At 49.2% G+C, this 142,032-nt stretch overlaps 2 protein-coding genes, 1 long non-coding RNA gene and 2 other non-coding genes across 8 annotated transcripts; 3 read left to right on the forward strand and 2 right to left on the reverse strand.

The window, feature by feature from the left end:
- Positions 1 to 919: 919 nt before the first annotated feature.
- CYGB (cytoglobin) lies at positions 920 to 54,026 on the reverse strand. 2 transcript variants are annotated; one of them, XM_054047559.1, is made up of 4 exons: positions 53,524 to 54,024; positions 30,609 to 30,840; positions 28,314 to 28,442; positions 920 to 1,091 (listed from the first exon to the last, which is right to left on the reverse strand). In XM_054047559.1, exons 1-4 carry the CDS (start codon positions 53,664 to 53,666, stop codon positions 1,035 to 1,037), a joined length of 561 nt encoding a protein of 186 aa, XP_053903534.1. In that variant the 5' UTR covers positions 53,667 to 54,024; the 3' UTR covers positions 920 to 1,034. The 2 variants fall into 2 exon arrangements, with proteins under 2 accessions (XP_053903534.1, XP_053903533.1); XM_054047558.1 differs by lacking the exon at positions 920 to 1,091 and adding an exon at positions 6,574 to 6,868 and having other exon boundaries at positions 28,282 to 28,442; positions 53,524 to 54,026.
- A 50,024-nt stretch (positions 54,027 to 104,050) lies between these two features.
- LOC128847544 (uncharacterized) lies at positions 104,051 to 113,588 on the forward strand. 3 transcript variants are annotated; one of them, XR_008446913.1, is made up of 6 exons: positions 104,051 to 104,095; positions 104,479 to 104,536; positions 106,802 to 106,941; positions 108,567 to 108,652; positions 112,430 to 112,543; positions 113,522 to 113,588. It is a non-coding gene; the product is annotated as an uncharacterized LOC128847544 (long non-coding RNA). The 3 variants fall into 3 exon arrangements; XR_008446914.1 differs by lacking the exon at positions 104,051 to 104,095 and adding an exon at positions 104,107 to 104,137; XR_008446915.1 differs by lacking the exon at positions 104,051 to 104,095 and adding an exon at positions 104,232 to 104,253.
- Positions 106,629 to 106,706, forward strand: LOC128848489 (small nucleolar RNA R38). The gene has a single exon (XR_008447049.1). It is a non-coding gene; the product is annotated as a small nucleolar RNA R38 (small nucleolar RNA).
- Positions 108,389 to 108,468, forward strand: LOC128848488 (small nucleolar RNA R38). The gene has a single exon (XR_008447048.1). It is a non-coding gene; the product is annotated as a small nucleolar RNA R38 (small nucleolar RNA).
- Positions 113,589 to 114,514: 926 nt separating the features above from the next.
- ST6GALNAC2 (ST6 N-acetylgalactosaminide alpha-2,6-sialyltransferase 2) lies at positions 114,515 to 139,171 on the reverse strand. The gene is made up of 10 exons (XM_054047030.1): positions 138,812 to 139,171; positions 125,854 to 125,946; positions 123,564 to 123,621; positions 121,696 to 121,870; positions 119,501 to 119,666; positions 118,424 to 118,562; positions 117,890 to 117,993; positions 116,950 to 117,033; positions 116,431 to 116,530; positions 114,515 to 116,026 (listed from the first exon to the last, which is right to left on the reverse strand). The coding sequence occupies exons 1-10, from the start codon at positions 138,919 to 138,921 to the stop codon at positions 115,859 to 115,861; spliced, it is 1,197 nt and encodes a 398-aa protein (XP_053903005.1). The 5' UTR covers positions 138,922 to 139,171; the 3' UTR covers positions 114,515 to 115,858.
- Positions 139,172 to 142,032: the final 2,861 nt, after the last annotated feature.

The raw sequence follows: 142,032 nt of genomic DNA on the forward strand, positions 1-142,032 counted from the left end.
AGGGAAACTTTACTTTTGTTTCTTCTTTTGTTTCCTTTAATCTAAAATAAAAGCAATTTAGCCTGAAAGTTTATGGCTGTTATTTGTGTAGAGTCAATCTTTCCTTCTACCAATAAATAAATAAATAGAAGAAGAAGAGAGAGAATATGTATAGTTAGTAACTAAAATTTACAAAAAAAGGAAAGTTAATTATTTTTAAATAAATTTATTTCCATTAGTGGGAAATAAAGAAAAAAACGTTTTAGTCAATCATTTGAAAAAGCTTTAGAAATAAACATCAGTATTTCTTTTTGAGTTTCGCCAGAGATAAAAGTCAAATCCTTCCAATCCTAATAATAAGGAAAAGAATTAAAACATGAAAATGATGTAAAATCTGGGTCTGACTCTGCTTCATGCTAATTCAGTGTAAATAAAAGAAATTGACTTGGAAGTTGATTAAGGTCAGAATTAGGTCCACCATTAAGAGTTGAGATCTAGGCCAGATTGGCTGTGATCAGCTATATCATGTGGATGTTGCGAGAATGGATCATGCATATACAGTCTTGATCCCGAAAACTCTGATGGTCATAAATAACTTTTTGTATGTGAATATGTATGGGTGCAAAGTTACTTATCTGTGTAAATATTTGTAGGATAGGAACTCTGTAATCTGAAGGTCTTTTCCATTCTTCAAGGCTGGAATTTCTTTTTAAAAGAACTCAGTGTTTATTCAACGTAATGCACGCTGCAGGGCATTCTCAGGAACTATAGAAGGTCTCATGACTCCCAGATGATCTCATTCTGCTAATGGTCATAGCAGGAAATGGAAGCTATTTTTTCCCAGTCACAGCACAAGTGATTTGAAATTGACTGTCTGTAGTCAGGGAAATGCTGATGCATGTGTACAACATTGTTGGTCTGGTTACAGGAATCCCCTGAAGTTCTCCCACATTCTAATATACGTATACTGAATAATCACTTTAAATGAGACAGATGCAGTTCTCTTGGGCACTGTTGTGGTTCAATGCAAGATGCTCTTCATGGACAGCAGTGTTTCAGGTTGGCAGTGGAGGCTCTGTCACTTTGCAGCTGCCGCTGCCACCAGGGGGCTCCTGAAAAACCAGAGGATGCCTCTTGCTAGTTCATTTTCCCCCTTAAATATTGTTAGTAATTCCCCTCCCTCCCAGTGTAAGGGCTAAATCTTCTGTCCTGAAGATCTGTCTCCATGTGGGAGCAGAAAATCACTAACCAGCTCAACTTCTCTTCTGCTTGCAAGGACGATCCTGCTACTGGGGGACTGCTAGAGTGCACTGCTCCAATATATGGTCAGTGTCCATCCCGTAGCTAACCCTGTGCTTGGCAAGAGTTGGTTCAAGGTGGCTTATCCCAGCTCCCACTCTCTGGGTGGGCTCTTAGGGTATGTCTACACTACGAAATTAGTTCGAATTTATAGAAGCCGGTTTTATTGAAATCGGTTGTATACAGCCGATTGTGTGTGTCCCCACATAAAATGCTCTAGGTGCTCTAGTCGGCGGACCGCGTCCACAGTACGAGGCTAGCGTCGACTTCCGGAGCATTGCACTATGGGTAGCTATCCCACAGCTATCCCACAGTTCCCGCAGTCTCCGCCGCCCCTTGGAATTCTGGGTTGAGATCCCAATGCCCGGATGATGCAAAACAGTGTCGCGGGCGGTTCTGGGTACATGTCATCAGGCCCCTCCCCCCCCGTCACAGCAACGGCAGACAATAGATTCGCACCTTTTTACCTGGGTTACCTGTGCAGACAACATACCACGGCAAGCATGGAGCCCGCTCAGCTCAGCTGAGCTCACCGTCACCATATGTCCTCTGGGTGCCAGCAGACGTGGGACTGCATTGCTACACAGCAGCAGCTGCTAACTGCCTTTTGGTGGTAGACGGTGCAGTAGACTGGTAGCCTTCATTGGCGATCTGGGTGCTGGCAGCCGTGGGGCTTGCCTTTTGGCAGTAGATGGTGTATTACGACTGTTAACCGTCCTATTACAAGTTGGGTCATCGCACATTAGCAGAGTCTTCCCCGAGCAGCCAATTGTGCAATAGGCCTGAAGACCATCGTCATACACTAACTGCCAAGCGCCCAGTATTTGCTGCCAAGCACCCAGAAAGATGCCGAGGGCTATCAGTCACGCTGCACCGTCGTCTTAAGATGTAAAAAATAGATTTGCTCTGTATTCATTTGCTTCCCCCTCCCTCCGTCAAATCAACGGCCTGCTAAACCCAGGGTTTTCAGTTTAATCTTTGGGGGGACCATTCTGTGTGACAGTTGTTTGTGTTTCTCCCTGATGCACAGCCACCGTTCTTGATTTGAATTCCCTGTACCTGTACGCCATGTCGTCACTCGGCCCGCCCTCCCTCCTTCCCCTAGTCCGTCAGATACTACTTTCGCGCCTTTTCTTTGAATTCTGGGTTGAGATCCCAATGCCCGGATGATGCAAAACAGTGTCGCGGGCGGTTCTGGGTACATGTCGTCAGGCCCCTCCCCCCTCGTCACAGCAACGGCAGACAATAGATTCGCGCCTTTTTACCTGGGTTACCTGTGCAGACAACATACCACGGCAAGCATGGAGCCCGCTCAGCTGAGCTGAGCTCACCGTCACCATATGCCCTCTGGGTGCCGGCAGACGTGGGACTGCATTGCTACACAGCAGCAGCTGCTAACTGCCTTTTGGCGGTAGACGGTGTAGCATGAGTGATAGCCGTGGGGCTGGCAGCCGTAGGGCTGCATTGCACCAGCCCCTTGCCCTTTGGTAGGCGATGGTATATTATGACTGGTACCCATCGTCGTCGTACTGGAGTGGCTGTCAATCATGGCCACCTGGGCAGACATGCTACTGTTTCGATGATGATGGCTACCAGTCGTAGTATACTATTTTCTGCCAATTGCCCAGTATTGTCTGCTAAGCACCCAGAAGAGGCCGAGGGCGATGCTGGGTGCTGGCGGACGTGGGGCTGGCAGACGTGGGGCTGCATTGCTACACAGCAGCAGCCCCTTGCCAGTCGATGGTATATTATGATCGGTATCCGTCATCCTCATACTGGAGAGGCTATCACTCATGCTGCACCGTCGGCTGCCAGCTTAAGATGTAAAAAATAGATTTGTTCTGTATTCATTTGCTTCCCCTTCCTCCGTGAAATCAACGGCCTGCTAAGCCCAGGGTTTTCAGTTTAATCTTTGGGGGGACCATTCTGTGTGACAGTTGTTTGTGTTTCTCCCTGATGCACAGCCACCTTTCTTGATTTTAATTCCCTGTTCCTGTACCTGTACGCCATGTCGTCACTCGGCCCTCCCTCCCTCCTGCCCTCCCTCCTTCTCCTGGTCCATCAGATACTAGTTTCGCGCCTTTTTTCTGATCAGGCGCCATAGCTAGCACTGGGATCATGGAGCCCGCTCAGATCACCACGGCAATTATGAGCACTATGAACACCACGCGCATTGTCCTGGAGTATATGCAGAGCCAGGACATGCCAAGGCGAAACCCGGACCAGCCGAGGAGGCGATTGCAGCGCGGCGAAGAGAGTGATGAGGAAATTGACATGGACATAGACCTCTCACAAGGCACAGGCCCCAGCAATGTGGAAATCATGGTGTCACTGGGGCAGGTTCATGCCGTGGAACGCCGATTCTGGGCCCGGGAAACAAGCACAGACTGGTGGGACCGCATCGTGCTGCAGGTATGGGACGATTCCCAGTGGCTGCGAAACTTTCGCATGCGTAAGGGCACTTTCATGGAACTTTGTGACTTGCTTTCCCCTGCCCTGAAACGCCAGGATACCAAGATGAGAGCAGCCCTCACAGTTGAGAAGCGAGTGGCGATAGCCCTGTGGAAGCTTGCAACGCCAGACAGCTACTGGTCAGTCGGGAATCAATTTGGAGTGGGCAAATCTACAGTGGGGGCTGCTGTGATCCAATTTGCCAGGGCAATGAAAGACCTGGTGATATCAAGGGTAGTGACTCTGGGCAACGTGCAGTCAATAGTGGATGGTTTTGCTGAAATGGGATTCCCAAACTGTGGTGGGGCCATAGACGGAACCCATATCCCTATCTTGTCACCGGAGCACCAAGCCACCGACTACGTAAACCGCAAGGGGTACTTTTCAATGCTGCTGCAAGCCCTGGTGGATCACAAGGGACGTTTCACCAACATCAACGTGGGATGGCAGGGAAAGGTACATGATGCTCGCGTCTTCAGGAACTCTGCTCTGTTTCGAAAGCTGGAGGAAGGGTCTTTCTTCCCGGACCAGAAAGTGACCATTGGGGATGTTGAAATGCCTATCGTGATACTTGGGGACCCAGCCTACCCCTTAATGCCATGGCTCATGAAGCCGTACACAGGCAGCCTGGACAGGAGTCAGGACCTGTTCAACTACAGGCTGAGCAAGTGCCGAATGGTGGTGGAATGTGCATTTGGACGTTTAAAAGCGCGCTGGCGCAGCTTACTGACTCGCTCAGACCTCAGCGAAAAGAATATCCCCATTGTTATTGCTGCTTGCTGTGCGCTCCACAATATCTGTGAGAGTAAGGGGGAGACCTTTATGGCGGGGTGGGAGGTTGAGGCAACTCGCCTGGCCGCTGATTACACGCAGCCAGACACCAGGGCGGTTAGAGGAGCACAGCAGGGCGCGGTGCGCATCAGAGAAGCTTTGAAAACGAGTTTTGTGACTGGCCAGGCTACTGTGTGAAACTTCTGTTTTGTTTCTCCTTGATGAACCCTCCAAACCCCCCCCCCCGACCCGGTTCACTCTACTTCCCTGTAAACCAACCACCCCACCCCACCCTCCCCTCCCCAATTCGAGCACCGCTTGCAGAGGCAATAAAGTCATTGTTTTTTCACATTCATGCATTCTTTATTAGTTCCTCACAGAAGTAGGGGGATAATTGCCAAGGTAGCCTGGGATGGGTGGGGGAGGAGGGATGGAAAAGGACACACTGCATTTTAAAACTTTAACTCTTATTGAAGGCCAGCCTTCTGATGCTTGGGCGATCATCTGGGGTGGAGTGACTGGGTGGACGGAGGCCCCCCCACCGTGTTCTTGGGCGTCTTGGTGAGGAGGCTATGGAACTTGGGGAGGAGGGCTGTTGGTTACACAGGGGCTGTAGCGGCGATCTCTGCTCCTGCTGCCTTTCCTGCAGCTCAACCATACGCTCGAGCATATCAGTTTGATGCTCCAGCAGACGGAGCATTGACTCTTGCCGTCTGTCTGCAAGCTGACGCCACCTATCGTCTTCAGCCCGCCACTTGCTCTTTTCATCCCGCCATTCAGCCCGCCACCTCTCCTCTCGTTCATATTGTGCTTTTCTCATGTCCGACATTGACTGCCTCCACGCATTCTGCTGTGCTCTATCAGCGTGGGAGGACATCTGCAGCTCCGTGAACATATCGTCCCTCGTCCTACGTTTTCTCTTTCTAATGTTCACTAGCCTCTGCGAAGGAGAAACATTTGCAGCTGGTGGAGGAGAAGGGAGAGGTGGTTAAAAAAGACACATTTTAGAGAACGATGGGTACACTCTTTCATTACAAGGTCGCATATTTCGGCTTGCAGGCAGCCATGGTAGGCCACAGTGTTTTGGCTTTTTTAACCTTCTTAACATGCGGGAAAGGTTGCAAACAGCAGCGCATTTCCCATATCAAGGATGAATTGGGTTGTCCATTTAAAATGGGTTTTCAATGTAAAAGGAGGGGCTGCGGTTTCCCCGTTAACATGCGGCACAAACACAAGTAAACCACCCCCCCACACACACGATTCTCTGGGATGATCACTTCACCCCTCCCCTCCACCGCGTGGTTAACAGCGGGGAACATTTCTGTTCAGAAGAGCAGGAACGGGCGCCTCTGAATGTCCCCTTAATAAAATCACCCCATTTCAACCAGGTGACCGTGAATGATATCACTCTCCTGAGGATAACAAAGAGATAAGGAATGGATATTGTCTGCATGCCAGCAAACACCGGGACCATATGCTGCCATGCTTTGTTATGCAATGATTCCAGACTACGTGCTACTGGCCTGGCGTGGTAAAGTGTCCTACCGTGGCGGACGGGATAAGGCAGCCCTCCCCAGAAACCTTTTGCAAACGCTTTGGGAGTACATCAAGGAGAGCTTTCTGGAGATGTCCCTGGAGGATTTCCGCTCCATCCCCATACACGTTAACAGACTTTTCCAGTAGATGTACTGGCCGCGATTGCCAGGGCAAATTAATCATTAAACACGCTTGCTTTTAAACCATGTGTAATGTTTACAAATATTTACAAAGTTACACTCACCAGAGGTCTCCTGTGTGCCCTGAGGGTCTTGGGTGAGTTCGGGGGTTACTGGTTCCAGGTCCAGGGTCACAAACATATCCTGGCTGTTGGAGAAACCGGTTTCTCCGCTTCCTTGCTGCTGTGAGCTACCTACAGTACCTCCATCCTCATCTTCCTCGTTCCCCGAACAGTCTTCCCTGTGTGTTTCTCCAGTGAGAGAGTCATAGCACATAGTTGGGGTAGTGGTGGCTGCACCCCCTAGGATTGCATGCAGCTCCGTGTAGTAGCGGCAAGTTTGCGGCTCTGCCCCGGACCTTCCGTTTGCTTCTCTGGCTTTGTGGTAAGCTTGCCGTAGCTCCTTAATTTTCACGCGGCACTGCTGTGTGTCCCTGTTATGGCCTCGGTCCTTCATGGCCTTGGAGATCTTTTCTAATACTTTGCCATTTCTTTTACTGCTACGGAGTTCAGCTATCACTGCTTCATCTCCCCATATGGCGAGCAGATCCCGTACCTCCCGTTCAGTCCATGCTGGAGCTCTTTTGCGATCCTGGGACTCCATCACGGTTACCTGTGCTGATGAGCTCTGCGTGGTCACCTGTGCTCTCCACGCTGAGCAAACAGGAAATGAAATTCAAACATTCGCGGGTCTTTTCCTGTCTACCTGGTCAGTGCATCTGAGTTGAGAGTGCTGTCCAGAGCGGTCACAATGAAGCACTGTGGGATAACTCCCGGAGGCCAATAACGTCGAATTCCGTCCACACTACCCCAATTCCGACCCGCAAAGGCCGGTTTTATCGCTAATCCCCTCGTCGGAGGTGGTGTAAAGAAACCGGTTTAAAGGACCCTTTAAGTCGAAAGAAAGGGCTTCGTCGTGTGGACGTGTCCAGGCTTAATTCGATTTAACACTGCTAAAGTTGACCTAAACCTGTAGTGCAGACCAGGCCTGAGGTAGAGATGGTCCTGTGCTGCACAGTTTAGATCTAGATTTTCCTCAGTTTTGGTTTGGCCCATTATAATAGCTGCAAAATTTGGACCTGGTTCTGGACTTCCCAAAGCCTGGGCATGTTCAGATCCGGGGCCTTTGGTAGCCTCCTGCTAGACAGAGCACAATACAGCCCCCTGGGATCAACATTTTCTGAAGTCCAACTTCGGCAGCCATACATGGAAGCACCCAAAGGCAGTGGCTGCTCTGGAAAATGTGGCCACAAAGGACTTGCCCTGCAGTTAGTCAGTCCAGCCTGGATGAGCCAGTGTGCACTTTGTGTGCTTGCACAGGGCCCCCAATCTCAGGGGCCACCAACCAGGATTGGGCCTAGGATTGCCAACTGGGTGGTTTTAAACCAACTTGGCTGGTTTTTCTCCTGTTGCCGGTTGCAGCGTGCTGGGGTTTTCTTCACTTCGCACTAGTGAAAATACCCTGGCAAGCTGCAACTAGCAACAACTGCTGCGTGCATGTACAGGGGTGCCAGTGGCTGCTTCCACTACAGCGCACAGGTCCCCAGGCACCTGGGAGAGCTGCTGGCATGGCACCCGGGTGCTGCTCCATGTGCTGGGCCCTCAGCATGCCAGTATGGGGGCTGAGGCTCCTGCTCCTCATGGCACTGGAAAGTAAGATGGACCCGAAGCTCACCAGAGGGGAGGGGTATGGAGTGGGGACTGGGGATGGTGTAGGGGTTCAGCAGCCTGACTCCCCCGCTCATGGTGGGGGGTGCCTGGGAGTGGAAGAGGAGGGTCAGGCTGGTTGAGGGGGGGTGCTTGGGAGGGGAAGAGGAGGGTCAGGCTGGTTGGGGGGGGTGCCTGGGAGGGGAAGAGGAGGGTCAGGCTGTTTGGGGGGGGTGCCTGGGAGGGGAAGAGGAGGGTCAGGCTGTTTGGGGGGGGGTGCCTGGGAGGGGAAGAGGAGGGTCAGGCTGGTTGAGGGGGGGTGCTTGGGAGGGGAAGAGGAGGGTCAGGCTGGTTGGGGGGGGGTGCCTGGGAGGGGAAGAGGAGGGTCAGGCTGGTTGGGGGGGGTGCCTGGGAGGGGATAAGGAGGGTCAGGCTGGTGGTAGTGGGGTGGGGGAGACAGTGGCTGGTTTTTTTTAGTCTCTCAGAGGTGGCAACTCTATCTGGATTCCCAATTGCTCAGAGTTGGAGGGTGCTCAGATATGGCGTTTGCGTTTTGGCCCAATTTGTACCCTAAATAAAGCCAGTAATCTCCCCTCTCTGTATCCCTCAAACCGGCCTCTGCGAAGGCCCAATGGAACCGTTCCCGGTTATGGAGAGGGGGCTTGATTCTGCTTGGGGTTTTATCAATACAGATCTGAAGTAACTCTACTGACGGCAGCAGAGCTAGTCCAGATTTACACCAGTGCCAGTGATTGAAACACTGAACTCCCAGGCTGCACAGAGCATTGTCTATTCAAAATGACAAGGCCAGGGGAGCCGGCCAATCGAGCCATTAGATGGACCATATGTTCCTTCGTGCTTTATACATTCCTTTACTGGGGGCAAGTGGGCCTGATGGATTTATTACTAATCAGACGGTGCAATCTGAATATTTCTTTAAATTGGGGGTGGGGACTCCAATCCTTCAAACCAAGCTGAGAGCTCCAAGCTGGTGAATGTATTATACTGAGAGACTCCATGGCCCCTGTGGGACCATTGACAGGATTTGTGCATAGGAGAGAAGTGGAATTTTCCACACTTCATCTCGCCTGTGAAACCAGCAGTCTGGTGCTGTCTAAGTTCTGGTCATTACCCTGCTTTCCCATTTCACTGGAGGGTACAATCAAAAGAGTCTTTCCTCCCCTCTCCTGTGTTAGCATTTGAAAGTGTGGGAGGAGAAGAGGAATCTGGTTGTAAATTAGCCCTGAAGAATTTTTCAATTTCAGATGTGTATTTTTTTTCCCCCTTGTTGTTTAATCTCTTTGCTGCCAAACTCCAGAGAATTAATCTTCGTCTGGGCTGACAGAGTTTACATTAAGTGCTGCTCAGATAAACCATATCACCCAGCGCAGATGAAGAGGAGACAGGGAATGGGGAAGGAAGAGATGGACTCCTGGTTAGTATCATTGCTAGGAGGGTTTCTCTTTCTTTCCTTTTCTTTTTAGCAAAGCTCTGAGGGGGAAAACAGGACCAGATCCTCAGCTGGGGTGAGTCAGTGCAGCTCCAATGAAATCGATTGACTTGTCTCAGTTTACGCCAGCTCGGCATCTGAAATCAATGGGAGTTAGGCACCTAAATACCTCTGAGGATCAGGGCCCTGCTGTAAAGTGTAGTAGAACTTAATCGGCATCCAAACCACGGCACGATGCCGCTAAAGATGGGAGCTAGAGATCAGGCAAGTACACTCTTTGGGGCTGGGGCTGTCTTTTTGTTCTGTGTTTGTACAGCGCCTAGCACGATGGGGGGCCTGGCCCAATACAAATAAAGAAGGAGATGGAAAAAAAGGGGATAGAGTTCCTTTGAGGTTGCAGGATTTATCTATCCATGTTGCATTAATAATGAAATATTGATTCTCTCCACATTTGTATTGGCTGGCATGTTAGTTGTTCCAAATGATCTTCTATTCACCTGGAGGGAGTGGAGGGAGAAGAAACTTGCACCGTGATTCTTGCTCTTTGCTGGGATCCCAAATAAAGGACACTGCAGAGAGGGCTAGATTTGCCTGGACCAGCTCTGATTCGCAATGATGCACCAGGGTGCAGGACTGGATGTCGGGTGACCAGACAGCAAGTGTGAAAAATCAGGACAGGGGATGGTGGTGGTGGTGGTGTGTGTGGGGGGGGGGTAATAGGAGCCTATATAAGAAAAAGACCCCAAAATCAGGACTGTCCCTATAAAATCGGGACATCTGGTCACGCTAAGATGGGCAGTGGCATGTTGCTTGCTAGATAACTATTCTGGCGCAATGGCAGACTGGTGTGAGGAATTTGCACTGGGACAGCTTTTCCATTCATGTTCTCCTTTGGGGCAGGAGGGAGTCAAAAGTTCTCCTTGGAGTTCTGGAAGTGGAAGCTGATCCGGGTGGGAGATGAAATGCTGAGTGTTTGAGCATGGCGTGATATATTTATCCTGTCTCCAGAGCCTGCCTTGGGTCATATTACAGCCTCCTTTCAGGGCAGTGTGGCTGAGAGCCCTAAGAGCTAAAGAAAAAATAAAGTCACCTTAATGATAACTTTAATAGGACAGGGAGGCCAGGCAAATCTGTGAGAGCTGGGTGAACGGTTTAGGCAGAAGTTTGGATCCACCTCATTCTAGCCACCCAACTGTACCTGTTTGTGAGCTCGGGGTTATCAAATACCAGGCTTCGGGCTGGGGGAACCCTGCTGGTGTGAAACCCTGTGGAGCATCCTAGATTTAAAGAATTGACTCTGGCTTTATTGAGCTTGTGGGAATGAAGGAGAAAAAAATCTCGTGAAGGGGAATGTGATGGGGTGTACAAATCCCACCCTGCTCAGCCAGGGGTTAGCAGAAGCCAGAGCCTAATTAAGCCAGATGGCACCTGGTCCGGTGTTAGGCATAATTGGTGATCAAACCCAGCTGGGAAGGGGGTAGGCCTTCATAAAATAAGGAGCAGGAGGTGAGAGAAGGACTTGATCCCTCAGTTGGAAGTTAAGGGCAGAGGAACAGGAAGGTGATATAAGAGATAGCATAGGGAAGGCTGTGGTAGAGCTAGCCAGGGCTGGCATATCCTGCAGGGCAGATGGCTTGTGTGGGGCTGTGAGATAAAGGGTGAGAAGCGGCTCACCCAGGCAGCCAAGAGCAGGAGTGTGAGAAGAGAGAGAGAGAGAGATGGAAAAATACAGAAATAAAAGGTCAGAGGAGAAGGAAACAGAAGCCAGGTAGAAGTCCCTGAAATTTATGGATTCTAAGGCCGGAAGGGACCATTATGATCATCAAGTCTGATCTCCTGTATAACACAGGCCATAGAACTTCCCCCAAATAATTCCTAGAACAGGTGTTTTAGGGAAAAAACCATCCAATCTTGCTTTTTAAATGGTCTGGGATGGAGAATCCACCATGACCCTTAGTAAATTGTTCTAATGGTTAATTACGCACTGTTTAAAAAAATGCCTTATTTCCATTCACTTATGGCAGCAGAATCCTTCCTCTTGGCATTGTCCTTCCCCATGAGAGCAGAGAAGACACTGGGTTCTAATTGAAGGGTCTCCAGGTAAGTCTAGACTGCAAAGAAAACCCCCTGGCACTGCATTTCAGCACCTGGGTCAGTTGGCTGAGGCTGCGGGGCTAAAAATAGCAGTGTAGATGTTCCTGCTTGGGCTGGAGCCCAGGTTCTGATGCCCGACAAGAGAGGAGAGTCTCCGTGCCCGCAATCCAGCCCACATGAGAATGCCCACACTGTTCTCCTTAGCCCTCCAGCCCAAGCCAGCTGACCCTGGCTCTGAGCCTCAGTACTGTGCATTTTTCTTTGCAGTATAGACATAGCCTGAGTGGGCTAACCACAAAGTATGGTGGGAATGAGAAAGGTGCAAGCTGTCCACAATATTGGTCATTGCTCACTACAAACCCATGCCCATTCTTCCAGCTACATGAACTCTCTGAGCAATGATGCAGGGGGCCCATTTTCCAGTGACAACAGATCCAGAATAGTTCTCTATCCGAGCCACAGAGAGACTCCATGACTTGCCCAAGGAAGCGTGTAGTGGAGCAGGGAACTGACCCCGGGTCTAAAATACCAGGCTAGCACTCTGCCCAGTAGGCCATCCTTCCCCCCACTCTTTGGAATAGGCCATTAAATCAGGAGCCACCTTCACACACAGAACCCCAAGAAATCTCCTCTATATGATGTTATTTTGCAAGAAATAGGTGGTTGATTGTAACCATTAACTGTGGAAGTCAGGGGTAGGCCTGGAGAATGGCCCACCTGTTCATGAAAATTCACCCAAACTAAACAGGCGTTGCTGCACAGGACTAGGGGATGTGCAAACCTCCTGCTGATGAGCTGTGGTGAGGCAGTGCTGCCAGCCACTGGGCCCTAGTCTGAAGACTCAGCAGTGAGCACTTCTCTGCTGGAAGTGGAGAGCTCCACTCCAAGCTCTCACAGGTACTTTCAAGAAGATTGTTGCTTGCCTCTTCCAGTAATAATAATGCCTCGGTCGTGCTTTTCATCCCAAGTGCTTTCCAAATGAGGGGCTACACAGACTCTCTTTAGGGCCATTTCTTCCTGCACGTTTGCACAGGGCCTGGCACACTAGGGCCTCCAGGTGCTACTGTAATAAAACAATAATAAATGATATCATTCTCCCCATTTTAGTCGGGGAAAGGTCTCTCTGGTCCAAATCTTTTTCTGTCTTATTTCTCAGTCTTTTTTTTTTTTTTTAAATCTCATTCCATTTGCAAATGTTTCCCTCTTGTATTCCCATTGTTATTCTCCTCTCTGTATAGTTTCCTCCCATTCCCTTTTTCACAATAGTCTTTCTTGAATCCGTGAGGAAGGAGGCACTAGGACCCAGGCAGGGAGCTGAAGTTCACTGAGAGTCTGCAAGGTAGCCTGCCTCCATTTCTGCACTAAACTCTGAAGTGTTCAGAATTCATTGGAATTGGATTTTGGGGCTCACTGAGCTGTTTGCGCTATTAAGCATGAGCACTCCACATCTGCAGGGTTGAGCTGGGAGAGGACAGTGTGGCTGCAGGTTGATCCTATCCTAGCCACTGGGGAGATCTCATTAAGGAGAGCTCAATGCGGCTCGCAAAGGAAGGGGAACCGATCTAGTTTCAGGGTATGATTGTAGAGTGCCTGGCTTGGGCCCTCTATCTCTGGCTGGAGATTTGGGGCCTGTGTGTAACTTGTGGGAGGGAGGCTGAGTGGTGGCAGGTGTTATTTGCAGGAGGGTGTTGGGGAAAGCCCTGTATGTTACCTCTAGAAATGAACAAAATGATGGCTGTAGCATGATGCTATAAGGGGTCCTTAAGGAAAAAATAACTTCCCACTCAGCAGTCCCTGCTGTCTCTAACACCCAAATGTCCCTCCTCACCCCACATTTCCTGTTATCCCTCTTCTTGTGGTGTAGTAGGTTAGTGACTTTGGGAACTGGGCTAGGGTTACCATTCGTCTGGATTTACCCTGACATGTCCTCCTTTTCGCGCTAAAAATAGCGTCCGGGGGGAATTTGTAAAGCACTCACAATGTCCGGGATTTCCCCCTCCCCCGGCAGAGCGAGCGGCTGGGAGGGCTGCAGAAAAATCCCGGGCTGGACTCCTGAGCAGCTGTAGAGGAGCCGGAGCCGCCCTGCATTCTGAGTTGGCCTCTCCTGCAACCCGGTCCGGCAGCACTGTGCAGGGCCAGGGACCGGGTTTTGTTGTGCAGGGCCAGGGACCGGGTTTTGTTGTGCTGGGGAGCGCAGCCACGTGTCCGGCTCGGCTGGCACAGAGCCCAACACCCTGTTCTGAGCAGCAGGGTAAGGGGGACCGGGGGCAGGAAGGTTCTGGAGGGGGCAGTCAAGAAACGGGGGGGGGGCTTTTGGGGGGGGTGGAGAAAGTTTTGGGCAGTCAGGGTACAGGTAGGGTGTAGGGTCCTGGGGGGCAGTTGGGGGGGGGTCTTAGGAGGGGGCAGTTAGGGGACAAGGAACAGGGAGGCTTAGGGGTGGGGTTCTGGAGGGCAGTTAGGAGCAGGGGTCCCAGGAAGGGGCAGTCAGGGGACAAGGAGCAGGGGGGTGGGGAGCTGGGAGTTCTGGGGGGGGGCTGTCAGGGGGCAGGAGTGGGGAGAGGGATCGGAGCAGTCAGGGGACAGGGAGCAGAGAGGTTTAGATGGGTTGGGAGTTCTGGGGGGGCTGTCAGGGGGCAGGAGTGGGGAGAGGGATCGGAGCAGTCAGGGGACAGGGAGCAGAGAGGTTTAGATGGGTTGGGAGTTCTGGGGGGGGCTGTCAGGGGGCAGGAGTGCGGAGAGGGATCGGAGCAGTCAGGGGACAGGGAGCAGAGAGGTTTAGATGGGTTGGGAGTTCTGGGGGGGCTGTCAGGGGGCAGGAGTGGGGAGAGGGATCGGAGCAGTCAGGGGACAGGGAGCAGAGAGGTTTAGATGGGTTGGGAGTTCTGGGGGGGGCTGTCAGGGGGCAGGAGTGCGGAGAGGGATCGGAGCAGTCAGGGGACAGGGAGCAGAGGGGTTTAGATGGGTTGGGAGTTCGGGGGGGGCTGTCAGGGGGTGGGGAGTGGTTGGATGGGGCGTGGGAGTCCCAGGGGTCTGTCTGGGGGTGGGGGTGTGGATAAGGGTTGGGGCAGTCAGGGGACAAGAGGCAGGGAGGCTTAGATAGGGAGTGGAGTCCTGGGGGGCAGTTAGGGGCAGGGGTCCCAGGAGGGGGCAGTCAGGGGACAAGGAACGGGGGGAGGGTTGGGGGTTCTGGGGGGGCGGGAAGTGGGAGGGGCAGGGGCGGGGCTAGGGCGGGGCTCCTCCCGTCCTCTTTTTTGCTTGCTGAAATATGGTAACCCTAAACTGGGCCTGGTTCTCCACTCTTACAACAGCAAATGGGTGTAACTCCATTAAGTTACCTTAGTGTAAACCTGGTGTAGGGCAGTGGAGGGTTCTTTGCATGTCCTGCTTTGAGCAGGGGGTTGGACTAGATGACCTCTTGAGGTCCCTTCCAACCCTAGTATTCTATGATTCTATGTTAACTCTTCAGCTTTCCAGGTGAGGAGTTTCTATTTCTATTGATCCTGGTGCCTTTCATTTTGTTTCAAATTTCCCAACAGTTTCTTTTAGTGAATGTCCTGCTGGCGCCAATCCATCAGCCCCCCAGACTGAATCGATCTTTGTCTATGGAGCAGATGCAACCACAGTGCAAGCTTCCACCATGCTGCCACCCCACCATGGTGCCTCTAACCCTGTCTGGGAGGAAGCCCCTATAGGAATGAATAGGCCAAGGCTCATTTTTGGTCACTCTGCTAGACTATTGTTCGGGACGGGGCTTGTGTGCTTCAGACACTGGAAAGGCAGTGTGACCTAGCAGACTAAGGCCAGGCCTAAACTCAGAAGTTAAGCTGATCCAGCTGCATTGCTCAGGGGAGTGGAAAAGTCCAACCCTGCTTGAGTGATGTAGTTAAACTGACCTAAACTCTGGTGTAGACAGGACTAGGTCGACAGAAGAATTCTTGCATCAACCTAGCTACCACCTCTTGGGGAGGTGGATTAAAGACAGCGGTGGGCGAACCCCTCCCATCGCTGTAGTGTTTCAAGCATAGACAAGCCTTAAGATACTGGAGCTCTTGGGTTCTCATTCTTTCTCTGCCACTGATTTGCTGTGTGTGGCCTGGGCCTAGTCTTTCTCCTGGTAGCAATGAGGGTACACAGAGGTCTTCCAGGGGCTACCTCAACTCATCTAGCTATTTGCCTAGTTTTACAACAGGCTACATAAAAAGCACTAGCGAAGTCAGTACAAACTAAAATTTCATACAGACACTGACTTGTTTATACTGCTCTATAGACTATACACTGAAATGTAAGTACAATATTTATATTCCCATTGATTTATTTTATAATGGTAAAAATGAGAATCAGTAATGTGGACACTCTTCTGTATTTTTTATATCTGATTTTTGTAAGTAAGTAGTTTTTAAGGGAGGAGACGCTTGATGTATGCAAGTGAAATCGGACTCCTGAAAAGGGGTACAGTAGTCCAAAAGGTTGAGAGCCACTGCTGTAAGGGACCAGTTCAGTTCCCATTGAAGTGAACTAAAGACTTCCGTTTATTTCAATGGGAGTTGGACAAGGTGCCAAGGGATGAAGATACCTGAAGGAGTGGCAGAGCCTTGCAGTATTATATTCTGAACTAGCAGGGTTGAGGATTGGAGAGGAGCACAATAGGGCAGCTGTGCTAGGTAAATTTAAACCAAGACTCCTTAAATCTAGCAACCACCTTCTATTTATCACTGGTATGAAAGAAACCAGGAAGAGACTGAGGATAATGGGTTTGACTGGTTTATCGATGGAAGGTACAAGTTCAGTTTAATTACACAATTTTGGCCTATTACAAACATACTAAAAACCTACAAAAAGAAAAATTACATCCATAATACACTAAACGGCATGTAGAAAAAAAGCACATGAGCTTCGATAACACGTACATACATTATAGTATTCTTAACACTGAAGACACAGAATTACGTCTGACCAAATTGGTTCACAAGTGCGGGTCACTGTGGGACCAGATAAGGACATACTAACAGACAACTTTAGCTATGGAAAACAGTATTGTTACAGTTCGTTAAATATTTCAGACCCACGCTTATTTATCCCACGCTTTCTTTTTAAAGTTGGTTCAAGGTTTTTTTTTTTTATTTGCACTCTCTCTTCTGAGCATCCAACCTTTTTCTGACATCGCCTGTGTTGACCATGGCAATCCCTGCACTGATACCAACACAACAGCACAACTTCACTACAGCAATGAGTAGGGAGGACATGCTCTGGAGGTCCCATTTGAGTCAATGGGAATTCCGCCATAGATTTAAATGAAACTAAGATCTCCTTTATCAAAAATAACAAAACCAAACTACAGCAGGATTCTACTGTAACAGTTTGAGTGCGGCCATATTGCTATTGTAAGCTGCAGGCTTTGGACCTTGAGTGTAGGGCTGAGATTTTTGTAAGTTCTCTAAGGGATTTGGTGTTCTGGTCTTAGCTGGCTCTGAAATATGTGTTTTCAAAAGCAAATCTCATAGGGTGGGGAGACAGGGTAGATGGGACCTTCGCCTTGTCCACTTCCTATGCTGCATTTTTTTTGTTCCCCCAGGACCTAATTTCATTAATCTTGGGATAGGCCATAGGCTGCAAAACCTTTCATGTCCAGGTCCCCGGTTTGTACTGACGTGAGCTAGACTCACTCTGAAGGTTCTTTGGCAGCCTGTGCAAAAGGAATGGGTGGTATTGGTTCCATTCAGTGTGGACAGGACTTCCTGTGCGAGATACCATCTTTACAGCGGGCACTGGTTGCTCCCTTGTTTGCACCCAAATTGTTTCGGCAGGTTTAAAAATGTCAGCCACAATGTTTGTGTTTATATTTCTGCTACACAGGTACTACATATTCCTATATCTCTGTTCTCTCCCACAAGCATGCGTAAATGCTGAAGTTAGCATGCAGGTATTCTATTTAGCTTTCATACAGAAACTCCTCTGTAGCTATAAAAATATATATATGTATCTAGGCTACAACCAAATACATATGGCATCCATAGACGGGCTATCTGTGTTTGATCATTGCTCTCACGCTGCAGAACCCATCCCTGTTAAGGATTCTCTGCTCCTCTAGCTTCTTTCCTCAATAGCCACATAATAAGGGATGAGGCTGGTAGCTAGTTTTCTGGTAACAACACTGATTCATGAAGGAGAAGAACTGAAGGCCATTGCCAGGGCTTGTACAGTGCAGCAGGAGGGGCGGAGGCAGTTTTGAGATGATAAAAGGAGCATGAACTGCCTATATTGAGTGAGGATCTACAGGGGCATCACAGACACAGCCCTGCCTTGGAACAGGTGGGTGGTATGTGTACCTTGAGCAGTGCACGTGGTGGGGAGTTCTCTTCAAGGCAGGGTAGCTGTTTCAAACCTGGGGGTTAGACTGCTCAGCCACCCTCTCTACTCACGTGTTGGGTTTTGTTAGTCCGAGCATGCTCCCTCTATGGAGTCAAGGTTACATGCACAGCAGAGTCCTAAGGAAAAACTTTCAATGTGCCAAAGTCAGTTCAGAGGCGCCTGAACCTCATCCAGGGGGGAGGGACAGCTCAGTGGTTTGAGCATTGGCCTGCTAAACCCAGGGGTGGGAGTTCAATCCTTGAAGGGGCCACTTAGGGAACTGGGGTAAAAATCTGTCTGGGGATTGGTCCTGCTTTGAGCAAGGGGTTGGACTAGATGACCTCCTGAGGTCCCTTCCAACCCTGATATTCTATGATTCACCCTAGAACAGTGTCCAAACCACCAGCCCCAAATCTCAAAACACTCCACAGGAGCTACTGGGAAGAACGGGTTAAAAAGAGTAACAACCTACACTGCTGCACCCCCTCTACAGATATGACAAATGGACACACGGGGGTATAACCCAAAACATAGTGTGAACGATGTGCTGGGCATGTGCTTGATACCCTGCGTTTTTCTTGCTTTTACCCTTGGCCACTGTGAGAAAGTGAAGTATCAGGGGGAAAGTGAGAAAATGAGGCAGCCACCTGGAAAGGGTTAAAAGTTCCCTACCTCCCCCAGCCAAGGGAAAAGCACACACCCCCTTCCCCTCAGTTGCTTCTTCTCTATATGCCCAGACAAGGCAGGGATCCTTTAATCCTTTCCAGGCCGCTGCTCCCCTTGTCACAGCAATACTGGTACAGCTTGTCGTGCCAATCAGTGGTTTTAAAGTTGAACTAAAGAGCATTTCGTGAAGCGATATTAGTTGAGCAGAGAGGGTAGCGGTGAGGCTTTGATGGAAGGGGAAGGACTCCAGAGACCTGGTATACCAGAAGAACAGGTAGTGTCCTGGGTCTGGTAGATATGGCCCTGCTGTGAAGGGACAGGAAGACTCATGGGACAACAGAGGAATGCAAAGTAGACCTGACTCCAAGTTCAATGGGATCTTTTCTGTTGACTTCTGTGGGGTTTGGAGCAGGCCGTAAGATCCCGAATTGGCTACCCTTACAATGAAAAGTACAATGAATTGGCTAGCCTTACAATGGCAAGTAGCCTCCTGGATTTCTATGGACTAATCTGAGTGAGATACTCTTTGTCATAAATAGGGGTAGCAGAATCCAGGCCTAGGTGGGCTTAGGCAACTTCATCATTAATTCAAACCCAAGTATGTTCAGCAGGCATTTGCTTTGGAATGTGCCTCTGTAACAGGCGGCTTATAGACAAGCCAAGAGGCAACGTACCTCACAGCCACTGGGCATGGGGAGGTGGAGCCGGAGATAAATGAAGTCCAGTTTCCGAGAATCTCCATTTCAAAATTTTGGATGGTTGTGAGAAGAGACCATTTGGGATATGAAACAGAGCTGTCTGGAACATGCAGCAGCTGTGTGTGTGTGTATGTTTGTGCATGCAAGAGAAAACCATGCTCAGAGCCAAGACCAGTTCTTCCCTTCTGCTCTCCCTCACAGCATTTCTCATTCCTGTCTTGTTCAGGAATTATTTCCCTTCCAAGGTTCAACTTGGTTTTATCTCTTCTCTGCTGAGATTTCCCTGATCTAAGCAAGCCCTGTTCTGTTTCGGGGGTGGAGAGGGGGTGTTGACTTATCTGTGTCTATTCTCTGGCACGGCCCCATTCATTCTACTTCCTACAGAGCTGGTAAAAATAAACATGTTTTTGTTTGCATGTATTTGAGTGGCCTGCGATTTGGCTTATTGGGTGGATCCTCCCGGGACAGCAGCTGTGCACAGCTGGATGGTATTTAGAAAAATATATCTTAAAAATACGCTAAGTTGTGCTGTGTTTTTCTAATGTGATTGCTGCTCTGAGTTCCAAACTCTACAGCCAATCCACTTGGGACACAAAATACTAACATTTTCGAGTGTTCACTAATTCTGGGTGCCACAGTTTCCTGGTGGGGGACAGCTCGAAACACACTAAGGCTTAACTTGACTTCAGCTGGAGTTACGGGTGCTCAGCACCTTTGAAAATCAGCCCTGACTGTCTCCCGTTGGGCACCAAGAAACCGAGGCCCCCAACCTGAGTGGGCGCTTGAACCTTGTGGCCTTTGTCCATCTCCCATGCCAGACTTTTGCAATGAATTCCAAATCTCCACGCTCTTAATGCTCCAGGCCTTTCGTAGCTAATCTCACTCCCACTGACCAGGCTTTCTGTTGATTTCAATGGCAGTTGTGTCAGGACCAAAGTGCTAGCTCCAAATCAAGCCTTGGAGTAAGTGACCCTGACTGCATTAAAGTCAATGGAGTTGCACTCAATTACACCAAGGGGGAATTTGGTCCATTATGTCTTATGGAGCGAAAAGGTCTGATGGGGGGGGAAGTAATTCCCTCATGGAGATAAGGTGAGTAAATATGCATTTTCAATCACACTGTAACAACGCCTAGCACATAATGGGCCAGCAGTAAATCTGCATTGCTCCATAGAAGTATGTGAAACTATGCTGATTTACATCACCTGAGGATCTGGTCCACTGTCTACACAGCACTTGGGTAACATGAACTAACTGATAGCGGTTTCTGCTTATCGAACACCTTCCATACAAGGATTGCAAAGGGCTTTGCAAAAATTTAATGAATTAACCCACACTACACTTCTGGGGGCTAGGTAGAAGACATCTGCAATCCCCTCTGTTAGATGCCTATTCTTGCCCTTGCCAGGGAATAAACTCAATGAATTAGCAGCTCTTTTCCCATTTGTAATTAATATGGTCCTAGCTATGAAATGACCCAGCTACAAACTTAGTTGACAGGTGGAACACGTCCCTGAAGTTCATAGAAATGGCTAGCAGCTGAATAGACATTTGGATATTAGCTGCTGAGATGTTTGTGCACAATCTGGCTGCACATACAGGGTACTGATTCTCTAAAACAAGCTCATTACATTCCAAGTGACCCTGCATTGTCTGTAATTATAAATCCATGTTCCTGTGGGCTTTTTTTTTTTAAACCCCTTTAATCTTCTAACAGCCTCAGCACTGGGGATTTATGACCATCTGGGGTTCAGATACTCCAGTGACAGAGATCAGACAAGTACCTGGAAAGACAGGTAGGCAGGTCAGATGGTCACTTCTATCCAACTGGTCATTTATCCCCAGGAAATACCCTCTGCTAGGGTCATTAATGGTTAGACACATACTGGCTGGAAGGGTCTCTCTTAACATATCCGTTCTGCCTGTGTGCTGTGGAGGAAAGATCTGCAAAGTAGAGTGGTTGTAGCTCTGCACTGCCCATGAGAGAGGCACCAAGCACCAAACGACTCACGGGGCTGTGTTCATTCTAGGCATGGGTTTGAGTCACAAAGTTCAGCTCCAGAAGGGGATATGAATCCAGAGCATCCCACACCTGGGGCTTCCCACCCAGTGACCTGACATGGTCCAGTATAGAGTTTGAGATCTGGCTCTAACTTCCCCAACACTCTGGGATGGATCAGATTTGGTGGCCTGGTGTGGACCTACTTCTAGCTCTTTGATTGTAAAAGTAGCCTTTGTTCCTTTCCTGGACAAATTTGTATTCGGTGTTCCTGGTTGTTAAATCGCTACCTTTCCTGAAAGCTCCGAAGAGCCCTGTGCTGGGTGTTCCCTATTGGTGCTGCAGCCAGTGAGCAGAGCCATATGTGGCAAAATGAGGCTAATCCAGGAGAGGGGGAATGATTGGGTGCTACAGTAATGGCTGGGTAAAGAGGCCAGGTGATTTATAATGTGTCACAAATGCTAGTTCACACCAGTCTGCAGAGTGCAGTCAGGGGCTGATGCAATGATCTATGGGCTATATAAGCCCAAACCCTGGCTAAAATCTAGCAGTCAAAAGGGGGAGGGGGGGAGATATTTTTTCATAACGTTTCCATTTTTATCTTGTTTTAACTGGGCCCCAGCCCTGGGGCTGCTCTCTCTGCGTCTGGACGCTGTGTCAGCTCACGTTCCTTTCCTGGGCGCTCCTAGGAGTCTAGTGGGGTTCTCGGTGTCTGAGGCAGCAGAGAGGGAGAAAGGTGATTGTAGGTGGAAGGAGAAGAATTCAGTGGGCAAGGCACTCAGCCCGGGCAGGATCCATTTCCTATCTGGTAGGCTCAGAGTGGGGTGACCTTGAATGGGCCTCGCACCCGGATAGTAGAAGATCCTATTTAAAATCTTTACCCCCATTAGTGCCAAGAGAGAGGGGTGCCCATGAAGGTGCCTAATGAAAACCCTGTGGAGAGACTCATTCGCAGCCCTGCCCCTCTTACTCTCAAGGTCTCCTGAGTGTGCAAACGCAGAGCTGCTGATACGGTGCTTGGCTGGGAAGACTGCAATGTGTGCGTGGCTGTGTCTACACTGCACCTACGTCGGCAAAACTTGTGTCGCTCAGTGGTGTGACTATTTCACCCCCCTGAGCGACATACATGACACCAACGCAAGCGTGCGTGTGTGCAGTGCTATGTTGGTGGGGGAGCTTCTCCTGCTGACGTGGCTTATGCCACTCGCGGAGGTGGGGTTTTTTAATGCCGACGAGAAACCACTCTCCCATCAGCACAGAGCGTCTTCACCAGACTTCCTTCAGCAGCGCAGCTGTATCAGTCCAGCTGCAGCACTGTATCTACAGACATGACCTAACCTGGCCCCAGGGCAGCCAATAAAGAGAGGCCAGAGCATCTCCTGCATGGAAAAAAAATCCTTCGAGCAATTTCAAAGAATAAATCAATCAGGCTGCTAGTGAGTGAAGTGAGGAATGTCTGGCTGCTGGCCACTGGGAGAGAAATCATTCCCAGGGAGAGTTAATGTATTTATCACAGGCTTGCCTCTCATTCAGTCTTGGAACAAACTCCCTCATTCTGCTTAATTCTCTTCAAACCGCTTGGATTTTTTTATATATATAAAATATTGGCCTCTCGCTGCCCTTAAGTCATGTCATGTCTGAAGCTAGAAAGCTGTTCTCTCTCCCCTGTGCACGGCAAGCGAGCAGCGCAGATCCTAAGCAGGCTCAGAGTTTCTCTTCTGCCAGTTGGGGGTAAGATAGACCAGTGGTGGTTATTGTGACATCATGGACACCTGTCTGCTAGAGTCTGGGCTGAGAATGAGCTATTCCACAGAGGCCACTGTCTAACAATCAGAGGATAAGAATTCTGGGGGAGATTTTCAAAGTTGACAATAGGAAATAGGTGCCTGGTTCTCACTGACTTTTAATGAGGATTGGGCACTGACATGCCCTTTGTGCCTTTAAAAAATTCTCTCTGTCTCCACCAAGCTGGTGGGGATTTCAACCATTGATTTTGAGGTAAAGGGCTCCATGCCCTAGAATACCCTGAGCCATCTTGGCTCCCAAGAGAAGTGGGGGATTTGCCAGCTCTTGATGTTTTCAGATTAACACTGGCTGCCTTTCTGAAAGAGATGCTTTAGCCAAACACAAGTTATTGGGTTCGGTCCAGGTGTAACTGGGGGAAATGTAGTGGCCTGTGATATACAGGAGGTCAGACTAGATGATCTAATGCTCTCTTTTGGCCTTAAACTCTTAAACTGATGTTCTCAGCAGAGAGACTAGGTCCTGAAAGCGGATGGAGACTGAACTTGCCTCTCCGTTCAGTAAGGTCCCTCCAAGTCAAGGTTGAGGCGGTGCACTGGTAGCACAGTGCAGGGAAGTTTGCATTGCCGCTGCCTATGCTGTCCTTTTGCAATAGATAAATACAGCAGAGGACTTCAGCCTCCAGGACTGTCTGTCCAGTCCCTTCCACCAGCACTACATTTATATACATTTTAAAGGACTCTGGGTTAGTCTCAGGTTGGCACAAGGAGACAGTGCAGGTTCTTTGTGAGTAAGAGAGAAGGCTGAAAGAGGCCTGTCTGTGGGTGATAAGAGAATGTTTTCTTTTATTGGCAATTCTCCTCAAAATCTGGAATTGGAATTTTTTGCTACCATTCTCCCCATGCATAAGAAATTCCCCCTCTCCCTTAGACAAGGAAAGGAGATGAACTTGGGTTTGGGGGTAACTCTAAAAATCTGCAGAGACCCTCTTTCTAATCCCCACAATTTTCACTTGGACTCTTCAGAAACCGAACGTGATGAAAACACTGGCTCGAAATGCCAGGGGGAAACATTTAGCAAGTGGAGCCATGGATTTGATGTGTCAGTCCCAGGACATCTCTATAGGCTGCTACCAACTCTCAGCATAACCTGTGACTAAATCCAAGCCATAGTACCTAGAACTTTACGGCACCGGGATCACGCGCGTCTGACACTGCTGAGATCCAGCAGTTGAACCAGCACTCTGGTCACCGTATGCCCAATTAGTTTCCGCGGAGAAGGGCCTGGTTCAGGGAAGCTGGGGCTAGTTACGAGATCGGTCTGAGCCACAGGGTGCTAAAGACCTAGTTCACCCATTAGCCGGAAGAGTAGAAAGACACATGGGGAGAAAGGGCAAAGGGGGGATGAGAGAGACTGGGAAAGGCTGGTAGGCCCAGGGTAAAGGGAGTGCTCTGCGCGTAGAGATCGCTTCCTTCTGGCAGAAGGGGATGGGGTTTGAATGTCCCTTCTAGCAGAGCTGCTGCACAAGCCTGTAAAGAGGTGGTGGCGGTTGGGGGTAACACAAATAAACGACATGCTGGTGTTTATAAACCGGAGGTGTTAGAGCCATTGGTACAAGAAGACAGGAACGGAGGGCTGGGCCCTGCCCCAGAGCCTAAGAAGGATTTAGTGTCTGATCAGCTCAGCTGTGAATCTTACTGGAACGTTGCCCTTTCATAGCTGCGGGATGCTGAGAAAGGAGAGGCACCAAGGGCTCGACCCTGCAAGATGCTGAGCGCTCCAGGCCAGCTGACGTCTGGATTAGGCCCACTCGTGCTTAAAGTGAATCAGGTGCTCAAGAGCTTTGCTGGATTGGGGCTGGAGGGCTCAGAACTTTGAAGGACCTAAGTCCAGCCGAGCAGTTCAGAGAACTGTGCACGACAGGGAAGTGTGGCCACCTGCTTCCTCCATATGTGACACCCCCACCTCCCAGCCCTCTGTCTCCCAAGGAGTTCCAAACCTGTGGGGAAGGTTACAGAGAAACACAATAAACAAGGACCCACGTACAAAACATCCTGCTCCTTTCCACCGCGCTCCTCCCTGTGAGAGGCGAAGAGACCTGTGCTCAACCATCCGCTCTCGCAGAAAGGGACCCGGCCACCGCCGAAGCGCACGGGGAAGGATTTAACTCACAGCAGAATTATTCTGTTCTTTGTTGGTAGAAAATGGTGAGAGAAAAATAAATGCCTGTTTGGTCAAACTTCTTCATTTAGTTTCATGGCCTATAACATGCACCAGCAGCTCTTTATTACTCCGTATTGTGAATTAAGCCTCAACAGTGCTCAGTCCTGTACAGGACACAGGAGAAGACATAGTCCCTGCCCCAAAGAGCTTCCAGTCTAAATAGGACTCTTGCTATCTGACTCGCTTGTCTACTAGCTGGTCTGCACGGGACAAACAAGGCAGAATATTTATGGAGTAAGTATCATCCAAGGGCAGGGTAGTTACAATAGAAGTACTATGTAGCAGCAGGCTATTTACAAAGGCAGTACAACGTACAGTGCTAGGTGAGCACCGCGTAACTGGTAGGGCATTTTCAAGGAAAGTCCCATGTGGTAGCAGACTCTGTGGTACTTTGTATGCGGTATTGTTGTTGTAGCCATGTCAGGCCCAGAATATTAGAGAAAAGGTGGGTGAGGTAATATCTCTTATTGGCCCAACTCTTACTTATCCTGTAAGTCATACAAGGAGAGGAGAGGGAGAAAGAGGGAGGGGGCAAATGGAGGAGCTGGAGGAGTGACAAAATGAGGGGAGGTGGAAGGAGGAGAGAGGAAAGTTAATCCACAAACTGGGTGCAGTTTTGGGGAAGTGACATCTCTTTAGTTACTATTTAAAACTGTCATTTGGCTCCAGACTGGCTCAGTGCAGCCCCCTGGTATGGAGACTGCATGGGGCCAAATCCATCCCTGCTGTAACTATTGATTTAGCCCATGGTGAAAGCTCCTGGGCTTGCTGCCAGCACAGACCATATGACAGAGTTGCCCTAGTGAGAACAGCCACTTTCTTAGGACCGGCTGGAAAGAGGGAGCTACTGCGGGGGTGGTAGGAGGGACACTCATGGTACAAGGAGCACACTTAGCTCAACCCCATGCTTTTGGTCCTCTTGTGTACATGATCAGGGGAGACTCCCAGCCCCACCCCCAAGGAACCAACCATTGACGGCTCCTCGGAGAATGTCTGGGAGGAATATAACTGGAGACACACATGCAGAGCAGGTCTCTTCCCGGGTGCAGACTACATCTGAGGTTTGTGGGTAGTCTGCCGCAGATGGGAGCCTCCGAGGAAAAGAGCCCTGCCCCTTGCTTTGAGCAGTAGCACTTACCACGCGATGTATCATGGAGAAGTCTACTTGTAAATAATTATTGGATGAAAAACATGCCAAGCTTCTGTGAGAGTTATTTGAGCAGCTTGGCTTTTCATCTCCAGAGTGCTTTACAGACATGCACTGATTAATCCCTGCGACACCCCCTGTGCTTTGGGGTGGGGGGGTATTACTATCCCTTTTGACAAGTGGGGAAACTGAGGCAGAGAAGGTAAGGGACTTGCCCAAGGCTGCAGAAGGAGCTCCTGCTGTTAGACCAGGGTTTCTCAAGCTGGGGTCGCTGGACCCCTGGGGGGTCCGCGAGGGTACTCCAGGGGTTCCGTGAATCATGTCCAGATCAACTCCTCCCCCTCCCTCCCAGTGCCTCCTGCACGCTGTGGAACAGATGTTCAGCAGTGTGCAGGAGGCTCTGGGAGGGAGAGGGAGGAGTGAGGAGGGGATGGGAAGAGGAGGGGCAGGGTTGGGGCAGGAAGAGGTGGGGTGGGGAGGTCTTGGGGGAAGGGGTGGAGTGGGGGCAGGGCCTTGGGCTGAGCAGGGAGCTTGGGGTCCATGAAAATTTTAAAATCAAAATGGGGGTCCTCAGGTTGCTAAAGTTTGAGAACCACTGTGCTAAACTGTGCATCTCTCCCCGAGGGGGATGCTGGAGAGAGTCATTTGTTATAAATTAACATAGGGATTTATCAGGTGCTCATGATACTGATGGGGACGGAATCAGTGTCTTACATGCAGTGATTTTTATCAGGCACTTTATACGGAGGAACCCAGTTTCACTCTGAGGGCAGATGTATGCTCTAAGGAGCAACGCTTTTTTCCAGTGAGTAGAGACTTTTCATCACACTCAGGAATTGACCCTTAATATGTTCAGTTCATCTTTCCACCCCTTTCCTGCTCATTGCATAATTCCTCTTCCTCCAGCCAGAGGGCGCTAAGAGTAGCCGGGGCTTGGGTGCACTAAACCTCCCATTCTTCCAGCAGACACACACACGCTAATTGCGAGCTCCCTGGGTCATGGCCACTGTGAGTAACACCTGCTGGCTGAGTCAATTCAGATACCTGTCCCGGCTTCCCATGCGTCCTATGACATGACTGAAGGAGTTAAAGGGAGACAGCCTGGTTCCTCAGTGCCTCTCCTTTTCTCTGGAGCCTGCATTTCCCTGGCCAGCAGCAATCCGCGGCCGACTGCCCATTGTCTTGTGGCTGCCACTTCTCTGAGTGCAGGGCCCAGATCCTGTGCTAATCTCCTCCCCTCCCTCTTGCCGCAGGAGTTGTACTCTCTACCCACGAGGCCGTGCTACAAGCCCTGTAAATGGCATCCCATGACATGCTCTGTGGTGCCGGAACTGCTTCTGAAAATGCAGAAGCACACCTTGCAGGTGGGCCGAGCCTCCAGTACTACGGGCAACAGATGGCCATGGAGAAGGGTTTCTGTGCCAGTGAAATACTGCTGTCTCAGGATGGGGTGAAGATGGGCGACTGGTTGGGCTGCTCCTGTACCGGGGATGTATAGTTTAGTGGGAGGTTCTCTGCATCCCACACTAATTCCGGGCTGGATTCTTACCAGCTGGGTTCTTTTTCTTTTAAAAATGCAACAGTTACGTGTTTCCTTTGCAAACCAGACAGGAGAGCAGGACATGACCCTGATAAATCACAAACCCCATGCGTATGGAGCCCATGATGGCTGGGGGCACTGCAGACGGTAGGGGGTTAGGATGGGCTTTTAATTCTTCAGTAAATTCGGGCTGTATGTCTCTGGCTCACTGCAGAATTTGAGCCAATGCAGTTCTTAGGGATCAAATCAAAGCCAGGCTCTGGGTTTGGGGAGGTTGATAATTTACTGGCCTCTGGAACAAGACGGGGCCACCAAGCGAAATGATTCCCCATTCCCACCCCCTGCAACTCCCCACCCTCTTTTTTTGCCACGGGGAGATAAAATTTGTACTCTGCTGTTACAGCGCTAACCCTACCAGGCTGCTGAGCTCAGTGAGGCTCTGGAGGGAAGACCATAGTGAAGTCTTGTTGCCCGTCCCTCCCCGCCCCTCCCCTGCCCCTGTGTCCGCTCACATGGTGGAGTTTGGATATTGCACCCAGCCCACCTCCTTGTACGCGGCAGTCACGTGGGTGTAGATGAGGCTCTTCACCTTGGTCCAGGCTCTCTGCACCTCTGGGGTGAAGTCGTTGGCATATTCTTCGGCGATGACCTCCAGCATGACGCCGGTAAAGAACTGGGGGAGAGGGAGACAGGAAAGGGTTGCTAGATTCTCCAGGAAACAAGGGGAGAGGGGAGGTGGTCAGGGGCCACTGGGGCAGCTCCTTTTCCAAAGCAACCCTGCTGCTGAGTTCAGGGGGCTTCTGCCATCTTGCTGAGCCTGTCCATAGGGATACTTTACCCTGCTTTGCACTACCCCCAGCCATTGCTCTGAGAGACTGACAGATGCTCATTGGGCTCTAGGAGATGTAAAGCCGTGTTATTAGCCCTGCCGTGCCAAGGGAGAAACTGAACCCCAGGCAGGTTGAGAGCTACGTTGTCTTGAGCCAGCTCATTTTAGGGGCCCCACTTTTTGGGTTCCCAACTAGAGACATACAAGGGCCGATTTTTTCCAAAGAGTTCTGCACGGCAGGTATTGGGCTGGTTGGAAAATCGGGTCACAAGTGTCACAGTGGGAGTTGCTGGGTACTAGGCACTTTGAAATCTGTCCTGTAGTGTCTGCTTTTCAGAGGTGTTAACCGCCCACAGCTCCCACTCCCTTCCTGAGTCAGTGCTACTGAAAATCAGTACTGAGGTCCCAGGTATCTCACACTGCCTGCCCACAGGTGCCCAGAAGGAGGGGCCACATTTGAAAAGTTTGGCCTAAGTGTCTTGCCTGAGGCCACAAGTCGTCGAGGGACAGAACCCTGGCGTCCTGCCTCCCACGCCTCTGCTCTAACGGCACAGCTGCTGAGCTCTGGACAGGTGCCCTCTCTAGGTGCTCGGCAACTTCCTCTCCTTTCTGATTCTCCAGGTGTGGCAGAGGAGAACGCTGGCTGGCTGCCCACGGACATAGTGTCCTAGAGGTAGGAGTTGCCTGCCCTGAGTCACCTCATCCTCTTTGCTCTGCAGTGCTGCTTTCTGACACGCTTGGCCGTGCGGGGGCAGAGGGGCTTTCCCCTACTTTCCAGGGTCTTTATCCTGTTCCCGCAGTGGAGCGCTAGCTATTGGTAGGGGGAGGAAACCCTTCACCTCCACCAGAAGCTGTGGGAGAAGGAGTTCCCTGCATCTTCCTTGTGGGGGGAAAGGCAGGTTTCCGAGGGCTGGGACAGCTTGGTACCTCACTGCTATGGCCAATAAAACAGCTGTAGGTGACCCGGTCCAGAGGTAGGCCCTCGTCTGCTTTCTCTCTCCCACAATCTACCCCTCCTAGTTTCATGATGAAAACGCAATCTCTGATCCACTGATGGGTTCTGATGCCCGTGGCCGGGGGAGGTGGCCCATGGCGGCGAGTCTCCCAGGGCTGTAGGCCACAGCCCATTTCAATTCGACCTCATGGACTCAGAGGTGGGCTTTTTCCCCCTGAGGTTCATCTTTAAAACCATCATGTGAGAGCAGTACTGTGTCTTGGCGCCGTGTGGCACAGAGGTGGTGGTGGCCCCTGGAGGAAGCTGGAAAGGAATTCCCTTCCCCCCCCCCCCCATCATGGCAGGAGCGTGGCCGTTGCCTGCGAGCTACATTTCAGGGGAGGACGCGGAGGCTGCACTGACATTAACCAGCTGATTGCCCCGTTTGCTAACCCATTGGCCATTTCCATCCCAAGGCAGGTCAACGCCCAGCAAAGGAGAAAACCCTCAAACCAGGATCCCAGCTCTTTTCCCCTCTTCTTTGTCTCATTGGCTTGCAGCCCCATTGCCCCTTCCATTTGACACACTTCCTCGCACTATAACAGCCCTCCCCTGCACTCCCCCCCCCCCCAGAAGCACCAAAATAGGCCCCTACTGTTGGCAAGCCCATGCCTTACTATACAGCTTCTGGGGTGCAGCCTGTGAAGTCCTCATCCCTCCCCTCACTCTCTTGCTGCCTGTCGGTGTCACCTGCCCCTTGGCTGCTAAGGGGAGCGAGAGAAAACTCCCAGCTGAGCGAGTAAGGAGAGGAGGTGAGCAGGGAGGGAACTTGCTGACTTGTAGCACCGACTCCAGCAGTGCCAGCAGACCCTATCTGGTACAGCACCCCCTTCAGGATACCCAGGAAACTGACTACTCCTGATGTAAAAATCCATAGGACTGGCCAGTATCCTGGGGGCTAGAATAAACCAGTGTATTCCCATCGTCTCTTGCCAGCACCCATTTATCAGTGTGGGCCTTATCCCCTCCCTCCCTTTCCCTCTAACGTCACAGAGACTTCCGTTCTGGTCCTTTACCTTGAAGTAGACAGGCTCCACTTTGTGCTTGAGGGCATGGGCCTTGCCCACCAGGGCCAGAACAGATGAGACCTTTTCGGAGTCGTTGATGTTCTCCACTACAGTGTTAACAGCGCCCATGACCCGCCGGGCATGCTTGCGCAGCTGTGGGGTCCTCTCCATCTCCAGGGGGTCCTCCATGTGCTTGAATTGACTGAAGTACTGCTTGGCAGACGGGAATTTGACAAAAAACCTGCACAGTGCAGTTGGGAGAGAAGGAGAGGGAAAGAGAGAGAAGCCACGTGAATTTCAGTGAGAGGTGAAGTAGCTTAGGGCAATGGTTCTCAACCGGGGGTGCACATACCCCTGGGGTATGCAGAGGTCTTCCGGGAGTACATCAACTCATCTAGATATTTCCCTAGTTTTACAACAGGTACATAAAAAGCACTAGCGAAGACAGTACAAACTCAAATTCCATACAGACCATGACTTGTTTATACTGCTCTATAGACTATACACTGAAATGTAAGAACAATATTTATATTCCAATTGATTTATTTTATAATTACATGGTAAAAATGAGAAAGTGAGCAATTTATCAGTAATAGTGGGCTGTGACACTTTTGTATTTTTATGTCTGATTTTGTAAGCAAGTAATTTTTAAGTGAGGTGAAACTTGGGTGTACGCAAGACAAATCAGACTCCTGAAAGGGGTACAGTAGTCTGGAAAGATTGAGAGCCCCTGGCCAGGAGGCTAGAGCAAAGCCAGTGAGGCAAGAGAGCTTGGATCTATTCCCAGTTGTGCCACATATCACTGTGTGACCTCATGGCTTGCAGTGGTGTGGGGTTTCGTTAGTCCTGAGCATCTGCCTCTCCCAGGAATTCAGTGGGGGCAGTGGTGCGTGGCCCATCTGCAAACCATGTTCTGGGAGCTTTCCCAACTATAACAGGGGCCTGTCAGTAAATACTCACCTGCCTAGCAGAGTGTCGGAGGTGGGAGGGCTGAATTTGTGATTGTCATTATTATATTGCTGTGGCTAATGGCCCCCTGGTGCTGGGCACCGGCTGCACACAGCACGAAAGATTTTTCCTGCCCCACACAACTTGCAATCTGATATTTGCAAAGCCCTTCTCCCATCTGTGCAGAGCCCCCGGCAGACGGGTCTCAAAGCGGTAGCCGTGTTAGTCTGTATCAGCAAAAAGAACGAGGAGTACTTGCCCCTGCACGTCCACACAAATTGAATAATTCTGCCCTTGGCCACCCCCGTGATTCCCCTGAGTTTTCACAGGGGGAACCAGGGGCAGCACTTGGCCCAGAGAATCCAGCCGGGGTTCACAATGGGAAGTCAAATCAGTCCTCAGAACGTTCCTGCTGGGGGCGGTGCTGAGCCCTGGGGCATCCAAGGGCTGTTGGGTCTCCAATGTGCCGATCCTAGGTTACTGCACCCTACAGGGATGTCTTCTTCATCCCGTGTTGGAGAGTGGAGTGGTCCCGGGGCCAACCCTCTTTCCCCGACCCCAGGAAAGGGGTACAGGAGACCCTCAAATCTGATGGGATTAAAGCCATGGGACAAATTAATCACATCTGAAATGAAAGGAGTTGTGGTTGAATTGGCCACGCGGAGCTAAAACCTCGATTCCCTCTCCATTCCCCAGTAGGAAAAGAGCTGGGGAGGGGGAGTCGGTGTGTCTTTGCTGTGCTTATTTAAGAGTCTCACACACTCCTCCAGTTTGCTGGGGCTGCCCCAGCCCCTCATAGAAAGGGCAGCTCTGCTCTGTGCTGCTAACAGGTGCCAGTTTGCCTGGGGCAGGACCCCCAGGGCGCAAATCTGAAATGCTGCGAGTGAAAGGGAAGCTTTTGCTGAGCTCTGAGTCCACTTGCCGTGTGCACAGGGGGTCCCGCTCCAAGCTGAGGGAAGGTGAAGGCTCTGTTATGCTAGGCTAGTGAATCGATACACCACTTGGTAACAGAGGCAGAAGCATAGGGTGGGAGGAGAGAGAGAGAGAGTGTGTGTGTGTGTAGGAGCCTACATCTTAAAAATCTCTGCTGAGTTACTTAATCCCTGCATGAGAGGTGCGATTCTGCTGTCACGTGCAGCGGGGCACCTCCATCAGACTGGAACTCCATTGAGTTCAGTGAAATTGCTCCAGATTTACACCAGGGGGAGCGAGATCAGGATTCAGTCCATCCTCTCCACTCCGAACATCCGAAGGTTTGAGCAGCTGGGCTCTCTCTGCGTCCTTATGTGTGTACATTAGACTGGCTGGGAGCCAGCGTAGGCTGTTCAGGAGCTGGTAGACTCAGCTCCCAGGGCTGTCCCCTGATGTCTTCTTTGTCCACAGTTCCAGAAAAACACCTCCCTCCTGCCATCTGCCTCCTCCCTTCTTCCAGGCTGGTGCAACCCCTCTCCCCCCTCACACGCTCTGCACCGCCCCAGGCCAATGCACACACCACCTCCAGGGCCAGGTGGGGGTCATCTTCTGTGCGCGCCAGCCCATGGGCAATTGCAATACGAGGAGCAGGCTCTCATTTGCCACCTCATTGTCCTCTCCCCACCCCCCTCCACTGGCTCCCGGAGGATCCGGGGGGCTGCCAAGTCAGCAGCGAATGGAACGTACATCGCTTCTGTTGCTTCCCTCAGGCATCTGGGATTCATCAGTGGGCCCAAAATAGGTTTCGATGTGTGAAGAGTGAGCAGCAGGGGGGAGGAGGGAAGGTGTGGGGGGGAGGCGTCGGTTTGAAAATCAGAGAGGGAGCCACGAACAAGCTCCTCGGATTCTTTTTTAACCTCTGCCGGCAGAAGCTTGAAGCGGCTCCTCCTGGCGCGTCTGCTCCCTGCCAGAGGAAATCAGTTTTCCGAACCCCAGGTCTCACCATCCCACCTCTCTTAGCCAATCTCCGTCCGTTCACAGCTGTCCAGGAGAGACTGGGCCTGAGAAAGGGCTTTGGAGTGGAATACGCAGGTGCCAGGGCCTGGGAACTACGCCTTGTGGTCCCCTGCCTCCTTCTGACCGAGCATTAGTGAGATCTCTGAGTCTCATTAGGCCAGGGCGGCTCTGGCTGGGGAGAAGCAGCAGGCTAGGTTATTGTTATATTGGTATATATACATGGAAGCATCACTATTAATGTTCCCCTTTTCCCCGAGTTCCCAGGATTCAGCCTAGAATGTCTCCCAGCAGAAGGACAGACATTCCCCCTCCATAGCAATAGGATTTCTTTTGTTATCCTTGACAGGTTTCAGAGGGGTAGCCATGTTAGTCCGAATCAGCAAAAACGAGGCATCCTTGTGGCACCTTAGAGACTAATTTCACCCCAAGCCCTTGTCTCTAAGCCTGGATACTTGCTGGCTGTATTATTCTGAAGTTCTTTCTCTCCCCCCAATCGCTCTTCCTTCCCCTGACCGCGCTGTCACAGGCGATAAGAAAGGCGACAACATTCAGCATAAAAAACGGAGCCAACAGGAAAGGATCATTCCCAATATCAATATCTAGAGGTCCTTCCCATTGACAGCGCTGGTCTTCTGGGTGCCCATATAAGCAGATCTCTCCTCCTCGTGGGCTGTGGGGCAAGAGGAACTTTAGCCTGTGTGAGTGCTAATGGCACCATCCTCTCTAGGGTTAGAGTCTCACCCATTGTGGCAAGCTGTAATATCGGAGGATCTGCCCTTCTCAACACTGCTGTCATGCTGCCCAGCTAACAAGGAGCTCTGGTCCCCTCAGCGGTGACCACCTCTGTACAGGGATGAATTAGGGGAATTCAGACTCAGAGACGGGGTAGAGGGGAGCAGCAACCAGAAGAACAGGTGACCTGGCATGTTGGATGAAAACCATCTATCCTAAAATGTGTGTCCCACTCAAAGCACATAAGGTCTGATTCTCCTCTCACTCACGCCAATATAACTCAAGATGACCCCCCTGGAAATTGGTGAAGTCACACCAGTGTAACACTGATTAAGTGAGAGGAGAACCAGGCGCGTGAAGTCCAATAGAGAGCTTGTAGGGAATCTAGTAGATTAGTAGGGCTGGATTCCTGTCTGGTATAAATCCATTGAATCCAGAGATCAATTTGCCTCGTAGAGCTTTTGCCTACTGTGGGGAAGCTGGTGGGACTTAGCTAAGGGCTGGTTTACAGCTCTAGAGAATTCCATATGTTCTGGGTGGGGGTGGGAATAAGCCTGTGATAAGAGGCTGGAGGCATTTATGTTTGAGATGAGGCAAGCAGCTCCAACCGGGGGTGCTGCCGCAGAGCACATGCCAGATGTCCTGCATTTTGCTTCTGCTCTTAGGTACTTGGGAAGCATTACTTGCTCTGAATGCAAAAATGGTGTCTGGGAAAGAGGCTAAGGGGGTAGAAAGGAACCGCCACAATGTGTATCATAACTAGGAAATCAGAACTTCCCCTCTGGCAAAGTGAAGGATAGAAAAAGATCAACCTAACCCCCACTGTAGATGCAGCTAAGTGGATGGAAGAATTTTTCCGTTGACCTAGCTACTGCCTCTCAGAAAGGTGGATTAACTAAATCAATGGGAAAACCCCTTCCGTCAATGTAGGACGCATCTACACTACAGTGCCACAGTTGTGCTAATGTAGCGTAGACATGGCCTATGTGACTCACACAGGAAGTCTGTGACAAGACAAGGAACTGAAGTCAGGTCTCCTGAATTGCAAGCTCGTACCCTCAGCACTGGACCATCCTTGTTTCTGGGTGAATCAAGCTGGGCATTCAAAATTGAAACTTTTGGCCTATATCCAGAAGAAAAACACTAGTGTTAAATTCAAGAAAGGCATATTAAATAAAAGTTCACTTGACTCTCAAGAAATGTTTTTAAAAAGCAGTTCATCTGTAGTTGTTAATTAACTTAGAAGTTTAATTTATCATTTTGATAAAGGACAAACAAAAGCAGAGAGTGGAGGAAGAGAAAAAAATAACACATTCTGATGAATAGGGAATTTTTTTCTGTCTGTTGCATCTTTGTCTGTAGTTCAAACCTCTTAGTATCTGGAATATTGTTTTCTGATTCATCCAAGATCATTACAAATCTAATATTTACTGTTGCATATGCAAAATGACGATTGATACAAAACAGATGCCTGAATACCGATTTCATTAAATTCCTTGTAAGTGATTCGATTCCGCGCCCCCTAATTTGTATTGCATGAGCTACATCTGGACAAAATGGACAGGATGTCCTAAGTGTCATTTTTTTCCTTCTTCCCCTTTAACCATTTTAGGTACACGACCTTTATCAGCAGCAGAACCAAAGGAAATAATTAAAGCACAAGATGGCTGCAGGCATTGGGAATCTGCTCTTTGTTCTCATTTGTTTGGAATCTGAAATATGTTGGAGGAGGAGTGAATTTTCGATATAATATTTGATTGAGTAAAGTATTTAGAAGGCGCTTTCCCTTCCAGTAATTACAATACTCACTAGTTTACCAGTGGGAGAGTTGTTTTCTGAAGTTTCAGTTCTTCTAGGGAAAAGCGTATTTTCTTGAATCCATGAATTTGTTACAGCTCTGAGCTACGGTCTGATATCCCTACTCACACAGAGTAGAATGTACTCAACAAGTAGCCCTGTTGTAATCAGTGGGGCAACTTGCAGTGGAAGGTAGTGGAGAAAGGATGGTCCAGTAATTGGGGCGATAGCCTGGGATTTTGGCGAGCCCAGTTCAAGTCCCTTGCTTTGTCACAGCCCTTGAGCAGGGGCTGCATTTACTAAGGTATTTAGGAACCTAGTGGGGCTTACAAAAATGCCTATGTAAGTCAACAGGAGTTAGTTGTAAATCCCCACTTGGCTTCCTTAGCGAGGTGCCTAAATGCTTTGTAAATCTGGCTCTCTGTGCCTCAGGTTCCCAACTATTTACTAGGCACAATGTTGCTGTCCCTCCCAGGGGTGCTGCAAGCATGAATACATGAAAGACTGTGAGGTGGTCAAACACTACGGTGATGGGCGCCTGCCTCCCCTGCTACTCAACAGGAGCAGTTATCAGAGCTTGGCCCTTTAGGACTACCTAGTTGAGGTTGGACAATGTTGTGGTCTTTAGTTCGTATCTATCATTGACCTTAAAAAATGACCTACAAATGCCTGACTGTGAATTTGAATGAGTATCTGATTTATCCACATTCGTTTCGACAGCACCGAAGACCCAGCACATGTAATTTTACTGCTCTGAGGTCCCAACGCAGCAAGGCACATACGTGTGGGAGAGGGCTCAGGGCTGGGGAAGAGCGTTGGACTGCAGGGGGGTGAGGGCTCTGACAGGGGATGTGGACTCTGGGGTGGGGCCTGGGATGAGTGGTTTGGTGTGCAGGCTGCCCTGGGGCCACAGCGGGGAGAGAGGACTCCCCCAGCCCTCTCCCCCTGCAGCAGGCTGGGGCAGGCCACCTTCCCCCGCCATGACAGGTCTGTTTGGGACTAGGGCTGGGGAGAGGCTCCTCTCCCTGGCCGCAGCAGCTCCCAGGCTGGGGGTGAGCATCTCTCCTCACCTCTCCTGGCTGTGGCAGGTTCGGGGAAAGGCGCCTCTCCCCGCCACAGCCCTGAGCACCTGAGCACCTGCATGGCCCTTGATAGGCTGCTGCGTGGCCGCACAGCTTAGAGGGAACTTAGGACCCTGTCCCCCACCCTCGCACCCACCCATCCCCCTCAAGGCCCTGCCCCTGCGCCGCCTTTTCCCCTGAGGCCCTGCTCCCATGCCACCCTTTCCCCCGAAGACCCCGCCCCCTGCTCATTCCTCTCCACTCCTCCCCCATTGCTGGCCCTTATCGCCAGTAAAAAGTGGGAGGACCATGGCCCCTGCCCCTCCTTCCCCATTCCGGGGCCCCTGATTCAATTTCCCTATTTATAAAATGGGGATAATAGTGATCCCCTCCTCTGTAAAGTGCGTTGAGATTTACAGATGAAAAGAACCCCATAAGCACTGAGCATTAGAAGCCATTTGTTAAAGTTTCCTATGGGCCCCTGGGTGTTTTCTTCCTTGCTGCCCCAAGCAACCACATCAGGCACACCAAAAAATCCGTTATCTACAGCCAGGCATTCATACCACAGAATGTGCTCCAAAGAGAAAATGTGGTATACCCACCTACACACACTTAAAACTGCCTTCACTAAACAAGGACGCTCCACCAGAGAAGTAGATTGCATCATGGAAAGGACCACCCAGATATCCCAGGAGAACCTGCTATAATACAGAGAAAAAAAAAAGCCCCCTGACCACACACTCTTAGTTGTCACCTACCACCCCACACTGGAACCTATGTGGGGTATCATCAAACAATTACAACCCCTATTTGATGGGGTCCACATCCAGAAAGAAAGCTTCGCTGAACCCCCCCTTCTAGCCTTCAGACAACCCCCCAACCTCCCCAGGCTCTCATCAGACCAGGATCCACCAACTCAAAGCAGCACCAGACCCTGCCAGAACAACAGATGCAAAACCTGCAGACATCTCACTGCTACAATGATCAACACCCCCCCCAATACACCTTTCAAGATTCAGGGGTCCTACATATGCCTATCGCAACATGTGACATACCTCATCCAGCGCATCAAATGTCCCAATAACAACTGTGTGGGTGAAACCAGACATTCCCTACACTCAGAAAATTCACACACAAAAATAATAAAAAACAAAAACACTCTGTCCCCCGTGGGCAAACCCTTTTCCCAAAGGATCATTCCACGTGACCTTGCAATATTAGCCCTCAAAGGAAGCCTGCACCACACCTTCAAAAGATGAGCCGGGGGCTTAAATTCATAACGTTGCTAGCCACTAAAAATCATGGCGTGAACAGGGATACTGGTTCCATGGCTCATTACAATGATCTGTAACACCTGCCCTGCCTGCTAACCCTTAATGGTCCACTTCAGACCTCTTTTGCATAACATTCTAACCCTTATTGCTCACCCCATTTCAAGTGACTTCCGACAACGTGTCACCCTCGTTATGCTCAACTATCTGTCCCAACTTCTATTTAGCTCGGACACTGATTTCTTTCCCCACAGCTGAAGAACTCTCTGTATTTGAAAGTTTGTACCTTCCACTGAGGGAAGTTGCTCCAATAAAAGATATTACCTTAGCTTCCTTGTCTCTTTCATGTCCTGGGACCAACACAACTACAACAACACTGCAAACAACTAATTGTCTCACTCTTTATCTGGTGCTCTCCCCTGTTCTCTTAGTCTTAGACTGTAATCTGTTTGGGGCAGGGCCTTTCTTTTTGTTGCATGTGTGGAAAGTGCCTAGCACAAGGAGGGTGGGATCCCAGGCATTACAATAATTCATTAGTAGTGGGAATACATAATAAAATACAACAGATTTCCTTCAGCTGTGCCCTTTGTGAAGATGTGCACAGGCTAGCTTGTTTGGCGGTGCAAATATTTTTAATTGCTCTTCCCTAGACGTCACGCCCAACAAAACCCAGGCTGGATGAGTCGTAACACCACGAGTGGTGACAGCTGTAGGAAAGGGACATGCTACGGGGCTCACAGAGCTGCTCCCAGGACAAAGCGGCTACAAAAGTTGAAGCTAACAGCTAACTTACTGTTAGTATGCAGCTCACTGTGTGGTACCAACACTTCTCCCTCTGCCTTGCCAGTCTCAGGACCCAGGAGCAGCACTGGCGTCAAAGTGGCCCTATCTTGTGGGGTGCTGAGAACCCTCTACTCCCATTGCAGAGGACTCTCATCAGCACTGGGGATCAGGCCCAGCAAGGGGACAATTTTAAAGACCTCCTCTCTCCTCCTGCTCCATTCTGATTGCAGGGGCCAGAAAAGGCCACTCTCAAGGTCCAGGAGCAGCCACAAATATGGAGTCTCCCTTGAATGCAGGTGCAAATGTGTATCTGCACCAGGAGCACTCATACGGCCATCTTGAAAGCACTTTGTGGATCATCCGATCAAGGAGCGGAACCAATACCATGTGACTTTGGAGACGGCACATAGAGTAAATTACGGAACAGTTCCTGTTCAAAGCAATAGTTCGCCGTCCTCAATGCTTCACCTTTATACATGGCAGCAAATTAGTATGGGCTGGTCAGAAGCTGCTGCTGCTGTGAGTCTCAGACTAAGATGCTTCTTTGGAGACTGACTTCACCCCACTAAACATGCGTGCACAGAGATCTCAGCAAAGGGCCTCATCTTGCGGGCTGCTACCATGAGGCACTGAGAACCCTTCACCCATTCCAGACTTTGCAGAAACGCACTGTATGAGAAGAGAGACGCATAACTGAACCCGAGAAAGGACAAATCCTCAGAGGGAAGGTGAGGACGTTGTCACAGAAAGTGACCCAAAGTGATAATACTCAAAGTAAGATCCACTGAATGGTCTCAGATGCCAAAGTGGAGCTTGCCGGAGCTCCCAGCAATACTTCACGAAGCAAGCCTGGGACTAGTCTCCCAAGGGAAGAGGTTGGATATTTAAAAATGGACCAAGAAAAGCCTGATAAAATATCCTGCCCTGGCTGGAGAGGGGAAGGGAGTAGCTGGGATGACCTCATAAGTCTTCCTTGTTTCAAACGTCTCCGATTCTGTGAAAAGCAAAATCCAGTGGGGTGGATTGTCCCTCTCCCTCCCGCTTTGTCTTTTCATGGTCTCTGCCATCCCCCCAAGGGCAGCAAAATAAGGAACACCTAGCAACTGACGAGCCGCTTCCATCCCTTCCTCAGCATTACACCGCACTGTTGACCTTCTGCAGACAGCCGCCTGTCCTTAGTAATGTTGTTGTCTAGATTTCAGCAGCTCTGGCTTTGATTGATCAGAGGCTTTCTAAGAGGCGCGCCTCAAAGAGCAGAGGCCACCGCTGTGCTCTGAAGTAATTACCAGCCTCACAATGTGAAACCTGGTCATGTATAGTCATTTCGCCACCACAGGCAGCACATCCTGCTACACTGCATAATGGGCCTCGGCTTCACTCTGTCTTCATTAAAGCTGTGGGTATTGCCAGAGACCCAAACATCCCCTTGATGCATAAATCTAACTTTCCACTCAGTGCTCTGCAAGCTCTTAATTCTGACAGTATCTATTTTGGTTTTCTTGGCGGCACATGGCTCCTGCAGTGTCTTCTTGCAAAAGCCATTATAGCAATTACTTCAGTTCCGGGCATAAGTGATCTGGTCTCACGCTAAGAAACCCATATTCCTGTTTCCAAAAGTCTCACTGGAGCTATGGTTTCAGCTGGCACAGTTTAATTATTACTTGTACATTTCCAGTTGTTCAGTCCTCTCTCTCTCTGCGAACAGGGCTTGTCTGGGCTGGTTTTCACAAGCCATCAACACGCACCTCCATGCTGCCAGTGACACGGAGCTACAGCAACACAGCTCTGCAAATCATCCGACCAAAGGATGCCTCTTACTGCCTTTCCTGGGCTTGTCTCTTCCTCTTCTCAGCTCCCAGCCACGCAGCTGGCCTGCAGAGGTGCTCCCTGCCCTGGGAGGGGGCAAGCGAGACTGGGCAGGCAGCATCTAGCCCGGTCTCCCCAGCCCAGCTCCAGTGAGAAGCTCCCCAACCCAGAGGAGCAGGTGTCACCCGCAGAAGGCCTGATCCAAAGCCCATTGGCAGCAATGGAAAGACTCCCATTCATGCTAATGGCCTTGGGATCAGGCCCTGAGAGATTTCTGGGAGGAAGAGCAGTGGGTGAGGACCCACCTAAGGTCAGACCTTTGGCACTGATTCCCCACAACTCTCGGACAGCCATAGGTGGGAACTGTGGATGAAGGGTGATCATGCAGGAGAGTGCGGGCAGTGAGCTCTGGGCCCCAGCTGAGATGGAGCAAGGCAAGGATGCCAGGGTTTAGACAGAAAGGGGGGAGACGTTTGAGAAAGGCTAATAATGGGATAACAAATCAGGGGGGAGGTCTCCGGAAGGAAATCAAAATGAATGAAAGTTTCACGAGAAAGCCAGCAAGGGCAGCCATGACATTAACATAGTTAATGCTGTTACAAAGCAGAAAAATCGAGATTATGTTTTATGACAGAGGCCCCCACCAAACTCAGGATTCTGTTGTGCTAGGTGCTGTACAAAACAGCCCCTGCCCCAAGAGCTTACACTCTAAATAGACAGGGTAGAAGTAGTAGTCTTCCTATTGTAAGAGGGATTAAGGGACTTGTCCACAATAGTAAGGGAATCTGTTGCGGAGCCAGTTTTTGACCGCAGATCTCTTCAGGCTTAGTCTAGGGCCTGATCCACAAGGCTCTCCTGTTTCCCTAAAGAAAAGGTAAATGAAAAATAGACAATGGTTTTAAAATATAAAATGAAAGAAAGAATTGACTTGAACAAAAGAAAAATAGAAATAGTGTAGATAAGAGTTAATTATAAAATAAAATTATTATTAATGATTAGCTGCAAAGATTAAATAAAGAAATAACTAGGGTTCTTATCCTACAATTGAAATCCATTGGGGCTGAATGCAGGATAGAGCCCTGCATGCATATTTGCCATCACTTCATGTAGCTCAGCGGTTTGAGCATTGGCTTGCTAAACCGAGGGTTGTGAGTTCAATCCTTAAAGGGCCATTTAGGGATCTGGGGCAAAAATCTGTCTGGGGACTGGTCCTGCTTTGAACAAGTGGTTAGACTAGATGACCTTCTGAGGTCCTTTCCAACCCTGGTATTCTGTGATTATAATTGCCAGCACTGCCACCTCAGTTTGAGAGGCTGGCTCACACTTAATCAGCAAGAAAATATCTGAATGTGAAATTTTGCTTGTTTGCTATCTCTTAATTACTGTTTGTCTGCTTGGTCTATTTCAATTGTAAGATTTTGGAGGTAGGGACAGTCTCCTACCATGTGCCCCTCCTAACACAGGGTCAGACCCTGATCCTGAATGGAGCCTTGGGCAGTACTGCAGTATAATATTAAATAATTCATAGAATATCTGGTTGGAAGGGACCTTAGGAGGTCATCTAGTCTAACCCCCTGTTCAAAGGGGGCCAATCTGACAGATTTTTACCCCAGTTCCTTAAATGGCCCCCTCAAGGATTAAACTCACAACCCTGGGTTTAGCAGGCCAATGCACAAACTACTGAGCTATCCCTCTCCCCCAGTTATCCTAAACAGAAAGTAGTCTCCATGTTTCAGAGTGTAAGCTGTTCATTGCAGTGGTCAGGAAGGAATCTTGCCCTCTGTGACAATTTAGGGAGTTTGTCTGTACAACTTATGAATTCTGGCTGATACTGGGAAGTTGTTCTTATGAAAACTGCTGTATCATGGACTGCCTCTATGTCTGTGTTTATCCGCTCTGGGCTGACGGGGCCTGTAGCATGAACATCCCAGACTAGATACAATGGACAATAGTTAACCGTAGCCACTGTACTCTGACCCGTGAATAGATATGCTAAGAAGGTTTACTGGAGCAGGGAGGAGCCACTCCTCCTGTTTGTCGGTAGGGGGCTGGGGTTTCAAAGTCAAAATTCTCAGCAGCAGGCCAAAGGAACCAGGTGTTGGTGGTGGGACATATAAACTTGAAGGAAAGCCTCACAGGAAGCTTTGGGGCAGAAGAGGGGAGAAGAGACTGGCAGGCTTTTGTAGTGGGGACCCAGTTTAGCTGCAAGACTGAGCAAAGTCAAAGCAGGCGGAGGGGGTGGGGCAGAGGGCTCCATGGTTGAGAAGCCAGGCACTGCAGCAGAAGGACACTGGCCACCCCCGGAAGACTCTGACCCCCGCCCAAAGAATGCTCTGGGGCGGTGAGAAAAGCGAGGCAGGGACATGTGTGTAGGTTTTATGATTTTTGTTTAGATCTGTGCATTTCGCAGAAAGAGCTCTGGTGCCTTAGAATCCCGCACGGAGTCTGTCTGTGGGTTACGTGCGACAGCTCTCGTGTGCCCCTTGCAGAGCTAACCGTGGACCCAGGACACCCGCACAGGTGGACTTCTGGGAGACGGTGTGTTTAAGCTACGGGAGGAAGAGTGGGGAGTGGGTGTGGGCCCGGGGCAGTGCCTGGACTCTCTTCAGGCTCTGGAGGTTTAAAGCATGTGGGATGCAGCAGCTGATTCCCCCACACTTGTCTGGTGAGTGCCCAAAGGGGGGCCTTTGACTAGTTCTGTGACAGCCCCTCGCTAGCATCGCATCGCACAGCCGGCTAGGTGCAGTGGGCAGGCAGCTGGCCTTTCTCTGATGCATGCTGGAAGTCTCTGAGCAGCATGGGGAGTGTTGCTGATACAGCCCCTTTGCAGTGCAGCAGACATACATCATGCCTGTCACTCGCGCTGTGTTAATGTTGGTGGCATGCGTGCGAGGCTCCCTGTATAACTCTTCTCGCGCGTGCTGCTAGGCGTTTCTAGACCTGAGGCAATTGCTCATGAGGTTGATCTTACATCCTGCTAGTGCCTCTTAATAGTGCACACGCTGTAGTTGCCAGATGATGGTAACGCATGCGGCATGCACCCTTGCTCAGACTTGCATTTCTCAAGAGGCACACAACCGCCTGCCTGGGACTGAGGTTTGCCCTTTGACGGTCGCAATTTTCTCTGAATTCTTGACATCCTCAAACCACATCTGCTGCAATAAATGCTCAGTGGGGCCCTCACACTTGGCATCGGGTCCCAGATCATCAGGAACACACAAGTACTAGGGATCCTCCAGGATTTTTCAAACCCTCAAGGATGGGCAACATACCATAGACAGCTCCAGAGCTCAGACATCCTGTCTGATACCTTGGTGCCCAAGGACCCTGGACAGTTACCCACATTCCAAGGCTGCATGTTTAACCCTAAAACATCAGCCAAGGTGGATGATTTGGCCTAGGAAGAGTGTCTTTTTCAGGCAGCCCGTACTTTGAAGGTTGAGAGATGTATGCTGTTTAATCAACATTGCCCATTGCTACCAATTGTATGAAACTCTTAGCCTCTGCCAAATCCACGAGGGATGTCCTTACCTTTCCGTGATTTTAACGAGCATTGTAGCTCAACACACAGGAGCACTTTGTAGCCCCCAGCAAAGATGTTGCTTGAATTTATAGACACCGAGAGCCACATTCTGCTCTTCGCAGCGACAGCCCAGCACCCCCATTAAACGGAGCAGTTTAACGGAGCAGAGAAGGTGGCCCACGTACCCTGTTCTAAATGAGGGATTCTCGTGGGCTGGTACAGATCAGTTCAGCTAAGGACGAGTCACATGCTGATCAATCGTTATCTTTCACATTTCATTTCTTAACTCTGCTGCTGCTGAATTGTCCTTTTGTGGCAAACTGTGAGTCTGAGAAATAGTCCCTGGGGGGTTCTCACAATTGTTCTGGTTCATCAGAATGTCTCTTAAAGAAGGAGCTTTGCAGTAGGGGAAACTTTCATAAATAGTAGATCAGAGTTAAAAGTAAATCATTATATCAAAGGTCTCAAAAGGGATGGGGAAGGAAGAAGAGAAGCATGCAACTTTAAAATAGCCTGTGTTCTTCCCCAGTGGGCACTTGTTTTGAAATGAAGCTGATTGGTTGACAGTTAAATTATTTGGATGCGTAATCTTGGGGTGGCAGCTTAAAACAGAAATGTTACATGTGACTGTGAGGGTAGGGGGTCTACCGGATAGGACACTGGGCTGGGACTCAGGTGACCTGTGCTCTGCTCCCTGCTGGGCCACTGCCCTGTTCTGTGATACTGGGCACATGACTACACCTCTCTATGACTTTGTTTCCTCTCCAAACCTTATGTATTGTCTACTTAGCTAGTAAACTCATGAGGCAGGAAATGTCTCTTATTCTGTGTGTGTCCAGCACCTAACACAACGGGGACCAGATCTCAATTGCAGTCCCTGTCTAGGTACTGCTGTAATACAGATAAATAAACCAGATTGATAATAAAAGTGGGGTCACACAACTTAATGGAAAGAGTGTCTCATGGAGGCCTCCCCCCAGTCACCTTCTCACAAACCACTTCTTCTCCCATTGGCCATCATTGAGACCCTCCTCCCTTATCATTCCACCATCATGCAGATCACCTGCCCTCCTATTGGCCATTACCGACACCCAATCCCCTCCCATTGGCCATCACTGACACCCACTTCCCTCCCATTGTCCATCACGTTGACCCCCACTCCTGTTTGCCACCGTATAACATCCCCGAGGCAGTCGTACACAAGGAAAAAGGACAGCTAACAACACACTTAAGTATCTTCCAGTGCCGGTCAGCAGAGGAGAAGGAGGCCACTGGTAGCGTGAGGCCAGCAGGTGTTCCACAAGCCACACTGTGCAAAGCGCTGGCCTAGTGAGACTCCCTGCTGCTGACTAACATCCACAGCGATCGTTGCTGGGTGAACTGGGGCATTAGAGGTAAAACCGTACCGTGATTGTGTTTTGCTGTTTTCTGGCCTTTCCTGTTTTTAAGGGCCTTTCCCAAAGCTCACACAAAAGATCCACTTCCCGTACATACTTGTTAAACCATTAGAAAACAACAACCATTTAACCTTTCTCATGTTTTCATAAGCCTCCTGACCACGTCCGCTCATTACTAAAGCTGCTTGGTATTTAAACCCCAGACGCCTAATAATGCTAACAAGCCTAACACTCAGTGAGTGCTTTTCATGCTCAATGCCCTTTACAAGATGGGGGGGGAGGGCGGGAAATCCCGATGAACTGGCTCAGACAGAACGCCTGTTGAAAACAATGGGGCCTGATTCTCCATGTGTACTAACCCCTCTTTACGTTGCTCTGGTTTGTGTGGCAGAGCGGGTGTAGGAGAGAGAAGGGTGTAGAAACCATGGGGAGGAAGCTGTTCTGAGGTTGAGAAGTTAAACCCAGAGCTGTGCAAATTTGGGAGACGTCTCCCTGCGAGGTCAGAGACGGGGCGTTGAACTATGGAAAGTTAGTGAAGAAATGCCAGGGCCTTACACACACAACGACTACCTGGTTCAGTAGGAGACGGTACATCTTGCGATGGTTTTGACAGCTCTGTTGCTCGGTGCAACTTTCAAATGGGATGCGATCTTTGATTTGCTCTTTTGCTGCACGGAGCTAATGAAAGACTGAGTTTTTCACCAAAGCGTTTGAAGGGGCATCCAGCGGGCTCCAGCCTTTGCGTCTTAGCCCCACGAGCCTGGAGCGCCTGTGTGTGTATCTTCTACATGGATGGTGAGGGCACATATGAATTGTGCCACTGCATGTGGCATAGTTTGTGTGTGTGTGTTCTATGTGAACTGCGAACATGTGTTTGCATTCACGGTGTGTGTTATGTGCACTGAGTGCATGTGTTTGCATTCACGGTGTGTGTTATGTGCACTGAGTGCATGTGTTTGCATTCACGGTGTGTGTTATGTGCACTGAGTGCATGTGTTTGCATTCACGGTGTGTGTTTCTATGAGAAGTGCGTTTGCGTGTAGGATTTCCAAGGCCCCCCAGGGAGTTAGGCCTCCAGCCGCATTGACCTGCAATGGAAGCTGGCACCTTATTCTCTTTGGTATCTTTAAAACTCCCAGCCTATCTGCACGGTAGTGGGTACTGCCTGTGTGTGTGTATTGTGAGGATGTGTGTAATGTGTGTGTGTTTCACTTTGCAAGGTTTCAGTTTGTGTTATTAATAACCCTTAACAATATAGACCAGTGCTTTACAGAAATAAGAATAAATTGTGACCTACAAATACACCATCATGGAAACATCTACTACACAGAGCAAAATCTGTTGTAGTTACGTTGAGAGCTGTTGAATACCGTTCTGTCATCCTTTTTCATGCACCTAGCTATTACATGGGGCTTTTCATCTACAGCTCTCAGAGTGCTTTATAAAGAAAGGATATCAGCAGACCTATTTTACAGATGGGAAGACTGAGGCAGAGAGCGGGGAAGTGATCGATCCACTGGGCCAACCTACTTTCCCATACAGCTGTGAGTAATCCCACTGAAGTTCAGGTACTGGGATCTGTGGAACTGCTTGCCCCAGTAAGGTGCTATTCAGTGTTGTCCCCGGGGGCGCTGGAACAATTTTTATAGTGGGGGGTGCTGAGAGCCATTGAACCAAACTGTAAACCCTGTCTATGATGGAAACCACTTCAAGCCAGGAGGTGTGGCAGCACCCTCAGCAACCCTAGTTCCAGCACCCATGGTTGTTCAAGGCACAGCTGGGTCCTAAGTTAGATTCAACTCGTGCTCTGTTAAGAGTTAAGCATATAGTTAGATAATAATAATGTTAAATGCAGAGACCTCTGGTTTCTCAGGGGAGGATGATGCGTGAGATGAAGATCTTGTGTTTCCTTAGGCGGGAGGTTCCCTAGCAAAGGAAACTGTCAATTATTTAAATACTTTTAACCACACAACTTTTATTCCCACAGTCTAGGGATGACTTAGTCAAATGGCATTATTACTGTTCTATTCCAGTAGCGCCTGGGGACCCCAGCCAAGACTGGAACCTTCCTGTCCTGAAAGAAGGATCAGAGAGGAAGGATGGTCCAGTGGTTAGGCCACCAGCCTAGGACACGAGAGTCCCATTCCTTGCTCTGCCACAGACTTCTTGTGTGACCAGGGGCAAGTCACTTACCCTCTCTGTGCCTCGGTTCAAGCAGGATAACTGCCCTGCCCTACCTTGCAGGGAGGTTGGGAGGATAAATTCACTAGAGATTGTGAGGCACTCAGCTACTCCGGGGTTCAGACTAGCAGAGTACCAGATGTGCAGTTAGGCACTGCACACGTGCACAGTAAGAGAGAGCCCCTGCTCTGAAGAATTTACAGTTTAAAGAGACAAGACACACAATCGGTGGGAGGGGAAACTGAGGCACAGGGGGTGACTTGCTCATGGCCACACAGCAGGCCAGCGCAGAGCCACAAACAGATACCCAAATCCCTTGAGTTGCCACTGACCCACTGTCTCTTACCAGGGTGCTCTGTTCCATTCTCTCCCAATACCTGAACAGGCCTGTGTACCACCCCCTGCACCAGGCAGTTATGATCCAGGGAAAGTTTCTTTCATTTAAAGATGAGTAGGGTTTATGCCCTGAAGCATGAGGGTTTTGTTTAAGTCTGACCATTATAAAATACAGGTCACAGGCAGGCGAGAGGAGCAGACAGCGTGTGCTGGAATCAAAGGGACATAGACCAAGGAGGAGAGAGAGGAGGGAACTGTTCCTTGCAACAGGACAGGATTCAGTGGTGCCTTAGCTGGGGTTTTGGCCCCTCTCTTCCAGGTAAGCAGGACTTTTGTGCATATGCAGTGCTCCAGAAAATACCCTGGCTCCGAGTAACCTCATCCTCTTTCAATGGGAAACGAACCCACCCACAATCTGCTACCGCGTGGCAAAGGGGCAGCTGTCTGGTGGTGCATTGTGACTGATCAGAATTCCTGCCCGGTGGCATGCACTGTGCATTTCCCTGTGGGCTGTTTGAGTCTGTTTGCTGATACAGCATGCAGTTTCACTGCACAATGCAGCTGTACATATCCCCGTTGCCATGTGTTTGTGTATCTTGCCTCTCTTTGTGTATGATACGTGCTTATCTTTGCTGTGTGATCTTGGATTTCCTGTCCTGTAGGCCTGCTCCTGCTCTTGTTGAAATCAACAGCAAAGCTCCCATTGACTTCAACGGGCAAAGGATCAGGCCCTATATTTATCAGCATTATTTATTTCCAAGGTGAAATGTGGTAAGCTCTTTCCAAATGGAAAAAATAAGCACCAGCCCTGCCCTGACCAGCTCACAATCTAAAGGCAGAGAATTGAATGGAAAGGGTACAACATATCCACAGGCATGTTAAGAAATGCCTAAATACATACGGATAAACTTTAAATAGGCCATGAAGACAATTCCTGAGTTACTTCTCAAACCTGACATTGACAGTCAACAAGTAGAGTTGCTCATTTTTGCTCTGGCCTAGTGGTTCAAGCATGTGGCTTGTGGTTAAAAGACCTGAGTCAGCCTCTCTTCCTTACTTCTGCCACTGACTCGCTGGATGACCTTGTGCAAGTCACTTTGCGCCTCAGTTTCCTGATGACACTACCCCTCCTTTGCAACTCCCTTTGAGACCTGTAGGTGAAAGGGGCTATCTCACTGCAAAGCATACGATGCCTATGGTATATCGGTGGATTGTGGCTGCGTGTGTCGGGCAGACGTGATTGTTTTCCCACACACACAGAGCGATAAGCGTGTCTGCAGGCGGTCAGCAAACCGAACGAGAAAGTGACCTGTGTCGTTGCTGAGCTGCCGCATCATTTATAAGAAAGTAAAAGCAGCGTGTGATTCCATCTCCTTTTCCCTTCCTGTGCCTCCCCACAGCCTCTGCTCATGACCTAGTTCTCCTGGAGGGAGCTACTGCTGATGCCAGCTGTGAAATGTAAAGGCATGCAGGAGCCGGCTGGGCAAGAGCTGTTCTCACAGGTACTGACAATTCAAACCAGGGCTGGCCTGTTTCTGCACTGCCCGCGTTTCCCCAGAGAGCTCTGGAGTGAACTCAGGGAGGATGGTGGGGAGCGATGCAGAGTGAATCCTTTCCCAGCAAAGGAGGGTTTACGTGCGGTTTCAGAGCTTCTTGATCCAGCCTCACTCTTCAGAGGCAAGCCTGTGCTCTGCTGTTCCCCTGTGACCGGGGCTGCCTCTCTTCCTGCTCACTTCTTGGCATTCACGGGGCAAGTGGCTTATGGCTGTGCTTCAGCACCCCTCCCTCCGTGGTCTCAGTGGCAGTGGAGCAGCGAGTCACCTGCAGTGTGTCATGTCACTGTGACAACATGAGCTGCTGCTTTTGCCCCAGGGGAAAGAATGGGTCACTTGTCTACTGCCTCATCCTTTTCTAAATGCCTCTTGCCTTCACCTCCACCCGCAGGACTCCTGGTGAGAAATGCAATGATCTCAGCTGGAGTTTAAGAACATACCAATGGTCCGTCTAGCCCAGCTGCCTGTACTTGGGTAAATCCCAGGTGCTAAGTGTTAGCTAACAAATTCTCCCGTCTCCATGGGAGTCCTCACTCCTGCCCGGCACTGGCGCCGGTTTTGCGAGGTGGCGCTTTCCTCTTGGCACAATGTCAGGGAAATCCCAGAATGCAGTGGTCTTTAGAAACCAGCCTGGAACAGAAACCACCCCAAGCATTGGGGAAGTTCAGCTCCCGGTCGGAACTTTGCAGCCAGGGCCCCTTTGCCAGCTGTGCTTCACACCCTCTCCTGTTCTCGGTTCTGTCTGGTTTTCGGTCTGTTGTGTAACACCCCAGACCACACATGCCAGCTGGCCACTGCTTTTCCCGCTGGAATTGCTGCATCTACTTGGGAAATAACTTTGTTTTAGCACCTCTACTCCAAGAGAGATAAGCTGGGCTCCCCAGTGCATTTGTCTGCTATTGGCTTCACCTTGCACACTCTTCCACCATCCTGTTATGTAGTCTACAGCCCCTTCCTGCCCCCTCAACCTGTACATGACCCGCATTGTGCACACATGCTTCCCGGCATCGATACTAGCCATTCTCTGCTGTGTTCTGGCTCATCCCCATCCCATGCGTCACTTACACCCTCCCTGCAATTACTGATGGATTGGATCTATTCTGTCTTCGTGCAGTTCAAGTCAGACAGGAATCCAGGGTGTTTACCATGCTAATCTGCCCAGGATAGGCTGTGGGGTACCACTTCCACCACTCGTCCATAGCTGCTCCCCTCCCCCTGTACCAAAGAACTGACACATCCCCCCCCCATCCCGCATGCACACAACACCACCCAGCAGGTTTCCTAGAGGCAGGGGCAGATGTCCAAGGAGACAGCCCTAAGTCAGGAACATGGCAAGAGCCTGCTTTCAGCAGAGATGTGCTCAAGCAACCGGGCTCTGATTACCCCAGCTCCATCTCTAACGATCAGAAAAGTCGCACTAAATATCCAGTCTGGTTCCCCCTGTGACTGGCACAGCTGGAAGGGCTGTGCACTTGTAAGCAAGCAGGTCGCTGCAGCCAGTCATGTCGGGCACTAGCGTAGGCCAACAGAGCACTCTTTCAGTGCTTCATTTCACATTGGGAGGAAGAACGATCAGCCCCAAGAAAGCCCCAGGGAAATTCCCAGCTTCAGGTTTGAGGCCCCTCTTCACAGACCAGATCCTCAGCAATTCCACTTGCCCCAACTCGTGGCTCAGAAGACTAATAAAAGATGGACCTAATAGTGTCCAGATCTCAGGTCCTGTTTGGATTCAACTGAGGCCTAAGCCAAACTCTGACCCAGAGTTTTGGGGGGCTGGGGCTTGGCCCATTTTAGAAAGGGGAAGGGAGAGGCAGCTGCATGATTTAGATCTGGAGGTGATCTTCCCCAGGGAGAGGGAACAGGGAGGGTTTGGTTTAGACTGACAGTTGGAAGTCCTGGAGTGAAATTCTGGCCCCATTGAAGTCAATGGCAAAACTCCAACTGACTTCAATGGAGCCAAGATCTCACCCCTGATGTTTACCTAAACTCGCTAAACCTCTTGAGTTTATGAACTCGGGCAGGAGATCTCCCAGGAATGGGCTTTCTGAGCAGTGACTAAACCTAAATATTTCCGTCTCAAACCATGTCCAGCTCTAAGAGTAGGGAGAGGTTCAGGGAGGGCTGTGGGATGGGGCTGTCTTTGTATTTTATCCAAACCGGTTCCCTGCAGAGGAATGCTGTGAGCAAATCCTGTAGTAATTCCTATAAGTCAAACAAGGGGAAAGCCAAGAAGGGTCGTCTGCACATCGGAGGCGGTTTCTGCTACCTCTGCAGCTCCCCTAAGCTCAAAGGAAACTTTGCAATTATTATTAGTGAGAAATGCATCAGTCCAAGTGTTTCTTATAACACAGGTCAGTCCCAAGGCCACGACCTGCTAATCTCAAGGAACAACGTTTGCAGCCAGATTTCAAACAGCCAGCTTTCTCCATCTGGGGTTTTGTCCTGGACCATTATAAGGGAAGGAGAGCATTGGCCAAATATGCATCTGGATTCAGCTTTCTCCCAGCAGACATGGGGGGTTGGAGCTGGAGGCTGAGGTTCAGGTCCATCCTTAAACATTTTTGCTCCAATCAAGTGGAAACTGGTCATTGCTTCTATCTGCAGGGCGTTAGTTTAGATCACCTTGAGGTCCCATCTAACCCTATGATTCTACAGCCCCATCTTCCCCTCCCCAGCTCCTTCTGTGGTTCTTCTGCGTGCTCCTTTAAACCTAAGGCCTGATTCCCCTCCCACCTACACCAAAGGTGCACTTGGGTAACTCCACTGACTTCAGCAGCACTATTTCTGATTTACATTGGTGTGAGCGAGATGAGACTCGGTCCTGGAGTCTGTATTGCCCGTCCGGGCGTACCCAGAGGGTTCAGAAGCACAAAACAAGATAAACATTCAATAACAGTTAAAGGTTCTTTGAAAGAAAACAAATCCTTCTATTTTTGAATGAGAAACCCCAGTCGCAACCTGCCCCTTTCTTACCCCTGGACAGACACACGTCATTCCCTTTACCTGCAGGTCTGTGCAAATACACAATACGGTGCTGTAAGGTAGTTTCCATATCCTAATCCCAATGCAATAATGCCTCATTCCTCCCATGCTCATTACCAATTGCCACATGCCCCCCTCCCTCCTGCTTATGACCTTCGTACCAGCCTTAGCAGGCAACTTCAGCATTATCCTTTATACCAATGCTGTCGTCCAACAAACAGATGGTGCCGTCAGAGACCGATCTGTTTTGGTTTCATCCTGGCTTGTAAGTTGCATTATTTCACCCACAAACCTAGTACATATAATTCCATCAGCAGGGATGTGAGTAGAAACCACTGAGCAGAAAACGGTACAGCAATCCCCTCCTTCTACACCCTCCCTACCCCTGCCAACACTGCACACAGGGTATAAGGTGACCTTTCCCATTGAAATACCGATTCCCACAAACTACATTATAAGGGTCTCCCCCCCTCCCCAATATGTTGAAATCAGAGAAGTGCTGTGAAATTGTCCATGATCAGAGCCAATAGGGACTGAGAATGGTTCCTGTCTATCTGTCACTCATTTCATTTCATTTTCTTTCTTTCTTTCTTTTTTTTTTGTTTGTCTCTTTTTTTGAAAATACCTGATCAGTATGGAGACCCCAACATCCTCGCAGTTCATGTACACTCTGCTCCAGGTCTCTTGAATCACCTTTTTCTCGGCATCTGACAGCTCTTCGCTCCTTTCCCATCTCTCAATCTCCATTTCTCCCTGGACTTTCTCCATGAAAAACAGCCGGCACAATCCTCCAGGAAGCCAGGAGGAGATAAAGAGAGATGTGTGTGTATGTGTATCCTCTGAGAAAAGAAAAAGGTGTTTGTTTGGAGGTGGTGTGGATGAGATTGTCGCTGTCTATATCTGTATCTATTTATCTATATATATATGTAGGTGTGTGTGTGTGTGTGTGTGTGTGTGTGTGTGTGTGTGTGTGTGTGTGTGTGTGTGTGTGTGTGTGTGTGTGTGTGTGTGTGTGTGATTAAAAATATATCCAAGAGGTATAATGCATGTGATTAGATTTCAAATCTTCTAGTGCTGTCCATTGCTGTAGTTTGCTTCAGCTCAGTGTGTGCATGTATGACTCTGACTCTGATGGGAAACTGACTAAAAGTAAAATATTCAAAGGCATTGCAAGACCAGCCTCTTTACCAATGTGTGAACGTGAGCTCACTTTCTCTCCCTCTCTCTCCTCCTCTCTCTCTCTCTCTCTCTCTTTGAACAGGGAGAGATGAAAAAGAGGTTCTGTGGAACATCAGGAGCGTCTGCTTAGGGGATTTTATGACTACAGGTCTTTTTTCAACCCTTGTAAACAACTCTGAGGAAATGCAGCATCCAAAGTGAGCGGTTAAACTTATCCCAACAACTGGCTTAGCCTTTTCCATTTCTTCTCTCTCTTGCGTTATCTAATGTTGCAGGAGATTGTGTTTTGAAGGGGAAAATCCCCGCTTGCTTCCGATTTCTAGTCTGTGTGTTTGAGGCGGCGGGTGGAAGGCAAAGGAGAGAAATACCTATTAAATCACTGCTTAATTTCAACATGAACTAAATTATTTTCTGTCCCAAGGGGATGTTCTTAATGATAAGAATTTGCTTTGTCTTCCTTTCTCCAAACACAGTGGTAGAGAAATGTGGGCTTAGGGCACTCCTGGAGAAAGCATACTGGTGTATTTTTATTAATTAGGGTTAATAATTTTGTAATGGAGATTGCATTGGTCAAATATTCCCATCCCACCTCTCAGGTAGCACTTTGGCAGGCAGGGAAGGAGACTGAATTAGAGGAAAAGAGAAACACTTGTGTTGTGTTGTGGGTTTGGTTTTTGTTTTTTTTTTACCCAAATGACATTTCAAACTAATTGAAAATCAGGAATACTGTACCTGCAGCACAGACATTTGCATAGATAGAGAGAAAATCCTACAGGGACCTGTAATAACAGACAATACCCAGATGGGGATTGGAGACAGAGAAATAGACAGACTGAAAAAGTGTGTAAATATATGAGTCTCTCTCTCTCTTCTCCTTCATCTGTTTGCCTGTCTGTGTGTACTCTGGCAGGGAGAGAGATCGATCAGACAGACTGATGGACAGGTCAGTGCTATAGCTGGAGAGGTAGATGCAGCAGACAGACAGACTGAATCAGTGTGAAAGACTGGCCCACCGGTGCTACAGGAGGATAGCCACACAGTGTGGTCTGATTTGTTTTCTGAAGCCAGGTCCATGCTGAGCACAGCAGGCTGCTGGAGCACATGTTGTACAGTTCAAGATGACACTGTCTCTTTAAAAACGTGGAGCTTGGCCCTGCTACTATCCAATCAGCATTTTAATTTAATTGTCACATGTCATTGCAATATTGTTTTGCAAAGTAGGTACAGTTAGTATTGTGTGTGAAATATACGTACGGCACAGGTCAGTACTTTCAGGGCCTGATTCATCCCCTTATGAGCCCAATCCAGCTCCCAGTGTAGCCAATGGGAGTCTTTCCATTCACTTCATTAGGAGTTAGAGCAGCTCATGTGGTGTCATATATATACCTATACATGTAGATAGATAGATAGATAGATATATGTGCAAAGTAGGTACCAAATGAGGGGAAGGGTGGTCCACCGGTTAGCATGCTAGCTGGAGACCTGGCTTCAGTTCCTGTCTCTGCCACTGACTCTCTGTGTGACCTTGGGAGAGTCACTTGGCCACTCTGTGCCTCAGTTTCCCATCTGCAAAATGGGGAGAAGAGCACTGCTCTCCCTGATAGGCCTGAAGGGCCTATGGTCTAAACCAGGCAGAGTAGACAGTGCACAACAGGAAGCCCAGAGGAGGGAATGGCCAGTCATTTGTGGACTCTTTTCTTGTGGGCATTGCATGAGAAGTGAGTCCTTTGGAGGGGACTGAGAGAGGGAGTGGTGACTTGGTAGGCTGGGCTAGGGAAGGGGCTCTTTGGGTTGGGAAAAGGGCAGCCTGGACAAAGACATGAGAATGACCTGGAAAGAAACAAACAGGTGAGGCCTCCAGGCTGGCACCACTGGCAGAGCAAAGAAAGTGGAGGTGATATGATGACAGGTGAGGCCAGAGAGGGGCCAGTCGGATGGGAGAGTTGTTCCAAATATGTGTGCTTGTATTTGTGTGAGGGTTTGAAACTACTTGTGGGGGAGGGGTTCCCTTGGTTTTCTTTGCAGCCATTTCACTTCCCTTCTTTGCTTTTCCTTGTTCCATTTAGGTTTGGTCACTTTCCCTCCTGCATCATTTATCTTCCTATTCCCTTGTCTCATTCACTCTCTCCTCTGCATTTTTTAGGGAGGCCCCGTCTCTCTCTGTCTCTCTGTCCGCCCCGCCATTCTCCATTTCAGTCACTCTAGTCCCCTCTCCTTGGCAGTCCCTCTTTTCTGCCTCTCTGCTCTCTCTCCCATCGTCACATCCGGCCCCCCTCTGAACCAGAGCACGCTCTGCCAACCATTCCGCCACGCCTGCCTCTGTAGTGGCCTGGAGATGACAGGATGCTGACCTGCCAGCAGTCAGAGAGCAAAGAGAGCAGAGTCTTGTCAGTTTCAAGCTGCTTTGCTTCATTTCAGCACAGCCGTACAAGCTCAAGTGCGTTCTAGGACATTCTCCATGTTCCCCGCCGCAGGAGGTGCTGAAGCGATGCTGCCATGCATCATCCATTGCTCCTCCCCAGCCCATATTCCCTCTCCAATTCCCCAGCTTTAATGTTCTAGCCTCTCTCTCTTCCCTTTTCTGCAACAGCTCCATTGCCTCTTCCACTGCCTTTGCTCTCCTATGTTGCCTCTTCTGTTCCATGGATATGCTAGGTGCAGTGTGAAATTTACTCGGCTCCTGGTCTCAGAGGGGGAAGTAAGCTCAAACCAAGACTTCCTCCAACTCCCAACAGCTTTGAGTCTGCCCATTAGATATTCCTGTGCATTGCTGCCCAGTTTGATTTAACTCTAGTTCTCAGTTTAACCTTCTAGTTTAACCTTTAATTCTAGTTCTCAGGATGAAACACTTCTCTTGTGGATGCTGCAGTCCTGACTGCAGTGCCATCCCTTGCTCTTCCCTTGTAACTTCTTGCAGCTGGCTGTCATGTCCCAGGTCCCTGTATGGAGGTGTAGGGCCATTCTCCTGACTCACCCTGACAGCCAGAACAGGGGAGTCCCAAAGAAGTGAGGTTTTTACTCACGAAAGCTTATGCCCAAATAAATCTGTTAGTCTTTAAGGTGCCACCAGACTCCTTGTTGTTATTAAAGATAGAGAGTCTCTTTGAGGTGAGAGAGAATTCAAGGGGTGGGGGACAATTGGTTGCGGAGGGATAAATCCTACCAGCCCTCTCTGGAAAGAGTTTTGGAGCTCGTGTCTGTATGTACAACCCTGTCTTCGGCCTGCGTTACTGTAATTCAGAATCAAGGCAATCCTCAGGAAAGGGGGTGGGGGGTGTTTGAGGACTCTCCACTGTGTGCATGGTGTGTTAGGCATGCTGTGTGAATGCAACCCCCTATCGGAATCAGCGTGCCTGAAGAGTGTTTCGGGAGGAGGGGGCAGCCTTTTGTGTGTGGAGGGGGGTAGGCTTCCCAATCCCAGGGCCCATCTCGGTCCTACTTCCAACCCTAGATGGTGCTTGTGTTCTCTGGATGGAAAAAACGCTGCTCAGTGTCGCTGCTCTTCTTGCTCTGGGATCTTTCAGCTTGTCTCCTCTAATGCAGCTGAGACTAAGCCCTCTGGCTCCTAGAACGGATTGCACGCATTACCCACGGTGCTTTGCAGTGCAATTTCGCTCTCTCTTGAATATACCCCTGCTGTTGATTGGGAAGGCCTGGGGTGAAAAGAAATTAACAAGACTTTAGGAAATGAGAGAGGCTTTAAGGAGCTCTCGCCACAGCCAGGCACCCTGCAAGGGAGAGATTTTGCCTAAAGCCCATTTAAATGCTATGGACTCGTTGTCGGTTTCTTACCGCCGTCATTACTGAGCACCAAGAGATTTGTGCGTAAACTGCAGCTTAAGTTGTGCCCTCGCTAACACTGAGCTCTGTGGGGATGCGAGGGTATAACCAAAGGCAGAATGCGCCTGTGTGTATGTGTGTTGTCTCTAACACCGCAGCACAAGCTTGAACTTCAAGGAAAAGGTTAAAGCAATATGCAAAAGCCAATGCAAGCCCTGCAGAGCTTCCCAAATGCTGTGACATTAGCTGCTTCGCTCTCCCTTTCTTTGCAGAGATAACCTTGCTCTGCAGTAGCATTCGGATATCTTTCTGTGCTGGCGTCCTCCCCTGCTCATGCCCACACTGTTTGCTCTTCCTGCAGCTTCCGAGCTTCTGGCCCAGCTCTGCAGAGCCCTGTATGTGCTACACATGCAGAGCAGGGAGCAGAACCCTCGTCAGAGGTTGTCCTGCAGGAGACAGCCCTGTGCCGTGGAGCAGCGCGAAGCGTACAGCAGGGTGTGGAACATACACGGGTTATGCTGTGGCTTGGACGGGCTCCTAAGTCTGGCTATGAAGTAGGTGCCAGGTGGGTATACATGCAGAAGGAAGCCCAGAAATACTTCCCCAGCCCAGCCCACCAAACCACCCTCCTCAGCTCATTGAGGTCCCACCTGAAGACTCGCTCCTTCTGCAAGGCCCGCAAAAAGTTAATCATTATAACTGGAAACAAACATCCTACTCACCCCCCTCCTGGGGGCTTCTCAAAGCAGCCTCCTTCTTCTGTGCCTGTCTTGGGTAGCATGTGAGCAGGCAGACAGGGCCTATCTGGTGCAGCACCAAGCATGCTGTCTGCCTAGCAGTTAGAAGAAGAAACTCCCTTCTGGGTGTGATTAGTGCAGGAGGATGGGGAAATCACACACACCCAACATCAGAGAGAAGCTCGAAGCCTTCAGGTATCTGAATCCATTCAGCAACCTTGGGGGGGTTTCACCTTTCGTCCCCGCCCCCCCCCCCCCAACTGCCTGCACATGAAAGAGCCTGGCACAACAGAGAAGCCAGAAGGCCTTGTCTACGTGCCATTGCAGCCCTGGTTTAACCTAAGGGATGGATTTAAATGGATGTAATTAGAGGAGCACAACTCTCTGGGTGAACACTCTTACTGTGGTTTAAACCAGGCCTTTTGAAGTCAGATGACTGTAGTCGACTGGGAACAGGTTTAAACAAAAGCCTCTGTTAAACTGAAATAGAAGTGTCCACCCAGGGCTTTGCACCAGTTTAACTAAACTGCTTTAAAAACCAATGTGACTTTCCCATGTAGACAAGGCTTGTGGTGCTGTTGGATCAACTGGGGCAGGAAATTCCAGAGCCAGCGTCCCTCCGGTGAGAACACCCAGCTCTCGGGCCCAAATGTTTAAGTCAAGTGCCGTTGGTAAGAGTGACCAGCCTTTCCCACAGCTCTGGGGAGAGCGCTGATCTCACAGACAGCAGGGATCTTGACCACGTAGGGTTCTAGAAATCCATAGCGAAATCCTGAACGGGAAGCCAGTGCCTCTTCAGAGAATACCCCCTAGAGGCGGCAGTCACGTCCAGTTAGCTGCAGCTTCTGGTCTTCAGAGGCAGGTCCTTGCAAGGATACAGCTGGGAGGTGACAAAGGCCGTACATCTGCATCACAGAGAAACAGGGTGCAGAGACGGGGGAGTAGTGCCGGGGAGGTGAGGAGAGTAGCCCGAGGGCCCTGGGAAGTCGGTAATGTACTGTCACACCCAGCGCCAGACCTGAGCGTCAATACCACCCCAGCAGCGTAGGTACAGCTGGGAAGGATGGAAGAGAGTGACCGGGGAAGTGCACTATCCTGCTGACCTCTTTAAGTGTGAGCATCTGGGGAGCTGGTGGCTCTTAAATAAAAAAAATCCCCCCTGGAATGAGCTGCCATCTGATATTACGGAGACAAACAGCTTAGCCAGCTTGTAAAAAAAGAGGATTAGAGCCTCTATGGAAAGGCTTGTGGAGAAAAGGAAATGGCTGGGGGCCTCAAGCCCTGCCGCCGTCTGGTTTGAAGCAGGCATGGTGGGCTGGTCCCTGGGTGATGGAGAGCCAGGGTAAGTGGTTGCTTGCACTCCCTTTGGCGGGAAGAGCCCTGGATACTTCTGGATTTGTGGCGGGTTGAATTTGCATGGACAGGGCAGAGGAGGGGAGAGGGGAGCAGAGTGTGTGAGTTATTGTGACTGGTACAAAACTCACCCGTTCGGAGAACTGAAGTGAAACCACTGGCTTCCCACATGGAGAGCTGGAGAACTGAAACTTTGTGGTTAAGCCCAGCGGGTGAGAGTAGGGAGTAATAGAGGGGGTGCTTTAAAAACACCCCCCATTAGATAGATAGATTAGATAAGGCCACGTGGGACAGGACTGCGACCCCAGGCTTTGCTGCTAACCCTCCTTGGGCCCTGATCAGCCTCCAATTTCCCCTCCCTCACCTCAGGCTCCAGGCTGCCATGCAAAGACTTTCCCTCAGATGTCCTTCCGCAGTTACTACCGCCCTGCTGCCTTCGCTCAGGTCTAGGCACCGTGTTGGCAGGGCACCCCTTACTCTGTGAGGCCAGGTAATCTGCCCCCTCCCGGAGTCCTAGTGGAACAATGAAGGGAAGGTCCTGAGCTGATCCAAGCACCAATGTTCGAGAGCCTGATCCAATTGTTACTGCTTGACCCCACCCCGAGTCCAGAGCAGTCATAAATGCAGCCCGTGTCAGGGGCCGGCAGCTCAGCAGCAGCGACAGGGCTATTGGGAAACAAGCCAACGCTTTCAACAGAATTCTCTTTGTTGAAACTTTACTTGGTGAAGCTGGTCTGCTCGTGGCAGGGGGAGCGCCGGAAAGCCAGCCTGCTCAGAGAGTCATGTCAGCTTGCATTTGGCGCCAGCGCATGAAGCAAACACTGTCACGGAACCTAACTCAGGTTCAAAGACAAGCCCCATTTCTTATTCAGATCACATTACCCAGGCTCCCCAGAAAGATTCATTGATTCATATCTTAAAAGGAAAAGCCTTCAGAACCCATTAAGTCTGCCTTTCCCTTCCATCGCTGCTCTCAAGGTCTAGGGCAGGAAGCATTAACTAGGCTGCTCACATCACCTTGCTTTTGAACTGGGTCTCTCGCCATGTCAGTCAAGCTTGTTTGGAACGGATAGGCTACATCCCAGGGCAAGACGTGTCCTAAAGTGAGTTCATTGAGCTCTCTGGGCTGACTCCAGCTGTGGAAAAGTGTCATTTCTTCATTCCAAAGAATGGCCAGAAATAATTTCTGTTCAATTAGCACAGATCTTCAGCTGGTGGAAACTGGCGCAAATCCATGAGCTACGACAATTTATACCAGCCGAAGATCAAGACCCGGTAAGTGGAGAAGCTATTCCAGCCACAGTTCAGGTCCTGCACTGGATTCTTTGGGAGGTGCGACTTCTTGCTCATGACACTCAGAACTGTGAGCCCCTGTGTGACCCTCTCATCCTCAGCAAGTGAGAGCTTTGCTGCCACTAAGCTACATGTCAGCTCCTTGACACACCTGTTCATCAGCCTTGACAGCAAACTCTTCAGCACTCTGCCCGGCCAACCCTTGCCTGCAAGTAATAAGCGGTGCACCCCAATCCCTGAGTTCCCCAGAGACGTCTCTCTGCCGTGCCCAGCCCCTCTCACTGGGCACTCGCAGAAGTTACTGGGTTCACTGCCTCCAAAGAGACAGACACACACCAGTCTCTTTGGCTAGCTGAGCACTCACTCTCCAGTTTAATACACAGCACTCAGATGGTTGTGTAATAAAACGAGGATACGTTTATTAATCAAGAACAGAGCTTTAAGTGATACTAAGCAAGAATACAAGAGACAGATACGGTTATAAACTCAACGAAACCCGCTCTCTGGTGAGTCAAACTTAATTTCAGCCAGTTAAAGTCTGAGTCTAAGCAGGTTTTTCACTTGTGTTAAATTTCCAGCAACTCTTGCCTCCCAGGCCCACAGGATCCAGTTTTCATAGGGGCAATGGTGCTGTGCCCTGTTGTCCCCCCAGTGAAGGATAACTAAAATGTCTCTGCCCCCCTTATATTACTCAAAGTCTTTGGTCTCTGTTTCGAAAGCCAGGAAGGTTTCCTGAGGTGCAGACTGTCTGCCGGTGTGATCACTAAGCGGTCCCCCTGCTTGTATAGCTTGATGACTTCTTTAACTTTATAGAATCATAGACTCATATAGTCATAGGATTGGAAGGGACCTCGAGAGGTCATCTAGTCCAGTCCCCTGCACTCATGGCAGGACCAAGCATTATCTAGACCATCCTTGACAGGGGTTTGTCTAACCTGCTCTTAAAAATCTCCAATGATGGAGATTCCACAACCTCCCTAGGCAATTTATTCCAGTGCTTAACCGCCCTGACAGTTAGGAACTTTTTCCTAATGTCCAACCTAAGCTGCCCTGGCTATAATTTAAGCCCATTGCGTCTGGTCATATCCTCAGAGGTTAAGGAGAATAATTTTTTCCCCTCCTCCTTGTAACAACCTTTTATGTACTTGGAAACTGTTATCATGTCCCATCTCTCAGTCTTCTCTTCCCCAGACTAAACAAACCCAGTTTTTTTCAATCTTCCCTCTTAGGTCATGTTTTCTAGACCTTTATTCATTTTTGTTGCTCTCCTCCGGGCTTTCTCCAATTTGTCCACATTTTTCCTGAAGTGTGGCACCCAGAACTGGACACAATACTCCCGTTGAAGCCTAATCAGTACAGAATAGAGCAGAAAAATTACTTCTCATGTCTTGCTTACAACACTCCTGCTAATACATCCCAGAATTATGTTTGCTTTTTTTGCAACCGTGTTCACTCATATTTACCTTGTGGTCTACTATTTCCCCCAGATCCCTTTCTGCAGTACTCCTTCCTAGGCAGTCATTTCCCATTTTGTATGTGTGCAACTGAGATTGTTCCTTCTGAAGTGGAGTACTTTGCATTTGTCCTTACTGAATTTCATCCTATTTTCTTCAGACCATTTCTCCAGTTTGTTCAGATCATTTTGAATTTTAACCCTGTCCTCCAAAGCACTTGCAACCCCTCCCAGCTTGGTATCATTCGCAAATTTTTTGTAAGTGTACTCTCTATGCCATTATCTAAATCACTGATAAAGATATTGAACAGAACAGGACCCAGAACCAATCCCTACAGGACCCCACTCAATATGCCCTTCCAGCTTGACTGTAACCATTGATAACTACTCTCTGGGAACATTTTTTGAACCAGTTATGTACCCACCTTATAGTAGTTCCAGCTAGGTTGTATTTCCCTAGTGTGTTTATGAGGAGGTCATGTGAGACAGTATCAAAAGCCTTTCTAAAGTCAAGATATACCACGTCTACCTCTTCCCTCTATCCAAAAGGCTTGTTATCCTGTCAAAGAAAGCGATTAGGTTGGTTTGACACGATTTGTTCTTAACAAATCCATGCTGACTGTTACTTATCACCTTATTATCTTCTAGGTGTTTGCAAATTGATTGCTTGATTATTTGCTCCATTAGCTTTCCAGGAATTGAAGTTAAGCTGACTGGTCTGTAATTCCCCAGGTTGTCCTTATTTCCCTTTGTATAGATGGGCACTATATTTGCCCTTTTCCATTCCTCTGGAATCTCTCCCATCTTCCATGACTTTTCAAAGATAATCGCTAATGGCTCAGATACCCTCTCTGTCAGCTCCTGGACTACTCTAGGATGTATTTCATGAGGCCCTGTTGATATGTAAATGTACCTTCATTGTCTTCTGGCTTAAAAAGCTCGATCCAGCCAGGTGACGTGTGACATTTTCTAACAGAACAATACAAACCACACAGCAGTTGTGCTGCACTCAATAGTTCTACTGAAGCCAATGGGATGTCAGGCTGAGTAAGGAATGCAGGATCTGCTCCCTGTGTAGTGCTTTACAGGGTTAACACAGGGTAGAGTATGGTATAAATGACAGAAGGCAGGGGGGTAAAGGCACTGTATGTGTGGTGCATGTAGATATGGACATGAAAGGAGAAGCGGTCATTCTGCTTTGTGTAAGCTGGACCTTTAAACATAGAGGAGTCCCCTTGGCCGCTGTGAGCTGCCATCAGTTCAGGAAGCAGAATGGGGCAGGCCGAGTCTCTGTGGTCTGTCTGTCTGTCGGTCGGTCTGTGGCTACTGCCAAAAAGGTGGGTGAGTTTCAGCCAGATAAGTAACATGCAGTAGTTATTTCACTGTAAAATTCTAGTGCAGACAAGGTACCTGGAGTGTTTCCTGTGAGGTAGCCAAGTGAGGCCAGCGCTACCCCACTGCCCATGGCTGACCTCACTACTTTTCCTCATGGTGAAAACGACAGTGCTTGTCTGCATCAGGATTTTACAGCGGGATAGCTCGCGTGTGAGTCAGCCTGTGGTTAAAGGCGCCTTCTTTTAGCAGTGAGAATAAAGCCTAAATATGTGTCTCCTTGACCCTGCCTTTGTCTTTCTCATAGAGGCTTCCCTCTTGGTTGCTCTCCTGACCCTGAAATAAAAGTCACCCTGCCTAGGATATACATGGTTTGTATGGGAAAATGAAATGCAATGGTGCATAAACTAAGCATGCTCTCAGAAGACCAACAGCAAAAGGAAAAAAGGAAGAGGGGTGGGGAAGAGAGAAGATGTTGCTGTAGGTTTTCAGATGAAATTTGAAAAGGGACAACGGTCTGATGAGGAGAAGTCTCCTCCGGAGGACAGGAGCTGCAGAGGGGAAGGCGCTTGCATCACTTTCGAGCCTGCGTGAAGGGACAGAGAAAAGAGGAGGGGAGTAGAGATGGACAAGGGCTAACAGATCGGCAGCAGGAGCAAGTCTGTGGGGAATTACATGCAGTCTGCAGCTTGTCAGATTAGCAGCGAGGGAGGGAGCGGTGGGAGAGGGCAGGGTTGGAGAGAGGGGTGAAACCAGGATTCAGAGCCTTGTATGCACAGAAGGTGGGGGGGTGGGAAGGGATGGAAAAGGAGGAGTCTGGAGCCGTGTACCCAGAGAGAGGGAGAAAGCAGGGGTGGAGTACTACAGATGGGTGTGATGAGCACTGTAGGGCACTCAGACGGATAGGAAGGATAGGAGATAAGTAGGTAGAAGACAGAAGGCAGCATATGGAAACCTTATGGCCAGAGACAGGAAGTCGGGGAGGGGAGGCCCGTGTGATGGGGGAAGGGCAGGACAGAATCACTGCACAGAGGGGACATTTGCCTCTGGCCTGTCATATCTGGGGCTGGCCCATTATGTGAGAACGGGGTGAAAAGCCTAAATCAATTAAGAGCAGAAGGGTTCATGGACTGGCTGCCCGGCCCCTTCCTACTCAAAGAACAGAGGAGTGTGTCCTCATTTGTTGCCCATTAATTACATCCGATCCTGCTCTAATCCCCTCTAAAACCGGTCATGAGAACCTGCAGGTGACCGAGTGACTGGAAAACAACCTGCTGGCTGGGGCTCGCACGCTAGCCGTGGGAGCAGACGGGACCAGGCTGAGGGCAGCAGAGCTGCTCTGTCACTGCCTCCTCGGTAGCACCAGGGATGTGGCCGGCCTTCTGCTTTCTGTGGTGATGGAGGAAGAGCCATGTGCACCACCCTCCTGGTCATCAGCACCCTGGCCATCCTGCTGCGGCGCCACTTCTTCAACAGGGTCGAACCGTACGTCCTTCCCCATCTCTCTTTGCCCTGTGGCGGGGAGGGGAGGGGGCGTGGGAGCTGGCTCTTTCTAAGAAGCCCAGCTGCACCGGCACTATCTAGTATGCTTGAAATGTATGGGTCTGCAGCCACAAGGGACAGTGGTTATCGCTACTGCTCAGCACCTTATCTAAGGTTATGGGTAGTTTCCAATTAATGTCCTCTATTGTACCAGCTATAGGAGGACTCTACCTCTCGGGCACCTGATATAGAGGTAGGCCTGATTTCATTTATACCAGTGACTCCACCGAGAGTCACACCCCTGTGAGATCAGGATCAGGCCCCATACATGCCTTGGCAGATGCATGGCCTCTGTTATCTAACACGCTTTTTCCTTCTCTGATTCTTATAATCCCGTTCTGGGATCCTTGACTCTCTTTTATGGGCCTCGTTAGCACAACTTTGGGCTTGGTGGGGCAGGGCTGTGTTCTCATCACTCCTGAACCCTTTGCAGACCTTAGGGAAATGTCTACAGATCAAGAGTATAAGGCTGTTTCCTTTCCGTAATGTGTATGCCCAAAGCCATGATTCAGTGTATCTGATCATGCAGATGGTTTGCTATGGACATTAACCCGCGTTTGCACTTGGTTACGGTGACCGGGAAAGCTGCGACTAGCATTGCTGTGTATATAAATTCTGTGTCTCGGCTTGGAGCAATCTACACAGCCTGACTCTGCGTGTGCATTGGGAATGACATTCTACCGCCGCTAATTACATACTGGCAGAACCGCATTTCCAAAGGAGCCTTCGTCTGTGTTCTCCGTGTGTAGTCCAGAAGTGCTGAGTGTGCACCCTCAAATCCCCCTGAAGTTAACGAGAGCTGAGGGCTCTCAGGGATCTCACAGGAGCAAGCCCTGTGCAGTGCAGACGTGCAAACCTGCAGGTGCAAGATCGTGCTGCCAGTTTTAGTGCTGCACTGTGACATTTTCTGGCAATATGTAAATGTCCCTTCTGCGCAGGGAGGGTTATGATTTAGGGCAGTCTCTACAAGGGGCTGAATTTGGCAATGAGGATTTAATAGCTAAGCCTGAGATGCTGCCACACTTACTTACGTATTCCATGAGTAGCCCCACTCAAGTAAATGTGAGGGTCGCTATGTAGTTCTCCGGACACGTGCAGCGGGGGTCTGTTTTGTACAGTGGGACCTGTCTATGCAGCGCTCAGCACCTGTAAAGCCTATTGATTTCAGCAGTATTGCTATTTGTATTATAGTCGCGTCTAGAGGCCCCAGCTGTAATCCTTGTGCCAGGTGCTGTACAAACGCACACTGAGAGACAGTCCCCGCCCTAAAGAGTGACACCCCAAAGAGGGTGCCCAAGGTCACCCAGCAGCAGGTTTCTTAACTCACAGCAGACTGCCGTCTCTGCTGGACTCCATTGTGTCTCACAGAGGAGGGTTTAGTGGGTGGTTGAGGTTTTCAGCTCTCGGTCAGCACCTGCCCCAATTTGGCTCAGATGGAAACAACTCAGCACTAATGGCACCGTGCTCACAGCGGAGCGGGATGAAAGCCCCCAAATGGATTTGCAGCACTCCAGTGGGCCGAGCTGGAGCGAGGGGGCCTCTGCAGAGAGCGCAGCTGTTCTCTTCAAAGAGAGACTCGGCTTGAAGAGGTAGACACAGAAATCTATTTACCGGCGGAGACTGGAGACATCTGAAAGCGAGTCGGTGAAATTGGCATTTAAAGAGCCAGCTTCCATCAGGGCGGAGACGAAGAAGTGTCTGATTCTAAGCAGGGTCTGGATGGTCCAAGCTGCCTCCTGGACTGCCTGGTGCAGACACAGAATTAAAGACTAATTGGTTGCCTGAGAAAACATGTTATAAATAAAAGCCCACGTGCTGGTTCTGTGCTATCCGGTCAGGAAGGGAAATGCCTTTGCACGGAGGGAGACAGGACTGAGGAACGTGCCCAGCTGACATTCTGCAGGCCCTCCACATGCTGAGTTGCAAAGGGCAGGACACTGCCTGGTAACAACCGCTGTGAAGCTCTGGCAGCATGGTTCAGTGGCCACTTGAGTACGTACCCAGGGTCCGGGCCGGCATGGCTGCTCCCTGTAGCCAGCTGTGCTGCCGTGGCTGCACAGCTATTGTTACCCACGCTAGTGTTCATCTAGCTCAGCGGTTCTCAAACTGTGGATCGGGACCCCAAAGTGGGTCGGGACCCCATTTTAGTGGGGTCGCCAGGGCTGGCTTAGACTTGCTGGGGCTCAGGGCCCAAGCCAAAGCCCAAGGGATTCAGCCCTGGGCGGAGGGGCTCAGTTACAGGCCCACGGGCTGGGGCTGAAGCCCTTGGGCTTTGCTTTTGACCCCTTCCTCACCTGGGGTGGTGGGGCTCAGGCTTTGATCTTTGGCTCCCCAACCCGGGGCGGTGGGACTTGGGCGGGCTCAGGCTTCAGTCCCCCCTCCTGGGGTCATGTAATAATTTTTGTTGTCAGAAGGGGGTCGCAGTGCTATGAAGTTTGAGAACCCCTGATGAAGCTACATCACAGCTAGCTGGGACATGTCTACACATGCAGCAATCACACCTCCCAGTTGCATTGTCAGGGCCAGCTCCAGGCACCAGCGAAGGAAACAGGTGCCTGGGGCAGCCAATAAAAAGGGGCGGCACTCCATCCGGTATTGGGGCAGCACGTCCGGGTCTTCGGCGGCACTTCGGCGGCGGGTCCTTCACTCCATCTCTTCCTCTTCTGTGGGAGCTCAACCGGGTTTTTTGTTTGTTTGTTTGTTTGTTTGTTTGTTTTCGCCGCTTGGGGCAGCAAAAAAGCTGGAGCCGGCCCTGTGCATTGTAGATGGTTGTCAGAGGGTGTGTTCCACCATGGTGATGTCACTACAGTAGCCTGTAGATTTGAGTGTCAACCGCTCTGATCCTCTGCTTGGAGAACTCCCACTCTCAACACAAGTCTTCTTTGTGGGTAGTCAGACTGCAGCTCGTTTCGCAGCCAAGGGGGACAATAAAGAGAGAGAGTTTGGCCTGCAGTTATGATTTAATTCTCCCTGCGGCTGTAAGTGTCCATGGGGTGTTACAAAAAATAAAAGCAGACCCGGTCCCTGCTCTTAGCTCATGGTCTAAATCGATACATGAATCGTAACACCAGGCATGGGGAGGGAAATAGGTAGAAACCAGGGCTTGAATGTAGGTAGAAGCCAAGATGTCTGGGGTGAGCGTGTGAAGTTTGAACTTGCTGCAGTAGGAGCCAGTGAGGAGGTGAAAGGACTCCGAGGTGTGTGTGATGTCATCAAAGGAGCAGGAGCGGAAGACTTTAAGGCCAGAAGAGGCCGTTGTGATCATCGAGTCTAATCTCCTGCACAACTGAGCCCAGAGAACTTCACCCAATAATTTCTGCATCCAGTCCATAACTTCTGTTGGAATGAAACCCATGTTTCCTGAGTCTTACTCCAGGTGTGAGCTACTAAGCCCCAGTGAGTCAGTCATGGGGCTAACCTGAAGTAGAGGAAGGACTAGAATTCAGGGGTTCCAGTTCCATACAGAGGCACAAGACCATGCTTTCCATCTGTAACCCACTGGCAAAGTGTGGGCCACATCCCCTGTGGTGGTTAGTCATTATACATCTCATGATGAAGACGTTCCCATCTGAAACCAAACCCACAGTCAAGCAAAGCTCTCATCAACCTAACACTGCATGGAGAAAAGCCACTCTGCTACATAGGCGCCTCCCTCTTTCTCCACCCGTGCACCAAAAATCAGAGCGTGTGTTATGAGAAAGGATGAGTGCAGACACAAACGAGCAGCAGAGTGAAGATTAGCTTACATAAGATTCTCTGTACACTGTCTGCTGTTTATGCAACTTGATGGTTGCAGGGATCCGGCCTTGAGCTTCTCATGTCTTCAGCTTACAGTCTCATGAGTGGAGTGGATACTGTTCTTCTGCCTTGGCGTGGCCCTGCCTCTGCTCCTTGTTGAGTCTCTCCTGCTTCCAGGTCTCGGCTGCCAGAGGGGTGATGGTCCCCAGTGTGTTTGCCAGGATGGATCAAATGTACTCATGAGATTTCTGTCCATTGGAAATTAAAAGCAAATGGAAATTCTAAACCGGACTAGTCTTTTCCTGGAAGGAAAGGGGATCAAGAATGTGACTTCCTGGGCTTTAAAGCTTTTGCTTTCTATATAAGTTCTTGTTTGTTCTTAGTTTTAGCCACTAGTTGATGGGAAGATGATAGAGATTACAGACTGCATGTCAGAGGTTACTTCTGCTTTGTCTTTCTTTCTCGCACCCTCTTCCTTTGTTCTCATTAGATGGCATTGCCTTTTCAGTAATATCTGTTTATCTGTTAATTATTAATAATACATTGTTTTATGTAGATGGGTATGTTGCTGAAGGAAAGATATAGGATGGTACGCTAGCCCTTTAAGGCTGGCTACCTGTCCAACAACGTCCTAGTCCCCAGTTTGGAACAGGGGAATTCTGGGAATTGTAGTTCCCGGGTTGCATGGGAACTGTAGGCCTGATAGCAAGGAACGTGGGAAGTAGCATAAGAAGGAGGTTTCCAACAGAAGAACAGGAAAGATTTGGGAAGGAGAAAGGACTTTGGACATATTGGGTGGGTGCATTGGATGGTAGCAGAGCAAAGGACGTAGCTTTGGGGGAGGAGTGAGATTTGGTGTTACAGGGCTAAAAATAGCAGTGTAGACATTCCCACTTGGGCTGGATCGGACCCTGGGCTTCAGCCCAAGCGGGAATGTCTATGCCACTTTTTGAGCCCTATCATGCGAGCCCCATGAGCTTGAGTCTGTTGCCCTGGGCTTGGAGACTCGCTGCTGCTAGGTTTGGGGGTTTTGTGCAGCATAGATGTCCCCTTGGCGGCTGCCTGTTCTTTATCTCAGTTGCCAAGGTTGGCGCTTGGATGTGTAGGGCTCTCATATCCTGACAATGGGGGTGCCTGGGGAAAGGCTTGGACTATCATTTGGACATCCCAGAAGGACGGAAGTTCTCCTAGTCTTGCTGGTGGGCTAATGAGGGGGAACCTGAGAGGATAGTTGCACGTGTGAGAGCTAAACTGCTGCTAAAGAAGGGGTCTTCAGAACCCCAGGTCAGTGAAAATGTACCCAGTAGCTTTACATCTCTCGGTTTAACGGTGGTTCAGCTCAGTCCATCTGAAAAGGGAGGTATGACCTCGGGTAATTTCCACCATTGAAGCATGGCTGGCTGAGCTGCAGACAGGAGCAGCAGCGTCTTTCATCCCTGCTATGTAGCATGTAGCTACAAACAGTGCAATCAGCATTAGCAGAAAGGCACCAACAATGATTATACTGTTCATTGCTGTATGACTTTAAATATTCTCAAATTATCAAGGCCAAAAATGCATTTCAAAACAACTGTGCATGCAAATGGCACAACTAAGCAAAAAGCCTCCTTCTCCTAGAATGTCTGTCAAGCAGTGACATCCACCCCCCTTGTCGCTTGTATCCCTTCAGTTTGCTGGATATGCACTTTCCACTATTGTCATGTTTTAGTCCAATATCAGCAGGGCCAGTTCCGTGTCAGTCTGTGGATTAATTATAACAGTTCTTGTATAAATGTCTGTGAACAAAAAGAAGTTGGTGATGATACATTGGTTGCAACTAATGTTCTGTCAAGCACCTGTTTTTAATTAGTCTAGAGAAAAATCTGTGCAGAAGACCATTTTGAGAGCTGCTGGTTAGGAGAGTGCTGTCTCTCAAGCTGGATAGATATTTGTATAGCACTCTCTTTTTGGGGATTGTTTTATGTTTAATAGGTTTTTAAAAGAATTTATTTAATACCAGCCAATGCTTATTGATAGCCTGGCAAGTGAATACAGAATATATCAACAAAGAAGTAAGCCCCGGCTTGTGTGTAAATACTAAGAATTCTCAGTATACCTTGTATTCGAAAAGAAGAGGTTTTCTGATGATTAAACCACAGTGACAAGAAGACTAAATGCGTACATCTATCATAACACTGTCTACTGGCGTACAATGGGCTGGAATAAAAACCAGCTTTCTTTGCTTTTCAATGCAGATAAAACTTCTGTTTGTAGAATGTAATTAATCGCTCATTCACAATCAAGAACCTTAGCATTTCCTAGTAATAACTCACGGATCATCTATGACTTTTTTCTTCTTCTTTTGATTTTGATTGCATTATCAGAATACTAACAACCATTAAAAGCAGTAATAACCCTAACCATTCCCTTCTCTGATTCCCAGTGACTCTTGTTTGCTGTTTCTGATCGATTGCCAGCTCTCCAGGGCAAGGACTATTGTGTAGTGTGTGTCTTGTATGGGGCTCAATCCTCTGCCAACACTTAACTAATAAGGCCCAGATTTTTAAAAGTGCTTAGTTTCCCATTTAACAGGCAGCCAGATTTTTCCAAAGAGTAGGTTGGCTGCTGAGCACTACAAAAAATCTGGCCCTGTTTAGGTGCCTAAATGAAAGCTGATCCTCTCTGAAAAATTTGTTCCCAATGATGGGTGTTCAGCAGCTGAAAATCTGGCCCATAACAGATGAGTATTTATTCCTCTCCACTATCAGATGTAACTTGGCAGAGAATGATGCTGAAACCGCAATACCCAAAGGAACTCTGTTTTCAAAGCCATTCTTTATTCATTCATTGATTGTATTACAATAGCACCTAAAAGCCCTGACCAAGATCAGGGTCCCAATTGTACTAAGCATTGTACACGTGCACAGTGATTGCCCTAGAGAATTTACAATCCAAATACACAAACATTTTTTTTTTAAGATGTGACTGTAAAACCACAGACTTTGGCAAGGGGACGCAAGGGCAGGTGTGGCCCTGGGAAGTACTCTTGTCTCCCTTCTCAATGTGCTGCTGCCACTTTAACAAATATCTGGCATGTTGCAAAATGAAACCCTTAACTTTGAAGCGGACTTGGTTCTTGCAGCTATTGACTGCTGGCTGTGTCAGGACCCGGCAGAGCAAAAATAAAAATAAGGAGAGAAACAAAGGCTAACTGAACTGTTTCAAATTCTGAAAGGTTTGAGTTTGGGGCAGAAAGTAGGGGGATCCTGTATTTGCCCAGGCTAGTTCACCCTCCCCACAGGAGGCAGTGCTGTTGGTCACGACACAGGTGAAAGAGTCTGCACCACATGAGAATAGAAATTTTAAACAACCACTTTTAATTCCTGAACTTGCCTTCCTCACAGGCAGTTTTGCTCTAATGCTCTGAACTCAGGAGCTCCTGAGTTCTAATTCCAGCTATCACACTGGCTTGTTCTAGAGCTGAAGGCAACTCGCTTATGCCTCCATTTTCAAATGTGGCCACTGAGTCTGTGCTCCTCACTTCTCAGGCACCCAACCTGAAACACCTTAGTCGCCATGCCTCAGTTTCCCCATCTCAGTAAGGAAGGTAACACTACTGACCTGCTTCTCCAGGGATGGACTGGGATTAATTAGCAAGTGCTTGTAAAGCATTCTGAAGAGAAAAGTACTACGTATTTTTACATGCCTGCCCACAATGTACTACAGGATGTCACTGGATTGCTTTTCTCTTGGGTTATCCTGGGGCTAAATTAAGACCTGCTTACACACTGCCTATGCACTGCTCCATCGTTAGTCTCTATGAACGCTGCAATGTAAAGGCGTGAGGAATGGGCCCTAGTCAAAGAGGAGATCCATGTACTCTAACCCCACTGTACTGTTAAACATGCCTGCTGATATTTTCAAACACACCTAAAGGAGTAAGGTGCCCACCTCCCATTGAATTTCAGTGGAAGCCCTACTCCTTGAAAAATTCCAGCCCGAAAGCCCCAGTGAAAGGCTGAGTGAGATAAGGGTGAGAAGTTGAACTGGTTGGAAAATGATGGGGGCGGGGGGGTGGAGGTTATGAAACACTGGCTTTTGGGCCAAAAAAACTGTGTTTTTTCACCCCAAAACTCATATTTTGATTCCTGGCTGGGCTGCCTATGCTGCACCCTGGCCTCCTCTCTTGCCAAGCCACTGCAATGAATCGTGGGAGTCCCTGGTCACCAGTGGAGACATTGTCCAGGCAGGGAACTCAGCCCACAGAGAATGATGGGGCATGATTTCCCCAAATCACAGCTCCCCGGAGGCACTGCAGTGGCATTTCCAGACTGGCATTCGCGAGTTGGGTTTTTCACTGAGAAGCTGAAACGTGCCGTGGAAAGCAGACACTTTTCACACACACAAAATGAGTTCAGTCCAAACCCCCATTTTCTGTCAAAAAGTTGCAGCAGAAAGCTTTTGGCCAGCCCTCGGCTGGAGGGGAGAGAGAGGGAATGCTGGGTGCCTGGCTGTTCCCTGGCACTGCCCCAGGAGGTGTGTCCGTGTTGGTTCACCCTGTTCTTTTCCCTCTTTCAGACACCCCGAGGGAGCTGAGGAGACCAGGCAGGAGGTTGGCTCGGACTCCCTCACAAGGTAATGTTGCTTCAAAATAAAAGCAGGGCATGGCGGCTGGGTGTGGGAAGGCTGTGTGGGCGTGAGAGACTTCCAAGCCCGGAGTTGGGGAAATCTTGGAAGCAAAACTCTAGCCTGGCATAGAGTATGATCATTATATTTCTATTCCTCGCTGTCTTTTCAGGGACAGATCTGAGTGGTTTTGTACCAGGGCTGTGCAAAATGGTGACAGGGCTTTTTTCTCCCATGGAAATTTTCACAACAATTTTGTGCCCATAAAATGTAGCTGTTTGGGGTAGTTTCCTGACATGGGGCTTTCATGTGGGGAAAAGACACGCTAGAGATTGAGTAACCCCGTCCTGAACCTGTTGCTGCTGCTTCAAGTAACCATTGAGGAAAAGCAGCAGGTTTCTTTCAGTTCCCAGCCAAAGTCCTTTCTCTGTGGACGCCTAGTCGTAATCTGGGTCCTCCAGGAGCTCTGCCCGCTTCTGCCGTTTGACTATGGGAGTGCCCAGGCTTCCAAGAGGCCATAGGGAGCAACTCAGCTTGGTAGCAGGACATGTCCCGCCCAGCCAGGAAGGTGCTGTGTGCATGACTGACAGCAGGTGTGTATGTGGAAGGGAGATTTGTAATGGACGTTGGGGACGACCCACAGTTTTGTGCTTTGTGCAGGGAAACCAGAAAGTGAGCTCCCATCCCTGCAGGAGGCTGTCCCCCCACAGCTCTGATCCAAGGATCAGGAAAGGAACAGTAAGCACCTCACTGCATGTTACTAGCCACTGGCAGAAAACTCAGCCCTCTCACATAGTGGGGAGGGGTGGTGATGACCCGGTTATATGTGGAGGATGGGCACTCAGTATGTGCACTCAGATCCACAGCGAATTTTCACAGCTGGCTCGAACACAACAATGGGCTTTCCGTAAACCCTGGCAGTGTCCAGGGACCTCCCATCTGTTCAGTGTATATGGGGGGGGATGTTGGTCTCCAAGCTTCTTGCCTATCTCAGGACGTGCTGCTGTTTAATGAATAAAGGTCTTCTTGTTGTGTTTTGTTTCTCGGTATCTCTGGATCTTCCCCCCCGACTCTGCCTGCAGGTGCTGATCGTGTCATCTCCTCAGCTTGTTCAGAAGCAGCCCTTCACTTCACACCGGCCGCAGCAGTGGCTGGAAGATATTGGCCAAGGCAATTAGCTACACTTCTGACAAACCCCATGCAACCAAGGGCTTTTATTCTGGCTGCTGGAGCTGAGGGGAAGAGGTTACCATGCCTTTAATATACAGCAACTATAAAATGGCCGACAGCCCCATGGAGGTCACCTCAGCAATGCCATCCGGAAGCCATGACACAATCTCAGGGTCTGAGGTAACCAGGAAGTGATCACAATTCACCTGGGAGAAAGTCCTGCTCCCAGTGATAAGGGATTCACGCCCTGGGGAGGGTTTCCTTTTATATAAGTATGTTAATAAAAAATCACTTTGAAGACCAGCTCACTCTAGCCGATAGCATTAAAGGCGCGTTTGCTTCCATTAAATGCCAATCTCTTGGTGGTTTTATTTTGTCTATTAGCAGCAGTGATCGTCACCTTCAGCGTTCAAGTCCCTTGTTACTGCAGTGGAGGAATATTTTGCATCAAAGCTTTGGAGCTGAAAACAGCCAAAAACTGGAGAATAGTTGAGTTTTGGACAAAATGGCTCGGGCTCTTGGTTTTCCAATGAAAAATCAATTTGTTTTTGAGGATAACAGATATTTTCCATGACATCTTTTGTTTCATTGAAAACCCAGTTTTCCACTGAAAAAAAAGTTCTGATGGAAAATTTTTGACCCCGCACAATTGAGGTTATTTATGGAACTTTCACTTTGAACTTCTAGACTTTCAAACACTTACTTGTTCTTAATTCTACCTTAGGCCTAGTCTACACTCAAAAGTATCAGTATAATTAGAGGTGTGGCTTTTTTTTTTTTTACTGAAATAGCTATACCATTCCAACCCCTGGTGTGGACACAATTATACCAGTGTAAAGGTGCCTTATCCCAGTTTAGCTTATTTCCCTGCCTATACAGAAGAGCTATATTAATATAACTGCATCCACACTAAGTGTTTGTAGTGCTTTAACTAAACTTGCTACTGTAGACAAGAATTTCCTAGTTTCCATAGTTGGACTTCTGTAAATGTCCACAAACTGTTTTCTAATGGATTCCCCTGCCGCTGCCCCCGAAGCATTTAATTAAGTCTTTATAACCTCAGCTCAATCATAATGATGGTTTTTTGTCTGGAAATAACAACGGCTTTGGGGTGAAGAAAGTCACTGCTTATCTGGAGCTGTTTCCATTTTTACAGCAGATTAGGAATAAAGAGGAGGACATGGAAGGTGCAGATAATTAGATAGAAGAAGGATCAGGTGAAAGGAAGAGGCAGCACCATGCATTCAGTGCGGGCAAAGCAGATGAAGTGAAGGACTGTTCTGCTGAAGGCTGGAATACACCCAGAGACTCTGTTGGTATAAATTGGCTTAACTCCACTGATTTCAATAGAGCTAGGCTGATTTACATCAGCTGAGGACCTGGCCCTATGAGGCCTTCACATTTTTTAGTGTATTGGCTTTTTTTTTTTTTTTAATAAGCTCAGGGCTTAAACCCATGGCCAATATTGGGTTTGCCTTGTTGATGATCACATTTAGCTCTAGTGCAATAAGAGCGTGGTTCCCACAGACTTTACAGGATAAATTACACAGCCCCTTTCAGCTGAGCATCTCAAAGTACATTACAAAAGTAGGTGAGGATTTATTTTTTAAACAACCGAGGAAACTGAGGTGCAAAGAGGCGTCGGCCCACATGTTTGAAGATATTTAGGCGCTGCTGTGCCTCTCGTTTTCCAAAGGGATTTTAGCACCTAGGAGTCAATGGGATTTTAGAAAATGAGACTTAAAAGGCCTGGTTTACACTACAGAGTCAGGCCGACGTAAGGCAGTTTATGTCGGCCTAACTCTGTGTGTCCACTACCACGTTGGGCCTGCCTATGAACGTCGCCCATTACACCAACCTAATCACTCCAGCTCCGCAAGAGGCATAGTGTGTAGGTCCATGTCGTTTGGGCGACACAGTGTCTGTGTTGACACTACATTACTTACATTGCCTGTTAGCTGTCAGCTCTGCACAGCTCTGTAGCTGCCTCCTGATGACAGTTTGGGCGGGAGGAGAGCCCTAGCCCAGCCGCCGCTGCCCAGGCTTCAGCTGGGCCCCCCTTCCCCCATTCCTCACTGGGAGGCTGCTGGACTCGGACTCTCCTTCTCCCGGCCCCCCCGAATCCCTCACCGAGGGGTGGCAATGGGGTACTGGGCTGTCAGCCACAGGGGTCCAGCTGTCAATGCCCCACAATGCCTCACTTCAATCGGTGGAAGCACTCCTGGTAAGGACGCGTACTGCTGACAAAAGAAGCAAGTGTGGACATGAATAACCGCTTTAATTATTGCAGTGGCCATATGTCGACCTAACTTAGGTGGACTTAATTTTGTAGTGTAGGCTTAGGCTCCTAAATCAGTTAGGTGTTGAGCACCGCAATGACGGAGTACCTTTAAAAATCCGGGCCTAAGCAACTTGCATAGGGTTACCATATTTAGTGCCTCCCAAAGGAGGACACTCCACGGGGCCCCGGCCCCGCCCCCCCCCGCCCCAACTCCGCCCCCTCCTCAAAGTCTCCGCCCCCTCCCCTGCTTCCCGCGAACATTTGAGTCGCAGGAAGCCTGAAGCAGGTAAGGGGGGGTGTGGGGGGAGGAGGCGCGGCCCACCCCCAGCACCGCACCGCTGTTCCCCAGCCCGGCCCCCGGCACTGCCGGCCCGTCCCCCGAGCCCCCAGCCCGGCCCCGCCGTCCCGGCCCCCGAGCCCCCGGCCCGGCCCCGCCGGCTGGGCCCCCGAGCCCCCGGCCCGGCACCGCCGGCCCGGCCCCCGAGCCCCCGGCACCGCACCGCCGGCCCGGCCTCGGAGCCCCCGGCCCGGCACCACATGTCCCGATTTTCCCGGACATGTCCGGACGGGGATTTGGAGCCCAAAAAGCCGGACATGTCCAGGAAAATCCGGACGTATGGTAACCCTAAACTTGCAGAAGAACAAATGTTGAGACAGTGGCAGGTCTCCCAAGGCACAGCTCTGAATTCACAGCCCCTTGCTCCAACCACTCTCTCCTTTCAGTAAAAAGAGAGGCAAAGAAGCTAAGAGCTAGGACCAAGAAATATATATTTTCAGTTGAGAGCTGAAAACACAGCTGGTGAGCCAGCGAGGCAGAGTAGAGAAAAACAGGGGGGCTGCCCCAAACGTTAAGAGCTGCAGAGGAGGATGCTCTCGGACCAGTGCGATTACAGAGTTACCAGATCAGTGTGGGGGGAGATACATTTCAGATAACCACAACCATATTAGCAGGAGAAACTAGATGGGTTGGAACTGGAATCCCTAATCTCCATGTGCAGAACTTTGGGAAAATCTGGATTCAGATCTGGAGCTGAACTTTGCAGGTCAGGTCCATCTCTACATTCAGTCTTCAGGGCTGTAATGAAAGAGTCTAGCAAGCAGTATTGTGGGATAAGCTGGAGTTAAAGAGGGCAGCTGGCACTGACAGGTGAGAAGAGAGGGGTACGTAGGCAGCTGTGGCACCAGGCATGTGAGAGATCAGGCTCTCTGAACTATTGAATGGGGATATGGGTTCGTAAACAAATACTGGCTGGGGCGGGTGGGGCATAGTGGATTTTGGAGATGACGTTTCTCTGAGTCTTGGAAAAGGCCAATTCCCTGCCTAGAGGTCTCCAAGGAGGTGTATTCCGTGAGAAGCCCTCTGGTTACTTGATTAGTTGCAGCCAGAAGTTGAGCTAATAATGGGCGGAGCCGCTTTCAGTGAGTGGCTGAGTGAAGATTTCTGGCCCACAATGAGGCTTTTGCTGTCTGTGCTAAGATTTGTGTGGTTCCCTGAAGGCCCCTGAGGGCTTGGAGGGAAATTTGCGTAATTTCATTATCCACAGCCTCACTACCAGCCAAACCCACACTCGGCTTAACAAGAAAAACAAAACTGGAACTGCCAATCCTCTGGGAGCCTTCCAGGCCTGACACAGCCTCGCTGGCATTCTGCCACGTCTTGCCCTTTAACAACGACCAAGCCTCTTTGGAAATGAGATGCTGCATGGAATGGCCCAGCTGGGCACGGCCCCAGTCACAGTGCATTCCAGCCCGCAGCTCAGAGGTGGCCTGAGGTGGATGGACGAAGTCCTGAGCTGTACCGCAGCCTTGTCAGGGCATCCATGTTACACGGCCGTCGCCTTTAGAGAAGAAGCAAGTTTATTTCCCGGCCCTAGCACTGTCCTCCATCCTGGCCCCTCCCCTTGCTGGCTGCTCCTGGCTGACCCTTGTGAGTGCTGGGAGGAAGGAAGGGTTGTGACACACTTTCTCTTCTTCTTTCCTCTCACCACCTCTTTAAAATAGAGGTGCCCGGGGCCAAAGGGAAATGAAACGGGTGTGCAGCAAAGATGACTCCGTCTTGTTCTGAGTGGATCCAGGAGGAGGCAATGGGGTAGGCTGGGACAAACTTGCTTGTGCAGCTGGCAATGATGGTGGGAAGGCAGATCTTGGCACTTGCTCCCAGGAAGGAATTTTTGGCTTACTTCAGAACTGGTAGATGTGCTGCTGCTTTATCATCTCTCCCCATGTGCCTGTGAAGAGACAAAGGGACCATACAGCAACACAAAGTCTCATCTCATCTCCTCCTCAGTCCTTAGGCTTCTCCCCCAATGTGCACCTGACCTCAGCCCCTTGCCATGCCCATCATTGCTTCACCAGTTGACAGAGACCAAGTGTGTGTGGGACAGGGGTTTTGCTACAGAAACTTCTCACCCTTCAGAACCTCTGCTAAACGGTCCCTGTCTCTTTGGAGCCAGCTGGGATTTTCCCTTTATAATTCCTTCCCTCTCTTCACCACGTGGGGAGAAGAGCTGTGCAGAAGTGTTCCTCTGGGAAAGAGTAGCAGAGCCATCTCCAATATGCAGCAGATCTCATTAAAGAGATCTGTGATACTTTGGCCTGGAGGCCTCTGCCCTAGGCATTAAAGGAAGGGCAGAAATAGCAGAGCAGGAAAGAAGTGTTCATAATGAGATCTGGAACTGCACAAAACTTGCCTGCTCTGGGGTTTGAAACGCCAACCAGTTTCCCACGGCTTCAGGCTGAATTGCCTCCCTCTTTGGATCTGAACTGCCTCAGATCCCCGGGGAATGTGGATCCAGAGTTCAGCCCAGTCTAGACATGGGAATCCAGATTCCAAGGGGTTTGGATAAGGCTCATTAGCAAGAACGGCTGGTGGCAAAGCTTGGGTTGGAGCCCAGAGTTCTAGGATGTTTAAGGTTGGATAGGCAGCGAGTTATATGGGCCTGTGGTGCCCGTGCTCCACCAATATTCAGGAACATGGGCCAGGCTCCACCAATGTTTAGGCTTATATTTAATCAGAGCCGTCCAGTCCATAGGACGGACCAGGGCAACTACCCTGGGCCCCATGCTTCAGGGAGACGCAGGGTCCAGGGCAGCCTGGGGGGGATAGCGTGGGGCCTGGCACCCGCAGCAGTAAGCGGCCCAGCCCCAGCCCACCCCGCCCCTTCCCGTCCTTGCTCCGCCCCCATTCCACCCTTTCCCCCAAGCCCCCGCCCCACCTCTTTCCGGCTTCTGCACCTCTCCCCCGAGCGACGCTGGGAGCCAGCATAGCCACCCTAGACCCTGTGTCCCCCTGAAGTGTGGAGCCCCCCCAAATCATGGGGCATGGGCGGTTGCCCCTGTCCGTCCTATGGACAGTGTTGACAGCTCTGCATGGACCCATTCTGGGCACCACCAAAAATTATACAAACCTGGCGCCCATGTTGGAGGGCTAGTTTGGACCCATCTCCACTCTAGGGTCGCTGGGCCCAGTGTGCCTGTGGGGGGGACCGTCACCTTAAAGCTGTTGCCGTCTCAGTGAGCTTCACAAAAGCAGGTGAAACTCTATGGTTGGAGTTCTCAGAGTTCTTTCAGCCCCCAAAGAGGGAATGAAAGTGGTGAGGTGCAAACCCCACACAAACTGAGCCTAAAGAAACACCCCCTGTGCGCGGTCCTGGGAAGAGCTGAGCTTCATGCAGCCCTGAGAGCCGCTATTACAAGGTCCTTTCTTAGCTTGCCAGCTAATTACGACACTATTAAGGCTGAATGCTGCTCTGCTACCTCATGACATCCCCCCTCCATCCTGCAGGTCAATGTAGGTTAAACAGATGCAAGTGAGAGTCGAATTTAGCCCTTAGTCTCCCTGGTTTCTTCCCCGGATCTTCTGATGCAGACTTTGGAGGGAGAGGGGGGGTTGATCTTAGCAAGGAGGCTCCCTCACTTTAAGTCCTGCTTAGAGACACCTTTTCCTGCCCTAGCCAAGAGGGAAGTGCCAGTCCAGCCCACACACACTGAATGGCTCCTACTATAGTGTCGCATGTGGCTTGCTCTCTATGGCAAAGCTGGTCCTGATCAGAGAACCTCCATCCAGACTACTATACAGGCTGCCTCCCCCTGCTCCAGTCAGAAGACTGCAGCCTGTGTTCTAGGCCCAGTGTTCTGGGGATACTGAAGGTAACGTGCCTCCTGTATGTTGCCTTAGGGCAGAAAAACTAAAGCGGGTGGTGGGAGAGGGGTTGACTGCAAGTTTCCCAGTATTTCATGGAAAAAAACATGCCCTTTCAGGCTGCTTTGGGGAGAGAGGGGATTGCACATCACTAATTAATGCTGATTTATTAAGAGGGCCAGGCAGTAGGATCGGGAGATGTTCCAGCTGCCTGTCTCAGTAAATCTGGAGCCTGGATTTTGATTCACGCACATAGGATTCATGCACATTTGATTCCCTCCAGTCTGTTTGCAGTTGAGATGCCATAGACTGTAGCCAGAAGGGGCAGTTTTGCACAGGATTCAGAGAGTCTAAAAAGTAGGGCTGTATCATGACTATAATGAAGCAGGTTAGATCCAAAATTTGACCTACGTTACTATTGTAATAATTGGGGTGGTGGGGAAGATCTTCTGGATTTGTTTAACCAAAGCAAATAACTAGGGTATCACAATTTGGGTAGGACCGACTCAAAAAGAGCTCAATTCTCCCTGACGTGTATCCCGTGGACAGAATTTGGCTCAAGCTGTCTCACAGTCTTTCATTTCCTCTGCTGGCTTATAGCAGCAGTTACTTTAAAAACTTGGTGCCTGATTCTCAGTTATGCTAAGGCCCCTTTATGCCACTCTGGTACTATAAAGGAGCTGTAAAATGCACCCTGAAAACACCCCTGTCCAGGCACCTCCTTGCCCAGAAGGGTTCTACACCAGCCCGGCTCCCAGACTGGTCTGGGTTTGAACCACGTTGGAGGCACTGTCAGAGCACTCTGCATCGCAGCTCTTTTCTGCTTCCTGGGCCATAAGAAGCAGACTGTAAATCAGAGCAACCCTGAGGCTGTGAAAACTTATACTGGGAGCTGCATAGGCCCCTGCACAGCCTAGAATATGCTCTAGTGCAACCCCAAACATTTAAAGTCAAAATCGTGAAATTGGCTTAAAAAATCACAAAGGTTTTTTTTTTAATAATACATTTGGGGGTCTTTTTATTTGCCTTCTGGTTTCTGGGCCTTTTGGGGAGCACTTAGGCCATGTAACCCAGCTTTTCCTCTACAACTATGAGTGCTAGAAACTTATGTTTCTTAAAATCAATAAATAAATGAAATTCTCTTCTGCTTGGCAGCCACTCACTGGAAAAAGAAAAATAGCCCAACCGTAGAGGAATGATTAAAAAAAAACCATAGGAAGTTGTGGTTATAGAAAAATTAATGTACCAATTACGCACCCAACGAAACAGACAAAGGACAGATAGATACTTAGATATTTGTTTATCTTTTATTCAGTACTCAGACACAGCCCATTCTCTGGCAAAAAAACCCAGCATCCCTGTCCAATTTTTTTGAATATTAACATTTGACAGACACACCTGGTCTATTCAGTGATTTCACTCCATTTAATAAAATCATTAGAAACGACTGAGGTGTTGTAATGACATTCACTCTATAATTCAGTAACACCCTGTTAAATAGAAAGATCCGATGCCTATATTGCTGTACGATGTCTCTTTAAACAAAAGCTAACTGTTGTGGTGATTGTTCTGTTTCTGATATTTACGTGGCAAGGATTTGTAAATTTGTTAAAACGTCCTAACGAAATAGTTTTTTAACAAAAAGGAAATCTGAGATTCTCCCATAATCACCTGCCTCCAAGGGCTGTGGCTTTGATAAACACAAAGTATTGCCCGACTCATGAGAGCACTGCAAGAGGTAGCAACGGGGACGATGGGGAGTGCAGCGATGACTTAAAGCCATCCCTGCTCCAAATGCAGGAAAGAAACACCTGAAAATCAGGCTCTTTGCACCTGATTCATCAGTGCCCCACACCTTGTTGGTAACATCTATGCAGCTTGGGTTTCCCACGCTAGCTGTAATCTAGCTAGCCCAGTTAAAAATAGCAGGGAAGCCGCAGGAGAGCAGACTATACAAGCCCACCTGGCACCCTGGGTATGTCCTCACATTGCTAGCTTGCACAGGGGTCCATGCTGCCATGTCTTCCCTACTATTTGGAGTGGGGCCAGCTAAACTAAAGGGAACATGAGTATGCCTACCTGCGCTGCAGTCACAGCTCTGAAGGCAGTGTAGACATACTCGGTGTCATCATTTACACAGTACGTTGGTGGGGGGCATGGATCAGTGTTCACATCGCACTCCCTGTCAGTACTTGGCCCAAGCCAGGGAAGCTAATGATCCGACCAGCGGACCAAATTTGGTGATGAATCCCGCCTGGTCATGTGCCACCTGCGGTACATTGCGCATACGCTAAGGATATGTCTAAACTTACCCGCTGGTTCGGCAGCAAGCTATCGATCTTCTGGGATCGATTTATCACGTCTTGTCTAGACGCGATAAATCGATCCCGGAAGTGCTTGCCGTTGACGCCAGTAATCCTGCTCCGCGAGAGGAGTAGGCAGAGTCGACCGGGGAGCCTGCCTGCCGCTTGTGGACCCGCGGTAAGTACCTTTAAGTTCGAACTAAGATACTTCGACTTCAGCTACGTTATTCACGTGGCTGAAGTTGCGTATCTTAGTTCGAACTGGGGGCTTAGTGTGGACCAGCCCTAAGACCAACAACTTTGGTTGCATTTTGCACTCTCTGTGCACTGGTATAAATGACAACACAAGGGCCCAGTGCCTCTAAGGTGTTTAGGCACCAACTGGAGCTAGCTGCCTTGAGCATCTGTGCCAAGGAGCATAGCAACGAGGAACCAGGCCCTTCACTTAGAGATCTGTGCTCTTGCTTGCGCCAGCCACAGTGATGGTCCATAGACAAGGATGTTTACAAAAGGACGCTGCATTTAGTGTAAGCCCATTAGAAACAGGTCAGTGGCCAAGTTCTACTCTCAGTTAAATGCTCGCAGCCCCGTGAGATGCTGCTGAGACCAGAATTCTGTGAAGGCTCCTCAAGGCAGGCAGCAGGGGCATTCGCTAGCCTGTTTTGAAAAAAATACATTCTGATCTTCACCTTCTGCTGTAAACTGGTGCTGAGTTAACCTTTTCTGCCTCACTTTCACCCACGTGCTTTCAAATATCACCAGTCTCCACTGGCAAAATCTCTCCTTAAGTGCGGAGGGCAAAACGGATGGGGGGAGAAATGGTCTTTTCTTCATGATGACACTGCACGCGGCAGTATTTCTAAGCGTGAAGGAGAGAAAAGCAAGGGGAAAAAATCCCAAAGATAATATTGGAATATATGAATGCTTCAGATCTGCACTGTATAACAGTGATAATTGGGGTCAATATCAGCCAAGTGACATAGAAATCAATAATACCTCTGAGCTCCGTAACAGCAAAGTGCTTTGCAAACGACAGTGTATATATAGGATCAATGCAGCCACCTCTGGGGTGGAAGGTAAGAGTGGTAAGACCCTATGCAAGGATGTAGGCTAGGAAATGAAGAATAATATTTCACCAGATCTTGAGCTGGTGTAAATCAGGATAGCTCATATGTGAGTTACACTGAATTACACCAGCTGAGGTTCTGGTCCATTGTATCCAATTAAAACGGCAGGAACTTATAGAGACGAATGTAATGTATCCGCACTGGAATCCTAGTTTTGGAAGGGAGGTAGAGCTCAACGGATCAAATTCATCCCTGGTGTAACTCTACTAGAGTTACCCCCGGGCTATATTTGGCCTGAAACATTTAAACTATCTCATTTACTGTTATTCATGCTCTACTGGAGATGAAAATGTTTATACTAAATGAGAGTCTCTAATACTCCATGGAAATAATAGAGTGTGAGGTTTATATGGGCTCTCATTTGCGAGGGCAGCTAGGGAGGCCAACTTGTCACAGATGATGTGGCAGCCACAGATTCCATGGTTCTTTAAGCATGGTCCCTGCGCGGGGAGGCAGCTGCCCTTTCTCCTCCTTCCTCCTTCCTCCTCCAGTGTTTCCACTTCTAGCAAGTGGCTCCTAGCCCAGCTCTGGCCCAGCAGGCTTGGATTCAGATCCACACCGGTACTTTGTTCCCGAGGGCTGGATGAGGAAGATCTGGGCCAAAGATATGGTTGGGGGCTGGTATTTTGAAATTGCTGGGAGTTAGTTTAGCAGCTCTTGCGGTGACTGATGGGCATGTGTGCAAAACCCAGGGTGGAGGAAGGGAGGGACACTAGAAGCTGGTAGCTAGGAAGCAGAAGTAGGTGATATAGGAGCCCGGGGAAGAGGAATGGAAACTGCTGAAGGGCAGCGTGGCCTCATGATGACTGTGGCTTTTTTCCATAAAGCCCCCATAAATCACCAGTGATCATAAGGCAAAAATCCCCCCCTTTTTTTTTGCCATTCTAGTTATAACAAAAGAGGAAGAGGGAATTTGCCCCTGTGCTTATCCCTGCGGAGGAGCTGCCTAGCTTGTCTCCATCGGCGTGACGAGCAGGAACAGCACATAAGAGAATTCCAAAGTGTGGGATCAGTGCCTAAGGAGTGAGCGCTCCATTTAACTTGGCACACGTGCACACTCCAGACAGTGCCAAGATGCAGCCTGGGTGTCCTCCTCGCTCAGTACTCCCAGCCATTAGCCGGAGGCTGTTTCACTTGGTTACAGACTCCATCTCAAGGTCATTCCAACTTGCCACCCAGGCGAGATTCGCATAATGGCTCCAGCTTGATCGTGAGCAGAGAGCACCACACCCCTCCACAGAGAGCTGGGTAGAGTTTGGACAGCCAGACTTCGGGGACCCATCTTCATTCCTCCCGGTTCAGTTGGGCCACCTTTGCCAGGTCTGGAAAAATGTGTATTCTGCAGGTCTCAAAAGCAAAACCAATGGGCTAAATGCTTCCCTAATGCATCGCCATTGCAGCCAACGGCATGATGCCAGCGATGAATTCAGCCCTGTGTTTTCTTTGTAAGTCCAACAGCCTTCAAAATCCACTCCTAGAATTAACAGGTATTTCTTCTCTACACAGGCATGCGGCCACATTGTTGCAGACCTTGCCATGCCCTTTGCTGGATTCTTGGAGGGCTGGTGCTACAGTTCCGTTCATTCTGTGTGCGTTTCCATTCCAGAGGGGAATTTCCAAGCAGCTTTGTGGTCTGTCCCTTGACTCCCTTCCCACTGGGAGCCCCAGACTGTGCAGTCTTGTTTGTTCAAATGCAATTTCTAATGTCTCATGGCTTAATGGGAAATGAGATGTTCTCATCAATTCTGACTGTCACTCGCTCCTCAGGGGATTTCAGATCCTCCCCGGCCCTCTCGTGATACTTCCCCACTCGCTGTAGCTGTTTCTCTCATTTTCATTTCCAGACTTTTCCAAATGCTATTTAACAGAATCGGTCTTTGAAGCTACTTGCTTCAAACTTTCTCCTGCTACGTTTTCCCCAAGCATGAATAAGCTGCAGCGTTGCCAGACGCCTAAACCTGGAGAAAGCGTGTCAGGTACCGGTTGGAACAGGGACTCCTGGGCTCTAGTTCCTGGCTTCACCACAGATTCCTGTGTAAAATGGGCCTGGTACTTAGCTCACAGCTGTGAAGCCATTGACAGCAGTAAGGTTGTGTCAGTGTAGAGCAGGTTGGACTTGGTCCTATTGTTGTGTGCCAGCCTTGTTCTGTACAGGTGCCCCGATAAGAGAGTAGTTCATTCTCTACATCCACTTGATCGTTGGCCTTTCTGCTGCGATCGCCAATGAAGGTGGCATTCTTTTTTGCAGTATTTCCACTGGGAACCAAACAGCGAGCGCTGGCTTATTTCACAGAGGCACCAGATGGTAAGGACGGTCGCTCATTACCAACCTGTGCTGGATCCCAGCTGGTGGCCTTGAAGAGAAAGGCTCTGTATTCCTCTGCCCATCCGCTGGGCTAGGCTACCCAGCCCCTATCCAACAGAAGCAGTGTCAGGGGATACTCTACTTTGATCCAGGGCTGCCCTTGGCATTTGTGTGTGTGTGTCACAGGATAAACAGAGACGCAGGAGTCTGGGGAGCAAGAACCATTTTGTATAATTTGCTGAACTCCTGCTAAACCTCGGCTGCCTCTCCTGACCCCAGCTGCCCTGCTATTCCCATATGCAAGCCATTGGCTTGCTATACACAGATTAAAACATATCCCCATTTCTGCTAGCAGAGACCCAGGCTGGACCCCAGTTGGCAGTAACTCCTGTTCCTCTCTGTCAGCCATTAATCTTCCCAGGAACACCCCAAATCCCCCATCCCACCCTCCTCTCCATGTCTCCTGCTGCCTCCCCCCACCCCTGGGTCCCCACCTGAGCATGGAATCCTTTCACTTCCACTTAACATTCTCGTATTTCGTATGCACAAAGATTGAGGAGTGTCTCTGGGCATCAGCATATAAATCAAACAGCTGCCGCTTCTGATCTGTGGAAGGGAGGGCGTGAAATACAGTGGGAAAGGGGAAAGGCAAGGAAGAGCAGAGGTGGTGCTAGCCCATTGGGGGCCCAATGCAGGAATATCCCCCCACCCCACCCAAAAAACCCCACAACACATACTAAAACAGCAAATAAAGAGGCCTTGAGCTGTTCAGGGCCCTAAGCAATTGCTCAATCTGCTTATGCCCAGCTCTGGCTCTGCGAGGAAGAGATCTTACAAGGGAGAGAAAGTAAAATAAAAGGAGGGAGGGAGGAAGAGAGAAAGTGCTCAGAAAAGGTTCAGTTCTAAAGGAATGAACTGAGACGAGGGGAGAATTTCCCACCTGGCAGCAGGGGCTGGGAGCGTAGCAGAGGACCTCAGGGCCCAATGCTCCTCTGCTGCTGGTCTCAATCAGGAGTGAGCTTAATGGAGTGAGACTGATGTAAATTTGAGAGCCAAATCAGGGGCACATTCCTGTGAGGGGACTAGAGTCACACATGTGACTCTGCAGAGCATAGTTGGCCAGTTTCTCTCTTGCTCTCTCCCACTGCCCTCTTGCCTGTCCTTCCCTTGCTCCCACCAGGGATCTTTTATGTGGGGCAGGCTGTTAAGGACCCCCATCAGGGAGGGCAGGAAATGCTGAAGGAAGTCATCTTGGGGGCTTTGTGTCTGCCGACACAGAGCGCCGAGACCTGCCCCACTGTATCACCTGTGGATCTTGGGACCACTCCCACTTTTATTGTCCCTAACTAAACAGATGCCATTGCACATCATCAGCATTTGCATATGGCTCAGGAAGGAGCTGCAGGACTGAGTGGTGGGGAATGCACAGAGCTAAGCCCTAGAAAGGTGACAGTCAAATTTACCCTCCCCTCATATACACAGTGTCCTCTCCCGTTGGCTGGGACATTTAGCGACCCTGACACCCAGTCCCAGAAATAAACGGCCACAATCTAGCCACTGACCCAATGCTTACCAAGCCAGCCCTACTGAAGAGGAATACAATAGCGGGGAGGGAAGGGTCTGTGTCCAGAGTCGACTGGGGGAATGGAGAGAAGACTGCGGGGGAAACCAGAATGCTAAGCCGTCAGCGAGAAATGTCAGCACACGGAGAGCACAACCAATTTTCTTTCAATAGAGTTCATGCCATTCCCGCAGTGCCTTGAATAACAAACTCTTTCCAGCACCATCCAAGCCTGAACGCTGGAGGAAGCTGCTGAGGAACTTAATTGATTAGCCGGATGCATGCGAGAATAGATTGCCCAGCATCAATGAAGTTACTGTCCTGAGAGCTAATGTGCGGGTCAGGATGATGCTGGAGGAACCAGCTGTATCTTCGTGTTGCACAGCCCCTTCTTTCAGTTCAGAAACAACGCAAGGTTTGTTTTTATTACGTGGCCGTTTTGCAGCCTCCCTGATACTATTGCTGGAATGCAGAGGGATTTGAATCCAGGCGCAATAGCCCGATCCTGGCATCGCACCAGCAGTTAAACAGGAAAGTGACAGCCGGTCAGTTGGACCCCAGAGCATGGGAGGGCACGCAGGTGACCAGACCAGTCAGTCATAGAGCCACCGCAAAGCAGTGTGGGAATAGTGGGAGCACTGCCAAACCAGTCTGAATGAGCAATGTGTGCACGCGAGCATCGGTGAGTACGCATGGCTCTTGCTACGCTGTCAACGCGTACTAGAGACTACGCTTTAACGGTGGAGCTAGTACACTTTTAAGGGTTTACAGCTTGGGTATGTAGGTCATTTCAGTGAGCACAATTCCAAATCGGTGCATAATAAACCTGCCTGTAAACAAGCCGTTAGGCAATATGGTGGTAAAAACGCCTGGTCCCTATCTGCGCTACAGCCTCCACCATTGCTACCAGAGGTGGACCTGCACCCAGGCGAATTGTGTCTCTCATTGCTAATGTAGCCAAGGCCTGGTTCTGTTCTGTCTCCTCCCCCAGGGCCCATTCCTGGCTCACCCCAACCCCCCATGGAAGCCAGTGAGCATTTTAGGTGCATCGGGAACGCAGGATTTGGGTCCCTGTGTCTCTGCCTCACTTGCCCACGCTCTTGGGGCCCCACTGGCCCTTCCTGTGCATGCCACAGCTGAGGGAAAGCGCTCACTGTGCAGCCGAGGGCCTGGGCTAGGTAGCAGTCAGCGCTTAGCTGATGAGACACTCACGCAACAAGTGCCATCGCACGCATGATCTCGGGCTAGGGTGGAAGCTGTGCCACATTCTCCACAGCCCAGCACGAGAGTGGGCCTGGGGGGCAGAGTGTGAGTGCCCAACATGAGACACATCCCAGGGCCCTGGTTTTCAGAGCCCAGGTGCGTGGCCCCTTTGGAACATCAGGCCCCTTTTAGGTGTCTCAGGTTGAGCATCCAAAAATGGAGGCCCCGAAAATGATGAGCCACTTTTGAAAATGTTAGGCCCCTGCCTCCATCCATGCTCCCCCACCCACTGAGCGGGTGTCTGAACGGGACCACTGCATTATTCACTCCGTGTCTCTAGCTCGGTCATCAGAGATGACTTCCGTCCTAGATCAGCCGAAGAGAACAAGAAGCCAAAAGTCTGGTAGGGCTGTGAACCTGCCTGTCATGTTTCCTGACAGCCGCAGCATGTTCCTTCGGTTTTGTTTTTAACCAAACTGTCACCGTATGTCACAGCCCAGGCTCAGGCCATTGGTCTAAAAACTTCTCAAGCCAAGAGAAGAAAGTGTGTTGTTGTTTTTCTTGCTTGCTGACAGTGAGCGCAGTGCCAGTGAGAGGGGCCAGCCCCAGAGAATGAGCCCTCTGCCCACAGAACAGGAACAGGCAGGACAACCGTAACCCACTGGTCTGGGTGTGCTTCAGTATTGCCAACCCCAAATGTTCAGAAATCATGAGTTGGGCTCACCCTGGTTGGATCCTCAGGGTTGACTGGGATGGTGACTGTCACACAAGCTTCCCCGATGTTTTCCTCATCGATATTCGACCTGGAGGATGAGAAGGGAGTTTAGTCCCAGAGTCTTCCTGGGACAGGGTCTGTTTTCTGGAGGAAATGGGAACAGAGTCTCAACAGGGTCAGCTGGCAAAGTATAAATCCTCACCCAAGGCCTGGGGCATCCTGAGGTTCTTGTGAGCAGAGCCAGGGCTCGGCAGCGCTAGGCTAAGCAGACTAAGCAATTCCTTCAGGCCCCAAGCAGCTCAAAGGGGCCCCCTATGAATAAGTAGTATGTGTTGTGTATGGTGGGGGGGCAAATATTCCTACTTAAGGCCCCCAATAGACTAACACCAGCACTGCTTGTGGGGTAACTGGGCCCTCATGAAACCCACTGGAAATGCAAGGGCTGGAGTCCAACATTTGGGACCCATCCCACTTCCCTGCAGGGAGGTCTGCTGCAGGCCAAGGGGATATGATAGTGGCTAATGACAGTGGTGACAGTGTCCAGGCAGTGCAGGTGAGAGCCGCCTAGAAATACTAATAAAAGGAGAAACTACAGAAAACAAAACAAAATTGTGAGGGGAAACCAAGACCCCCTGCTCTCTCCAGTGGGGATCAGAGGAAGAGGCAAAGCATTGTGGGATAGAGGGGGCACTCTGGCTGGATCCTGAGCCTGTCCAGATATCTTCCCATCGAGCTGTGCCTGGCCTCCGGCTACTTTTCGAGGGTCTGTTCCGCCAGTCGTGCTGAGATGACTGGCTGGGCTCCTTGCTGTCTGTAGTGTAACGGGATCTTGGGCTGGCAAAGAGGCTAAATGGCACTCATCCCCCTGGGCTGGGGCAATGCCAAACTCCATTAACTCCCGAGGCCCTAACTCACTGCCACCGCTCGCACACCATTCCCACTGAAGATAGAGGGCGCTGTGTGTGCGGGGCTGATCACTTGGCTTTCAAAGGCTGCAGAGGGAACAGACAATGTACGTATGTGCCTGGGTGCAGACTGGTGGTCGGACCGGGGAGTTTGCGTGTGTGAGCCTGTTTTAGCTCTGCCGATTCAATACACAGTTTCACTTTCCCGTCCCCTTTATCCTGACAATTATCCATCATCTCAGGAGATTATCTGACTGCAAGACAGATCTTCAGTCGAGTTGGCATAGGCCTCTATACCAGGCCAGTCCTTATGGCAGTGTATGTCTTCCCATAGCTCCTTGGGGCCGAATGAGCGGAGGTACAGAACGGGGATGGGCCAGTGCTAGTGAATCTTCTGGCTCATAGTGTCTGCGGGGAGGAGAGGAGCACATTGGACCAGCACTTAATTTTCCTGCCTCAGGAGTTTCTTTCCTCTCCCTCCCCATATTGACCACAGAGCTGTTTCTGTGAAGTGGATAAATTCCATAAAGGCTACCCTGAGAAAACTGAGACCCACAGACTCGCTTCACTTGTGACCTAAACCAGATTGGATGAAACCGAGTCTGAGTCTTTCAGAATTGCCAGCATGGAGGAGCCGGGTGGGGAGTCGACTAGCTCATCCTCAATTAATCCTGAGCCATCCCCACGGGGCAGTCGGATTCCTAGTCGAAATGCTTGTACCCAGCAGGGATTGTGCAGGCTGATCTACTGAAACTGGGAACTGCTGAAGCTTGGAGAACTAAGAGCTTAATTAAAGTGAAGGATTGAAGCCCCAAGAGGAAGGTGGGCAGGCAGGCACTGGGCAGTTCCTCCGCAGATGGGATCCATCTCCCACCTGTCAGTCCATACTAGGCCCGTGCTCGGCATTGCCAGTTCTGACCTGCATGCTCCCCTCATTGTTCCAGCCATGGGGCTCCTCCTGAGGAAATAATGGTGACCAGATTTGCTGCGTAGCTGTGATCTTTCCAGCACAGGCTAGGCATTGAGACTGCTAAACACAGTTCATCCTGGGGCTTAATCAAGATTTGAACCCAGGTCCTTGAAAGTAAAAAGCCAAGTGTATTAAATTATGGTGCCTCCACCACCTCACATCCTGTGGTTTACTTATATTATTATTACGTGTATAATCACAGCACCTAGGAGCCTAGTCCTGGCCCAGGACCCCATTGTGCTAGGCACTGTACAAACACACAACAAAAGACAGTCCCTGCCCCAAATTGTATCTGCTAGTAGCTCAGGTGTCCACAAATGTGCATTGGCAGTTCTGAGCCACTACCTGATGGCGCGTGCAGGCTGGAAACCAAAACCTGGTTTGGTGACATTGAAATGTCAATGTTGTTTTCCTTTCAAAGTGTTCAAAATGGCCTCTCTTTTGTTATATTTTGTGATTTTTTTTCTCTATTTTAAAAAAAAATAGCAAAAATGATCAAAATTGTTTAATATTTGAAAAATATTTTAAAACTGCACATTTCCCCCTCAAAATGAAAATAATTCAAAATTTTCATCAAAAATTTCAATTAAAAGAAGCCCACCTTTTTCCCTCACCAAAAAATCCTTGTTGTTGGGCTGGTGTTTCTTTGCAAGGGGCTCAGGCAGAGCTGTGATGATCACGGATGCAGAGATTATAACTAGAGGGAGTATGAAGTTCTGGGAGGTAAATTCCCATGCAGATCAGGTACACATAGCCACAAACGCTTGTCCCAGCTGAACCTTTTAGCTGGAGTCTCCCCCAACATATGGATTTTCTACATGCAATCTGGGCATTTACCAGCTTGTAATCCCTTCTTTATATTACTGTGGGGCACTCAAATCAGTCTGCAGCTTCTCCACATTTTAATCACACCTTAACTCAGCAGCACTGTGGGCTTGTGGAAGTGTAAGGCAGCACAGTCAATGGCTAGGACACTGGACTAGCATGCAGGCTAGCTGTGGCCTATTCCTGACTCTGCTACTGAGTTATTGTGAGCCTTGGGCAAGTCCCTTAACTTCTCCCCATTTCATTTTCCCTTATTGTAAAATGGAGCCAGCAATTCTGACTTCCCTTAACAAAATGCTGTGAGATCTGCAGATGAAAAGTACTTAAGTGCTACTAATAAGAAATACTTTGTTCTTCTTTAGCTCCTTTCACCTGAGGATCTCAACATACTTTAAAACCATTAGCTAATGGTTCACAGCTCCCCAACCTACAAGGTACATAAAGTAGCATAATCCTCATTTTACTGATGGGGAAGCAGAAGTGAAGTGACTCCCATAAAGCCATGCAGCAAGTCAGCGGCAGCATCTGAAAGAGAGCAAGGGCTGAGAAACCCAGCATGAAGTGCACTGTCTACATCAAGAACACATGCTGAGCGATGATTGTTAGGGACATTATCTCCCTGAGTGAGGAGAGGAGGATGCCACTTCTGAGTTATCCCCTCTCTCCTCACAAGTAAACACGACTGCCATAAAAGATCAACCATCTCGCATTATATATGTGTTCCTCTCCTTCAGCAGCAAAGACTGTTTTAGATGCCAGCTGGACGGGGGCGGGGGGGGGGGAGGAAAGTGCTTGCAATGTGCAAATACAAAGGCATCTGAAGACTGTTCAGCCTTTAGCAATGTCAGAGTTATTAGATCAACAAGAAAACAACAATAAATGTGTTTGTAGTTCAGTTGGAAAGAGAAGCACCTGAACTGTCCTGGGCAAACCTCCGTGGATTTGCAGCCCGGGTTTGGTTCGTACGTTTTCAGCTGAAATCTGGAAAGAGACGGAGAGCTGTGAGGCCTGGAGTCTGAGGAGGCCATTTCAGATTGCAAAAGCTGCAGAGGAGAAGGCTCTTGCACAAGTGCTAAGCCTGAGTGAAAGGACAGAGAGGAGATGGGTGAGGAGTGAGTGGTGGAAGCAGGAAGAGAGACAGAGACTCCATCTATGAGACAAGCTGTAGGTGAGTGGGGAAGTCTTTAAAGGCAAGGAGGGCGGTTTTGAATGGAGCCTTCCCAATGAATAGGAAACCAGCGGTGTATAAGGATGAGCATGGAGCACTTGGTTTGGTCTGCACATGACAGAGTCTGGAGAACTGGGACTTGGGGAGGCCAAAGAGGAGCAGTTTGAAGTAATGACCTGGAAAATCCGCCTCCGTGTTCCTTAGCAGGATAAAATAAACCACTCCAAATGCCCCCTGCCCGCTTTGGCAGAGGCTCTAGGGCAGCTGGGACAAGGGGTGAGTGGTTCAAGCTTGTGCAGCCATCCAGTCCACGTGTATGTTTGCACTAAACCTGCCAACTCTTGACATCAGCACTGAATTTTAGTCTTTCTATTAATTCCAGGCTCCACCATCCCTGGGGCAAAATGGGTCATGGGTTCGTTCTCACTGCCAGCCACTCTCACTGCAAACTAGGCCCAGTTACGGTGCCATGTGGCACCGGCTCATTGGGCAGAGCCCGTCACAGCCACAGCATGCTGGGGAGCAGAGAGGTGCTTTCCTGCAGTGCCATCGCTGAGCGATTATGTAGGGGTGCGGGGGGAGGGCTCTCTGCCTCCCTTGATCACTACTAGACCCAGCGTGTGGGAGGAGGTTTGTGAAAAGATGTCCCACATTCAGACCTGGTGTAACCAAGTGCAATATCTATGGAGTTTTCCCCATTTACACCTGGCCTGAGTTTGGGCCATTCAGACCGCGCTTAGGAGGCAGTGACAAACCCCATCCTTACACCTCAGAGATTAAACTGGAGCATGCCCCGGGGATAATATCGTTTTAGTGGCCATGTTGATTTATATAGGCCTGGGAAGGGGTGATATATAAGAAATACTCCGCAGGAAACATGCTTCGGAAACACCTCTGTCAATTACAATTCCTCCTTGCCCAAGGGGGAGGTGTGTGTGTGTGTGTGGGAGGTAGTATAATTATCACCTGCCCTATACCAGCAATAACGCCCCCTACCACAGTTGCACTGGCCATAAAGTTTGTGCATGGGGTGGGGGGAGGAGGGAGGGAGACAAGGGTCCATCCATTCCCTTCCCACCCGCCCCCAGAAAGGGGTAAACTGGCACGTCATCCCAGGTACTCCCAGGGGCCCATGGCCTGCATAGGTGTGTCAGGGTGGTTTTTTTTACACCCTGATTCAGGCTCATAGTCCCACTCCCAGTGTAGCCCAGAATACGGGCCACATGAGCTGACTCTGGGCATCAGGCAGGCGTATGGACCTGAGCACCGAGCGCACCCCCTGGGAGGCTGCAGGAAGACAAAATAGAATTCAAACCGTTTAGGTTGGAAGGGGGATGGGGTGGAGAGAGCAGGCCGGCCTCCCCCACTGGCAGCCTCCTTTCTTGTTTTCCTCTTTTTAAATGTCTGCTTCGAGTACAAAGGGTATTAGAACTTGGCCAATTCACTTTAATTATCTGACTGGCTGCAAATCTCTGTTTGTTTGTTTGAAATCCCTTCCAGGCCCTGACAGGAAAGAATTCCTGCACATTTGAGATAAAGGATGCTGAGATGTAGAGGAGGCGTTTCAGGGTCAACAGAGGAAAAGCCAGCCAGTAAACTGAACTGCTGCTGCTTCTCTTTATTATCATTACGGCTATTATTCAGTGCCATTTATGTTGCTGTGGCCTGACACGAAACATGACATGGATGCTAATGACGGATAGCGTGAAATGGACAGAAAGCAGCCTGGGTTTCAAGGGCCAGCCCAGCCCTGAGCAGCACCTTCAGTTTGTGTGGCAAGACACAATGTATTAATATATTATGCTCCCTACTTTTTTGTTACCCCCTTTCATTGCATCATGGCTAAAAGGAGATTGTAAGCACCTCTGGGCAGGTATTGAGCCATCTTGTTTGTTCTGCACAACACCTAGCACACTATGGGCTCCGTAAGGTAATTGCTATTTGCGAACAAACTTAGGGTTAGGGTTTTGTAAGTATTTAGGTCCCTAATTCCCATTGAAAGCAGTGGGAGTTAGGCACCTAAAGACCTTTAAAAATCTAGCCCTTAGCTTTTAGATAACACTTTCCATCTGTAGAGCTCAAAGCAATTGACAAAGAGAAGGGAAGTACACAGATGGGGAAACTGAGTCACGGAGCGGCACCATGACGTGGCCAAAGCTACACAGTGAGTCAATAGCAGAGATGGGGATAGAATGTGGGTCTCCCAACTCCCTTGTCCAGTGCCTTCTCCCGGCTGCTTCCCTCCTTGATGCTGTACAATACGCACACTTGAATGCCCTGGTCTAACAGACAGACGCTGAGGGTACATCTACACAGCAAGCCGCAGGCCAGGGCAGTGAGTCTCAGCGCCTGGGTCTAGAGCAGCAGGCTGCCGCTTGCCGTGTAGACGTACCCTGAGATGACAGGGCACACGGGGAAATCAGAGGAGAGAAGAACTTAGTGCTTTGGGGGGGTTTGTAGCATCCTTCTTGTGGAGAGCCTATCAACCATGACTCTGCAGGAGGGATGGGGTGGGGAAGGTGTCAGATGCATTAGGGAGATGTGGGAGAAGGAGGTGCCTGGGCCACAGATGCTGGCCTGGATGTGATGGGATGTTATAAGCCACAAGGCCTGAAATGTCATCTGGCAAGGAGTCGTGTGACGGGTGGAAAGGCAAAAACATTTCCCTCATGGGCTATGTGTGTGTGCACCTTCATGTGTGTGCTGGTATATTGTGTGTCCAAGCGTGTATGTACTGTGCACACACATCTGCAGTGGGTCAGAGACGGGCCTCAAGCAACTCCTTGATGTGATCACTCCCAAACACTAGGGAGTGTCAGGTCTGGATCTAAACTTCCAGGTCCTGGCCCATCTCGCCATGGCAGCCATTTAAAGTGATAGCCCTGGGTGTGGTGGTATGTGTGCACCCATGCTGCGTGTTTGTATACTCTGTGTGCACATGGCTGTGCACATGGCAGGTGAGGAATTTTCTTTACGTCCCTTACCCGTGGAAAATCCAGATCCCTAGTGTTATTGTCCAACAAGTACACATGGGCGTCCCCACTATGTGTATTTATTTTTTGTAATCGGAATGATTTATTTGGGGTACATGTGTCATAATTTACTCCTTCAAAGACAAGCTGCTGATACAATCTGACCGATGTTGAAACCCTGGCTGCCTTGACTGACTGGAACATCTGACATGAAGCTGAAAATTCAAGTGGTTTCTGGCTTCAGGTTGTATCTCGATGCCTCTGTGTGAGCTAGATACACCCAACAGTGCATTCAGAGGAGACTGCATTCAGGGTGGGTGCACAAATGGCTGAGTGGAGCCGCAGCGGGAAGAAGTCAGCAAAATAATAGGCTGGCTGGGTGAATCATTCATTTCTTCTGCTATCTGGTGGCATTTACATGTGATGTGAGGCAGGAGGTCAGTTTCCAGTCTCAGGCCAGGTCTACACTACAGACCTATATTAATATAACGAATTGTGAAAAAAATCCACCCCCTTGAGCAACATAATCATACCAACCTAACTCCCTGTGTAGACAGGGCTATGTTGGTGGGAGAGCTTCTCCCACCGGCATAGCTACTGCCTCTTGGGGAAGTGGACTAGCTATGCTGACAGGAGAAGCTCTCCTGTTGGTGTAGAAGCAACTTTGCTACAGTGGTGCAGCTGCAATGGCGTAGATGTAGCACTGTACATACCCTCAGTAGTGAAGGGCCTAAATCAAACTCCTGAACCCACGCTGCTTTTTGAATCTGTATCTGAAGTTTGCAGCCCAGGCCCTTACTAATATTCCACCCTGAGACAAAGGGGTCCATCAGTCAGTGCACCCAGTTCTCAGCTGAATTCTACCCTCAGTTAGGCCCCAATTCACATACACACATGTTTAACGTTTAACGTATGCTTACGTGACTTGATCAAAAGGGATGGATTTAAGTGTGCGCTTAAAGTTATTTGTATTTAAGGGCTTTGCTGAATTGGGGCCTGTCTGATTCCAGGGTGCAATCCAGACCAGTGAGAAGTTGAGTCACCACCTGCCCCGTAACCCTGGGTGCCTCAGAATGCTTTGCTGTTGTATCTCCCAACCTGGGCCACTCACAAACAACTTAAGAGCATGCAGGTCATACCCTGAGTATGTATATATAGCCACAGCCCTGGCCCAACAGCTCTGATCCCAGCAGCCTGTCAGCAGCACTCCAGTCACACTCTGGCTTCCACCAGCCTGGCAGGGTGGCCCCAACATACTCCCAGTCCTGAATTTCCCCCAGAATGTGTGTTCTGCACTGACCCTCTCCTGGGCAGTTCAGATATAAGTGGTCCGTTGCCCCTGTAAAGGGTCAATATGCAACAGTTTGCTACTTTAACTGGAGTTACCTAAACAGTTCTGTTGAAACACAACACTGAATTAGTTTAATTAAAAAAATAAAACAAGTTCATTTAACTGCAAAGAGAGAGATTTTAAGTGAGTACAAGTATAAGACATTAAAGTCAGAAATGGCTACAAGAGAAATAAAGATAAAACACTTTCTAGTAGCTAAAACTTAACAAGCTAGCAACGTTGCTGACCAAAATCTCAGATCAGGATCCCCCCCAAAGTGAAAGGGCTGATTCTTTTGATTTTGTGGGGGCAGGGGGTAGAGAGAGAAAGAGAGAGATGGGAAGAGAGAGATAGGGACAGAAATCGGGAGAGATCCCTGGAGGTGTTTTTTGTCTTTCACTTTTATAGTCCAGTCACCCTTTGAAGTGGATTCTTCTGGGGATTACCCCTCAAAACAAAGTTTATACAAACAGAAACAAAGGCAACTTTATGGAGTCTGGTGGTGAAGGTGGCTCCTTGCTCTTTCTTCTCCCCTGTGTATGCTGAAATGCAGATTTGCCTTGTCTCCTACCGGTTCCCCCCTTGATTTCTCAAGAACCCTGTTTACTACTTATATGTAAACTGAGGTAAACACACAGGCCTGTGTTTAGGACCGATCTGTTTAACAATCTTTGCTTAGTCGGGGTTGTGTGGGTTTGAACATGTGCTAACAACATTATACCAGAGAAATTCATAACTTTACATAGACTGTTGCTGCACACATTTCACCATGATATTATTGACCAGCAAGTTATTAGTTTTCAAATGAGACCTTACGAGGTATATTTTGCACAAAGGTTATTACAATGATGTGTAGGGTGTGAATATGGGAGTGCTTTCGGTCACAGGGCCTTACTTTGCAGTATGCCTTGTCCTGTGCAGGTGGGGTATAATTTCTGTCCATTGTGCTCTGTTTTTTTCTGGGGGGGGCACTTCTTTGTATCACCTTATTTGAACCTCTAGTGACTCCAGAGAATTAAATTTGAGTGACTCATCTTGCGCTTTCTTTAGTACAACTCGGTAACATAAAGGTCTTTCCTCCTCATGGTCTAATAATACCTGAATTACTGGGATCTGGCTCCCAGCCATATACCTAAGGCCAACTTGATATGCCCAGCAATAGGCTGAAATCTGAGAACACAAAGAGCAGAGGTAACAAACTAGACTTCCAGTCTGTTCAGCTACTCTGCTTCCCACTTTCTTTCATAGACTCCATTTGTAGATTGCTGCCCACAGGAAACATTGAGCAATGGGGGGCTTTTTTAAAATAAATTCCAATATCCTTTTTTCCTAGCCATATATTTAAGCAGGTAACCGCAGTGGCCGGTCTCAAATCCAAGGCACGCTCTGCTTTTCCTAGCCTCACGTACCCATGGCGTTTGCTGCTAGGCAAGATTGTGATGGGCAGGGCTCCGAGATGGAAAGTGAGTGGCATCATTCAATTGATACATTTAGTAAGTAAGAAAATTTCCCCAGGTGGAAATGCTTGTTATGCTAGAAGAGTGAGATCAGGTAACAATATTGGAAAGACGACCTTCCCCTGCAATTCTGGGGGAATCCTGGACCCATTGAAATCAACAGAGGTTTTCCCCTTGATTTCAGTGGAGACAGGATTTTATTTTACCCCTGGGATCGATCGATCATCCCTCATACACCTTGCTCATCACCCTGGCATCTGAGCTGGGGATCAGCAGTAGCACAGAAATATTGTATCCCAAACTAGAGCTCAAACTGCTTTGTAAACAGTGATGACTGCCATTAATTTGTATGACTGATCCAGGAGAACCCATTACTTATCTGTTGAAATTGATTAATTTTTGTTTTTTCACAGCACCTAATTAACCTGAAGAACTCATTTGCACAAAATCTTCCAGTGGCCAAGAGCTTATTAGCATTCAGAATAGAGTTAGATATTTACAGTGATGATAACATCCACCGTTGCATGAGGCAGGATAGAAATATGTAACAGATATAAATCCCAATGCTCCAGGGCATAAACGACTCCTGACTGACAGAGGTTAGGGAAAATCTTCCCCGATGCGCAGATTATTCCATACTTGTCCTTTATGGGGTGTCTTGCCCTTCCTGTGCAACATCTGGTACTGGCTACTGTAGAGTTTTTTAAGCAGGGATAGAATTCTCTATTCAGTTCTATAGAATGGTTCATAAAGCCTACAGAAAGGCTATCATTTTCTATTGAATTCTATGGGGCTTTTCCATACACTACAATTGTAAGGCAAAGTTCTGTCACTGGAGATTTGTTTGACATGAGCGCCCCCTAGAGTTGAAGGAAGCGTCAAGATTCTTAAGCAGAATTGCAGATAAGCAATGAAACATGTAAGGTACCTAATGCATGATGTGCTTAGTGGAACCTCGTTAATTCTCACTTTGTTAAGCCACAAACTCCACCGCTCACACAAACAAAAAGCTTTCTCCGTCACCCAGCAAAGATTTAAGAGTGGAAGCACGGTTGTAACCAGAGACTTTCTCATTTCTACAAAATAGCCCCTGGAACATTTTTTGCTTCAGTGTGAGTGTAGAAGTTTAAATAATTGCCGTGAATTACACTCATCTCAGATAAAGGACCTAAGTACATATTGTGGCACTTATTTATTGTGTTGGTTTGCTTACTTGCTATTTAGCAAAATTAATTCATTTGCTCTATGGGTATCTAGCGATCTATCTTAGGCTTTTACTGCTGCCCATGACTGTAGTATCTGAATGCCTTCCATACAAAAGCTACAGCAATAGCAAAGTCCCTAACAAGTCTTTGGCTCTTCTCTCTTTTCAGGCTCTAAGTTCTGCATGGGGTAGGCTTCTAGTTTTTTAGGCTTTGACAATTTTTTATTAATTCACCTTTATTGTTTTTTATGGTTGATTTATTAAGGGTTTTTGTTTGGTTGGCCGATTTTGGGGTGTTTTAATAACTGGGATGACAAATGTACCCTCATTGTGGGAAAGTGGATAAAAGTTTACAGAATGTTTCAATCACCTATAATGATAAATGGTGATGGGAAAAGGGGAGACAGAGAGATTGAGTTGATGGGTTTCAGTCCAGCACCTAATAGGCTGGTGCCCACTTCGCACAGAAGCACCATTCAACTGGCACTAGCTGGCACCCTCTGCAGAGAGGCTGAGCACTGAATGGACATGGAGACTGAACTCCAGTCTCATCCCTGGAAATGGTTTCTCCGGGTCAGGTAATTGGTGGGGACGGGGGGCATTGGTGGGTAAGGGTGAATGGCTGGTGCCCATGCTCTGTAAGGCCTCTGGTTAGACAGAGGGTGACATCCAGAGGCAGTACAGTCATGTGGTTAGTGAAATGGTCTGTGAGACCTGGGTTCTGTTCCCACATCTACCACTCACCGGCTGTGGGACCTCAGCTGACTTCACCTCCATTTCCCCTCCCACGCTTTATTTCTCTCAATCTCTTTGGAGCAGGGACTCTCCCTCAGGGTATTTATACAGTCCCCAGCAAACTATTGTAACATTAGTAATAATTAGGAGGTCATTCGTTAGGGCTTCCACCAGCACTGTGCTTCCTGGGAGGATGGAGGAGAGGGAGGATTCCTAAGAAAGGGTGGGGGGCTCTGATTTCTAATGTAGGGAAGATGCTCAGGGTTTTTCCTGTGTTAAAGATTATACACCTGCAGGTTAAAGATAGCATCTATGCATGAGCAGATAAATCCCAGAGGTGTAGAAATGGATACTTTATATACTTGCTACTTTTGCTTTTGTTCCATTTGATTCTTTTATAGCAGTATACATTTTGGCTATTTAAATTTTGTTACAATTCATGGGTTGAGTGGTGCCCTACTGATTTTACAGCATCTTTTAATAATAAATGATAATCAGACCACTTATAGCATGCATTACATATTCAAAGTATTATACACTCACTTACTAATTAATCTCTAATTAATCCAAAACCTCTAGCTAATTAGCCATTTAAAATTAAGGCTGGTACTGCCTGTTGGAGATGCAGAGCTCTGTATCAATGCTAAGTATGATCATATTTTTATTATTAACTGTGAAGATTCAACAAACGCCATTAATAACTGGTAATGCTAATACTGTGTTCACAGAGGCACTAGTGCTTGATTCTGAACTCACATCCGTGTAAATCAGGAGAAACTCACCGACATCTAATCAGATCTGTCCATCTATCTATAGTGTACTATTGCTGTGGTTTCTGTGCAGCTGACGTGGAGTTACACCAATGTGACAGCAGCATATGTGAGATCAGGACCAAGCCCGGGGTCTGAATTTGTTTCATTCTTTATTATTATTGTATTTCTTCTTTGTTAAGTGCCAACAGGAAGCATGGATCTGTTCTAAATCCAAAATTAGACAATCCTTGTCACAGAAACTTACAGTGTAGAGAAGACAAGATGTAACAGGGAATTTAGAGACGGGCATCACAGAGAATTCTTTATTTATGTTATTAGCTCCTTCACAAAAAGGGTGAGGCTTTGGGTCTTTCGTCATTTAGTCTCACCTTAGCTATCATCTTGTATATGGTATAGTGCTCCACCACTGATGCCAGCCTTTAATGCCCATTAGTCAAATTTCCAACAAGCACTGTTGTACTTTCTGCCACAGACTTTTATTCTGTGTGAGTACGATACCTAATCCAGTGGCGCCTGTTCCCTCTGGTGCTGTGGCTGTACAAAGAGGAATAATAATACTTTCAGGAAGGGCTCAAATGGAGATATGGAGGCAGCTTTGTGAACTCTGCTAGGTAGAGCATTTAGCATGGAAGAAAGCACCAAGACAGGAGTGGGAGAAAGAAATTAATCAAATTCTGATCTGATGTGCAGCCCCATTGCTTCTGACTGCCCAGGCCGGTGTAATCCTGGGCAGAATCTGGCCTTCCCATCAGGCAAGCTCATTGTTAACAAAGTTAGCAGCTTGCCCCATGGAGCAGCAGCGTGTAAAACACCCGGGAGACCCAAGCGGGCTGTACGATGAAAATACCGCCACTCCCTCCAAAGACTCAGCCTCCCTACACAGAAGCCCACTAGCGGGCCAGACGAAAAAACTACATTTCCCACAAGCCCCTCTCAGCCTCGCGAGAGGTGAAACGAGACTTGCAGTGGATAGGGCGGGACACTTCCGGCTGTTGCGGTCTCTTCCGCTCGCTGCCGGCGGGGTGGCGGGTGAGCTGGTGGTGAGTACATTCGGACTGTGGCAGGATCCGATGCCATCCTCGGTAACGGCGACTTGTAGGCAGACGCGGTCTCGTGATATGTGAGCGGGTGGCAATTGTGCATCGCCCCGCGGTGCATCAGTTGGGTTGGTGCCCGGTCAGCGTGTCGCTTTGGTGGTGTAAGTGCTGCCCCCTTCCCCGTCAGCCTGTGCGGAAGATCTTTGGACGCAAGACCCGTGGCTGCCTCTAGCTTGTTCTCTCCTCCCCGATGGGGGAGTGACTAGGGCCCGGGTGCCCCTCTGTCAATTGCCCCTGTTCCTCTGAAGCTACTGGCCCAGCTGGGTATGGGAAAGCGGCTGGTGATAAGATGCCCCAGTTAACCCCTCTGGTTTCCCCTGTTGCAGGTCCCTGCCTAAAGCATGCGGGAGGAAGGAAAGCCCAGCAGCACCCCGCTGAGTCCTGGTAAGTGGGCAGCTTAAATGACAGTGCAGCACAGGGGAAAACTGCTCTACATTCATCTGGCAGCTCCCCCTTCCCTGCCTCTGGAAAGCTTCATTCAAGAGCCTGGGCTGAGGCACCCGAAGTCTTGGTGTAATTCAAGTTTAAAACCCACCCCTTCTAGGTCATGTGACTTGCTGGGCCATTGAGTTGTCCCTTAAACCAGGGGTTTGTGACCTTCTTTCGGAGGCACCCCAACATGCTATAAAAACTCCATGGCCCACCTGTGCCACAGCAACTGTTTTCCTGCATATAAAAGCCAGGGCTGGCCTGCAAGCAGGGCAACTGCCTGGGCCCCATGCCAGGGGGAGCATTGTGAAGATAAGTTGCTCAGGCTTTGACTTCAACTCTGGGCTGCAAACTTGTATGATGGGGCTTTGGCTTTCTGCACTGGGCCCTAGGGAGTCTAACACCAGCCATAAGCATGGTGGCCCTGAAACCTGCCTGGGGGCCCTCACTCCCTAGTTGAGGGACACTGCCTTAAACTACTCTAGGGTTCTCTGCGTAACTGTATATGCACTCATAGTGGTTCCTGATTCTACCCAGTGGGCATTGCTAATGGCATCTGTGCTAAATGCGTCTGGGGGGTGTATATGTCACAGGAATGTTAAGGTTTGTGGCTCAAAGGGACACCTCCTATTCAGATATTCTGTTCCAATGACTCCTGTATATTATTGCCTACTTTGAAGGGACAGCTTGAATCCTGCTATTGTTGCTGAAGTCATTTCCTTTTGGCTGTAAACTGAAAAGCACTTCTGGTCTTGGTAGCTCATGGGAAATGTCTGAGAATTTTTACTTCTAAAGGGAATGGTTTCCCCAAAGGAACAGAGACTGAGAGTCTGTTCCCTTCCTTGCTCAAACATTAGCATTTTATGCACTTCTTTGACACCTTAACAGGAAGTCAAGGTAGGGGAAGTAATATCCTTTCGTTGGACCAACTGCTGTTGGTGGAAGGGACAGGCTTTTGGGTTGCATGGTGTTCTTAAAGTCTCTTTTGGTTTCTCTTAACATGAAACAGTCAGTGTGAAATCCAGTCAATATAACAAAGCTAAGTTATGTCAGGTTCTCCTGATTGCCCTTGCTAAATACGGCTGTTCTGCAAAACATGAACGTATAATTGTATATGGTGTGTTTCTCTCCTGCTATGTGGGAGAACTGCACAAACAGGGAAAACCAAGAGATTTTGGAAGTGTTCTTTAAAGTCTATAGGGATCTTTTCATTCACTTCAGTAAGGTTTGAACCATTGCCTTAACTGATTATTTGGGTAAACAGTACAGCTAACAGTATAATATGCTGCATGTGTCTATGATGGACAGAGTAAGCTTTTTAAAAGGTACAGTCGAATCTGAGTTACGAACACCAGAGTGACTATTCAGTTCATAAATCACACGCCTCATTTGAAATGGGAAGGACACAGTCTGGCAGTAGCAAAGATATTGGCGGGGGGGGGGGGTGGAAGCAAATGTAGTACAGTACTGTGTTAAACAAAGTTTCAAAGCTGGGTTAAATCAATGTTCAGTTGTAAACTTTTAAAAGAACGAACATAATGTTTTGTTCGGAGCTACGAACAGCCTCTATTCCCGAGGTGTTCATAACACTGAGCGTCTACTGTAAATAAATTTCTCCTTTACTCTTTTCATTCCGACTAATCTTAAGGGGTTCTGGTAGCGGTGACAGAACAAAGTGATTGATTTATTTTTAAACTGACTTTCCCGTCAGTGTGAAGTGCTTCTCTGAGCAGTTCTGGTGTGAATTCTACTACAAAAGCAATACTCTGATACTAGAAAGATTTGTTTGTTTTTTGGAGTGGGTGATGAGTTTGGCTAACAAACAGCCTTCATGCTGAACTTGCAATGCCTTTGCACAACACAACCTCTAACTGAAATGTCCAATAAAGAAAATGAGTGCTATTGAAGGTGCATTCTGCTGATGCCACCAGATGTCATCACATGGGGTGGAGAGCATGGCGATCAAAGGAACAGATACAGTTAGAGTAGAACCTTTGGCTTTGCACACACCGACTTTGCCTGGTACGGGTCTTAACTGTTTTGAAAGCTGAGCAGGTGATGATACAAAGTTATCCCTGTCTGAAAAGGATCTTTTCACTTGTGGAGTTGTGACTCTGAAGCTCAGCACTGCAAACTTGATTTAAGGAAACCCAGAAATGAAAGCTTGTCTGATTGTATGTTGACTAACCCTAACCCTGTGACCTGTTCTTAAATTCCCAGGGTGCAGCACCTCTTTCTGTTTGGAAATCAAGAATGAGGCTTTTGGATGAGAGTATCCCTCCCACTAACCACCCATGAGTCTCTAACGAAGGTGAAAATTCCTTTGATCAGCCTGTGTTTGTCTGCTCATCTGCACAATGGTGAGGCATGTTAGCATCTGTCTTGTGCTGTCAAAGTCCCTTTCGTTGTTGTTGGGAAATGGAGGCAAGGCTGCTCTATTCAGTGGTTTTGGATGACACTGTTGTGATCCCTAGAGCTAATGAGTGCAATGCTTGATTATTGTAATTATTCTGTCTCTCCCTCCCACCTGTCCTGGCTGCTGGTTTGTTGCAGTAGACATTTGAGTGCAAACCCCTTTGCTATCAAAGACCACAAGTTGAAAGGTAGCGTTCCATGAATGGGCATTTAAGTCTGTCATTGTGCTAGGCTGGACAGCTGGGTGCTGTGACAGTCAAAGGTGAGTGGGAGAATGGAGTACGGAGGGATTAGGTGACGCTCTGCTATGGAGATGCAGCTCATCCCACAAATATATTTGTTAAAGGAATAGAGCTAGTGAAAGAATAAATAATTAGTCTGTGCATTGATCTGGACTTGCGCTGAAGCCTTTTTAAGCTTTCTTTGGCTGGAGGGGAGGCATAGATCAGAATCACCAAGTGATGACTCAACAGGGAATATAAAAGCTAAAGGCACCTCCAAAGGATGTATTAATAGTTTATTTTCCGTATGTCCAAATGTATTTCATGTAATAAGCCCTCAAATGTCTTACAGAAAGTGCTGGTGGATTCTTCCTGTATGAGAGTTTGGGGGGGGGGGTGTTACAATATTTCCACATAACGTTTGTCAGAAGCTGGAAATGAGCGATGGGATGGATCGCTTGATGATTACCTGCTCTGTTCATTCCCTCTGGGGCACTGGCCACTGTTGGAAGACAGGATACTGGACTAGATGGACCTTTGGTCTGACCCAGTATAGCCGTTCTTATGATAAGTTCTTAACAAGGTGCAGGGTAGTCCAACTGGTGGCCCCCAAATATGTCCTCTACACAGCAGACCTGCTCTAGAAAATGGTGTCCTCTGTGCAGCATGACCTTGCACGCGTTGTATGTGACAACATCGCATGGAGGACACCATTTTGTAGAGCATGTATTTCTGTATGTGGCTGGTGGAGGTGCCCCAAAACTAGCATCCGGCCACGAGCACTGAAAAGGTTGAGCCAAGAGGGATGCCGTTGGCTTGAAATACAGCGAATAAAAATGAATTTTAAAGTAGCTTCAGGTAATGGACCTTCCCCTTCTTGTCCCTGCCAGCGTGTAGTTTTACAGCCTTGTCTCGCATGCAGGGGAAACTGACACTAATCACCCAATTTTGATCATATAAAGGGCCCAAATTGGGAGGGGGTTGGGGAAGTGGTACTTTTCTTTTTTCATTTTAGTAACTATAGGTAACACTTTAAGTTGGTGTCCCTGTAAGCAAGGATTTAGAATGAGAAATCTTGGGGGTGTGGATGCCTTCTCTTGAGTGGGTGACAAGTAAACAGCTGCAAAGAACGTCCTTTGGCCTCATGCTGGGCAGATCTCTAGTCTGAGTGCTGAGCTGGTGATGATGCTAAGTTATCCCTGTCTGAAAAAGAAAACTTCCTTTGTGGAATTCTGACTCTCTGAGGCTCAGCACTTTCACGTCTGCTTTAATGAAATTGAAGGATCAAAGTTTACTTTAAGGACTGGTATAATGAATCTTTAATATGTGGCTTGTACTTGCATTCACAGGATGCAATGTGTCTTCCACCCAGTGATCCAGTACTAAAGAAAGTGCCTGTCTCAAGCCAGGAACTGGTAACTTTGACTGCAAGCTGGTAAGGAATTGCTAGAGAAATGTTTGCCTCTGTGCCTTGTGAGAAATCCACAGGCTTTTTGATCAGCAGAGGTGGGTCATGGCGTGCAGAGTGCTGATTCCTTGAACCTATTCCTTGCCAGGGAAGCATAGGAATGTAGTGGGTGATCATTAGTGTGTTCAGCTGTTGCCCTCCTGAACAGATTGAATCCTGTCTCTTAGCAGGCTGTAGCCTGATGTGTTGAATGACAAAGGGCCGAGGAAATGATGGTCCAAATGTTGCCGAAAGGAGCAGAACTCGACTTGATGTCCAGTTTTCTACACATTCCTCCTCCCTGCCAGTTGCTTAATCTCTGTGAACATATCTGGGTTATACCTGCATTGGGCAAGGCTGACAAACTCTGCAGAGCTCTTCAAATGTATCCTAACTCGGTTTTCAGTCTGCTTTTCTGTCCCTTGAAGTCTGTAAGCCAGTGATGTGATGTTATCCCTGTCTGAAAACTCAGCTGTGAGGGGAAAAACAAATATTCTGAGGCTTTTGAGCTTTGCCCCCGGCAGTTTATTTTCCTACCTTGGTGACCTTTGTAGAAGATTAAAATCTGAAAGACAAGATAAATGATAGGATGTCCTTTGAGTGTCCCATTTGTCTGTGCTGAATCCTATCCTGGGCAATCATCACAGCTTTGTCTTGGTGAAATCCTATAGAACTTGCACTTGGGGACATTTCCCAGGGGACATCCTTTTTCAACATAATGGATAAATGGAACCCTTCAAAATAGGCATTGCCCAGTTTGGTGCATTCTGTAAAATCTTTAGCAAACAAAAAATTGGTTGTGGATTTCATGTATGATAAAGGGTTTTTTAGAGACGCATGTTGCTTGCCCTGGCTAGTGGGAAAATTTGAGAGACGTTTGTGCTTAACTTGAGTGATCAACCTTCTGTTCACTTACAATCTGGTTTTTGTCTGTTACCTTGACACTGCAATAACACTCAGTGTTTCTGGTTGAACCAGCTTTGAAGCTTGTTCTGCTGGCAAAATGCTGATTTCACTGATTCTAACTGGTGGGGAGACCTATAGGCAAAACGTTGGCTATAATAACTTGATTGTGCCTTCTGCGGTGGCTCTTTTTATGGTGTCAACAAAATGTGACATCAGAGGAATATGCTCCTGGGAGCCAGGATTTGGACTGGTCCATAACTACTTGATCTATGTGCTGTACCACTAGCATGTCAGAGCAAAAGTAGTGTTCCACCTCCCCACTACACTGGTGACAATTGTTTCTTCCCATCCCAAAGCGATAGGCAGCAGCCAAATTTGGGATAGTGTTTGAGTTTCAAGTACATTGCATAATGCTCTGTTCAGTACGCTGACCTGATCAGTGCAAGATGCAAAGACATAGTAAGAGATAAGAACATAAGAATGGCCGTACCAGGTCAGACCAAAGGTCCATCTAGCCCAGTATCCTGTCTACCGACAGTGGCCAATGCCAGGTGCCCCAGAGGGAGTGGACCAACAGGCAATGATCAAGTGATCTCTCTCCTGCCATCCATCTCCATCCTCTGACAAACAGAGGCTAGGGACACCATTCCTTACCCATCCTGGCTAATAGCCATTAATGGACTTAACCTCCATGAATTTATCCAGTTCTCTTTTAAATGCTGTTATAGTCCTAGCCTTCACAACCTCCTCAGGTAAGGAGTTCCACAAGTTGACTGTGCGCTGCATGAAGAACTTCCTTGTATTTGTTTTAAACCTGCTGCCTATTCATTTCATTTGGTGACCCCTAGTTCTTGGATTATGGGAATAAGTAAATAACTTTTCCTTATCCACATCACTCATGATTTTATATACCTCTATCATATCCCTCCTTAGTCTCCTCTTTTCCAAGCTGAAGAGTCCTAGCCTCTTTAATCTCTCCGCATATGGGACCTGTTCCAAACCCCTAATCATTTTAGTTGCCCTTTTCTGAACCTTTTCTAGTGCCAGTATATCTTTTTTTAGATGAGACCAAATTGTACACAGTATTCGAGATATGGGCGTACCATCGATTTATATAAGGGCAATAATATATTCTCAGTCTTATTCTCTATTCCCTTTTTAATTATCCCTAACATCCTGTCTGCTTTTTTGACTGCCTCTGCACACTGCGCGGACATCTTCAGAGAACTATCCACGATGACTCCAAGATATTTTTCCTGACTTGTTGTAGCTAAATTAGCCCCCATCATATTATATGTATAGTTGGGGTTATTTTTTCCAATGTGCATTACTTTACATTTATCCACATTACATTTCATTTGCCATTTTGTTGCCCAATCACTTAGTTTTGTGAGAACTTTTTGAAGTTCATTACAGTCTGCTTTGGTCTTAACGATCTTGAGCAGCTTAGTATCATCTGCAAATTTTGCCATCTCACTGTTTACCCCTTTCTCCAGATCATTTATAAATAAGTTGAATAGGATTGGTCCAAGCACTGACCCTTGGGGAACACCACTAGTTACTCCTCTCCATTCTGAGAATTTAGCATTAATTCCTACCCTTTGTTCCTGGTCTTTTAATCAATTCTCAGTCCACGAAAGGACCTTCCCTTTTATCCCATGACAACTTAATTTACTTAAGAGCCTTTGGTGAGGGACCTTGTCAAAGGCTTTCTGGAAATCTAATACGCTATGTTCACTGGATCCCCTTGTCCACATGTTTGTTGACCCCTTCAGAGAACTGTAATAGATTAGTAAGACACGATTTCCCTTTACAGAAACCATGTTGACTATTGCTCAACAGTTTGTTTTTCTATGTGCCTGACAACTTTATTCTTAACTATTGTTTCGACTAATTTGCCCGGTACCAATGTTAGACTTACCGGTCTGTAATTGCCGGGATCACCTCTAGAGCCCTTTTTAAATACTGGTGTTAAATTAGCTAACTTCCAGTCATTGGGTACAGAAGCCGATTTTAAAGGACAGGTTACAAACCTTAGTTAATAGTTCCGCAACTTCACATTTGAGTTCTTTCAGAACTCTTGGGAGAATGCCATCTGGTCCCGGTGACTTGTTAATGTTAAGTTTATCAATTAATTCCAAAACCTCCTCTCGTGACACTTCAATCTGTGACAGTTCCTCAAATTTGTCACCTACAGAAGCCATCTCAGGTTTGGGAATCTCCCTAACATCCTCAGCTGTGAAGACTGAAGCAAAGAATCCATTTTAGTTTTTCCACAATGACTTTATCATCTTTAAGCGCTCCTTTTGTATCTCGATCATCAAGGGCCCCCACTGGTTGTTTAGCAGGCTTCCTGCTTCTGATATACTTAAACATTTTATTACCTTTGGAGTTTTTGGCTAGCTGTTCTTCAAACTCCTCTTTGGCTTTTCTTATTATATTCTTGCACTTAATTTGGCAGCGTTTAAGCTCCTTTTTGTTTGCCTCACTAAGATCATTGTTTTCTCCTCAGGGAACGCGAGAGCCCTACTGTCCTCTGTCATGCTCCACTTTATTTCTCCATCCCTGAATAACCCCTTGATTCTTTTATCAAAACAATAAGAGTAATAGCATTGAGAGCAAGAGGAGAGGCTACAGCAAGAGATTGGACATCCAATCAAAGATTTACGTTCTATTCCTGACCTGCAGCTTGACCTTGGGCAAGTCACTTAACTTCTGTACTCCATGTCACAAATGAGGAAAGAGAAGAATGCATACTTGCCTTTTTAAGCACTCTAATCTTGAATTTAAAAAGTTTCCAAATGACTGACCATTAACTGCATTCTTTCTAGCAACTCACTGTAATTTAAACTCCAACAGGATTTGAAGGTGTGATCGATCTGCCAGAGGTCCTTGTAACATGTGCATGGTTTCCTGACCTGGAATGAATTGGACAATGGATCCAAAGATAACCGAACTCCTTTAGGCTTGGAGGTTGGTATGTGGGATGGGGAGGAATGTAGTAGAAAAGCAGTGGATTTGTTTTAAGTGTTTGGTGTTTGATATGCGGTAGATTGGCAGTGAATTCCTGTACAAAACTTTGTTCTATCATGTGGATTTTTCATGTCACACTTGGTGCAATGTCAGGATTTGTTTAATTAGAAGGCATAATTTATTGAGTAAGAAACTGGAGCTGTCTGCTCCCAGGTTGCAAATAAAACAAAAGAGAGGCTAGAAATAGAAAATAAAAGTAAACAGTGTTCAGTACTTGTGGAGATTCAGGAATTGGTTCAACACAAATCTTATTTGCAATATCTAGATAGCATCTGTTTTTTGTAGACTTTGCATGTCAGTTGACTTTGATAAGTCTCTAACTTCAGGATGCTGCTGCAAAAGAGGAAGAATGATCTGAAGCAAGGTCTCAGTCAGTCTGTCTCCTATATAGTCCTTATTTCTCAGTACTTCTCATTTGGTACCTGATACCCACAGGTGACGTCACCAGCACCTAACTGCAGGGTTTCCTCTTTGCTGTTAAGCTTGACACAGCTCCGTGGTGTCTGTTAAGGCAAGAATGGGTCTGAGACTCAAGTGCTGAAAAGGGACAATTGCTTGGAGTGCTAGGAACATGGCTCCAGTGAGACTAGCTGTGACATTGACAGGACCAGCCTTGCATCTGATAAAGTGCAGGTCTTTATCATGCCAGTCAGTAATAGAGCAAGAACCGGCCTGTCCATCATTTCAGTTAAGTCTTGCCAACCTCCTCAAACGATCTTCTTTGTATTCCTGGTAAAATAAAGATGGATGGCTCCTTTGTGTCCTTGGTGCTTGGCCACCTTCCCTACTCTGATTTTTTTTTTTTTTTTTTTTTTTTTTTTTTTTTTTTTTTACAATAAATTTGACAGCACAGAAGAAAGGGGCTTGTTAATGTTTTCCTTTACTGACTAGATCCTGTTTTGTTTTTTCCCCCAACAGGGCTGGCTGGAGAAAAGAGCTGTTGACCAAGGAGGTTTTATCTTTCAGAAATAAATCATCAAAAATGTCGGGTGTCTTGAGTTTTAGTGATGTTCTAAACCCAAAGTTAAGTGAGTCTAACCAGCCCTTTCACCTATGATACATCAGACTCTATGCTATATGACTGTAAGGAGAAGGGCGAGTCCCTCATTACTAAAAGAGGCTACATCACCAGGCTATAGAAAAAGCTACTAACATGCAGCACTTTACAGGGCTTTGAGAATGTAAGGCCCTCCATCCAGGGGCTTATGGCTGGAACAGTTTTCAGATATGGTTACAGCCTTCCATGACTAACCTACCCCTATAGAAGGCAAGAGATCTGCTTGCACCAGGAGGGTATAGTAGAACTGTTCCCTAACTGAGCTAAAGTTCTAGATCATCCATGTTGGGCACTGATGTGGACTTGGACGATTCACATCCCCCATCTGTTAAATGCAGATAATGTGTATGTGCTTTACAGATATGGAATGAGTCAGTCTGAACACTGCTAGTTTCTGTATCTTGCAATACATAAAATCAAACCTGAGAACAGACACAGTGGCACAGCGAGGTTGAGTTTCTGGGTCTCCCGATACCTAGTCTTGTATCCTAGCTGTTCCCCTGTTACAATCTGCAGCACTGAGTGCTGTTCTACAAGGATGACTAGGACAAATAAACTATTTTTTAAAATGTTAATTCTTGGGCTTAGAGCAAAGCAAGTGGGGGCTGAGTCCCTGCCTGTGCACGTTAGGATCACGTTCATCAGCCTTTGCCAGCACTTGTCGCTCATGGAGTTCAGAACTGTTCACCCTCCCCTCCTGTGTAGAAATTCACTGCAGCCGTACCCCCAGATCAGACTCCTCTTGTGTCCAGCCACACACTGTATTGTTGCTCTGCTTTCAGTGCCAGCCTCTGCCAGTCATATTCTACCCCCTTCCCCCACCCCAACCCAAAACAACAAAAGAAAACATAAAAGATCATTCAACATTTATGCAATTATACAGAGTGGGAAAATGTTTCAAATTGCACTCCTCCATTGTGCTTTAGCATCCATCCATCACTAGTCATTGCAACCTCCCTGTAGAACAAAACTAACCTGTTGCTGATCTACTCTTCCTAGTTACATGTAATTAACTTACAAAATGTAGCTTCATGGTTAAAGAATTTTCCCTCCTTACTGCTGGCTAGTTGGGTTTTTTATTTAGCTTGAGGGGGATTTAGTATTAATGGAGTGGTGGGTTCCATCCATCTGTACAAGGGCTGGGGCTCCTCCTCTGAATATACACGGTGCCCCTAGGTTTGCAATGCAAAATAATGCATAGTTCAACTCCTCCCATTTGACCAAGTCCACCTGCCCCAATTTCCTGTGGGGGGCCTAATTAAGCTATGACAACCCCACCCTCACCTGTTGACATCAATGTGGAGTGAAAGCCCCAGGAGTGTGGCTGAAACACATGTTGGAGAGGGCAGTCAGCCTCTGCTATATGCTGCTAGTGATGGGAGATCTGTCTGGAAAGTGGAGCGTATGTGCATATGTTGGCTCGGGGGGCCTTCATACAGTTAAGGCTGCCTGGCCACAATGCTCTTCACCTACCCACCCAATCTATTGAGGAGCAATGTCCACAAGCTCCATCCAGGTGGTCTCAGCTATAGAATTGTGGCTGTGATGTGTCCCTCCATGAAGGAGTTTGAACACAACAAATTAGGCTCTTCGGGGTTGTGGCAGACCCTTGTGTGTGATGGAAAGGTGGGACCGGAAGGCTGGGTATTTTCCACAGCCACATTCTGTGCTCTGCATGTAATACTCAAAGGAAGGCAATGAGAAGCTGGCATGTGCTGGGGAGCGAGCGTCTTCTCTCAGGGCTATCACGCCCCTTTGGGAGACGCGCATCAAACATTCAGGCTTATTGCTTCTGAAATCCCCTCTTCGTTTCCCAGTGTCAGAAGTTGCTCCTTGCAGGTGTCGTATTCGATGGGAGGAACTGGGGCATTTCTGGGACAAAGGCAGGGTCTGGGATTTGTTGTCTCGAGCCAATCAGCAGGTTCCTTGGAGAGAGACCTCACCCCACTTGCTTTGCCATCTCAGCAACATCTGAGCAAAATCCTCCAGGCAGCACCCCATGCTTGCAGAAGGCAGTCTTGCAATTCATGCATTCGCCCTCTGCTCCTGCTTGTAAGGCTGGTTTTGGGTGAGCTCTCAGTTTGCCACCTTTGCCCATGAATTCTGGACAGCCCCTGCCAGGGAGAATGGAGCCCTTGGGGAAGAGGAGAAAAACTACTTTTGTTACAGCAAGAGTCCAAGGGATGTACCACCCAGCTTCACCGCTGATACAGCTTCATGATGCCTGCCCTGTGCAGGCTCTTCCACAGCTCCGCCTCCAGCAGCATGTCATGGTTGGCATAGAACACCAGAGGCTTCTTCTTTCGCTCATAGTAGTGGTCTGAAAACTCTCGGTAATTGTCCGTGATAAATCCATAGGCACTGACCTGCAGATGGGGGAAAGGGTAACAGAACAGACAGGAGGTAGGATCGGTGCCCAGCCTGTCCTAGGCAGACCTGACCCCAGGCTTCAGATAAGGAGTTACCCACTCAGTCAGACGTTGCTGGAGTAGTTGTGTGGAGTACAGTGCCCCACTGGTGCCGCCCCATGTACCTGGTACATCCTGGAATCCATGTGGCACACTGCAGCAGGCACCATGAGTGAAATGATTCATACCAGGTTGGGGCTCATGGAGCTCTACCCAAATATCTCTGGTTCCTATAACAGGAGGGTTAAGAACCAAGCCAAGGACATGCTTTAACTCCACCCCACGCTAATTCCATCAGCCTTTATTCAGGCTGGCCAGCAGAGTACTAGGCACTGAAGAAAGGTAGCCCTGACGGCTCTTACCTGGTCACAGGTATGGAGGGCTGTCAGTAGCATGAGGGCACCAGTACTGGGCATGTAGAGATACCCATATTGAGTATTTATTATTTCAGATCTCAGAAATCTGTAAACAAACAGGGATTATAACAGGTGAGATCAGTGAAATGGAGCGAGACGGGCTGCACCAAATCCCAGTGAACAAGATGAGTTGCCGAGGAAAGGATGATACTGCATGGCAGTGAATGGACAGTGGCCTGCAAGAAACTGGATTGGCTTGCAATGAATGGGAGCACGTGGGTGTAAATCCAAGAGGGATCACAGTGGGTTGGGCTCCAGTGACTGGGATGTAATGCACTGAGTGGGACTGGACTACATTTCAGTGATGGGGGAAGACTGCAGTGAGCAGGTGCGATTGAGATGGAGGGGTTTGATTGTGGGGCAGGCTGCAGTGAACAGAACCAGGGCAGTTCCAGAGCGGTTTGCTCAATGAGCTGGAGGGTTTTGAGAATGTTTTCCCCAGAGGCAGTGCTTCGTTTTCCTTACCTCAGTGTTAGATAGTGTATGAAATCTGAGTGCAGCAGCTTGAACTTTTTTCCAGATGCCTCTGGTCCAAAATACGTCCGTGGGCTGTGGCAGGAAGATCAAAAGGACTAGTTTCATTTCAAGTCAGTATTTAGACAGCTCAGTGTTTATATTACGACCTGAAAAGAATCTGAATTTTTAGACTGACCAATGGTGCTGGTTGTCAGCAGCGGAGGGATCAGACTGAGAGAAAATATTAAACAGTGGAATAAAAATACAACTCCCTGGAGCCCAGAGTTAACACTTTTCCTCTGAGGCAGAAATTCAGAGAGACACTGAAGGGCTTTCATTTCTTATTATGGAGTTAAGGTTGCAGCCAGATGTACAATGTAAGCTTTGTTTTGATCCTGCTCCCTTCTAACTTTGCTTACAAAGGAAAGGTGCTTGTGAAAAATGATTGTCATTAATAGAAGGGAGGAGAATAATTTCTGTGTGCAGAGATTTTCTGCATTAAATTACTTCTGGGTCGTTTGTTGAGGACGTCTGGGTGATGCTTTCAGAGCTGCTCCAATTGGGGTTGTGAAAATGAGGTGCTGCTGAGGCCCAAAGACAGGGCAGAGAGAGGAAAGATGGTCCAGTGTTTAGGGCACTAGCCTGGGATGTGGGAGTCCTATGTCTCTGCTCTGCCACAGCCTTCCTGTGGGACCATAGTCATGTCACTTAAGTCTCTGTATTCCAATCTGTATAATGGCCCTTCTCTCAAAGAGGTTCTGGTAGGATGAATACAGAGACTGTGGGCCACATAAGTACCTTAGAGAGGGCTGAGACAGCTTTGCAGAAGGCAGTGTGCACTAATGCTGTCTATGCTGTATCCACCCTGCAGTTGGAGGACATCCATTGCCCAGTAGCATTATGCCTGAGATGGCTCAGGGTGGGCAGAAAGGTTGGAAGTGTTACTTACTCATCGCCTTTGTCATAACCCTCTTGGACACGGCTGCCCAGTATGGCTGACTTCAGCATGATGTAATCGCGTATGTCCGAGGGGATGAAAATATACTGCAGGTCCTGCAGCAGGGCGGGGGCACAAAATACATAATGCTTTGGTGTAGCAGGCACTACAGCACGACATCCTGTCACACCCTCAGCCCCACTTAGATGCAAGAGCCTCATTCACTAACGCAGGGCGACTAAACATACACACGCTCTTTGGCGGTAAGATTGAGCATGGGGAGCCATGGACACCCAGCGCTTCTCAAACATGGAGGAGGTTTCTGGTGGAGCTGAAAGGAACCAGGGCGACCTCACAGGAAGAGTCACAGATTGATGGTCTCAGGGCCTCCTGCACTTTACGCAGGTTCCAAGACGGTGTGAGTCAATGGCCAGAAAGACCAAGATGGTCAGCAAAGCTCCATCCCGCAGCGGGTGTTGCCACGGCCTGGATGACTCCACTTCCAACCAAATATTTGCACAACAACCCCCAGCCCTGATGGCTTACCTTGGACTGGGGTATCTGGATGAAGCCATACTCTCTGTAGGCGATCAGGGAATTCTTCATTGTGTTCACCGTGAAACCATAGAATGATGTCTTGGTCCCGACGTCTTCTTCAAAGCCTTTGATCACAGCCCCATTTAGCCTGTGGGTGGAGAAGGGAGAAGACCAAGGCTCTGATTAAGGACCGGTCTTTCACCACAGATCCCTAAGCACAATTCTCCCCCATCAATGCTGCTGCTAATTGGGATTGTGTGCCAGTTTATGGCTGTAGAGTTGTCACCTAAAGTCCCTCACACCTTATTACGCAGGGATGGCACAGAGGGCCACGCGTGCAGTTTGAAAGGCCTAGGGTCCTGGTTCAGTTCCCAGCAGGGGTGACTCATCCCTCATCCTTCTGAGGTAGCCGTGCTGGGTATCGTGCACTTATTGTATGAGGAGGGACGGGAGCGTCACTCAGATGGGACGCTACAAACTGAGGCCTCTCTCACTTGGACAGTAAATATCTCAGCCCCTCTACAGCACCAGGGATTTGGTCTGGTGTCCTTGGCCTACATTTCCTCTCCCCACACTGGTGTGCAGAGCACTGCACTGATGCCTTCCCTTTGGCCGAAGTGCAGGCGCGGTCTTTGGCAGCGGTTACACCTTCCTCCTAATTGCACAAATGCTACCCTGGGGCCAGATAATCCCACAGGATGAGGCTGTGCTGGTACAAAGTGACTGGAACACACCTTACACTGGGGCATCCAGGAAAGGCCAAAGCAGCCTGAAAGGGGAACCGTGGGATAGGAATTTGCCATATGGTCTCTGTGAACGTTGTATAATCCTGCCCCTTCTGCTGGAGCATCTGGGCCACATGACAAGCTATCAAGCAGCATTGCCCACAATGGGCAGCAATCACAGCCATGGCTGCAAGAGGGCATGAAATGTACAGCCGGAGCTGCCCTACGAAGAATGCCCTGGGTTAATACACAAGATCTTTAAGCAGGATCCCCTGCTAGTTAACTGCTGATCACGGGTAAGTGCCCCTGGTTCCCTCAAACTACAGCTCCCAGGATGCGTGGGCTGCTGAGCTCTCCATACCTGAAAACAAAGTCATGGGCATCTATCTCCTTGCCTTGCCGGGATCCATTGAGAATCCCTCCGTTCCCGACCACGGCGCAGCGGACGCAGCCTTCAGGGAACCTGGCTTTGTCGAACAGCCAGCTGTTGGCAGAGTCATTGAGCAGATGCAAGGTGGAGGCAATGGCTGCAGATCAAGGCAAGAATCGGCTAGTCAGCACCAGCCCCGTACTGCGTGAGCAGAGGCGCAGGTATCTACAACAACGTCTAAACTGGGCCCAGCTCAGAGCTCAGCAACCCCGACTGCTGGCGGCTCCCCAGCACTCCCCGGGTGTGTCTGGCTGGCTCGGGAGCAGTGTAAAGGCTATCGTTTGAGTCTGAAAGGAACGGCTCTTTGCAGTAGGGGCCTATGGAGCTCTCTGCTCTCATCGCCCTACTAGGGGTGAGACAGAAGCAAACCTGCCCTGGCCCTTTCAGGCATGACTCTTTGCAGCTGGTGCTGCCCACGCAACTGCCAAATGCCTCTGTCGTCATCTCACCATTGAGGGAGTCATGCTGCTGGCGGCTGGAGAGGTGCAGAGGGTGGGAAGGGAAACAATTCCCAGCAGCCAGTCGCCAGCAACAATGGAGCAGGTTGTTTGAGAGCCTTGTGGTTTGAGTTAATAATTGTGCAGACACTGGGACCTTTTATTCAGGAAAATGTCACAAGATGTTGATTGCAGCATTTCCAAACCGTCCCCTCCCACCCCGCGGGCTCTGACTCCCCGGGGAGGAGGGGCTTTAGTCAAAAGGTATTTAATTCTCTGATTACACAGCAGGCGTTTTAATCAAGGCCTGGGCTGTAGGATGACCTCTACCCAGCCATGCCCATACATGCCCCTCCAGCTAATCTCTCTGTCTGTGGCAAAGAAGTTTGTAGAGCAACCACCAGCATTTCCAACCTGAAGTGAGCCTCTTGTTAGAGATCACCCTTTACCCTCAGAGGCGGTTTGCCCACCCTCCCCCGCCTCCCCTCAGGCACAGGATGAGATGGTTGCTCTACAGAGAAGCTGGGAGCAGGGGAAATCTTAGTGTAATCACTTGGTTTGTAAATCTGCTGCCACGCCCCCCCCTCCTATCCCGCTCCCCCACCCCAGCTGCCCTATCCCCCTCCCCACATCCTGCTCACCCACCCCAGCTGCCCTATCCCCCTCCCCACATCCCGCTCACCCACCCCAGCTGCCCTGTCCTCCCCCATCCCATTCTCCACCCCAGCTCCCCTGTCCTCCCCACATCCTGCTCACCCACCCCAGCTGCCCTGTCCTCCCCCATCCCATTCTCCATCCCAGCTGCCCTGCTTCCCCCTCCCATCCCACTCACCTACCCCAGCTGCCCCACCCCCTTCTCCCATCCCACATATCCGCCCCACTCAAAACAGGAAGCGAGTGCTGGTGGAAGGTGCCTGTCTCAATGCTGGAGGAGCAGTCCTCCCAACAGGTGCAGCACGGGCAGCTTCCCTGCCACTGTCCTGCCCATGTGTCTCCACCGCCGGGGCCACTCCTCGAGGTGAGCAGGGAGCTCATGCTCCATGGCCTGTTCACTCCTTGGCCTCTCTGCCAGTCAGAGCTCATTAGTTTGGAGGCTTCTGTGATATGGGTGTCTGCTAGGAAGCTTGCAGGGGCAGCGCTGGGATATAGGGTTAGGCTGACACAGCTAGAGCGGAACCCTGGGAACCTATTCCTCTTACAGCTCAAACCCCGGTGTGAGACAAGCAGTGGTTCAAGCCCTAGACTGAGACCTTAGTTCTATTCCCAGCTCTGCCATGGAGCTGCTGGATCCCCTTAGGTATGTCACTACACCACTCCGTGCCTCAGTTTCCCTACCGGTACAGGGGATAATGATACAGACCTCTTATGTGAAGGGCTTTGAGATCTACCAATGAAAAGTGTTATATTGGAGCTAGGAATTATAAATGGAAAGCAGGGCCCGGCCGGCTAAGAGGATTGGCGATGGGATCCAAAATCTTCCATCCCTACGTCACTTTCCTTTTGTTCTTTTATCCAACCTATTGTATTTATAATGCATCCAACACAATGGAGGTACCAGTCCCAGCCTTGGTGGGCGGCAAGGGAATGTTGTCCCCATCAGATGGCTATTGGGTAGACTATTCCTGGGACCAGGAATGGGGCTTCTGGCATGTCACAAAGGGGTTTGCAGTGCACCATCACTTCCATTACCTGTGTTGGACAAGCCCTGCCAGCCATACGGGACGCTGCGCTCCTTCAGTCTGTCCCAGGTCTCCTGGGTGAAGTGCCGTGCCCACATCAGCACTGGGATGTGGAATCTAAAGAGCTTCCCGAACCTGGGGTCCGCCTTCACTATTGACGTCAGTGACTGGGGGCACGAGCTGGCCTGAAAGAAGAAGGAACCACATTTCGGTCTTGAAATCATCCCACACTTCTCCTTAACACCTCCATTCCTTACCAGATGCCAGGGAGGCGTGAAAGGGATGCACCCACCCATGGACTTCTGCTAACCCCAGCAGCAGCAGCTGTTTGAATTATTCATTATTATTATTACTATTTTTTTGGATTGTGGGAGCCTGTATGAGCCCTAATCATGGACCAGGAGGATCCCATTGTACTAGGTGCTGTACAAACACAGAACAAAAGGATGGACCCTGCCTCAAGGAGCTTCTATACATATTGGTCTGAGCATAGGACTGTGAGCTGAGAACTCCTAGATCCTGTCCATGGCTCTGCCACTGACCTGCTGTGTGACTACCGGCAAGCCACGTCCCCGCTCTCTGCCTCAGTTTCCCCATTTGTAAAAGGAGCATGGTGATACCCAATTCACAAGGGGTGTTGGTAGAATCAGTTAATCAAAGCACACAAATCACTTAGAGATTAAGAATGCTCAATAAACAGTAGCAGTATTGTCTCCTCTGCAGACTTATTCTGTGTTAAGGGGCTTCCAATACCTTATTAATGATTCCTCATCACAGCTCAAATGTACTTTCCTTGGCTGGTCTTAAAGCTTGAAGTCACAGCCAGACCAAGCATGTCCATGGAAAGCATGAATACAGGGTGGGGGAGCTGAGCACTAGACAAACCCCACATACACTGGCCAGGCAAGCCAGTGTGAAAGCCATGCAAAAGCAGAGTTCTAAATGGGGTTCTGCCACAGCTTGGAAAGCCAGTGGAGATGGGTAGAACAGTGGGTCCGATGGTGACCAAGAGCTGCAGAACTAGGCACTGTGGACTGGATCCAACTCCCACGGATTTCAAATGGCACTGGAGCAAGCTCCTGCCTTGGTAGAACATTGATGTTCCACCACTGTTCTACCATAGTTTGGCTAGTGTGGACAGTACAGACCCGGGCTTAGCACTCCCACACATGCTGCTTAACACGCTCCTCCTCTTCCACCCACCAGCTATGACTTCTTGCTTATTTATTTACACTGGGAAGGTGCAGAGAAGGCCAGCCCCTTGCCAGTCACATCCTGGGCAAAACATAATACAGTTCACATTCAACTCCTGCACTAGTCCAGTGCCACCACACAGGCTATCACTGGTATAGCTGTTTGGATTAAAGAAGAGGTTCTCCCCACCTTCAACACATACTTCAGCTCTTCTGAGGTTCGGAAGGGTTTGGCTTGCTTTTCCATTAGTATCTTTCATGGTCTCGCTTCCTTGGGTTCCACCCAGAGCTGGGTGCTCAGGCACAAACATGCCATGAGAAAAGTCACTGGCATCCAAAAGCAAATGCCTGTCCCTTGAGAGTCCCAATTCAGTTTGGCAGGCCCAGGAGATCTGGGGAGAGCTAATGAGTGGCTGAAACTCTGTCTGCTTCTCTGAGCCAAACCTCCAACCTTTTCAGAATTGCTTATCCTTCCTGCAAATCTAGGTTCACTCAGTCTCTTAGGAGAAGTGCCGTGGGAGGGTGTGTGTGTGTGTCAAACACCTTTCAAATAAACGGACCTTATTTTCAGAGAACATTTCCCCTTCCTCATCGGGTTCTTTTCCCAAAGCCCAAACTGACTACAAACTTTGGAAAGACAAGGACAAAGTGATGAGAATGACAGCACTAAGCATATGCTTATTACCTGTTCCTTGGTGGATTTAGCCTTGCCAGGCTCCGAAGAATATTTAGATGGCTTCTCTCTGGGGGGGAAGGGAGAGAAAAAGAGAAGAGCTAAATATTCCTTTTGCACTGAATTCCACTTGTGTGCATTTCTCTCTCATGTGCTGGTAAATCATAAGAAGATCCAATAGCTTCTGCTGTAGCTCTTCCTATCCTTCTTACTGGGATTCCTGATGGTCTGATGATTAGTGCCTGGGGGGCTGGGAGTCAGGACACCCGGGGTTTAGTCCCAATTCCGATACTGGGTCAGTGTGTGACCCTGAGCTAGTCACTTCGCTCTAAGCGTTCAAATCTGTGCACTAAGGTTGAGCGCCTTGGGTTTTGGGAGCCCAGTTTGAGAGGCCCAGCGATTCAGAGGTGCTGAGCCCTCGTGACTCCATTTGGAAGAAGATTGGTCCTGTGGTTAAGGCAGCACTTAATTTGTAATGAAAGAGGTGCTGGGGCTCAAGCAATTTTTTCTTTTATTTTCATAACTGATGTGGCAAGCCCAGGCACAAATTAAGCACTAGGTTAAGGCACTAGACTGGCACTCTTATGGGGTCAGTCTGTCCCCTTAAGGGTAGTAGGCCCGAGGGGGCAGTCCACCTCTGTCCCAAAGCATGGCCCTTTAAACTTTTGGGCACCGGGCAGATGTATGCAGGGACCTAGGAAAATAGTAATGTCTGGGGGGCAAACTTGTTATTGTTTCTTTAAGGGCCTGGGACCAGGAGCCTTGCAGAGTGGTTGAGACAAGGCTCCTCTCCCACCCAGCCAATTGGGATGAGCTTTGGGAAGGGAACCAGCATATGTTCTGCCTCCTCCCGCAGAGCATGGGATGTGAGGCATTAGCTGGAGCCGTTCCCCTCCTCCCACATAAAGGTGAAAGGGCGGATGAGGGGGGAAAGGGACAACTGGAGGAGAAGCCGGCTGAGGACCTGCAGCTGGCCTGAATGAGAACCTAGCTCTAGAAGAGCTAAGGGGAAAGCTAATGAGCAACAAAGTCATTAAATGCCTGAGGCATAACCGAGTTGCCAGGGAGTGCACTTGAGGGAGCCTCTCAGCAGCTGGCTGGGAAGAAGCCACGTGTGGAACCTGAACTACAGACAGAGCGGGGCAGTGAAGCCTCCAGCCCTGTGAGAGAGGCTGACAAACAAGACAAAGGCAAGAGTAGCAGTGAGGGATTATAAGGAGCAGCATTTAGCTGTCCCACGCAGATCCCTCCCCAAACAAGAGAGGGAAGTACAAGCTTCGGCATTAGGAGAATCAGATGGGGACTGAAGGCTGGGCATCATGGCCAGGAGACTCTGGGTTTGTTTTGTTTGGACTTTTCTCTTACCCCTGGAAGGGGCCGGAAATGGAAAGGGGACCTGGGTGGAAGGCTGAGCCATGGAAGCTGTCCAGCAACAAGGGGCAGGACAGTAAAGAACCCCTGCCACACCGTGTCCTGGCACGAAGGGGATAGTGAGCGTGCCCTGGCACAGGCACTCCGGAGTTATGGATTTTGTTACTGCCTCTGCCGACTGCCCCACGTCACTGTGGGCGAGTCCCTTGATTGCTCTCTGCCCCGGCTCCCGCTGTAAAATGGGGGTAACAGCCCCTGTCCATTTAGACTGTAAACTCTGTGGGGCATTGGTGATGTACAGGCCTGGTGCGGGCTCTCTCCTGGAGGTTAATGCACCCTGGAGGGAAGGGCAGGAGAGTGAGATGGGCAGCACAGCCTGGGGGAAGAGGGGCCCTTCCCCTCTAACCAAGGAGTTAGATTAATGGAAATAAATAAACCATGTGGTGGCCAGTTCCAGTCCAGACAGCACTGAAGGCTGGCACCATCTGGCAGGTGCCTGGGGACCCTTGTGAGCTGAGGTGCTGGCCTCCTTCCAGTCCAATCACGAAAAACCAGTTGGGATAAGCGAGCCCCTGGCTGGCAGTCTCAGCGCAGAGGCAGGGGACTAAACTTCCATCCCATCCTACAGATGGGCCTTCCAGGGCTGGGTTGAGGGGCATTGGCAAGACAAGGTAAAAGCTGGTCCTGTTGCTGCCTGATCTGGGGATACCTAGAGGGCTTTGCTGTGCAGGGCTGTCAGTCAGCCCGGTGCCTTCCCCTTGCATAACCTTCATGTGGGAAGGAAAATAACAAAACCCAGTGATCTGATGCTGCTGGAACCATCCCCTGTCTAGGAGACCACAGTAACCCCCACCCTCCAATGAGAACAATTGGCAGGGGAAAAACCATGAGAGATGGCAACTAATTTCCTCCTTACCCCTGCACCACTCACCTGTCCATGCTGCTTTCTCTGCTCAGGCCATGGCTCCCGGCATTTCGGGACAACCCTCCAGGCACCAATGGCAGTGACTCTTGCTGCAGCAGGCTAGAACAGAGACCACAGAGAGAGAGCCTCAGGGGGGAAGGTGCAGCCAAGCCATCACCTCCCCTGTCTATCAGGCCTCCCCTGTCCCCTTCAAGTGAGAACATGTGAGCACAGGAATACCAGCAGCAGCATAGACCGGTCGTGCATCAACTGGATTCATGAGAAAACCTGAGATTTGATACGTCTGAACGTGGCCTGGATGGGCCAAAAGGGTAAGGGCCTTGAACCCAGCAGTGTCTGTTTCAGGTAGACTTGCAAAAGCTGGGGGCCCCTATGGAAAATTCAGGGGACACTGGATTGGAGAGGCTCCCTGTGACTTGGGTGCTACATCAAACCAGGGGTTTTCCCTCTTCAGTGCTGGGCCCTCAACAGTTTTGCCCATTGTGACATGTACATCTTCTAACATGAGGCGTGCAGGGATGCAATCTATCCTATAGCACTATACAATACACCCAAGTGAGGAACTCCAGGCATGCCAGAGGAACATGAAAGGTGTATAGTATTTTATACGATTAGCCGAGCTCTTAGCACCTTTCATGTCTCCAGGACTTCACCAACATTAGCTAATACCAAGTTGATGAGACCAATGATGGAAGTTGGGGCAATCTGGGAAATTGAAGGGGTCTGATTGCATTGTTTTATTGGAAAAAGTGGGGACACTGGACCATCCTGCAGATTCCTAAGGAGCCATTCACCTCTAGGTTTTTTTGTCAAAATCTAGCCCAGGTTGGTCGGGAGTCAGTCATTAGTAGAGCTGGTTAAAATTTGGAATTTCCATCGTAGGGGAAACTCCAAGATTCCAAAACTTGGTTTTGTCCCGATCTGGGCCAAAATGTCTCTCGCAGAACTTTTTGCAAAATGAAATATTCTGAAAATATTTCATTCTGATCTTATCAAAATGCTTCTTTTAATATGATATCAAAGTCAAAACAGTACAAACAAAACCCATTTTGATAACATCAGGAAACATTAGACCAAATTGGTACATTCCCAGGAAACATTTTGATCTTTGTCCAATCAGCATATTCCGACAAAACTGTTCTATTGGGCAATTTCCGACCAGCTGTAGTCATTGGCATCTGATGGTTATTTCACGGTCCACATGAAATGGGTAGGTGGGTCTCAGATGAGTTCCTAGTGGGCACGTGTCCACATCTGAGAAACTACCCATGCAATTTGCCCAAAGTGGGCATTCTCAGAAGAGAGGCCAAGCAGTCAATGGAAAGACCAATGGAATCTGAACTCCCCTCCTCCCCCTAGTGGGGTCCCCCCACCCAGAAGCACTGGCGTGGGGAGGCTTGTACTGCTGCTGCCCATGCTGTAACTGTCCTGTGTGCAAACAAGAAACCTCAACTTTCATGGCTGGCACCCTTCACAAGCAGAAATGCCCTCTTAAAAAGGGAGGCCACAATTGCAGAGAACAAGTCTAGGTTTTTCTGTCTTTTTAGGTAGCTGAGAACAGAGGCAAGTGGGCTGGGACAGTGTCCTGCCTTTGCCCATGGCTGTGTCTGCTGGGGGTGAGTCTGAAGGAGGTGGTTCAGGAAGAGGAGGGCACGGTGTTTGGAGTCAGAGGCTGAGGAATGGAGAGGCGTTTTAGGTTGGAATTCAGCGAGCCAGCTTCGTGACTGGTATTTATCATTCAGCAAAAAAATGTTCCTGTTTAAACATTAACTGTCGCCCATCAAGGCAGCGATGCAGGGAATGAGAGACAACCCAGCCCCCAAAGGGGGCACACCAGCCCAGCCCAGGGTGGGGGGGGTAAATCCAGCCATAGCCAGTTCTAACCAGCAGAGAAGCACCTGGTGTTCCCTCAATATGCTCTGCCTGGTGCAGTGAGAGAAACGGGCCTCCTGGCCTTTCATTGACCCTCAAAGGCACAGTAACGGACCTGAGTGCGGCTCAGATATGCAGCTTTGCTCTGGCCCTTCATCCCCGGCTGCACCTACACTGGCAAATTTAAGAGCCGTGACTACCACCAGTGCAGCTGTAGTGTCGACAGGGCTCCTGTGTTTTTAGCATCATGGCATTAACCTTGCTCTGGGCAGGTCTAGATGACAGAACGGTAAAGATGCCAGTTAGTGAGGCTTGTTTGTGGTCTCTGCACCAAGTTGCTTATGACCTGGGACCCTGATCCTGTGAGAGGCTGGGCCCCTTCCACTGAAGTGGTCATGCTAAACCCAGGGAGGTGCTGAGGACTCATGGCTCCTATTGAAGCCCATGGGAGTGGAGGGTGCTCTCGCCCGCTCAGGATTTAGCCCACCAGGAGTCTCTGTTATTCTGTGCAGGCACAAAGGGCAATGGGCTCACTGCCAGGTGGGTCAAGATGCCATCGCCCTGGAGTTCAAACAGCAGTGTCCAAAGTCAACAGTAAATGCAGATCCAAATCTGCCCCGTGCTCTGGAGAGATGCGTGGCAGTGAAATGGAAGCTCCATGCCAGCTGCTGGGTGCAGTGAACTGGAAGTCTGATTTTCCTAGGCCCTCCCTTCCTTCTGTCCTCAGGCCTGAAAGGTGAGGTGAGTGGTGAGGGATTATCTCCCTGACTCTGCCCCATTGAGAAGGAACAGAAGCAACAGGTGGGAGTGGCACCGCCTACAGATTGGATATCCAGTCTCTTTGGAACCACACGGCTCACAGCAGTCACTTTCGGTCCAGGAGAACCACCCAGGGCAAATTGGGTTTATTCACATTTGCCGAAGGGAATCCCACCCCCTTCCAGAAACATAAGCTTCCTGGCGTGGCACCAGGAGATCCAAGCTCGGGTAGTTCTAGCCCTCCGTACCAGCTCCCTGACTTGACATGGCTCCCAAAGTCACCATGGTAACACGGCCCAGAGCAGAATGGGAGGTCACTGGGGGGGGTGGGGGACATGCAGCCTTGGGGTTCCTTTCTTTAAACTACCTGCTGTTCCCCTTGGGGTGAGAGGTCACCCGTCAGCAGAACACTTTATGGCAGGAAGCCAGTTGTCACCTGCTCACTGGGGCTGCCTTCTCTGAGCAAGGAGAATTTCTCTGCAAACAATAGTCTCTTTTAGTCATCAGTTCCCGACCTACTGGATTATTTTCTTTACTCCTTTGCAATTTGAAAAAGACTCATGTTCCTGTTGGGGTTTTTTTAAAATAAAGAAAACCAAAGAAAGGCCCAGGCCAAATCCCTGGATAGAAACACACTCAAATGTGGGAAGAGTTCAGTCAGATCCAACACTGAAATCCATGGCTGGCTCCTACATCTATAATGGGCTGAAACTAGGCCTCAGTCTGGACACCCTGCAACTTGAACTTCTCAGCCTCTTTTTCTTCCTTAAGCCTGTCTTGGGAGTGATCAGAACAACTCAGGATTAGCTATGACGTGTCTGCACATGAGCCAACGGAAGCCAGCAGCCAGTTCCCACCACTGGCCAATCCCTTATGTTTCCGATGGAGATAAAAAACACACTTGGGCAATTGGGCAATGCTGTGCTGTGTGGGAGGATTCCTACCCTGGAAGCATAAACGTTAACCATCTGTATCACGCGCTCAGTTTGCATATCTACTCATCAAGCCTCCCAGACCCTTTCGAAATGGAGAAAGGCTGCTGTTCTGCAGGCTCCAGCTAAATTGATTGCATGGGTCCTGCAAGGTCTTGATCCACAGCTGCCACTAAGAAAAAAAACACAGACCTTTGATAGGGGGAGTAAAGGGCCTATGTCCTCCCAACCACCCCATCTCTACCATTCTGTCCACGATGACAGCTCTCAGTATATCAGGATCACCTTCAAAACATACTAAGCCTCAAAGCTGATCAAGACTGTGCCATAGAGTTGGGGTCATGTGCCCAGACTGCTCTGAGCAACTGCTTTGACTTCCATGGAAAACTGCCCCGATCCTGAAAGCTCTCCGTAGGAAATCGGAGGGCTTACAGTACCAGGTGCTCAGCTTGTGTGTGTTGTGTGCAAGAGAGAGACGGCTCTAGTGGATGAGAGCGTGCCTTCCAGAGGCTGCAGACCACCTGCATACTTCTACTTTCAGAGGCAGGAGAGATAAGTTTACAGCAGCTCCGCATCCCAGCCTGCCAGCTGGGCCCCCTCAGAAAGGGAAAAAAAGTTCCTATTCATCAGCAAACAGAAGGTTCACTTCAAAGCGACTCCTGTGGCAGTCTCTGTTCTGGATGAAGGGGGCCAGCTGGGGAGGGGATGCGTATCATCAGGTGCCTGAATTAAAATGCCTTACTGTGGACGAGACAAGAAGCATGTTGTTAGAGACATTGTCTGAGGAGCCTGGGACAGGTAGAGGCAGGCGGGTAATGGAGCCTGCCTCTTGGACCTTCTTCCCAGGTTTCTGTAAGAAAAATACCAGAGCTTGCTCCAGGATTGGATTTCCAGGTAGCTCCACCAGGTTCCCAGGATGTACGCCATTCCCCAGGGCCCTCTGCCTACTTAACATGAGACCTGGAGTGGTTTCTTATGTGCCAAACAGGGCTGAATGCACAGCTGCAACCACTGGGGAGCAAGGATATGTGATCCGCTCCTTTTGGCCTGCTGTGGGGTCCTCCTTAAACATTGTATGATAGGGCTGCCTGTAGTGTCATGAAGAATGTCACTTTCACAGTGGCCTCCTCCTCTGAGTGAAGTCCCTCTTTATTTTCTAATATACAGTACAGGTTGTCTATCTACTGTGAAACACCTCTACCTCGATATAACGCTGTCCTCAGGAGCCAAAAAATCTTACCGCGTTATAGGTGAAACCGCGTTATACTGAACTTGCTTTGATCCACCCCCACCCCCCGAGTGCTGCTTTACCACGTTATATCCGAATTCGTGTTCTATCGGGTCGCGTTATATCGAGGTAGTGGTGTATCTAGGCTTTATTTCACACTGGGAAAACATTCTAATTTAACTGCCGATCAAAGAAAGTGCCTGTTTTCCTTTAACCAATGCTCCAGTTGGTGAGGAAGCAAAGATGCCAATTACTGAGCAGCACAAACATAGATCTTACTAGCATTGCCAACAGAGTCTTTTTCCCCCGTCTCCCCCTTCAAAGAAATCTGCTTAGTCTGCAGTTTGTGTCTCTTTCTGGGCTGAATCTCAGTGAACCTGGTCTCAGCCAGCTGCTAGCAGCATGGCTAATTCTTTTCTTTTTACCACTTTAGCTGCTCCCCCTGGCTCCCCCATTGCCACCTTCTGAAGTGCTGCTTTTCACTGATGTTCCAGTGGGCTCATGACAGATGGTTGTGCTCTAGGAATTTGGGGAAGTTCTCTGGCCTGTGCTATACAGGAGGTCAGACTATATGATTACAATAGTCCCTTCTGGCCGTGGAATTGCTGATTGGGCTGGTACAGCTGGCCTGACTGGCTCTGACTTGGAGGGCAGGAGGCGTGAGTTTTAGTCCCAGCTCCACTGCTAACCTGCCGTTTGACCTTGGGCAACTTATTTTCTCTTTCTCCCTCTCCCTCTGCATTGTCTAATTACACTGTGAACTCTTCAGGGCATGGATGGTGCCTAACTGCGTATTTGTACAGCGAGGCCTGCAGACACTACTGTCATCTGAATAAACTAATGGTGGAGCTGTGTTTCGCTTGATACCTGGCAGTTCAGCAGGTGTTTTTGACCCCCTAACAATACAGTAATGGTGAGTTGCCTTTTTCCCAGTATGCCTGGCCAGGGTTGAAGACTGCAGCCCCCTTTTAGCTGAAGTACTCAGCACTTCTGCAGCCCTGAAGCAGCAATGAAATGATTGTGATGCTTTCAGGGAGGTGGAAGAATTCCATAGCTGGCAGAAGGGGGGTTGCAAAGTGGGCAGTAGAGAACAATCTTCTGCTTTGGGTGTTTAGGGAAGAGAAAATGACGCAGGGTGGAGGTTTGGATTTGAAAGGTAACCCTTGTACATGCACAGTAACCCCTTTTCATAAAGGTTTCTTGTCCCACATACAAGCATGCTCTAACTCCCTACATGCATATTTACACATACTGAAGGACTTTGGATTGCTGAACAGAGATTGGAGAGAATGGAAGTGGCTATGCAAACAGGCTGGTACATGGTGGGAGGAAGGGAAAAAACAAGACTTCTGATAAGCTACAGGGGAGGCAAGGGTGGAGGAGAGATTGAGATGAGGCCCCACGTTGGGGTGCTCTAGCAGTGGCCTCTGAGGAGCTCTGGGTCTCTCATTGCCCAGTGGTGAAGTTTGATTAGTTTATGACATTACAGGGCTTTGGTCTGCCCATTCCAGACCCACTACGGGCTCAGGATATTTTTGGCCGACCCAGCGCACGTTCACCCTTGTACAGAAGGAGATTCCTGAGAGAAAGTTTGCCACCTTCAGGCAAAAACTGAAGTAAACCCACCCTGAGGCCCCTGCCACCTTCTTCCTCAAGCCTCACCCCCTCAGAGACAGCTCAGCCCTGACTCTTCTGCTTGGCCTTTCCTGATGTACTCAGGCTCTCTGGCAAGGCCTCCGCTTCAGGCCAGGTGTAGACACTGCGACTACGTCCGCACTTCAAGCTGGGAGTGTAATTTTCAGCTCAAGGACACACTGGTACTAGCTCTGATCAAGCTAAAGATAGAGCACGGCCCTGGCAGGTAGGACTAGCCAACCTGAGTAACTGTATCTGAGTACCTGTCCAAGAGCCTGGATACACACACAGAGCAGCTAGCCACTCTTGCTGCTGGTGCAGCCGTGGTTACGCTCTATTTTTAGCACGCTGGCTTGATTGGAGCTAGAGTGGGTATGTATCCTTGAACTGAGAACAGCCCCCAAGTCGAAGGGCAGATATACCCTGGCACCTTTTGTGCGGCATGCACCAGGACTGACACTCGTGGTGCTGGACTCCTTCCAATTCAGTGATGTGGACCAGATGAGAAACAGGTGCCAAAGACGCTGCTGCCTAGCCAGCAACCCGATGTGGGGGATGCCATCAGCTCCAAGATGTCACCTGCTGGTGACCGCATCAAGATGCCAGCTGCTACTGGCAAGCACGGAGGGGCAGGGTCCCTCAGGACACATGGGAACAGGTCTGAACACTTAAAAGCTAGTTATCCTGGTTAGAAACTGTCACAACACGTAGCAGGGGTAAAGTGGCTCTATCCACTTCAAGCCCATGCCTGAATCAATGCCACATAAAGTTAAGCATGAACTGAAAGGCCTTGCTCATGCAGAGCCTTCGGCTGATGCCATCCCCCTAGTGGCTGGAGTACAGAGAGGATAAGAGACCTGCTACTGGTAGCAGCTACAGGAGCTCGCTGTGAAGAGGCAGAGAGCTTTTGGAGCTAGAGGAGGCGTTTAAGGCTATGGCTACACTGGCACTTCACAGGTGTGAAAAAACAGCCCCCTGAGCGCAGCAAGTTGCAGCGCTGTAAAGCACCAGTGTAAACAGTGCCCCCTCGTGGAGGTGGAGTACCTGCAGCGCTGGGAGAGCTCTCTGGTCCTTCGCTCCTAGAGGGAGTGAGAGACCCGCCGCCCCCGAATTGCCGCAGGTGCCGCCCCTCTCCCTTGGCCGCCCCGAGCACCTGCTTGTTAAGCTGGTGCCTGGAGCCGGCCCTGGATTCAAGCTAAATAAATCTGCCCTGCCCAAACAGGTTTGCTCTTTCCAAACTGTCTGGGAAGCCAAATTATACCAGACTCTTTTGTTCATAGTGAGGTGTCCATTGCAAAGGGTGCTCAGAGGCTCAAGTGCAAGGCAGCTGGGTAGCGACTGCTGTCCTTACACAGCAGGCTGCTCACTGGTACCATTCCTCAAATTGCAAGCACTACGGACCCATCAACCAGGGCCGGCTCCAGGCACCAGCTTGGCAAGCAGGTGCTTGGGGCGGTCACTTCGGGGAGGGGCGGCAGGTCCAGCTATTCGGTGGCAATTCGGCGGACGGCCCCTCACCCCCGCTTGGAGCGAAGGACCTTCCGCCGAATTGCCGCCGCAGATCACGATCGTGGCTTTTTTTTTTTTGGCTGCTTGGGGGGGGCAGCCAAAACCCTGGAGCCGGCCCTGCCATCAACGCAGAGGTCATTGGTGGAATGAGCTTGGAAGTCAATACATTTTTTGTTTGCTGAATGGGATACGCAGCAGCAAACCACAGGGGGGTCTTGGTTGTATTTTAATTAAGCACATGGGGCCCCCAGCTGCTGCAGCACCCATCGCTAGCCAATCGAAGGAGCACCATCAATGGGTTCTGGAGGGAGCCCAGCTCTCCACTGTGACTCCAAGGGCGAAATGGAGAAATTCACAGTGCATGCTGGGGGTGATCTACAGCCGTATCCAATACCCAACATGATTTTTAAAAATTCCCCAGGCTCTCTAGTAAGTGGCTGATAACCCCGGTCAGTCATCCCTGCCTGTGTAGCCAGAGCTCCTCTGCTCTGCTTTTAAGTTCTCATCCCTGAGCTTCTCCTGGGGCAATGCTCTGAGACCACAGAGAGGTCAGGCCCACCAGCAAGGCTTCGCTCAGGTTCTGTATAGTCAGCCAGTCCACTGGAGGTTATACACTTACATTTAAGCATGTACTTAAGTCCCACTGAAGTCACAGAGATGCTTCTTTGAACTGCGGCCATTCCTAAGATCTGTCCCCTCCCAGTCTTTGAATGACCCAAGTCACCCATGTTTAGAAATAGTGTGTCTACTCCACCCCACCAAACTGTGATCAGATATTGTCTGGGAGCTTGGCAAAGGGAATTTAGTTTATCTGAGACTCCCCACCATTCTTTCTCAGATACTTTGTTTGCAGAGATGATAAGATCTGAATCTCTGAGGCGTATGTCTGTGAAACAATTGAGTGGCACAGAATATTTTGTTCTTTCTCCAAGAAAGGCCCTGACTAAAAAGAAAGATCGTCCCCTCCCCTCTCCACCCCTCCCCAGACATTGCATTCCAGGGACCTTACAGTATGTGGAGTTATAAAAAGCTTTAAATCCTGTACAGACCACTCCTGCTAAAATAAGGCTTATGTACATCTGATTGGGACTCTACTGCAAAATGCAATCAGCTAAAAAGTAGAGTCAGAGGAGCAGACTCATGACATTCAGAGCGGAATCAGATCTACAGTCGACTGTTCTCAAAGCTGAAGAGGGGTTCGGCCCTGGGGCCCTGGGCTGGGCCTATCTCTGATCAAAAACTTACATGTTTCAAGAGAAAGGTTGGAAAAATCAAAACAGGTGGAAAAACTTGCAATCTGCCAGCAAACCAAGTAACAGAGGTGAGAGAACATCTCCCCATGGTGTTGAAATGCTGTAAGATGTCCCTCTCCCCCTACTTACCTAGTGTAGGATTTTCACAAGCACTCAGCATTGGCCTGGATGTCAATGGCAGCAGAGTTAGGCCAATCGTTTTTGGAAATCCCATCCCTATGATTTTTCTAAGGCTGGGAGATCTAAGCACTCCCAGTGGTGATTAAGCACTATATGGTGTCAAACCAGCAGTTTAAACTCACTGGGCCCAATTCATCCCTTGGCTTGCACAGGCACCAAGGCAGAGAGAATTTGCACCTGCCCTTTTAGGGGATCACAAGGGCATGTACAGGCCCCAGTGCTATTTAGAACAACCCTTTACCGGCTGCCCTACTTTGCATGCCCCTGCCCTTCCATAATGGTCACTATGGCCCATGGCAGGGGTGCAGAAGTGCCCAGGTGCAGGCCTGCCCCAGTCATACCCGTTCATGCTCCAAGACACTCCAGCACCCAGGGCTGGTGCAGACGCTCCCTGCAGCAGCAGGGAATTCCCTGGAATGTAGGGGAATTTACACCTGGCCTGCAGCCCCTCTGCCACAAAGAGCTGTGGCCCAATATTAACTGGGGCCCACTCCCTGCAGAAAGTTATTTTTCCTTTAATGGACTTTCTCCCCCCCGCCCCGCCGCCGCCTCCGGCAGGCTGGCCCTTCCATAGGTAACTTGTTGTCATGACTGTCAAAGTGCTTTGCAGACAGGAGTCGCTCCAGCTTCAAGCTGACTTGTGAGTGACTTCTCTGTCCAGATTGTTTGTCTATTTCTCAGTGCTCTACTGCATCCCGAGGGGCCCGCGCCCAGCTTTGCAAGGGATGTCCACCCAGACAGAGGAAGGTTGTTCCCATCTGTTCTGCCTTCCAGATGTGTGGCATTTTACTTCCACTTTGCACAAGTGTGATTGGCTGTGCAAAAGCACTGGAGAATCAGACTCACGGAGTGGAAGCGGGCATGTACATAGGAACAGCTTGCATGTACGTAGCACCTCTTATCTGGAAGGGTTTCAAAATACGCACTAAATATCAGTCACCAGTGAAATTCAGCTACCTATAAAACGAAGCAGGGCAGCTGCTCATCTCCCAATCTTGTAGCAGGAACAGCATGCTTGCTTTAAACTGGGATTGAGTTCTGTGAGCCGGGCGCTTGGCTATACAGACTAAACAAACACAACCCAGCCCTTGAGTTATAGAAATGGCCTTGAGGTTATCAATTCGGATACAGACTGGTTTAGCTTTATGATTCGAGGGAAGTAATTAAAATTCAATGGAGTGCATAGAGATAAGGAATTTAGTTTCGGGACTGTGATTGTATAGTTTAGGGTTAGAATTAGGGGTTTTAATTTAATGTGGGGTGGAAGGTGTTGCTGTTTTGTTTAGAAAGTAGAGGGGCTAATGATCCAGGTTGGCACTTTTAACCTTGTTTTGGGATTAGGATTTTGATTTTACGAATATATTCCTCCTTTTTAGCATCCCCACTGGCCCCAGGAAGCAGCGTTGTCCAGTGGTTATGGCACTGAACTGGGGGGTCAGGAGTCTTGATTTCTGTTCCCTACTCTGACACTGTCCTGCTGTATGGGATCTTGGGCAAATCACTTCACCTCGCTATGCCTCTGTTTCCCCATCCATAAAATGGGGACAATAACACTTTCTACAGCACTCTGTAGGATGAAAAGCTCTGTATGAGAGCCAAGTCTTCTCCTTCTTCTCTCCTGATTACTAGATGTTGTTGTTCAGTGCAGACACGGGTGCAGAAGTGTGGCTGCCCTACTACTTCTCCACTGCTGCTTGACCGTTAAACAGGGCTGCAGAGGTAAAGACTGGGGTTTCCAGTTGTGCCACTTCCCAGCAGGAGAAGGAATCACAGGATTAGAAATGCATATTAGGGACAGGGAGAATTTAGCAGAGCTTTTCTAGACAGCGGCTAGAAGGGAGGGAGGGTGTGGATCATGTCTGAGATCCAGATTTAAAAATTTTGTTAAGATGATGTTAAAAAAAGTGAACGGAGTTTGAGCATAGACGTTTCTGGTTCTCAGAAACGTCTATGCTCAAACCCAAATGGATCCCCAATCCCCACAGCTGGGTGATTCCCACTGTATTTACATATAGCACAGAGAGGTGTCAGTGCCAGTACCAGTCACTGACTCACTTGCAGGCTGATATAGTAAAAACCATCACCCTGAGTCGCTTGTTACATCTACTCTCTTTACATCCATTTACTTGTCCCAAGGCTGCGTGACATAGAGGTGAGCAATGCTCCTAGAGGTAAATGCAAGTGCAAATACGGCACAAGCTACTTGATCCTCCCAGCAAAGCAGGATGGATTATGCCCCTGGAAGCAAAATGCCCTGCAGTGAAACTCGCCTCCCACATGCATGGCTGCTACATTGCAAGCTACTTCAACATTTTCACCATCTGGGTTGGCAGTGGATGGAACCCTCCTGGGGTCCCTTCAGGGCGTGGCAGCTGAGCAGGGCTGAGCCCAGGAGATTAGGAAATGGTGTCCATGAAGTTTTGCAAGTGCTGGGAATCTCTCCAGGTCTGAGATGACAAGGTGCCATAGGTATGTTCAACGTGCTGGGGCCCAGGCCTCCAGCGGATGGACATCAGCACTGCTCTGTTGAATTCAGAGGGCTGCATCTCCAGCTGGGATGAATCAGCCTCGGCCCATTGAAGTCCAGGGTCCAGATCTGCTGCTGGGGTAAGTAAATCCGTGTAGATCTAGTCTAGGTCACTGGAGCTATGCTGATTTACGCCAGCTGGAGCTCTTGCACTGGGGGGGGAGGCCCTCAATCACGTAAACCAATGTAAACGGAGGGCTCTCCGCACCATGCAGGATTGGGCCCAGAGAGAGATCTCTGCGTAGCACGTTACACAGCCCTTGGCTTGACAGAAAGCTAAGGGCAGCCAGAAGCCCGGCTTATCCCAATGCACTTAACATTCCCGGTCTTCTTTTACTACCAGCCCCTTGAGACCCAGATTAAAAATGCCCCTCTTCTCTCCTGCGCTTTGCTGCCTGCCTCACGCTCCAGGGTGGTTTTTTCCACTCGGTTGTCTTCATGTCTGTCCTTTGCTCTCTGTGTGTGTCCATCCTTCACTGTGTGTGCCTGCCTGTCCATCCTTTGCTCCATATATGTGTCCTTGGCTCTGTGTATGTGTCTGTCTTTCTCTCCGTGTGTGTGTCTGTCTGTCCTTCACTATATATGTCTATCTGTCCGTCCTTCGCTCCGTGTGTGTGTGTGTCCTTTGCTGTGTGTCTGTCCGTTCTTTGCTGTGTGTGTCTGTCCTTCACTATATGTATGTCTGTCCGTCCTTCGCTCAATGTGTGTGTTCTTTGCTGTGTGTGTCTGTCTGTCCGTTCTTTGCTGTGCCTGTCTGTCCTTCACTGTCTGTCTGTCCTTCGCTCAATGTGTGTGTTCTTTGCTGTGTGTGTCTGTCTGTCCGTTCTTTGCTGTGCCTGTCTGTCCTTCACTGTCTGTCTGTCCGTCCTTCGCTCCGTGGGTGTGTTCTTTGCTCTGTGTGTCTGTCTGTCCGTCTTTCGCTCTGTGTGCAAGTCCGCTGCTCCGGCCCCACCGCAGAGCATGTGTTGCGCTGCTGCCTACCGCAGGACACTGTTGTAGCCAGAAGTTCTCAGGAACTGTCTCTTCCCGGCCGCTGTGAGCTCCAACCCGCCCACCGCCGCCGCCTTACCTGGGCTTCGGGGAAGCCTGCGCGTCTCGGTCGTGCCCACACAGGAGCACCCAGAGCGTCACCGCCGCCAGGAGCAGGAGGCAGAGCCGCGCCCAGCGCGGAGCCCCCATCCCGGGGCGTCGCGCCGCCGAGCCCCCGGAGCGCAAACTCCGGCCGCCAGCGGGCGTGGAGCGAGCCAGGCACCCGAACGCGCCCCGCTCCGCTCCCGGGCGGCTCCTTCTCCCGGTGCGCGCCCAGCCCGGCCGCTCGCTTCGGCCCCGCCCCGGCCCCTCCTGCCCTGCCGCTCTCGGGGTCCCTCCGGCGGGGGAGGCGGCACAGCGCGGGCGGGGTCCTCGCTGAGCGATGAAAGCGCTTTGAACTGGGAGCCAGGCGTTCAGTGGTTCCTCCGGGAGGGAGATGCCATTTTCGGTTCCCCCTCCCCTGCTTCTTACAACTCTGCAGCAAATCCAGCAGCCACTCGAACCGGCCCCTGCGCCAACGCACAACAGGTTTGCACTCTCGGGCACAGGCCCACGCGCAGTGGCCAGCGTGCCCAGGCCCAGGGCCAGCCGGATCTCTGGGACACCCAGTAACTCCGAGGCCCCCAGCTCTGCTAGCCAATCCTTGGAAGTGGGCGCTGGGGTCAGTGAGCTCAGAATCTGGCCCGCAGGACCAGGGAGGCGCACAGTGTCACATACCCAGGCTGACACACCTGTTCCACAAATACTGACCTGTAAAAACACTCCCTCCCCCCGAAATAAACAATGGACACGACCTCAGATACAGTTCCTAGCTTGGCCACAAGACCAGCAAGGCTGCCTCTGCGTAGTTGCCTTGTGTACATTAAGGCCATGTCTACACTACCACTTATGTCAGCAAACCTTATGGCACTCAGGGGTGTTTCTAGTGTAGACATAGACAGAGAGAGACAAGGTGGGTGAGGTAAGATCTTTTCTTGGACCGATTTCTGTTGGTGAGAGAGAAGCTTTGGAGCTACACAGAGCTCGTCTTCTGGTTTGGGGAAGGTACTAAGCCCTGGTCTACACTGCAGACTTATGTTGGTAAGTGTTCACATCACACTCCCCATCAGTAGCCGGGCCGAGCTGGTCTGGAGAAGCAGACCAAATTCAGTGATGAATCCCGGTGACGTGCCAGCTCAGGCTGTTGCACATATGCTAAGAAGAAGGGGTGCAGAAAATCCACACCCTTGAGCAACATAGTTAGACCAGCCTAACCCCCAGTGTAGACAGCACTATGTTGATCAGGGGCTTCTCCTGCAGACATAGCTACCGCCTCTCAAGGAGGTGGCGTACCTACACCGACAGGAGAAGTTCTCCCATTGGCACAGGTAGCGTCTTCACTAAGCGCTACAGCTGCACCGGTGCAGCATTGTAAGTGTTGACAAGCCCTAAGAGCATCACAGAGAAATACAAGATTGAACAGATTGTTTAAAGTAGTTAGCACATACTGACAGGTTTCAGAGTAGCAGCCGTTAGTCTGTATCCGCAAAAAGAACAGGAGTACTTGTGGCACCTTAGAGACTAACAAATTTATTAGAGCATAAGCTTTCGTGGGCTACTGCCCATATAGAGTGGCTCTATATGCATCCGAAGAAGTGGGCAGTAGCCCACGAAAGCTTATGCTCTAATAAATTTGTTAGTGTCTAAGGTGCCACAAGTACTCCTGTTCTTTTAGCACATACTGTATTCTAAGGGACCATTTGAGGTGAAGTGGACCATTAACACCCCTGTAGTCATAGGACAAAAGGAGTTAGTGGATTACAGATTGTTGTAATAAACCATAAATCCAGTGTTTTTAAGACCATGATTTTTAGTGTCTAGCAAAGTTATGGATTTAAGCTCCCAGGCTCATAGGTTCCAGCACCCACAGAGAAAAATTAGCGGGTGCTAAGCACCCACTGGCAGCCAAGCTCCCCCTGCCCCCCACCGCCTCTCACCTGCCCAAGGCCTGTTGACCAACTCCGCCCCCTCCCTCCCAGCAACCTTCTTGCTCCCCCAGCCCCCGCAAACAGGAACTGCTGTTTCACGGCTTGTAGGAAGCTCTGGGAGGAAGGGGGAGGAGCGGGGATGGGGCGCGCTCGGGGAAGGAGACGGGAAGAGGCAGGACAGGGGCGGGGGCTTGGAGGAAGGGGTGGGGTGGGGGCGGGGCCTGAGGTGAAGCAAGGGTCGAGCACCCCCCAGCTAGAGGGGAAGTTGGTGCCTACACCCAGGCTGATCTTTTGAAAGAGTTGTGCAGGTTTCCTTTGAGGAAGAGGTGTAACAGGGGAGATACAGAGATTGCTTTGTGAAAAAACATGTGACAGGGTGTTTTTGTCTTCAATCATTTTCCTCTGGGAGTTCATTTGAAAGTGTTGTGATTGTCTTGTTTCACCTACACAGTTGTTATTGGGGCATTTAGTGCACTGGAAAAGGTACACCCCATGTTGTGAGAGGCAGGTATAGGACCTGGGGATGAGGGATCTTGTAAGATACGCTGTGGGGGGTGTTGATCATTGTAACAGTGGAGATGTCTGCAGGTTTTGCATCTGTTGTTCTGGCAGAGTCTGGTGCTGCTTTGAGTTGGTGTGTCCTGGTCTGTGGGGAGACTGCTTCTGATGATAAGATTGGGGGGTTATTTGAAGGCCATAAGAGGGGGTTCAGGAAAGATTTCTTTCAGGATGGGGTACTCACTGAGTATGTATGGGCTGTAGTTGTTTGATAATACTCCATATGGGTTCAGTGTGGTAGGTGACAAGTAGGGCTGAGGTCAGATGGGGTTTTATTTCTGTATTGAAGCAGGTTCTCTTGGGGTATTTGGGTGGCCCGTTCCATGATGTGATGTACTCCTCTGGTGGAGTGTCCTTGTTTGGTGAAGGCACTTTTGAATGCACTAAGGTGTATATCCCACACTTTCTCCTCGGAGCATATTCTGTAGTATCTGAGTGCCTGGCTGTAGATAACAGATTTCTTGGTGTGTTTAGGGTGGTTACTGGATCCATTAATATCATTGTCTGTAGGGTTCCTTTGTTGAAGCTGATTATGGTGTCCAGGAAGTTGATGCTAGTTTGGGAGTTTTCCAGAGAGAGTTAAATGGATGAGTGGTGGTTGTTTAAGTTGTGGTGGAAATTTATGAGGGAGTTGAAGTCATCTGTCCAGAGGATGAAAATATCATCAGTGTATCTCAGGTATATCATTTGTTTCATTGTGCATTCGTCCAGAAATTCTTCTTCAGGGAGGCCTATG

This window comes from Malaclemys terrapin, chromosome 13 (assembly GCF_027887155.1).
Source record: "Malaclemys terrapin pileata isolate rMalTer1 chromosome 13, rMalTer1.hap1, whole genome shotgun sequence".
Taxonomy (NCBI): Eukaryota; Metazoa; Chordata; order Testudines; family Emydidae; genus Malaclemys; species Malaclemys terrapin.

Excerpts from the sequence above, each read along its gene's own strand:
- CYGB (XM_054047558.1), bottom strand. The coding sequence starts at position 53,666 with ATGGAGAAAGTCCAGGGAGAAATGGAGATTGAGAGATGGGAAAGGAGC. Across the intron at positions 28,443-30,608 it reads TGGAGCCTGTCTACTTCAAG|TTCTTTACCGGCGTCATGCT; the intron begins GTAAAGGACCAG and ends CCTCTCCCCCAG. Across the intron at positions 6,869-28,281 it reads CAATATCCAAACTCCACCAT|CGTGGAGAGCACAGGTGACC; the intron begins GTGAGCGGACAC and ends CTGTTTGCTCAG.
- ST6GALNAC2 (XM_054047030.1), bottom strand. The coding sequence starts at position 138,921 with ATGGGGGCTCCGCGCTGGGCGCGGCTCTGCCTCCTGCTCCTGGCGGCG. Across the intron at positions 123,622-125,853 it reads AGAGAAAGCAGCATGGACAG|AGAGAAGCCATCTAAATATT; the intron begins GTGAGTGGTGCA and ends CTTCCCCCCCAG. Across the intron at positions 119,667-121,695 it reads GCAGGGCTTGTCCAACACAG|CCATTGCCTCCACCTTGCAT; the intron begins GTAATGGAAGTG and ends CTTGATCTGCAG.